Raw genomic sequence first — 124,010 nt, 5'->3', positions numbered from 1 at the left:
ATTATATATACATGCCAAGGGATATTCAAGGATTCCCGACAGATATCAGTGTTCCAATGTAACTAGCGCTAATTTTGAAAAAAAGTGGTTTGGAAATAGCAAAGTGCTGCTTGTATTTATTGCCCTGTAACTTGCAAAAAAAAAGCACATGTAAATATTGGGTATTTCTAAACTCAGGACAAAATTTAGAAACTATTTAGCATGGGTGTTTTTTGGTGGTTGTAGATGTGTAACAGGTCAAAGTTAGAAAAAATGTGTTTTTTTTCCATTTGTTCCTCATATTTTATAAAAAAAATTATAGTAAATTATTAGATACGATGAAAATAATAGTATCTTTAGAAAGTACATTTAATAGCGAGAAAAACGGTATATAATATGTGTGGGTACAGTAAATGAGTAAGAGGAAAATTACAGCTAAACACAAACACCGCAAAAATGTAAAAATAGCCTTGGTCCCAAACGGACAGAAAATGGAAACGTTCTGTGGTCATTAAGGGGTTAATAGACTTAGTTTTACACACCACTTTAAAATGGTCCATCCGGTTACACTTCCTACATCTTTTGTCTTTAGCGGGGCATATAATATAACATTTGCTTCATGGGTACGGTTACACCGCGTGCAACAAGTCTGCTGCACCCACCCACTTCTGGGCCTCTCTTGCTGTCCTCCGTCTACCGCTCACGCTCTGCCTGTCGCCTGCAGGTCTCCTGAACTGCTGCACTTCATCTACAATACTCTCAGACCTAATGTCAGCACTTTGCGTCTTCACCAGTTCATTCTGGCGGGCCATCCTAATAGCCCCATGTAACGTCAATTCAGCCTCCAACTGTTACTTCAGTGAGACCTCAGCGTCTGCAATTCCTATAACTATTCTGTCTCTGATTTTCTCTTCCTTAGCAGCTGCGCACAAATGACTCCACGGATTCCCCCACACGCTGGGCGCGTTTGTGGAAATAAGCCCTCTCATAAATCACATTTCTTTTGGGCACAAAATGGGCACTGAGTTTATTCATAACGATCTCAAAGTCAAATTCTCCCCCTTCTTGGAATGTAAAGGCATTAAACACTGGCTCCACATCTTTCCCCATAGAGTATAGAAGAGAATTAACTTGTACTTCACCACTCTCCTTGACCAGCTTGGAAGCAATCCTGAAACGTTGAAACCGCTGTCGCCATATGGGCCATGCTGCAGGCTGGGAGAAATCAAAAGGCTCAGATGGAGTAAATTTCGACATTGTCATTAATCAGGAAACTGAAGCGCAGGTACGTACTTCTGACACCATGTCATGAGATGCGGGACACAATTTGGAAGGTACAACTCGATTTTATAGCAGAGCATAGACTAACAAACTGCATAACACATCCAGCTTGATAACTGCGACACAGATTATAACGGCCCCAGGCCACGCCCCCTTCCGGTGACATCACCCCTCACTCTCATCACAGCTTGGACCTAAGGCCAAAAACTTTCATAATAGGTGGGAATACCATAGGCTAAATTAACTATTTCAAATGCCAATATAAGGGTAAATTAAATACTAAACAATTTAATACACTCCAGCAGGTAAAGTGGATCATTGGGAACAAATTAAAGGGGAGAAATGTTTTGAGTAAACTGTCCCTTTACCCTTATTTTTTCAATATTTAAACGAATATAATTTTTTAAAATACATGTACAAATTATTATAAGACTAATCTTTGCGCTGAATACATAATTCAAGCAATGATTTATTTTGTGTTTAATGTCCCATTAATATATTTGAACATGATCAGTAAAAAAAAAAACTGTAAATGTACTTTACAAAAAGTAAAGTCATGCTTAGTAGGAATTGGCCTCAGAGTCAGATCCATAATAGTTACTGGAAGGAAAATGGGTGCCAGCCTTACACAACCACCGATATCTTTGTTATTTAGTCTTATGGTCAACATTACCAAAGGAGTAGAATCACCCTATACACGTATTCTTAATATTAAGCATTATTTAAAGGCACGTTCTCATTTGTTCTGTGATTTTCACCCGAAGCTATATCCTAGGCCACGGTAAATCTCACTAAGAACTATGCTACACTGTCCACTCATGTTCCTCTCAACTTTTTTAAAAAAATAACTATCTACAATGGTGTAAGGTGTATACCCATAATAAATACCCAATGGTAAAATGCGTTTTGTATCAAGGACCTAATGAACTGAATGTTAATAAGTGGTAAATTCGTAAAACATCTCAATCACGAAGCTGTTACAAGTTCATGATTTGTTTCATTTTGTTTGCTCATCACTTGTGTGTACTTTAGTGCAACATCAAGGAGCTAACACTGCCCCTTTTCGTGATTGACAGCTAGGAGTCCTATACTTGTTGATTGACATATCAGCTGCTTACTATATGGAAATAACCACGCCTCTTTGCATGATTGATAGAGGATCACTTGTAAACTACTGTAAAAGGCTTTGCATAATTCCAATGATTGGCAGCCCGGGACAGTTATTTTCGTCCCTGATAGGCTGCAATCTCAGCATCTTCAGAGATTCAGTATTTTGATTGGTGGCGTCTGTTTCCCCTCCCCGCTTCCTTGCTGAGTGAGAATCTCCATATCCCTCATCCCGTTATAATGGATACGCTCCGTGCTCAGCGACTGCAGCCCGGTGTTGGGGCCGGCGTCTCGACGGGTACTCTTCGCTCGCTGAGGCCCGGTGTTACTGGAAGTTCAGCCGCTCCACCCCCGATTGGTCTTCCTGGAAGTCCGGGAAATCCAGCCGTGCTCAGAGAGGCAGTGGAGGCCGTGGTGAGGAGCTTCGCCAAGCACACACAGGGATACGGGAGGGGTGAGTGCGAGAAAACAACATGAACTAGGGACAGTTCCATATATTATAGCAGGGCATGAAGGTAGTAATAGAGGATTGTGCCAGTCATTATAGGTAATGGAGACTATAATGGCAGTCATTATATGGGATGGTAATAGTTAAAAAGGTCAGTACCAAGAATGAGCAGCTGGTGTTAGGCGTTATAGAAGGGTAGTATCAGGCATTATTGAGGGATAAAACAGCAGTGGCAGATATTAAGATCTACAGAGGTTGGCAGGCACATGCATAGCATATATAGGTGAATTAGAAGGTAGTGCCAAACATACACAGCCAGAATTGTCTGGTAAAGGAGGGCCTGATGATCATATACTCTCAGGCATGGATACAAATAACATAACATCTTTGGGGGTTTTGTTTAAGCATTATATTGTAATGCAGGTGCTTCTCCACATCCAGAACCAATCATAGCTAGCTAAACAGCCCTCAAGCCAAAATATGGCGTCTTTAAAATTCTTCAAGGGACCTCACAGTACTGAAAATACTTCTTAGATAATTTTGCTAGAACACAGGCCCTAAGGGTCTGATGATCTGAAGCTCTCTGCTCTAGCGAGATGATCTAAGACGTCTTGTCAGTACGACGAGGTCCTTCAAATTATTTTAGAAAGGGAAATTTTGTTTCAGAGCTTTTAATTTAGCTATATAGGGTTCTGGGTGTGAACACATATACAGGTATACCCCGCTCATACAGCGGGTTAGGGACCGGAGCCCTGCTGTAAAGTGAAAACCGCCTTAAAGTTAAACAAGGCAGTTTTAGCTTTCTTTTCACTTGCAGTGTGTTTAAAAACTTGAAAACATGTTTAAACTAACATATGTTAGGGGTGCAATAGTGCTACGTTTAGTTTAACACTAGCACAGCACTGTATTCAATAAATACTGTACCTGTAAAATAGTGACAATGACTATAGTAAAATTTGCCAGACTATAGCACTGAGACACAGATTGCACTGTAATGCTGTAAACAGAGAGAACTAATCATAACAAAATGGTGCCAGTCACTTTACTCGCAATCTCACAATGATTACTGTACTGTTTCAAAATCACTGGAGGATGAACTTCAGCTCCACAAAGCGCTGTATTAGCGAAACGCTGTAAAGTGAAGCGCTATAAAGTGAGGTATACCTGTATAAAAATCTAATGCTGAAAACAAAACTTCAAACGATTTTGTGAGATTTCTCTCTGTGCCTGCGAGTGAGAAAAGGGAGATCGATGCATTAAAGGAATAGTCTAGTCAAATTTAAATGTTCATGATTCAGAGAGAGCAGGCAACTTTCTAATTTACTCCTATTATCAAATTTTCTTTGTTCTCTTGGTATCTTTATTTGAATCTAAGAATAGTAGCCGGTCCATTTTTGGTTCAGCACCTGGGTAACGCTTGCTAATTGGTGGCTACATTTAGACAGCCAATTAGAAAGCGTTACCTAGGTGCTGAACCAAAAATGGGCCGGCTCCTATGCTTGCATTCTTGCTTTTTCAAATAAAGATACCAAGAGAATGAAGACAAATTGATAATAGGAGTAAATTAGAAAGTTGCTTAAAACTGCACGCTCTATCTGAACCATGAATGAAAAAAATAGGTTTTATATCCCTTTAACCCCTTAATGACCACAGCACTTTTCCATTTTCTGTCTGTTTGGGACCAAGGCTATTTTTACATTTCTGCGGTGTTTGTGTTTAGCTGTAATTTTCCCCTTACTCATTTAATGTACCCACACATATTATATACCATTTTTCTTGCCATTAAATGGACTTTCAAAATATACCATTATTTTCATCATATCTTATAATTTACTATACAAAAATTATAAAATATGAGGAAAAAATGGAAAAAAACACACTTTTTCTAACTTTGACCCCCAAAATCTGTTATACATCTACAACCACCAAAAAAAACATATGCTAAATAGTTTCTAAATTTTGTCCTGAGTTTAGAAATACCCAATGTTTACATGTTCTTTGCTTTTTTTGCAAGTTATAGGGCCATAAATACAAGTAGCACTTTGCTATTTCCAAACCACTTTTTTTCAGAATTAGCGATAGTTATATTGGGACACTGATATCTTTCAGGAATCCCTGAATATCCATTGACATGTATATATTTTTTTTTAGAAGACATCCCAAAGTATTGATCTAGGCCCATTTTGGTATATTTCATGCCACCATTTCACCGCCAAATGCGATCAAATAAAAAAAAATTGTTCACTTTTTCACAATTTTTTTCACAAACTTTAGGTTTCTCACTGAAATTATTTACAAAAAACGTATGCAATTATAGCATACATGGTTGTAAATGCTTCTCTGGGATCCCCTTTGTTCATAAATAGCAGACATATATGGCTTTGGTTTTGCTTTTTACTAATTAGAAGGCTGCTAAATGCGACTGCGCACCACACGTGTATTATGCCCAGCAGTGAAGGGGTTAATTAGGGAGCATGTAGGGAGCTTCTAGGGTTAATTTTAGCTTCAGTGTAGTGTAGTAGACAACCCCAAGTATTGATCTAGGCCCATTTTGGTATATTTCATGCCACCATTTCACCGCCAAATGCAATCAAATTAAAAAAACGCTAAACTTTTCACAATTTTAGGTTTCTCACTAAAATTATTTACAAACAGCATGTGCAATTATGGCACGAATGGTTGTAAATGGTTTTCTGGGATCCCCTTTGTTCAGAAATAACAGACATATATGACTTTGGCGTTGCTTTTTGGTAATTAGAAGGCCGCTAAGTGCTGCTGCGCATCACACGTGTATTATGGCTAGTAGTGAAGGGGTTAATTAGGTAGTTTGTAGGGAGCTTGCAGGGTTAATTTTAGCTTTAGTGTAGAGATCAGACTCCCACCTGACACATCAGACCCCATGATCCCTCCCAAACAGCTCCCTTCCCTCCCCCACCCCACAATTGTCCCCGCCATCTTAAGTACTGGCAGAAAGTCTGCCAGTACTAAAATAAAAGTGTTTTTCAAAAAAAAAATGAAATACTTTTTTAGCATATTTACATATGCTACTTTGTAGGATCCCCCCTTAGCCCCCAACCTCCCTGATCCCCCCCCAAAACAGCTCTCTAACCCCCCTCTGCCTTATTGGGGGCCATCTTGGGTACTGGCAGCTGTCTGCCATTACCCAGTTTGCAAGAGAATTTTTTTTTTTTTTAATTATGTTATTTTTCTGTAGTGTAGCATCCCCCACCCCCTGACTAATGTATTTTATATATATATATATAAATATTATTTTTTTTAACTATTAATACAACTTTTTTTCTGTAGTGTAGCGGTTCCCACCCGCTCCCTCCCCGTGCACGCTCCCGTGCACGCCCGTGCGCGCCTCCGATCACCCCCGCCCACGATCCCGCCCCCCTACACATCATCAAGACCATCGATGGCCACCACCCGCCTCCCGAACCGGCTCCCACCCACCAACGAATTTAGCCGGTGATGCCCGGTGCAGAGAGGGCCACAGAGTGGCTCTCTCTGCACAGGATTGCTAAAAAAGGTTATTGCAGGATGCCTCAATATCGAGGCATCACTGCAATAACCGGAAAGCAACTGGAAGCGAGCAGGATCGATTCCAGCTGCTTTCCAGACCAGGGACGTACGCCACACGTCCTCGGTCATTAACTGTATTTTTTTTGAGGACGTGTGGCGTACGTCCTTGGTCGTTAAGGGGTTAAAGGATAGTAAAAAGCTGCTACTAGGCATAGTCAAGAAAGAATCACAGTACCTGCAATTTCACAGGGAGATCAAGGTAAGGGGATGAGGGAGGAGCACCGGAAAGCATTGTCTGTGAAGAAAAGCAATAAGTGAAGCATTTTTATGGCAAATAGTGCCATTTTGGGAAGCTTAAAGAGATCTGAACCCCCAAAAATATTTCATGATTCAGATAGACCATGCAATTTTAGACAACTTTCTAATTTACTTCTAACGTCAATTTTTCTTTGTTTTCTTGGAATCTTTTGTTGAAAATCATGGACATATGCTTAGGAGCCAGCCCATTTCTGGAGCACTATATGGCAGCAGTTTGCAAGAATGTTATCCATTTGGAAGAGCACTAGATGGCAGCACTGTTTCCTGCCATGTAGTGCTTCAGATACCTACCTAGGTATCTCTTGAACACAGAACATCCTGTGAACAAAGCAAATTTGATAACAGAAGTGAAAAAGTAAGTCCACACTTAGAGTAAAGCCGTGATCCAGAGATGATTGTCTATCGATTTCGTAGCTAAGATGTCATTTTAAGGAACCATTGTTTTTATGGACTTCCAATAAAGGTTCAAGTTTTACTCTCTGCATATCTGGCTCTCGGCTTTACTCTGAGTGCCAAGTTACTTCTTACCTTACTACAGTGTGTGTGCCGCTCTAACGGAAGGGGTTCTCCAGCACCGGTCATGTGGTCTGACTCTGACACTGAAGCACGCTACAAAGAAAAAGCAGAAGCCTGATGCGCTCTGGATGTGTGTGTTTATAATTTTAAGTAAATTGGAAACTTTTCTTTTTAAATGGTATGCTTTGTCTGAATAACATTTTTTTTTTTGGGGGGGGGGTTCATATCCCTTTAAATAAATGACAGTTCCATTCTGTATTAAGGAAGCAGACACTGGTACCAAGCGTCACTGGAAGATGGGAATGTGGTGCCTGATGTTAGGGAAAGGTTTAAAGGAGGCACAATGTATGGTGTTACTGCTGTTTGTAGGTATATGCAAGAGCAAAAAATGAATAGCAGCACTCCAATAGAGTTATCTTCAAACTTTTATTGCATATCCAGGAGTAAAAAAAGACACGTTGCTGTCTTTTTGTACTCCTGGATATGCAATAAAAGTTTGAAGATAACTCTATTGGAGTGCTGCTATTCATTTTTTGCTCTGGAATTTGTTTGCTGGGCTGTGCAGTGCCTAGCTATAGCGTGCACCCATCTAATAACAGTGTGAGCTGGACTTTTATGATTGATTGTAGGTATATGCAAGGCATTATTAGAAGTTAAATTGCAACTCCTTATCAAGTGCTATACAAAGGTCTTCACATATTATACGTAAGAAAAAACAATGTTAAATAGTAATTACCAAGGTGATCATTCGTGCACCAGTCATCAGTGCTGATATCAGTAGCATTCATGGGTGCAGGTGAATGAAATGCTAGCTATTTACAGAGGCCTATGCAAGTCCATGTAATTTGTGCTGCTTTATTTGAAACTTGCACCACTAGATATTAGAAGTCATGCTGGTTGGGTTGGTATAGCAAGTGCAGTATATTTGTACAGAGGTTTAAATGATCTTGTAGAAAAATCTGCAAGTACAGCAAATCTGGCAAGAAGATTAAAGGGAGCAGTTAAACCAGCAGTTTCCGCTCGGAACCTGAGCAGTACGTTAACTATGACAATTGCAACTGTTTTCCTAGTGGAGAAGGGCTCTGCTAGTATGGCAAGAAAATATTGGCTTATCAAGAAGATATTTTTTAAATATCCTTTTTTTTAGATGAACCTAAGTAAAAAAAAAAACTTACTAAAAACTAACCAGAGCTGAAATTATAATAACATTTATTTATTTTATTATTCAGAAAACACATGCAATTTTAAATATCTTTCCATTTTATTGCTATTATCAAATTAGTTTTGTTCTCTTTGTATGCTTTGTTGAAAAGTATACCTAGGTAATCTTAGAAGCTGCTGATTGGTGGCTGCACATATATGCCTCTTGTCATTAACTTTCAGCTAACTTCCAGTAGGGCATTGCTGCTCCTTTAGCAAATGATACCAAGAGAATGAAGCAAATTAGATAATGTAAGTATAATAGAAAGTTGTTTAACCCCTTAATGACCACAGCACTTTTCCATTTTCTGTCCGTTTGGGACCAAGGCTATTTTTACATTTTTGCGGTGTTTGTGTTTAGCTGTAATTTTCTTCTTACTCATTTACTGTACCCACACATATTATATACCGTTTTTCTCGCCACTAAATGGACTTTCTAAAGATACCATTATTTTCATCATATCTTATAATTTACTATAAAAAAAAATATAAAATATGAGGAAAAATTGAAAAAAACACACTTTTTCTAACTTTGACCCCCAAAATCTGTTACATATCTACAACCACCAAAAAACACCCATGCTAAATAGTTTCAAAATTTTGTCCTGAGTTTAGAAATACCCAATGTTTACATGTTCTTTGCTTTTTGTGCAAGTTATAGGGCCATAAATACAAGTAGCACTTTGCTATTTCCAAACCACTTTTTTCCAAAATTAGTGCTAGTTACATTAGAACACTAATATCTTTCAGGAATCCCTGAATATCCCTTGACATGTATATATTTTTTTTTAGTAGACATCCCAAAGTATTGATCTAGGACAATTTTGGTATATTTCATACCACCATTTCACCGCCAAATGCGATCAAATACAAAAAATCGTTCACTTTTTCACAAATTTTTTCACAAACTTTTGGTTTCTCACTGAAATTATTTACAAACAACTTGTGCAATTATGGCATACATGGTTGTAAATTCTTCTCTGGGATCCCCTTTGTTCAGAAATAGCAGACATATATGGCTTTGGCGTTGCTTTTTGGTAATTAGAAGGCCGCTAAATGCCACTGCGCACCACAAGTGTATTATGCCCAGCAGTTAAGGGGTTAATTAGGGAGCTTTTAGGGAGCTTGTAGGGTTAATTTTAGCTTTAGTGTAGTATAGTAGACAACCCCAAGTATTGATCTAGGCACATTTTGGTATATTTCATGCCACCATTTCACCGCCAAATGCGATCAAATTGAAAAAAAAGTTAAATTTTTCACAATTTTAGGTTTCTCACTGAAATAATTTACAAACAGCTTGTGCAATTATGGCACAAATGGTTGTAAATACTTGTCTGGGATCCCCTTTGTTCAGAAATAGCAGACATATATGACTTTGGCGTTGCTTTCTGGTAATTAGAAGGCCGCTAAATCCTGCTGCGCCTCACACGTGTATTATGGCTAGCAGTGAAGGGGTTAATTAGGGAGTTTGTAGGGAGCTTGCAGGGTTAATTTTAGCTTTAGTGTAGAGATCAGCCTCCCACCTGACACATCCCACCCCCTGATCCCTCCCAAACAGCTCCCTTCCCTCCCCCACCCCACAATTGTCCCCGCCATCTTAAGTACTGGCAGAAAGTCTGCCAGTACTAAAATAAAAGGGTTTTTTAAAAAAAATAAAAATTTTTTTTAGCATATTTACATATGCTAGGGTGTAGGATCCCCCCCTTAGCCCCCAACCTCCCTGATCCCCCCCAAAACCGCTCTCTAACCCTCCCCTCTGCCTCATTGGGGGCCATCTTGGGTACTGGCAGCTGTCTGCCAGTACCCAGTTTGCAAAAAAAAGTGCTTTTTTTATTTTTTTGGGGCTTTTTTCTGTAGTGTAGCTTCCCCCCCCCACACAGACAATCCCCCACCACCTTGCTGATCTTTTTTTTTTTTTAAGATTTTCGATATTTATACATTTTTTATTAAATCATTTTCTGTAGTGTAGCGGTTCCCACCCGCTCCCTCCCCGTGCACGCGCCCGCCCCCCGCCCTCCCGTGCACGCGCGCGCGTCCGTGCGCGCCCCTGCTCGTCCCCGCCCACGATCCCGCCCCCCCTGCACATAACCAGGGCCATCGATGGCCGCCACCCGCCTCCCGGTCCGGCTCCCACCCACCAACGCAGGTAGCCACCGATCTCCGGTGCAGAGAGGGCCACAGAGTGGCTCTCTCTGCACCGGATGGCTACCAAAGGTTATTGCAGGATGCCTCCATATCGAGGCATCACTGCAATAACCGGAAAGCAGCTGGAAGCGAGCAGGATCGCTTCCAGCTGCTTTCCAAACCGAGGACGTGCAGGGTACGTTCTCAGGCATTAACTGCCTTTTTTTTGAGGACGTACCCTGCACGTCCTCGGTCGTTAAGGGGTTAAAATTGTATGCTCTATCTGAATCATGAAAGAAAAAAATGTGCTGTCATGTACCTTTAAACTTTAGGAAAGCTCAGGTCTGATCATGGACACCTTTATATATCACTTTACAACAAATGTCATGTAGCTTTCTATATTCGTTAGAATGGTGCTGCGTGATTGTAAAATGTATAGTTTAATAAAACTTCCTCTCCTGTCCCAGTAAATGTGGTGGAAGCTCTCCAAGAGTTCTGGCAAATGAAGCAAACACGTGGTGCTGACCTAAAAAACGGAGCGTTGGTGGTGTATGAGATGGTCCCTTCTAATAGCCCTCCTTATGTCTGCTATGTCACCTTGCCAGGAGGAAGCTGCTTTGGAAGTTTTCAGGTAACGCCCTCTCTTGTAGCAAACATCATGTAAAATCTTTACACCTCTACATAAATGAATGCAGAATTTGTAGGTCGTTTTTATTACTATTGTTTCATCTTGTGCATTTAAAATAGCATCATGATCTCAGTACTGCGTGTTCAGCTGCCTTTTTCATTTCTGTCCACCTCGGTTTGGATCTCCTCTCTGGAAAATGTTTGCCTAATGACTTCAGGATGTTAGATCTGGGTTGTATCATCAGACTAGCTGCAATGAATAGGATAAAAACATCCTTGGCTTAGGTTTTTTCTAATGCATTTTTTTTATTGTTTCCTTCTAGTTCTGTCCCACAAAGGCTGAGGCCAGGAGAAGTGCTGCAAAGATTGCCCTAATGAATTCTGTGTTTAACGAGCATCCTTCACGCAGGATCACTGATGAATTTATTGAGAAAAGTGTTTCTGAAGCTCTTGCGACATATAATGTAAGGGGAGTGCTTGTTAGTCCCTGACATGTTCATTCAGAGATAAGCTATTTATATGTGATGAGCATTTAGTTGACATCTGGAAGTATTCAGTTAAGATTTTGTATTAGATTAAACAAATAATCAAGCATGATTTCTGTCTCTTATAACACACAACACAATGTCCTTGGCACTGGCTTACTTCAGATTGTAGCATGGTTTCTTTTAGTCTCTGTTAACATATTTTGTTAATTAAAGGTAAAACTAAACGCCTTCTAATTACAGGACATTTTTGTTGTATTGCTATAGAATATCATATTAGCCAAGTGTAAACATTTTAAAAACAAATTAACAGTTTGCTGCAGTTTTCAGCAGCCAAACTGCCCCCACCACTTACTTTATTTGGAGTAGCCAATCCAGACTTTTTATTGGTGTAGACAATGTTCCTCATGTTATTAAAAAGTGCATTGTTTTGTACTTCGTTATCTAATAAGCACTGCTGAGTCCAAATAGGGACAGATATGTAGCATGGTTAGCTATAAGAAGACTGCTTTGTCAATTTCCAGTACCTTAGAAATAAAAAAAAATAAAAAAATCTGACTTAAATTACATGAAAAGGGGCAAAATAAATAATGAACGTATATTACAAATGTGTTTCACTACATATATTTAATAATTTTATATTATCATTTTAAGATGTTTACTGTCCTTTAACTGAAGTTTCAGAATCTTGTTGTCTAAATGTAGGTAAATAATAATGTTACAATTACTTCTGAGTTTAGAAACCCTCTCAATAAACATTAAAGGGACAGTATACACTCATTTTCATATAACTGCATGTAATAGACACTACTATAAAGAATAATATGCACAGATACTGATATAAAAATCCAGTATAAAATGGTTTACAAACTTACTTAGAAGCTGTCAGTTTAGCTCTGTTGAAAAGGTAGCTGGAAAGCCCACTGCAGGTGGGAAATAAGACACTCCCCCCCTCCCCCTTCTTTTGCATATGAAAAGACCCTTTACACAAACAGGAGCAAGCTGGAGAAGGTAGCTGACTGTAATCAAATAAAACTTTGGGGCTTGGTTAGGAGTCTGAAAATCAGAGCAATGCTATTTAAAAATAAGCAAAATTATACATTTATTTAAAAAAAAAAAACTTCATGGGCTATATAAATAGATAATCTAGAGGGGGCGGAGCCAAGCGGAGCTCCAAGATGGTAGCTTTTAGTTAGAGCTCCGTGTGCTGGATCAGGGTTAGGGTCCTAAATCCTAAGACTAGAGCATATTATGGGGGTTATTTCAGTCCCTTAATACCCTAATACACCAAAGAGCTGTAGTGGGGCCATTAGCTGATCGCATCTGACCGGAGGAGACGAAAACAGAGGGCAAGGAATTTATCCCGGGAACCGCCATCTTTCCTCCTCCCTCGCCTATAGACAGCATCGCAGCAAGTAACAGGGAGCTTGCGGGCAGCAGCGCATCTCACCCGGACAATGCAACTAGCAATCCCTTCCTGGTATATCGAGGAATCGCTCAGCCCTCAGCACTACAGACGATCCGGCCAGTCAGAGTGAGTAATCCCCACACGCTCACAGTGTTCAAAGTTATATTAAATGGGCCAGACACTGCCTATACAAAAAATGAAGGACACGTTATTCAACTGAGGCTGAAATATAAATATCCCACCAAGATGCTAGATAATCCGGACAGGGAGAGGCTTCACAATCTAATGTGGGTTGTATGACTTTAATATGCATAACATAGGAAATAATGGTGTATCAAGATAGCTGAACAGCGTTACAGAAGCATATCACACAGGGGCTGTATTGAAGGCCTAACCCAACCACGTGGCACCTACATCAGGTCCCCCTAATTCAATACACCGCAGATGTAACTAGACAGTAGGGGTTTATCTGGCCTTTCTCTACTGATTATCCTGGGACCGGTTCTAAGATCCTGCTTGGTCTGTACTTTTGGGACTTTGGGTGACATTCAGCTCCGGAGGAGAGGCAGACTGAAATTGAAGGAGGCTTAGTTTTGGGCCTTTATTTTGATTACCAGCCAAGCCTTTGCTTTCATCCCCATACTTAACATAAGTCTTACATTCACACTGCAAGACTGCCATCTTGTGGACAAAAGGTAAATAACAGCCCGAAAGACCCTGTTAATCTCACAGCAGATATTACAAGAAGAGGAGTGATTTAAGGACACTTTATCCTGGCAGACAAGTAATTAGAATTGACGCCCCTCTTATTTGCTCATGTGCCAAGAGATTGTAATGGCTTCTAGAAGACTGAATAAGTTGGAGAAAACAAACAAGAATACACCTGTCTCCTCCTTTTTTAAGCCGTCACAGGGCGACATTCCACACAGTATGTCCAAAGAGATGGAAGGAGACAAAGAACCTTCTCTGATCGCATCTGACCTGGCAGATGAAGATACCCCCCTGACAAGAGCGGACCTACGTATGCTTGTTTCCAAACAAGACATTACAAACAGCTTTGACAAATTATGGTCCAAGATAGACACTATGCATACTTCTATGAATGAAAGCTTAAGTGACATCAAAAGAGAAATTTCTGAACTCGGCACTAGAGTTGAAACCTTGGAAAATAACAGTGACAACCTAATAGAGGATGTAGAAATGGCGGTCCAGCAGGTCTCACAACAACAACAAGTGGTAGATGACTTGTTGGACAAGATTGAAGACATGGAAAACAGGGGAAGAAGAAGTAACATCCGACTGAAAGGCATCCCAGAATCAATAAAGAATGAGGACCTCCCCTCCTATCTCCATCAACTGTTCTGCGCAATCACAGGGACGGATCCCTCAACAGAAATAGAAATAGAGAGGGCCCATAGAGCCTTAAAGCCTAGGCCTAAACTTGACTCCCCTCCCAGAGATGTTATTGTGGCGTTCTTAAGGTATCCGGAAAAGGATAAAATTCTCAGAGAAGCAGCCAAGCAACCAACCTTTAAATTTAGGGGTAATATAATACACTTTTTCCAGGACTTGAGTACCAGAACTTTGCAGAGAAGGGGCACCTTGCGACCCCTAACTACTCTTCTCAGAAAAAACCAAATCCAATATAGGTGGGGTTTCCCATTTGCCCTGTATATCACCAAGGACAATAAAATCCTTACAATCCGAGATGCAATTGGGATCCCAGACATCTGCGAAGCCCTGGGCCTTGAAACCCCGAACATACCAGAACCCTCGCTTTCAACAGAGACGCCTAAACCAACAAGGATACCGTTGAAATCCCAGAAGTCTCAATGGACAAGATCACCCCAAAAAAGGCAGAAAAACAGATGACAGACTCTATCTGTATAATTTGGTTGGTCTCTTTGTTTCTCCCCTTCTTTTTTGCAGGTCACAGAAGAGAGTTGGAGACTACAAGATAGAAACACTGAAATCTGAACCTTAATACCAGGTCTAACGGAGGTTTCTACATTTAAAGTCCTGTATCACAGACTCTAGTTCACTTCACTTGTTGTAACCATCTCACTTATATTCAGAATATCTATCTAGTGAGAGCACATGTTCAGCCGTTAGTATTTATAGAAAAGTTTAATATTTATTTCAAGTCATTATGGCCATTTTGCACTATACTCTCTCCCCTATAATGCACTACATGAGAAGATAGTTGGCCCTTCCCCTGGTTCCAGTTCCCCCCTAGAACCATATATGTTATTTCAGAAGGATAACTCCAGGGAAATATTTTTTACTCCAGGTTTTTGGTTATGGATTATTTTCATCAATGTTATTGACATTAACCTGTTTTTCTCTTTTTTTCAGACTCTTTCTCTTCTTCTTCCTCTACCTATCCCACCTCTCCCTCCCCTACAAAGACTACAGGACCTCCTGCCACTAGAGTACAAACCAGCAAATGTGGGCAAGACTAATAGAGCTATAGATAGGGGTAAGATCTATATTTCATACACTGAACCAGAAGGTTTATGGTACACAATGAAATATTCCAAGAACTTCACACATACTCATGGCCGCATCTAATATTACCCTAGTCTCTCACAATGTGAGAGGCCTCAACTCAGAGGTTAAAAGAAGAAAGGCATTAACACAATACAAACATTTAGGGGCCAATGTAATATTTCTACAAGAAACCCACTTCATATCAGGTCACATACCAAAATATTGGGAGAGACAATTCCCCTTACATTTCCACTCTACCACTGATAAGAAAAAGAGAGGAGTGTCTATCCTGTTGCATTCCTCTTTGAATTTTAATGTCACAAACACCATTACTGATAAGGAGGGAAGATACATAATACTACGGGGCATACTTAATGAGGTGGAAGTTGTTTTCTGTAACATTTACGCCCCGAACGACCACCAGGAACAATTTTTCACCAGATTATCTTTCCTTCTATCTAGCTGGAATGCCACCAGAATATTCCTAGCAGGAGATTTCAATGTCTCATTATATAAACAAGACTACCATCCCATGACCCAACATCCCCACAGACATCACAGACATATAAGTAAGGCTAAACATATAGTACACACTCTGGAGGGTCACAACCTATCAGACTCCTGGAGGGCCCTTTATGGAGATACATCAGATCACACCTATTTCTCCCCTGCACACCACAAATATTTTAGATTGGATTATATCTTTATGAGCCAAATACTACTAACAAATCTTATATCCTCCTCCATTTCTCCATGCGTTTGGTCGGACCATGCAATGGTATCGATTAAGGTGGAAGGGCTACTTCCACCCAGTTCAATGAAAAACTGGACTTATGACCCCACAATTTTGAAAGACCCGCTACAAAAGGAGTCTATCCTTAAACACATGTCAGACTATTGGGAGGTCAACGTTAACTCGGTTGATAACCCCATCCAGGAGTGGGCTGCTCACAAGTCGGTTATTAGAGGACTTTTAATCCAGCTAAAATCGCAACACAAACGTAAAGCAAAAACAGCAATCATGACACTTCAAGCGGAAATAACCGCTTTGGAAAAGCGCCATAAACTTACAGGCTCTAACAATATTTATAAAACTTTACAAGATAGGAGACAGACCTTAGACAAGATACTTAACGACCAATCGATTAGAGCAGGATTAAGACTGCAGGCCAAATATTTTGTCTACGCTAACAAGCCAGATAGGTTCCTGGCCAATAAAATCAAAAACAAAATCAGGGACATAACTATTCCTACACTTTACAAAATGGGTGGAGGGGTGACCTCAAACCCTATAGACATAGTCAACAGTTTTGCGGCATACTATGGAACCTTATATGATGGACGAAAAGTTAGCAACACACCACAAACCCAAACGCTGCTTGACAAATTTTTAGAAGAGGCTAATCTACCTAAGATTGACCAAAAGGACCTCGACACTCTCAGTGCTGATATCACAAGCCAAGAGGTGCTTACAGTCTTACGAGATCTAAAACCAGGGAAAGCAGCTGGCCCAGATGGCTTCCCAGGGGACTATTATAAATTATTCAAAACATCCCTTACACCCCACCTAGTTAAATTTTGTAACCACATTCTGCAGGGACAAGCCATCCCCCCCGACCTTCTGGACGCCAAGATTATAGTGATCCCCAAGCCAGGTAAAGATAAAATGTATTGCCATAATTACAGGCCAATCTCCCTGATAAACCAGGACTTAAAAATTCTAACAAAAATTTTAGCAAATCGTCTCAAACACATTCTCCCTAAGTTAATCCATCCTGACCAGGTGGGCTTTATAAAAAACAGAGAGGCCCCAGACAACATTAGAAGAATGATAGCCCTACTGGATTATGCACAAATAACAAAAACGCCTTCTCTGCTGCTCTCCTTGGACGCAGGGAAGGCGTTCGACAGAGTTGATTGGGGCTTTATGCAGGCAGTTTTAGAGAGAGTGGGGATAGGGGGCCCATTTCTAAAAGCAATTAGAAGCATATACTCTACCCCTACAGCGAGAGTGCGGGTCATGGGCCATCAATCAGATAAATTTGCTGTCCTTAATGGAACTAGGCAGGGGTGCCCCCTGTCCCCACTATTATTCGCTTTATGCATTGAACCCCTCGCTCAACATATTAGAAACTCCCCAGATGTTGCAGGTATAACGGTCAAACAGAGGGAATATAAACTCACTCTATTTGCAGACGATATTTTGCTATCTTTATCCAAACCCCTGATCTCACTCCCAAATCTTTACAAAATTATTGATGTATATTCCAAAATATCCGGATACAAGGTAAATCTGGAGAAATGCGAGGCTATGCCTCTAGGAATCCCCGAACATACTAGAAAGCTAATCGAACTAAACTTTGAATTCAAGTGGGCCAAACACCATCTTCAATACTTGGGGATTAAACTGACTAAAAGCTCATCTGATCTTTATCAAGCAAACTTTCCATCATTGTACAAATCTATTAAACAGGATTTGAGACAGTGGGGTAAACTAGGATTTTCTTGGGTGGGCAGGTTGTCCGCAGTCAAAATGACTGTTCTTCCTAAGATTCTATACTTATTTCGCACCCTCCCTGTCAAAATCCCCACGCCAGACTTAGAAGATCTTCAAAAACACACCAACAACTTCATAAGAGGTAATAAAAAAGCCCGAATAGCAACGAACACTCTCAATAGGCACAGAAGGTTGGGGGGGGTTGGGGCTCCAAATTTCAAACACTATTATCAAGCAGCTAGATTGGCGCAGACAACCCTTCTTAATGAAATGGAGGAGGATATCATCTGGACAAAAATAGAAACAGACATTATGGAAATAAAACCACGAACACGGGTGCTTTGGGACCCGAAAAACTGCTCAGGAAGAAACCACTACACCCTCCCTCTATCAGACTTTATGATCAGACAGTGGTCCACACTTACTTCTACTCTTAGATTACTACCACATAATTCGATCAAAACGCCACTAAGTTGTATTATTAAACCGGAACACACCTCAATTATTAAAAAATGGGAAAACAGGGGGTTATATAGGATAGCTGATCTAATGGAGAGGGGCACAGTAATTACTTATACTCAGTTACAAGAAAAAATACACCCAGACAAACTTCACTGGTTCTTCTACCTACAAATCTCATCCATCATACTACATCATACATCAGGGGACCAGAGAGGGCCTCTTACCACTTTAGAGACTATCTGTAGCTCACCAACGAGACCTAAGAAAGCAATTTCTCGAATTTATCAAACAATCCAGGAAAATACAGGGACCACCAAATCCCCCCTTCAAGTAAAATGGGAATTAGACCTAAATAAAGAATATGACATACATTCCTGGAATGAAATTATTTACGGGGCAGGGAAGGGGCTACTAGGAGCTGACATGCTTGAAAACGTAATTAAAACCAACTTTCGTTGGTACCTTACACCACTTATTACCTCACATGCCATCAGACACGGATCCAAACTCTGCTACAGAGGCTGCGATGTGGAAGGTTCCTACAGACACATGTGGTGGGACTGCCCTCATTCACATAGAACATGGAACAGACTATCACACTTTTTGAGCTCTCTTTTAGATAGTCCAATTACACTTTCATTAGAACAAGCACTACTGCACACTAAACTTAAGGAGTTCAACAAACACATAAACCATTTCATAAAGATAACATGTACAGCAACTAGGGTGTGTATAGCACGCCGATGGAAGGAATCTGCCCCTACATGGGGAGAGGTTATGGTTAAAATCAGACACTACTATAACATGTCAGCACAGGCTGCCATATTACAAGACACACAGGAAACCTTCCAGAAGGTTTGGTTCTACTGGATTATGCACGACACATCAAACTCCAGAATAGAAGACAGGTGAAAGGTTAACTTCAAGGAAGCGCTTCTATTAAAGCATTGAAAAGCTCCCTCAGCCCCATTAGATACTAACTTGGAACTTACAAAGTTAGGGCAGAGATCCTGGCTAAGTCCTCCCCCATCCCCTTATCTACCCTCTTTCTCTCCATTTCTACATCATCTCTTTCTTCTTCTTTACCCTATACTTTAGGCCTAACGAAAAAAGGTTTACATTGTTTTTACATGATTCAGTTTAATTATATTTGTTAGGTCCATCGCCGGACTCTGTACATGTAGATGGTCGACTAATTGTAACATCGGCATTTTTTTTTTTTTTCCTTTCCTTTTCTTTTACTCATATCTTGTTATTGTCAAAAATATACTCAATAAAAATTTATTTCAACTAAATAGATAATCTACAAAACATTTATGCAAAGAAAAAATGAGTGTATAATGGCCCTTTAAATAGACCAAGAAGCATTACATTTCATTATTGAAGCGGCAACTGCCCTCTTTGTTGAAATTTTATTCCACCAATCAATAAAATCAATTCTGTATAATTAGACTTTATATCTACCACAGGCACTATTTTGCTTATCAAATTAAAAATGAGCACATCATTCTATACTTTTGTATACAGTAACATACAAAGTAATGGTGTAGCTCTCAACAGTTTAAATGATTAGAAGAGAAGCGCTCAAAGCTATTATCTTTTGTGGACAAATGATAGCCAAAGTGATATACTAATATATAAATTTATCTGGTAGGAGAGATGCAAAAAATAAAGTTAAATAGAAAACCAAATGAGAAATAAATAAAATAATAAAGTCGTTTTACTATCGGCATTAAATCCGCATAATTTATATGTCTGCTCAAGCTCAGATAGAACTGTCTAAAACCTGGGTTAGCCAACCCTTAAAATACAAAACCTGTAAAATATTAACTAGATGTAGCGTCTCCTTGAAAGATATGCTACCAGACTGGTGTAATGGTAAAACAGATGATTTGATGTGAACTTCACAATGTAGGATGAGAGTAATAAAAGTGTGGCCATTTGTATCCTTATAACGAAAAAAAGATTGTCTCCTGTGATCCTCACAAATAACCCAACACCATCGATATCTGTAAAGTGTCCAATTGCAGCAAGAAAGGCAGAAACAGATTGCCATAAGTTTCCTTATAGAAAGCACATCTTGTGACGAAACTTACTTTCTTTAAGGAAACCTATGGCAATCTGTGGAAAAATGTACATAATTAATGTAATTAAAGGATTACTTTCTGTTATAGTTTTTAAGCTAAACAACTAACATATTAAAGTTAATAAACATTAATTAAAACCTACTGACCTTTTATTTTCTCCAAATTGAAGTTTCATAACGTTCTAAAAGTTATATCTTTTATTCGCCGATGATGTCACGTTATCCTGCCCACTATTTTCAGCACTGCGTGTTCAAAATACTTAAACCAATAACTTTGTGTTTAAAGCGCCATTTTGAAACCTAGGTTTTGTAAACGGATTGGTACAGAGCAAAGGATACCCACGGAGTGGGTTTGGAAAACCATTAAATTTGCAGACAAGATTTCTGATATACGGTAGAGATATGTTAATGAAATGCTATTGATAAAAAGCGTATTTGGGGTAGTTAGTTAGTAACAAGCATTGAAAATATTTACTTACAGTGGCCCTTTAATGCTCTAACAAGTCTAACTTGTTAGAGCATTCATTGTAACCCTAGAGACCCTGCACTGCTATAGGTAAAGTGGAAACTGCCACTGACTCTATCAGCAACAGAAGTCACACCTTTGACCCAGCTGTGGGACTACCACTGCTGATTGTGTGATCAGCAGTTTCCGTTCAGGGTCAGAAGTGCTCTGCTGCTCCCGGGGAGTACTTTAACTATGTGTTTAACCCATTTTCAAGGGCTTATCCCATAGCACTGCATGTTTTTCCACTATAATGTCCCTTTAAAGTGATTGTAAATCCTAGAATTTGTGAAACGCTAGGATTTACCATTGGAACAAATAAAGGGGACTTTCAGTCATGAAGTATAAAATACTTCATGCTAAAAGCTCCTTTATTTGGTGGAAACGTCACCTCACAGCAAAATTGCATTCTGCTGTGGGCTGTCTGAGCAGCTCAGTGCAGCGAACACTTCCAAAAAATAAAGGAGCTTTCAGCATGATGTATTTTATACTTCATGACTGAAAGTCCCCTTTATTTGTCCCACTAGTAAATCCTAGCGTTTCACAATTACTTTAACAAGCTATCTTGTAGTAAATTGACTGTGAGGTGTAAGGAAGCTTATGTAAATATAAGGCTTAAAGGGCCATTATACACTCATTTTTTCTTTGCATAAATGTTTTGTAGATGATCTATTTAAAAAGCCCATAAAGTTTTTTTGTTTTTTTTTTAATTTATAATTTTGTTTATTTTTAAATAACATTGCTCTGATTTTCAGACTCCTAACCAAGCCCCAAAGTTTTATGTGAATACCGTCGGCTACCTTCTCCAGCTTGCTCCTGTTTGTGTAAAGGGTCTTTTCATATGCAAAAGAAGGGGGAGGGGGGAGTGTCTTATTTACCACTTGCAGTGGGCTTTCCAACTTCCTTTTCAACACAGCTAAACTGACAGCTTCTAAGTAAGTTTTAAACCATTTTATACTGGATCTGTGCATCTTATTCTTTATAGTAGTGTCTATTACATGCAGTTATATGAAAATGAGTGTATACTGTCCCTTTAAGGATATATTACTGTCTGTGATTCACTGTACCCATTCTGGTATTAATGGTACCCAATGCATTTTTTTTTTTATATATCTCATGCACTTATCGAGTCTGAACCTAAAGATATTAAAAATGAATTTCATCCTATAAATGTTTAGTTTGTTGTTAATTTATAAATAATCTGGGTGTACATAAATGAGAAAATAATACATAAATTGCACAGCTGTTCTTTCAGATGTTCCTGAAATATGAAATAATGATGCATTAATATTTAGAAATGTGGGCAACCTGTAGATTTGTTTTGTTTGTATGCTGGGTTAAGCACAGGCCTATTAATGTTATTTAGACACGTTTGCAGTGTACTTCTATTTGCGCAAATAATTATCACTGTTAGAGTGAGCTAGCTTTTAATACGTACATAATCCACCGGCACTATTGTAGTAGGCCTCATGCAAATGCCTCACATTCTGCTGCCTTGTGTGACAAAACCTGTGGTACATGGAGCATTCGAAGCAGACAAATGTTTGTGCATGCGGCCTACTTAAAGTGAAAGTAAATCCTAGCGTTTTACGAACGCTAGGATTGACTATTGAAACAAATAAATGGGACTTTCATTCATGAAGTATAAGATACTTCATGTAGAAAGCTCCTTTATTTGTTTCAGTCGATCGTCGTTTTAGGCTGCTACAGCAGCCCACGGCTAAAGAAATGTTTTGCTAAGAGGTGAGGTTTTCACCTCTTAGCCAATAGCCGTGCGGTAAACCCGGCTTGGCGCTAGGATTTACTTTCACTTTAAAGTTTGCCAGTGAGTTGTGCGCAATACATTTATTGCAAAATATTTTCCAATGATATTTGATTTTGCACTTATTGAAATTATGGGCTGTGCAAGACTTCTGCAGACAGCAAACTTAAGATGGAAGATGTTTTAAAACAAAATCTTGTGGTTTAATGAATTTATTGTAGAAGCCGCTCTATTAAAAAAAAACACATATATTAAGTCCCACACCCTTTTTTAATTAACTGAAATAAAGTGTTTATGGAAAGAGTTGACTTTTTTTCAGTGCTGTTAAAAATGTTTTCCCAGGATGATGGATAACTTGTTTTCTTGGAAATATATTAAAAAAAAAAAAAAAGATGGATTTATTTTTAGCTCCATCAGCTTCTCATAAAATATCTGTGCAATGTGACAGATGCTTTTCTTTAATGGTCTGTTTCTATGAAGTTGATTAAAATACTATTAACATTAATAATTGCCAGTAAGAGATGGTCTATTAATAGTAGAATGATCTGCCATTAATCTAATGTTTTATTTGTTAGGAACAAATTATGCATCATGCATTCTTTATCTTTGTTTATAGGGTAATCGAGAAGAAGCTGACAACCCAAACACGGGTATAGGAGCTTTCCGGTTTATGTTGGAGTCCAACAAGGGGAAATCTATGTTAGAATTTCAGGTACTCCTTACAACAACCTTTGTGGTTCTTATGTTCTATAATAATTTACTGTTAAAGGAACATGAATCAGAAATGAACTTTCATGGTTTAGGTAGAGCATGCAATTTTAAGAGACATTTCAATTTACTTAAACTGTCAAATTGACTTTGTTCTTTTGGTATCCTTTGCTGAAAAGCAAATCTAGGTAGAATCAGAACAGCAATGCACTACTGTGAGCTAGTTGGTGAATGGTGGCTGTACACATATGCTTGTTTGGCGATTTACCAACTGGTAGCACGCACATATGCCTCTTGTCCTTGGTTCACTGTATATGTTCAGCTTAGTCCCAGTAGTGCATTGCTGTTCTAGAGCTGACTTTGTGTTTAGAGGCAACCAAAAAATTTAGGAGCCAGATTTTTTTTCACATTAAGGGATTTGTATTTGTAATGTGTGTGTGTGTATTATAATGCTAATAAATTGTTAAAGAAAGAAGCTGTGTCAACATTTAACCTATGGATACCCACTGACATTAGCTACCTAAAGAAACCAAAGAGTACTATCCCATATGCTGAAATATATCATTTAAAATACGAATCAGGGCAGCCTTGAGACTTATTTCTGCAAAATAAGTTTGCTCTAAGTGTCATGCTTTAGGAGCAATACATTACACTTCCAGGATGAGCAGCAACCCCCCCCCCCCCCCCAAACTATGGGTCTTGTAGCTAGATGGAAGAGCAGTTAACCCAATGGTTGACAGAAAGGGCTGCAGTGCACTGCGCAGCAATACACTTGCAGTCCTCTCTGGTAGTCGGGGGTTAAAAAGTAGCCTTGGACTTTTTTTTCTGCTCTGCTGAGGAAAAACAGCTGGTAGAGGGGGGGGGGGGGGGCTGCAAGCTACAGGAGACAGGAGTTGCAGCTTTATCCCAAGGTCTCTGTGTGCACTGACACTGCAGTACAAGAAACGGCCTCAGCACAATGCAAAGTGATGCACAGATCCAGTCCCCTTATGCTCTGTCAGAGCGGGAAGCAAAGAGACCCCAGCAGTAGTGTAGGGTACTGGGTTCCATGGCAGACTGACACTGCTGGGACCTGCAAAGCTGCACAGCCCAGCAATTCCTATGACTCCAACTCTCCAAAGAAACTGGCAGCAGTCAACAGGATTGCTTTGTAGTTCCCAGCAGCATGGCTTCAAAATGATCTGGTCGCTACCTAGTGAGGCTGGCAGCAGGAAGTTGGGGTACATTTGGGGATCTTGGGGGCGCCAAACCAGATCGCCATGCCCTAATTTTAAGGTGCCAATTGCACCCTAGCACCGGGTTTGCCGGGCACTGCTCTAACATATTACAGTTTTTTTCTTATTGCACTCTTAAGATAAGATAATGTGTTATCTAAGTAGTAATATAAAGAAAAAACCATGATCAGCAATGGGGGGGGGGGCATGCTCCTTTTTAAAACCTGTATAATAAAGGGAGGCAAGAGGTATAAGGTTCTCAGCAGAGAGGAAAAACTCTGGACTGTTTGAAATTGTGAAGGACTGATTATTTTGCAGTATGAGATTAGATCTTTCTTACAGATCTAACAGTCCTTTTTATTTTATTTTCTGAATTAAAAAAAAATATAATAATCCGTGAAATGCTAGAGCATTGAGATTAAAGGGACATAATATTCATGTGATAAATCACTTGAAACTGATGCAGCATAACTGTAAAAAGCTAACAGAAAAATATTACCGGAGCCATCCGATGTAAAAAGGAAGATAAGTCTTGGGGATCTGGAAAAAAAGTAAAAATAAATATATTTAAAAAAAGTTTTAAAAAAAAAAAGCGCAAAACCAGCTTAGCACCCAGGTGGGAAATGGCTTAGCAGCCAAAGGGTTAAAAAAGGAAGAAATGAACAGCCAATCAGCATCAGCAGTGCTGAGGTCATGAACTGTTTTACTATGATCTCATAGTAAACTTCCTTAAAGGGACAATTTACCCAAACATTTTCTCCCCTTTAATTTGCTCCTAATCTATTTTACCTGCTTGAATGTAATGAATTATTTACAATTAGCTTGTTTACTCTTATTTCGGCATTTGAAATAGCTATTTTAGCCTGTGGTATCCCCACCTATACTGAAAGTTTTTAGACTTAAAGGGACAGTCTACACCAGAATATTTATTGTTTTAAAAGATAGATAATCCCTGTATTACCCATTCCCTAGTTTTGCATAACCAACACAGTTATATTAATACACTTTTTACCTCTGTGATTATCTTGTATCTAAGCCTCTGCAAACTGCCCCTTATTTCAGTTCTTTTGACAGTCTTGCATTATAGCCAATGATGGTGGCTCCTAGGAACTCCACGTGCGTGAGCACAGTGTTATCTATATGAAACACCTGAACTAACACCCTCTAGTGGTGAAACACTGTTAAATGCCCTGAGCTTAGAGGTGGCTTTAGGGGCTTAGAAATTAGCATATGAACCTCCTAGATTTAGCTTTCAACTAAGAATACCAAGAGAACAAAGCAAAATTGGTGATAGAAGTAAATTGGAAAATTGTTTAAAATGACATGCCCTATCTGAATAATGAAAGTTTGTTTTAAACTAGACAGTCCCTTTAAGTCCAAGTTACTGACAGGCTATGTAAACACAACCAGCAGAACATAATGAGATCTATTTTTTACCTGTAAACTATCCCTTTAAACTGAATATGGAAATAACATGAGTGTGTGCATGAGGCACGCTCCCTTGCAGGTCTTGGGACAGACATACATATTTGCTGCTTAGAAAACAAAAAGCGAGAACAGGGCGCCCCAATGGTGTGATATCTTCACAGTAGAAATCAATTTGAGTAACTTAAAGAAACGTACTCTCATTTTGAGCAGCAATAAACAAGTGCTACACAGGCAGGCTGGACAGTTAGAAGTCGCCCAGCAGACTTGTACTCCACGGCAAGGATTTGCCAGTATGGTGCAGGAGATATGCAGAGACAGGTAAGGTGTAGGTAGCCCAAAACCAATCAGTGCAGAGAAATCAGCAGCTCAAAAAGTACGGCTCAGGACGATATGCAATGATAAAAACAGGTATATTTAATAAAAACCAGTACAATCGATACAATAAAAAGTCTCACAACCTGTTTATCTCAAATTTACCGTTTCATCAGGTGAGAAGTTCTGCTGTGCGACTTCTAACTGTCCAGCCTGCCTGTGTAGCACTTGTTTAGTGCTGCTCAAATTGTGAGTACGTTTCTTTAAGTTACTCAAATTGTGAGTTCGTTTCTTTAAGTTACTCAAATTGATTACTACTGTGAAGATATCACACCACTGGGGCGCCCTGTTCTCGCTTTTTGTTTTCTCAGCTTTTTGGTCTCGTCTATACAAGATCCCTATATTAGAGGAAACTGCCGGTTTACAACAACACACCATTATTGCAGACATCGTTTTGTCGTACTTTGTTACTTTTTATTTACAGACTACCTTATGATTTATCACTTTGGTGGTTTATGCGCCGCACTTTAGTGTCATTTTTTATATGTTAATATATGAAAGTGTGGTTACACCACCGTGTACCACACCCTTAGGGGGCGCCTCCTTATACAATGATACAATATAAACAAAATAGCATTAATAATACAAAAAGATCACCAAACAGCGTCTGGTCATAAATATCAACACAATGTCCATATACCCAAAGGTAGGTGTAGTTCCCAAGATGGTGTGGCAGCTCTCTGTCATAGGACGGTCATCCTGAACTGTAAACTGTAGAAAGAGAAAGGAACAGAGGCTCCAACATGGCCTAGTACCACCAGAGCAATAATAGATAATCAAAATGCAAGTGTATACTCACAAACGGAGCGCACCCCACGGTGCTATTGGTGCAGACTGGAATCTCACAGTGATCCAGCTCACTGAATATCTACAGCGCACAGCCAATCGTGGGTCCTTAGGATAGCCTGTAGTGAAGTTCCTTATTTCCGCAACCATACGGCACAGATTTGTTACATTCTTTATGTCCAGCTTAGTCTACAAAGTTCCGGATTTTCTGGTTCCCCTGGGCGAAACACATTATTATTTGCCAGGGGAACCAGAAAATCCGGAACTTTGTAGGCTAAGCTGCCGGGACATTTTGATTATCTATTATTGCTCTGGTGGTACTAGGCCATGTTGGCGCCTCTGTTCCTTTCTCTTTCTATTTTTTATATGTTTATGTGTGGTGCTATTAGTTATCTGTTTGTTTTTAATATTTGCTGCAGTGGGGTGTGATTACTTAGGACATTTTGATGTAAAATATCTTTCTTTTTACATAGAGATGTTTAGGTGATATTTTCTAGTTAGCTGCATCACTTTCTAGTGTTTCAACATTTGGGTATCATGTCTCTTTAACTGTTTCACAAAATACTTTTGTATTCCAAACTTTAGAAATAATAATCCTGATTTCATAAATACTGTATACAAAAGTGGGAGATGTATATTCCAATGCACTTACTCATGAGACTTGAGCTCTGTTAATTAAAGGCACACTGAACCCAATTTTTTTCTTTTGTGATTCAGATAGAGCATGCAGTTTTAAACAACTTTCTAATTTTACTCCTATTAAATGTTTTTCATTCTCTTGCTATCTTTATTTGAAAAAGAAGGCATCTAAGCTAAGGAGCCAGCCAATGTTTGGTTCAGAACCCTGGATAGCACTTCTTTATTGGTGGGTGAATTTATCCACCAATCAGCAAGAACAACCCAGATTGTTCACCAAAAATGGGCCGGCATTTAAACTTACATTCTTGCTTTTCAAATACAGATACCAAGAAAATGTGATAATAGGGGTAAATTAGAAAGTTGCTTAAAATTGCATGCTTTATATGAATCGCAAAAGAAAAAATTTGGGTTCAGTGTCCCTTTAAGACTATTAATCTATTAATTAATTTCCAAGTGCTATAAAGCTTTGCAAGCTGACCATAGTACAGAATAGGTTCAAAAGCTGAATGCGGCACAACACAGAGGTCAAACGATTTCCTTTTCTCCAACATTGGTGTGTCCGGTCCACGGCGTCATCCATTACTTGTGGGAAATATTCTCCCCCACAGGGAAAGGCAAGGAGAGCACACAGCAAGAGCTGTCCATATAGCTCCCCCTCTGGCTCCACCCCCCAGTCATTCTCCTTGCCGCTCTGAACAAGTAGCATCTCCACGGGGATGGCGAGGAGTTTGTGGTGTTAGTTGTAGTTTTTTATTTCTTCTATCAAGAGTTTGTTATTTTAAAATAGTGCTGGCTTGTACTATTTACTCTACAACAGAAAAGTGATGAAGATTTCTGTTTAAGGGGGCTATGATTTTAGCACAAGTAACTAAAATCCATTACTGTTACCACGCAGGACTGTTGAAACTAGAGAACTTCAGTTGGGGGTAACAGCTTGCAGACTCATCTGCTTCAGGTATGACTAGTCTCCTTCTAACAACACAGGCTAATGCTAGATGACAGTCATTTTTCCCCTCAGGGAAAACGGTAAGCCATTTTTCTTTCACCTCAGCAAAAAAGATAACAGGCTTCCCCTTTTTGAATTTTATGCTGGTAGACACTGTTAGGGGCCAAATCGATTGGTTTTTATTGCAATATCATGGCATATGAAATGTTTTATGAGCTCATATACACTTGGGGACGTTTTTTTATTGATCTGGCTTGTTTTAGACACCTAAATCTAGTCAGGAAGGCCCCTTCACTCTAGCGTACTGAGGGAGGAGGCCTCATTTTGGCTGCGCAGTTGATTTTCAAGGCAGTGCATGCAGTCTCATGTGAGAGGGTCCTGTGGCTCAGAAAGTGACTCCAGAAGGCTTATTTCTGTGGATGGTTGACCCCTAAGGAAGGTAAAAGCTACAGCAATGCTGTAGCAGGGATTGTGGTGTATAAAAACGGTTAAATCCAACAATTTGCTCCGGTTTGCTAGAGTCTCCATATTTGCTGTGCAATACTTTATAAGCATTAAGACACTGGGGTCCAAATTTCATAAAAATCGGATATTGCCTTCATAGTTTTTTGAACATTCAGAAATAAAGTGTGTCATTTTATTGTTTAAAATCGTTTTTATTGCATTGTTTGCCTGCCTAAATCTGTTTAACATGTCTGGGCCATCAGATAACCTATGTTCTGTGTGTGTGTAGAGACAAATGTGGTTCCCCCTTCGAGTGTTTGTCATGATTGTGCCATAGCGTCCAAACAAAATAAGGACAGCTCTGTTACATTTCATAATGTTGCCCAAGATGATTTATCTAATGAAGGTAGTGGGGATAGTTCTACATCCTCTCCTTCTGTGTCTACACCAGCTTTGCCCGCGCAGGCGACACCTAGCGCGCCAGTGCTTATTTCTATGCAACAATTGACAGCAGTAGTGGATAATTCTATAGCAAATCTTTTATCCAAACTGCCAGCATTTCAGAGAAAGCGTGATTGTTCAGTTTTAAATACAGATAAAAAGGATGAACAATCAGACGCTGACGATGCCTTATCTATTTTACCCTCACATCAATCAGAATTGGCTGCGAGGGAAGGGCTGTCTGAGGGTGAAATTTCAGACTCAGGAAAAATTTCTCAACAGGCAGAACCTGATATAGTAGCATTTAAGTTTAAGCTAGAACATCTCCGCGCTTTGCTTAAGGAGGTATTAGCTACTCTGGATGACTGTGATTCTATGGTAGTACCAGAGAAGTTGTGCAAATTGGACACATTTTTAGAGGTCCCAGTGCACGACGATGCTTTTCCTATACCCAAGAGGGTAGCGAGCATAGTGGATAAGGAGTGGGAGAAGCCAGGTGTACCCTTTGCCCCACCTCCTATATTTAAGAAAAAGACCCTAGAAGGGACGCATGGCAGACGGTCCCGAAGGTTGAGGGAGCTGTTTCAACACTAGCGAAGCGCACAACTATTCCTATAGAGGACAGCTGCGCTTTCAAAGATCCTATGGATAAAAAATTGGAAGGATTGCTTAAAAAGATTTTTGTTCAGCAAGGGTTCATCCTTCAACCAGCTACGTGTGTTATTACTGTCACTTCAGCGGCGTCCTTTTGGTTCGAGGAACTAGAAAGGTCGCTCCAGAAAGAGACTTCCTATGAAGAAGTCATGGACAGAATTCACGCATTAAAGTTAGCTAATTCCTTTATATTGGATGCCGCTTTTCAAATAACGAAATTGGCAGCGAAAAACTCAGGTTTTGCTATAGTAGCGCGGAGGGCGCTTTGGCTAAAATCCTGGTCGGCAGATGTGTCGTCCAAGACTAAGTTACTTAATATTCCTTTCAAGGGTAAGACCCTTTTTGGGCCGGAATTGAAGGAAATTATTTCAGACATCACTGGGGGTAAGAGCCATGCCCTCCCACAGGATAGGCCTTTTAAGGCTAAGAACAAGTCTAATTTTCGTTCCTTTCGCAATTTCAGGAACGGACCGGCTAATAACTCCACTGCCGCTAGACAAGAAGGTAACGCGGCCCAGCCCAAACCCGCTTGGAAGCCCATGCAAGGCTGGAATAAGGGTAAACAGACCAAGAAACCTGCTGCTGCTACCAAGACAGCATGAAGGGGTAGCCCCCGATCCGGGACCGGATCTGGTAGGGGGCAGACTATCTCTCTTCGCTCAGGCTTGGGCAAGAGATGTTCCGGATCCCTGGGCACTAGAGATAGTCTCCAAGGGATACCTACTAGACTTCAAGGGACTTCCTCCAAAGGGAAGATTCCACCTGTCTCTCTTATCTTCAGACCAGATAAAGAAACAGGCATTCTTACATTGTGTAAGAGACCTATCAAAGATGGGAGTGATAAACCCAGTCCCCTCCGGGGAACAAGGTCTAGGTTTTTACTCAAACCTGTTTGTGGTTCCCAAAAAAGAGGGAACTTTCAGGCCAATTCTGGATTTAAAGATATTAAACAAGTTCCTCAGAGTTCCATCCTTCAAAATGGAAACCATTCGGACAATCTTGCCGACAATCCAGCAGGGTCAATATTTGACTACCGTGGATCTAAAGGATGCATATCTGCATATCCCAATCCACAAAACTCATCATCAGTTCCTGAGGTTCGCTTTTCTGGACAAACATTACCAGTTTGTGGCTCTTCCATTCGGTTTAGCCACCGCTCCCAGAATTTTCACAAAGGTGCTAGGGTCCCTTCTAGCGGTCCTAAGGCCGAGGGGCATCTCTGTAGCACCTTATCTAGACGACATCCTAATCCAAGCGTCTCTTTCCAAAGCAAGGGCCCACACGGACATTGTGTTGGCTTTTCTCAGATCTCACGGGTGGAAGGTGAACATAGAAAAGAGTTCACTGTCACCGTCCACAAGGGTTCCTTTTCTGGGAACAATAATAGATTCTGTGGAAATGAAGATCTTCCTGACAGAAGTCAGAAAGTTAAAGCTTCTAAACGCTTGTCGAGTTCTTCATTCTATTCCTCAACCCTCCATAGCTCAGTGCATGGAAGTAATAGGACTAATGGTCGCAGCAATGGACGTGGTTCCTTTTGCTCGAATTCATCTAAGACCATTACAGCTGTGCATGCTCAATCAGTGGAATGGGGACTATACAGACTTGTCTCCCCAAATTCAAGTAGACCAGGCAACCAGGGACTCACTTCTCTGGTGGTTGACCCAGGATCACCTGTCTCAGGGAATGAGTTTCCGTCATTGTCACGACCGACGCCAGCCTCTTGGGTTGGGGCGCGGTCTGGGACTCTCTGAAAGCTCAGGGTCTATGGTCTCGAGAAGAGTCTCTTCTCCCGATAAACATTTTGGAACTAAGAGCAATATTCAATGCGCTCCTGGCTTGGCCTCAACTAGCGGAAGCCAGTTTCATAAGGTTTCAGTCGGACAACATAACGACTGTTGCGTACATCAATCATCAGGGGGGAACAAAGAGTTCCTTGGCGATGAGCGAGGTGTCCAAGATCATCAAATGGGCGGAGGATCACTCCTGCCATCTATCTGCAATTCACATCCCAGGAGTAGACAACTGGGAGACGGACTATTTGAGTCGTCAGACTTTCCATCCGGGGGAGTGGGAACTCCACCCGGAGGTCTTTGCCCAGTTAACCCAATTATGGGGCATTCCAGACATGGATCTGATGGCGTCCCGTCAGAACTTCAAGATTCCTTGTTACGGGTCCAGATCCAGGGATCCCAAGGCGACTCTAGTGGATGCATTAGTGGCGCCTTGGTCGTTCAACCTAGCGTATGTGTTTCCACCGTTTCCTCTCCTTCCCAGGCTCATAGCCAGGATCAAACAGGAGAAGGCCTCGTGATTCTGATAGCTCCTGCGTGGCCACGCAGGACTTGGTATGCAGACCTGGTGAATATGTCATCGGCTCCACCATGGAAGCTACCTTTGAGACAGGATCTTCTAGTACAAGGTCCATTCGAACATCCAAATCTAGTTTCTCTGCAGCTGACTGCTTGGAAATTGAACGCTTGATTTTATCCAAGCGTGGGTTTTCAAATTCTGTGATAGATATTCTGGTCCAAGCCAGAAAACCTGTGACTAGAAAGATTTACCATAAAATATGGAAAAAATATATCTGTTGGTGTGAATCCAAGGGATTCTCCTGGAGTAAGATTAAAATTCCAAAGATTCTCTCCTTTCTCCAAGAAGGTTTGGATAAAGGGTTGTCAGCGAGTTCTCTAAAGGGACAGATTTCTGCTTTATCTGTCTTGTTACACAAACGACTGGCAGCTGTGCCAGATGTACAAGCTTTTGTTCAGGCTTTGGTCAGAATCAAGCCTGTTTACAGACCCATGACTCCTCCTTGGAGTCTAAATTTAGTTCTTTCAGTTCTTCAAGGGGTTCCGTTTGAACCTTTACATTCCATAGATATTAAGTTACTATCTTGGAAAGTTCTGTTTTTGGTTGCTATTTCTTCTGCTAGAAGAGTTTCTGAATTATCTGCTTTGCAGTGTAATCCACCCTATCTGGTTTTCCATTCAGATAAGGTTGTTTTGCGTACTAAGCCTGGTTTTCTTCCAAAAGTTGTTTCCAACAAGAATATTAACCAGGAAATAGTTGTGCCTTCTTTGTGTCCGAATCCAGTTTCAAAGAAGGAACGTTTGTTACACAATTTAGATGTAGTTCGTGCTTTAAAGTTCTATTTAGAAGCAACAAAAGATTTTAGACAAACCTCATCTTTGTTTGTCGTTTACTCTGGTAAGAGGAGAGGTCAAAAAGCTACTGCTACCTCTCTTTCTTTCTGGCTGAAAAGCATTATCCGATTGGCTTATGAGACTGCCGGACGGCAGCCTCCTGAACGAATCACAGCTCACTCTACTAGGGCTGTGGCTTCCACATGGGCCTACAAGAACGAGGCTTCTGTTGATCAGATATGTAAGGCAGCGACTTGGTCTTCTCTGCACACTTTTGCCAAATTCTACAAATTTGATACTTATGCTTCTTCGGAGGCTATTTTTGGGAGAAAGGTTTTGCAAGCCGTGGTGCCTTCCATTTAGGTAACCTGATTTGCTCCCTCCCTTCATCCGTGTCCTAAAGCTTTGGTATTGGTTCCCACAAGTAATGGATGACGCCGTGGACCGGACACACCAATGTTGGAGAAAACAGAATTTATGCTTACCTGATAAATTACTTTCTCCAACGGTGTGTCCGGTCCACGGCCCGCCCTGGTTTTCCTAATCAGGTTGAAATTGTTTTTCTTTATACACTACAGTCACCACGGCACCCTATAGTTTCTCCTTTTTCTCCTAACCGTCGGTCGAATGACTGGGGGGGCGGAGCCAGAGGGGGAGCTATATGGACAGCTCTTGCTGTGTGCTCTCCTTGCCTTTCCCTGTGGGGGAGAATATTTCCCACAAGTAATGGATGACGCCGTGGACCGGACACACCGTTGGAGAAAGTAATTTATCAGGTAAGCATAAATTCTGTTTTTAAAATACACACTTGAACCTTAATTGTATGATGCTCTGTTATTTCTTTAATATCCATTTTGTTTCTTTTCAGGAGTTAATGACAGTTTTCCAGCTGCTTCATTGGAATGGCAGTCTGAAAGCTATGAGAGAGAGGCAGTGCTCCAGGCAGGTAAAGCTATGAGTTTCATTCCCTTTATCACACGCTGTAAAACGCTGCTTTGAAATGACTAAAAAATAAATAAAGAGGTGTTAAAAATTATTTTTATTTAGGGATGATGCTAACAAAATATGCCAGTGCTTACTAAAGAGAAAAAAAGGGCAAAAATGAAATGTACTTCTATTAGCAAAAATGCTTCTATGAAAAGTTATTGCTGTTTTTCTGCGGCATACGCACATATCCTGTGATGGACTGTGCACAAATGACTTCTTCAGAAGCAATACACACCACCAACAGCTCTCTGAGCAGGCATGTAGTTTGAATACTAGTGCAGGGGCCCTCACAGGATATGTGTGTATGCCGCAGAAAAACAGTTTACTAGAAGCATTTTTGATAATGGAAGTATATTGCAAAATGCTTTTATTTCAAACTGAAATGCATTTATACACATTTCAATGTTTACCTTTCTATCCCTTTAATAAATTCTTTGTACAATGACAATAGTGTGCTGTAAACAAACATTCAGCAAGCAATTTCTAGGAAAAACAGAAGAAAAAGAGGTCATGCATGAAATTAAACAGACATTCTAGTTTTAAATAAAAGGTTCTGTTTTGTCACAGTTTATTTCTTTTCCTACTAGGTTTTAAACTCCATAAAGGTGTTAACAAAAACTTCCCCAAAAGACCAGAGACAACCCAAATTATTGATCTAGGCCCATTTTGGTATATTTCATGCCACCATTTCACCGCCAAATGCGATCAAATAAAAAAAAAAAGTTCACAATTTTAGGTTTCTCACTGAAATGATTTACAAACAGCTTGTGCAATCATGGCACAAATGGTTGTAAATGCTTTTCTGGGATCCCCTTTGTTCAGAAATAGCAGACATATATGGCTTTGGCATTGCTTTTAGGTAATTAGAAGGCAGCTAAATGCCGTTGCGCACCACCCTTGTATTATGCCCAGCAGTGAAGGGGTTAATAAGTTAGCTTGTAGGGTTAATTTTAGCTTTAGTTTAGAGATCAGCCTCCCACCTGACTCACCCCACTCCCTGACCCTCCCAAATAGCTCTCTTCCTCCCCCACCCCCCAAAGGTCACCCCATCTTAAAAGGACAGTCTACACCAGAATTTTTATTGTTTTAAAAGATAGATAATCCCTTTATTACCCATTCCCCAGTTTTGCATAACCAACACAGTTATATTTATATACTTTTAACCTCTGTGATTATCTTGTATCTAAGCCTCTGCAAACTGCCCCTTTATTTCAGTTCTTTTGACAGACTTGCAGTTTAGGCAATCAGTGCCTGCTCCCAGATAACTTCACGTGCATGAGCACAGTGTTATCTATATGAAACACATGAACTAACACCCTCTAGTGGTGAAAAACTGTTAAAATGCATTCTGAAAAGAGGTGTCCTTCAAGGTCTAAGAAATTAGCATATGAACCTCCTAGGTTAAGCTTTCAACTAAGAATACCAATAGAACAAAGCAAAATTGGTGATAAAAGTAAATTGGAAAATTGTTTAAAATTACATGCCCTATCTAAATCATGAAATTTTATTTTGGACTAGACTGTCCCTTTAAGTACTGGCAGAAAGTCTGCCAGTAGAAAAATAAGAGGGTGTTTTTGTTTTTTTTAATTATATATTTTCTGCAGGGTAGTATCCACCCCTTACCTCCAAACCTCCCTGATTCCCCCCCCCCCCCCAACAGCTCTCTAACCCTCCCCCCTCTACCTATTAGCGGACATCTTAGGTACTGGCAGCTGTCTGCCAATACCCAGTTTGCAGCAAAATAGGTGATTTTTTTTTTTTTTTTTTATAATGCTCGTTTTTCTGTAGTGTAGCTGCCCCCACTCAATACCCAAACCCCCCCCCCCCCCCTCCCAGATCCATTATTTTTTTTTTTTTTCAAAATTACCCCACATATGATCCCCTCATTGACCCTCCTCCCTCTTTCCCCCTCAATCACGCAGCTGGATTATTATAATTTCCCAAGTAGCGTGGCCGAGCGGTTCCTTCCACTCCTGCCCTCCTCTCGCCTCCTCCAGCGATGGACCACTCACCCGCCTCCCTTCTTAAGCGCCCACCCACCAACGATTGGTCCCACCGCTGTCCGATGCAGAGAGGGCCACAGAGTGGCCCTCTCTGCTTTGGTAACTCTGCAACTCTATTTCTGCAGTGCCCCACTCGTGAGGCATGCAGAACTAGCGCGATTTCGCAATTTTGAGCGAGATCGCGGCAGAGAGAAGCCCAGGACTGCAACAACGTACAGGGTACGTCGCTGGTCCTTAAGGGCATAATGACCAGCGTCGTACAGGGTACGGTGCTGGTCGTTAAGGGGTTAAACACATAGTAGAGGTTGTGCATCCAGCACATACCTGTGCTAAAATAATGATATAGCAGACATATTTATGTCCAGTCATTGGTTGTGTCTGCATGTGAGGCAGCATGGGGGTGTTTAGGAAGCATGGCTTAGGCTAGTTGCATTGGTTAACTACATGGTAAAAAATAATTTAATTTAAAGATACTATTCTCTAACAAAATCAAGGATATTTGTAAAACTATAATGTCAATTTAAATCCTCCTTAGGTTGTGTGACAGTAGATTTTAATATGATCATAGTTTTCTGCTGCATCACTTCAAAATAAGAGCCCCACACAAGAATGGTTACACATATAAAATATCTATATCATTTTGAAATCTAATGCTTGTGAGTGTTGTCCCAAAATTCCTAACAGCTGCTCTGTTTAGTGGATATAAACTAATCCTCTGTGCTACTTTTGTGTGACAGGAGGTTCTGTCTCACTACTCCCACCGGGCTTTGGACGATGACATGAGGAACCAGATGGCCATGGACTGGGTGAATAGGGAACAGGACACACCAGGGACACTCACCAGGGAACTGGCATCTACAGAGAGGCAGCTGGACGAAGCCAGACTGGCTGGCAAGGAGCTACGCTACCACAAGGAGAAAAAAGATATCTTGATGCTGGCAGCCGGGCAGTTGGGAAACATGCATTCTCCCAACTGTTAGACTGAGTCAGCTAGTCACTGATCCCTCTGATCCACCAGCTGTGTCTGTGGTGAGCAACGTCTGATCCCAGAAGACACTTAATAGAAATATACTGTACAGGCTTATGCAGGAACAGGCTTATGCAGTTTGCACTTCTCTGCACAGGTGAAAAAAGAAGATACCAGTAATATGGAAGTATATATATTGTGAAAGAGAAGATCTGCAAGACTAGCAAATATTCATTAATAGGAGGAAGAGACTTTGACATTTGCAAAGTGTTGCATAGTAGGTAGAAGAAGGATGCATTTGTATAGGGGGGGGGGGGACCCAAAAACATTTGGTTAAGAAAATCTCCTATAAGTTAATTGCTGCAAAACTTCACTTCTATCTGTAGGAAGATCTGTGGAAATGAAAAGACTGCATTATTGCAAAGAAATATACCAATATCACTTGTTTAGCTCCTTGTATTTTTTTTAATTTGTTTTCTTGGTATAACTAAAGGGACAATGTTCTCAGGTAAGCAACAGAGTTCATTGTATTCAAAACTGCTGCAGAAATACCCTTTCATATTGGCTGTGCTTTCTCTATCCCACTCACCACTGTGAGGTTGATTTCTGCAGCCAATACTGCAATATTCAAATTTTCAGTATAGGTGGAAATTATAAAAGGCAAAATCGTCTTTCAAATGACAAAACAAAGGTAAATAAGGTGCGTCTAAACAATTTAATGCACTCCAGCAGGTAAAATGGATAAAACATTAAAGGGGAGAAAATGTTAATTCATAATTTCCCTTTAAGGGGGCATGAACATCCACAGTTCTTATGGCTAAAAGGGATAGAAAGGTCAAAATGAAAATGTGCATTTCAATTTTAAATAGAAGCATTTTTGAGTATACATAAGCAAAAATGCTTCCATTAAAGGTTATACTGTTTTTTGTTATTTTTTGTGGCATACTCACATATGCTGTGAGGGCCTGTGAACTGGTATTCAAAGAGAGTAAGCAGTGGCTTGTATAACACAAATTAAGTCTTCACAGATGCAATACACACCACAGCTAGTTTGGATACTGCTGCACGGGCCGCAACAGCATATGTGTGTATGCCACTGAAAAAAAAATAATACCTTTTACCAGAAGCATTTTTGCTAATGGAATAATATTGCAAAAATGATTCCATTACAAATTGAAATGCACACATACATTTCAAATTTGACCTTTATACCTCTTTAAAGTTTGAAACGTCTTTAAATTATGATTTATTTTAAATATGTTTCAAGCTATACAAAAACAGGTATCCCCTGAGTTGCAAGCAACCCACAGAAATCACTATTTAACCATTGACATCCAGAAATCTGTAATAGGTCAATTATTAACACCCCAGGAGCCAGTAACATATCAAACTTGATCCTTTGGCAGTAACATGTAAGAATCAGTGATTAACCCCTCATGGCAAGTAACACACATAGCAGTAATTTAGCTTATTTTCTTCTTAAATGGGAAAAGTCCGCAGCTGCATTCATTACTTTTGGGAATTCAGAACCTGGCCACGCGGAGGAGGCAAAGACACCCCAGCCAAAGGCTTAAATACCTCCCCCACTTCTCTCATCCCCCAGTCATTCTTTGCCTTTCATCACAGAAGGTTGGCAGAGAAGTGCAGCATATTCTGATATCTGATGCTGTTTTTCAGCGGCTCCGGGGGACGGTTTATCTTCGGTTGCTTTATTCTGGGTGCGAATAAGCTCTGTGTGTAGGAGAGGCATTTTTCTTTCCTCCTTTTCAGTTCTCAGGACATTTCTTGGTTTGAGGTGGAGGGGGCTTTACAAGTCCTCGCTTTGCTGGGTCGGCAGATTCCTTTCATAGGTGCCCTGTTCCTCCTGGTTCACTCTCTTGGAGTTTCCTTTTTTGGTCCTAGTACCTTTTGGGTTCTGAGGGTTCTTCGGACTCATTTAGCTGAGTCTCTTTTCTTCCCCGCTGGGGGAATGTGGAAATTTCTTCTTCCTTTTGCTCGGGGGTGAGTTTATTTTGTGGGCTGCGGGACTTTGTCTTCTCAGAGGCGTTTGGCTCGGTCGAGTCTACTAGCCGGAGCGGTCTCTAGCAAAGCCCTTGCTGGCTTTAACTGTTGGGCAGTTATCTCGGCTTTTCCTTTTTGTCCTTTGGCTTCTCGTGAAGCAGTTTTTTCTGTTGGGAGTTTTGGGTTTAGGCTGTGGTGCCCTCAGAAGGGGCCGCCTTTTGTACCCGCCCGTTTTGCATTCAGTGTCCTCTATAGCTTGGGTATTGTTTTCCCAAAAGTAATGAATGCAGCTGTGGACTCTTCCCGTTTTAAGAAGAAAAACTTAAATTATGCTTACCTGATAATTTTATTTTCTTCTGGCGGTAAGAGTCCACAGCTCCCCGCCTGCGTTGTATCATAAGGGGCGGACATATTTTTTTATGGCACCTTTTTCACCCTGATATTTCTCCTACTGTTCCTTGTTCACTCGGCAGAATGACTGGAGGATGAGGGAAGTGGGGGAGGTATTTAAGCCTTTGGCTGGGGTGTCTTTGCCTCCTCCTGATGGCCAGGTTCTATATTTCCCAAAAGTAATGAATGCAGCTGTGAACTCTTCCCGTCAGAAGAAAAGAAAATTATCAGGTAGGCATAAATTTAAGTTTTTAGCTCCAGTAACAAATAGAACGGAGACCCAGAATTTAGCCATGCCCTCTGCAAAAAATGATGGTTAGTGGGTCTGCAAGAACTTAGTGTACTTTATACCAAAACCACGACATCTGAAAGTCTTAAATTTGTAAGAATAAACATGAATGTCCAGCACAATATAGGCATAGTTTTATATCCCTTTAAAACTGAAGTTGCTCACCACAAACACAAAGTTCTTAAGATTCTGAATGCACCCAGAGATGGATCTTTTGACTAAATTGATAGTTTTGCACATTTATTTGTATGCTCATTTTATGTACAACTTTTTATACACTACAGCTCTTTCCATCTTTATCTGTGAGAGCGATTACTTTTTATATATTATATATTTTGATAGCAGTATTAAACGCCTCCTTTTTCACAGTTTTCCACCCCTGTCCTCTGCTGGTTTTGATGGCAGAGAAATGCTGTGATATTAGAGGCGACATATTTTTTATGATTATTTTTACAATTTCTTTCACAAATATAGTTTTAGTACATTTTTTTTTTACATTTTAAATATTGAGTACAATTTCTGAAGTTATCAGCAAAATGTTATTAATGTAAAACCTAAAACTGCATTATTATTTTTTTAATTCTGCAAGTAAAATTAGTAGATTAGTATCTGCTATACATGGCTGTTTTGAATATAAAACAATGGAGCAGACACGATAGAAATATATTTTCCCTTTTTTATAGAATAAATGTTTGGGTTATGGAGAATCATGTGTTTATATTTTGTTGGATTTAGAGGGCTAGAATAAGTGTCATCTGAATTAAATACTAAACTTTCATATTTATATATTGACTTTCTTGACATTATGCTGATGTTGTTTGCTCTATACACAAAGGATAAACATTTCAAAGCAGTTCTGTTTCCTATAACTGTGCTAATGTAATACATTCAGAGTAAGGTTGACCAGCCTAAATCCTGGTAGTCACATTGTGGCCCTCTGATATTTTTCGTCCAGTTAATATCATATTCAGAAGTTATTCATTGGTACTGAGGATGAAAATTTGGACAAGCCTATTTTATTGCAGCTGAACAGATGTATGACAGAGACTTAGCGTTGTGCTAATATATTTTTTAAATAACTGTAGTACTATTATACGTGAGAAAGTTACATAGATCTACTGAACAGATACATGCAATGTGGTTCCATATGACCATAAGACCGTTGCATATTTTCAGAATTGCAACGGTCTTAAAACAATCATGGCAGTGACGGTAAACTGCAGTCAATGATACAGCACAGTAATTGTTAAGACAATAAGTATCATATTAATAACTTGGTTGAAAATGCATTATAAATATTTTACCTTTCAAATTCTAATATTAAAGAACCACCAGGCCTTCCTGCTGAGTTTTTTTTTCCTATTAAATAGGCTGTACAGCCAATCGGAATCGTACTATCCACATTGTTGAAATCTATAGTTGTGCATTCCAGTACCGCTGCTATAGAGCTGTAGGGATTTCACCGCTAACTACGCTTGAAAGGTACAATTGCAAGTTACACAGACCATAGTGCAGGAGTGCACTGCTATATATTTCAAAGCGGGTGTATGCTTCCCATTGGCTGTACCACCTGCTTGTCAAAGAATTTAAAAGGTAAAATATTTCTATTTACAATATGTTTATGCTGTGATATTAATATGAGCTATACATCAATTACTGTCATACTGTGCTTTATCACTGTTAGAAATTTGCTGTCACTGTAATGGAAAAATATGTAGAATTGATAGGTAGAGTTATAGTTGAGTTTTCATAAAAAGCTTGGGTGGCACGGTTTTGTAGAACATTAAAATAGATTATAAATTGTAATTGATATGTGGTATTATATATCACAGAGTGTTCATGTATGCTGTGGCCATAATGTTTCTATAATAGTCCAAAAATGCTGATACTTTGGCACTTGTAATGTATCAAATAATAAAGATTATGAAGAGCAACCATAGGGCTTTTCTTGAATATAGTAGAGAATCATTGTACATTTCTTTTAAGTTTTTGTAGAGTGTTTCCAAAGAATGTGTTGTTTTTTCTTAATCCGTGAGTAAAGCAATATTCCTGTATTCTCTAATTATGTAGAAGTCAGGTGGTCATTACAGTGTATACTTGTGTGCGACACCTTTTTGTATACTTTTTACTACCTATACAGATGATGTTTGGTACTGCTGCCAAAATCCTGTATTTTGTATCCACACTCCATTGTTACATTTGTATTACCATATATGCAAAATAAAAAAAAACTAATTTTAAAATCTGCATTGTCACCTTTTTTTTTTCTCTATAAGGTTTTAAATGAACAGAGTAGTACCACACAATTTGCAAACAATTGATTTGGTACAATTTGAGAAAATAAGTAAAAAAAAATCCTAAATAAGGATTTACCACTGACCAGATACATGCTTCCCACACCCATTTTATAGTAGTTATATGCCCAGCCAACAAACCCCACACCAAATGCATTTTCCAGCACTTTATGCTATTGTGTACCCAAACATCACATTCCATGCCAGTGACATGATCCTGGAAACTCTATATGCTATCTGTATGCTTATACCACTGAGTTATTTTAAAGGAACCATTTGCATGCTGGCTGCAGACCATGTCACTGGCACTTGGTTTAGAAGTTGCCCACCCCACACAACTATTGGACAACCAGCAAAGTGATCCAGGGAAAAGCAGTAAATGAGGTTGGGTTCAGATACAAAATCAGATTGCATGGGCCTGCGGCTCCTGAGAGGGATATACAGTATCCCACAAAAGTGAGTACACCCCTCACATTTTTGTAAATATTTTATTACATCTTTTCATGTGACAACACTTTACTACAATGTAAAGTAGTGAGTGTACAGCCTGTATAACAGTGTAAATTTGCTGTCCCCTCAAAATAACTCAACACACAGCCATTAATGTCTAAACCGTTGGCAACAAAAGTGAGTACACCCCTAAGTGGAAATGTCCAAATTGGACTCAGTGTCAATATTTTGTGTGGCCACCATTATTTTTCAGCACTGCCTTAACCCTCTTGGGCATGAAGTTCACCAGAGCTTCACAGGTTGCCACTGGAGTCCTCTTCCACTCCTCCGTTTGAGGATGCCTCACAGATGCTCAATAGAGTTTAGGTCTAGAGACATGCTTGGCCAGTCCATCACCTTTACCCTCAGCTTCTTTAGCAAGGCAGTGGTCATCTTGGAGGTGTGCTTGGGGTCGTTTATCATGTTGAAATACTGCCCTGCGGCCCAGTCTCCAAAGGGAGGGGATCATGCTCTGCTTCAGTATGTCACAGTACATGTTGGCATTCATGGTTCCCTCAATGAACTGTAGCTCCCCAGTACCGGCAGCACTCATGCAGGCCCAGACCATGACACTCCCACCACCATGCTTGACTGTAGGCAAGACACACTTGTCTTTGTACTCCTCACCTGGTTGCCGCCACACATGCTTGACACAGTCTGAACCAAATAAGTTTACCTTGGTCTCATCGGACCATAGGACATGGTTCCAGTAATCCATGTCCTTAGTCTGCTTGTCTTCAGCAAACTGTTTGCAGGCTTTCTTGTGCATCATCTTTACAAGAGGCTTCCTTCTGGGATGACAGACATGCAGACCAATTTGATGCAGTGTGTGGCATATGGTCTAAGCACTGACAGGCTGACCCCCCCCCCCCCCCACCCCTTCAACCTCTGCAGCAATGCTGGCAGCACTCCTACGTCTATTTCCCAAATACAACCTCTGGATATGACGCTGAGCATGTGCACTTCTTTGGTCGACCATGACGAGGCATGTTCTGAGTGGAACCTGTCCTGTGAAACCGCTGTATGGTCATGCCCACCGTGCTGCAGCTCAGTTTCAGGGTCTTGGCAATCTTCTTATAGCCTAGGCCATCTTTGTGTAGAGCAACAATTCTTTTTTTTAAGATCCTCAGAGAGTTCTTTGCCACAAGGTGCCATGTTGAACTTCCAGTGACCAGTATGAAAGAGTGTGAGAGCGATAACACCAAATTTAACACACATGCTCCCCATTCACACCTGAGACCTTGTAACACTAATGAGTCACATGACCCTGGGAAAATGGCTAATTGGGCCCAATTTGGACATTTCTACTTAGGGGTTTACTCACTTTTGTTGCCAATGGTTTAGACATTAATGGCTGTGTATTGAGTTATTTTGAGGGGACAGCAAATTACACTGTTATACAGGCTGTACACTCACTACTTTACATTGTAGCAAAGTGTCATTTCTTCAGTGTTGTCACATGAAAAGATATAATAAAATATTTACAGGGGGGCGGAGCTAACCGCAGCACAGCTTGGACGTGTCTGTACTGAGCTCCTGAACAATAAAGTCCCTAACTGCTCTATATGTTAAATATTTTGCTATATATCTAAACCAAAGTGTGGATATACTTCCCATCATCTTATTCTACAGATTGGCCAACATTTTCGAGGTGGAGGAGCAGCTTTGAAGCTATCAATCCAACACATATACTAGCAGCCGACGGCTCAGTCTCCAGATCTGCTGCGACAGCGACTTTCAGCTTCTCTCTGTCTCCGGAGGGTCAGGGCTCCGGAGAACTGATCATCACCACCTTCTGCTAGCTACAGTTACCAGCCTACCTCTTACCATATTGCTCCGGAGGGTCGGGGATCCACTCCGGAGCACTTCTTCAGAAGATCAGGCACCTGTGGTGGGGAGATCGTGGGATCGAGTACCTCATCTAACTGCACTTGAAGGACACTACTCCCATCCACTAAAACCAACTGCCAACCTACCTCTGGCCGCACTGCTTCTAAAGACTAGAGCTCCGCTCCGGAGCACACATCTTGAGGCCTGGACATCTAAGGGGGTGATTACCGGCATAGTCAGCCATGAGAGGGAGCCTGCTGGGACAGCCTGAGCCACGAGGTTTGGTGGCCGGGCCTACTTGTTGCGCAGTTGTTCCAAAAAGGCGCAAACTCCCGCCATCTTAGGTCTCAGTCTCCCTAGGAGTGCAGCTCCGGTCCAGTTTCGATTTCATAGAATTGAAGGAGTGTCACTGAGACTGCTGTTTAACCAACAACCTACAGGTGCTCTCCTTTAAGACTGCCTTGGAAAGTGTCCGGAGAGGGGGGGAAAATTAACACAAATAAAAGAGCCTTTTTGAAGTAACGATATTATTCCCTGCCTTCAAAAAGTTGGAAGCCAGGGTGCACCTGCACGGGCACTAAGGCACAGATATAACACCCCATTGTGCTCATATTTGACTTCTTCACACACAGCAATAAACTTAAGCTCCCTAGGACACTCTCTCTGTGACATTTGTCTCACCATTCCCTCCTCCCCTCATTACTAAGTTCGTCATAAGGCCTGAAATTATACACCCTGGAAGGGGGTCTAGCCCAAACAGAGGGTTTTGCTGTTAGCGCTAATATTCTTTGCCCTTGTCATCTGAACCCACATGATCTGCACATATGCTTAAGCTTAAGAGACTATGTGCAGCTGATACAAATTAAGGAGTTCTGAATGTGACATCTTTCTTTGTTCTCTAAATAACCTCCATACTATTGTGGGACTTTGCTCAAACCTTTCTTCAAAGACCTAAATATATTAGTCCTTTTTCTTCCAATATAAGCTGCTGCGTTAGTTTCATTGTCCTTGGGTACATAGCTCGAGGTGGAGTGTGATTTAATATTCTGCATTAACATTGTGCCTTTTCTCCTGCAGGTTTCTAGAGTATTACCTTGTTATATTCATATTGTCCTAGATGCATTTTGGATATCTCCCCATTCAATCTTAATTTTAAAATCAGCTGCTATCCTGGCAGGTCTTGTTTTACATGTATATTTAACCTGCTACATTTTTGTACAGCGCAACACGTCATACTATATACTACAAGCTATAAACCCCTATTACCATACTGAAGCTGTAGTTAACCCTGACCAAGGTATATTTACATATTCAATTCTCTTTGCATCATAGGTGTGTCCTCTCCTCCCCCGCCAGGATAGTGTTGGCGGGTCATATTCCTATCCCCTTCCCCATATCATAGTCATTACTAAAATACTGTTCCTGGCCCCCTGCATAGCCTTAATTAATATACTAGCTTGTCCTCTTATTTTGCAAAATTTAGCTGCTGCGTCAGCTTAGGTACCTTTGAGTTCTCAGCTCAGAGTGGAGTGCTATATTGCTTTATTGTTTGTCTAACCATTCTTATTCCTTGCAGGTTATATCTACAGTAATGGTTATAGCTATTAACTAGTTCAGTGTATACTTAAGTGTTAACCCCTCAAGACTCCCCCTTTCCGGCCTAGCTAGTCTAGGCTGGTCACTTCCACCTCCCCTTTCCCCTTCCTTCGGGTTGTATCCCCCTTCCTTGAGTTGAGAGGAGGTCTGGTAGGGCCAGGGGTAGCCAGTCAGGTAGTGCTACCTTTAGGGTACTGTGGTTGCTATCTAAAGTAAACAGAATTGTCAATTGCATATGGTACCTGCCTGGCATCTTTCTCCACCCGAGTTGGTACTTTCAGACAGTCATTAAGATCTGAAGGGTAGAATTCTGCTCATAAGTGCCGCCATGGGGAGATAGAGGTTTCAGGTAAGCATCTGGCCCTGCTCCGTAAAGCAATATTAATGCATATGTGAATTCTTCCTTTTTATCCTGTCAACCTGTAGGGTCTCAAAACCTCTTTAACAACCTCCAATTTAAGCTCAACTGCCCAGTATAAGACACCCACTCTCCACACCACAATGCCTCACACTTCCAGAAGACATCTGAAAACCCCAGGTTCTGTTAAAAAAACGGTCCTGGACCATTTCACGCAATCGTCTAAGGAGCAACCTGGTGAATCCAATGAGGGTCAGAGCGATTCTGAATCGATGGGGGAGGGGTCTCAGCCGGACCATATGTCATCTGCCAGACCACAACACTTTATTACGTGTGACGAACTAAGGTTATCCAACCCTGCGCCAGTCACTTATTTGGCACAGAAAGGGTTTTCAGCCCCCTTTTCTGTCACCAACAGGTCACAATCTAGCCACACCAGGCAAGCTTGTGATTCAGTTTAGTGGGTGCAAGAGTTAACCGCACTCCTTTAATCTGTACTAGACGTAAGAGAAATGCCCAACACTCCCTTTTAATGCCACCCACAATAAACTATCAATCCTATAGCTCTAATACTGCCACAACTTATTTATTAAAAGGGAAAATACTAAGTAAAAACCCAGACTTTACACATTAACTCTAGAAATACAATTTAGCAGAAAATAACCTAAATTATACAGTTCTAATATTCCAGTCTCTTTCAGTAACGTGGTTCAATTATTAGACAAAGGCCAAACTTAATAAAGGAATTATTTATTATGCCAAAAATATTATGCACAATGCATTATTAATAAAAAGTTGTTACAAATAAAATTACACACGCAAACAGTGTTTTAAAATAAAAAGGAGAAAAACAGAATTGAATACTTTACTAGTTTCAAGCTCTGTGCCCGGGGATGGCAGGAAAAAGATGGCTCCTTACTTCTGTACAGCAGCTCCCCTTGTAAGAATGACAATCTTATTGTTAAAAAATAAGATTCTTAAACCTACTTTTCAGAGATCAGGTTGCTTAACCACACCCTCCTGGGCGGGCTAAGAAACCCCCCTGTCTTTATGACCTTCAATAGACTAATTTCTTGCCTGAAATTATGCAATCCAGTATAATTTCTGCTAGGTAAGAAATTTCTATATTTACATATCTAGAACCTTTTAGTTTTATTGGGAGAATCGGTTTGATATCAAATATGCCATAGGTTGTCATATTTACCTTCCTTTAGGTTATAACAGTTTTAACCCACATATGTACATAATATACCAAGGTCCTGTCAGTGACCTGGTCAGTTTTTGTAATGAAGGGCCTGTTATGCATCAGGCATTCTATTGACAGCTTAAGACATAAACTTTATCCTGTGTATCTCTGTGACTAAGAGCTTCAGTGACTTTATGACTCAATGCATACACACTAACATTTGGTGGGCTATTTAGGAAATAGGCCTGGCAGTTCAAAGAAAACACAAGTTACAATTCTTCTTGACAACAAATAACTGTTTTGGAGTTCAAGCTACACAAAGTTAACTCCTTAGCAGCTGAATCCTGAGATATTCGTGACATTACGGAAATTAATTAAGGAAAAAAAATTAAGAAAATGCTTGCAAACCAAACCCACTCCATAACCAAAGAGATCCAGCGTAACCACGTTGAACTCCGTAAGGATATCTCAGAGATCGGGGATAGGGTGGACTCCTTAGAAAGGAAACAAGATGACATTGCCATCGACCAAACCAACTTACTGAGCTACTCAGAATCCCTTGCTGAACAGATCAACCAGCTGGAGTTTAAGCTTGCTGATGTGGAAGATAGAGCTCGCAGAAACAATGTCAGGTTTCGTGGAATTCCAGAAGATATCCAGCCGGCCGAGCTACAAAATTTCCTAAAAGATCTCTTCAAAGACCTCCTTAGTCCAACAGAAGGGCTGATTGACACTATGGAGAGAGCTCATAGAGCCTTGCGCCCTAGAACCGTCTCACAGGAGAAACCGAGAGACGTGATAGTTTGTTTCCATAGTTTTCTCTATAAAGACAGACTCATGCAGGCGGCTTTCCGTAAGCCACAGTTGTCGGAAAGGTTTAAAGACATCCAGCTGTTACCTGACCTCTCTGCGCATACTCTGCAGCATCGAAGATACTTCCAGCATATTACACTAATTCTTCGCAAGGAGAATATCAAATACAGATGGGGTCCGAAGGTTGACAAATGTTAAAATCTTTCTATGATCTTCCTGTTAATTGTTTGACTCACTTTGCTTATGGAGTGGGGCTGGATTTTCCGGCTCCCCCGGGTATAGTTTTGCCCTTAGCTCCCCCCCCCCCCATACAGGTTAACCCACACCAGGGTTCCACCTAGGTGGACTATTTCCACCTCATATTGTCGGTACATTCCTATTCTAAGTGTTACCCGGTTCCCCTTCCCTTATACCCTTCCCGACCCGTGCACATCTCCTGTCTGGGTCCTGTCCTAAACCTCCTTACTATTCTCCCTATCTCAACTTACTCACTTTCCAGTAAAAGATATTGAAAATTAACCGCTTAAGAATCCTTACACATAATTCCAGAGGCTTAAACTCCCCTTTTAAACGAAGTTTGCTTACCCGTATGCTTAAACATCATAACCCGGACCTTGTGTTTCTACAAGAAACCCATTGGCAGTCAGACACACCCCACACATTTTATTCACGCTCATACACGACTGTAGAGTTCTCCCTGTTTACAAAGAAAGCTAGAGGAACTGCAGTCCTGATTCATAGGAGAGTAGATTATGAAGAAATCCAGATACTAAAAGACCCCAAGCTAGGTTCACCATCATAGTCTGCAAGTTCGATCATGTCCTCCACACTCTGGCCTCAGTATATTTGCCTAATTCATACCAACCTGCATGTCTTAGAAAAATTCTGCAGTTAATAGATGAATACAAACAGGGCAGAGTCATAATAGCAGGGGATTTCAATATGATTTGGGACACTAAAATTGACCGTAAGACCTTATCCCCGACTAAGACTCCTTCCCAACTGAACCTTCTCTCTACACGATTTAGGACTATTATGGCTGAGTATGGTTACTACGACATTTGGAGGTCACTACACACAACAGACAGGGACTACACCCATTATTCCCAGGTCCACAAGACTTATTCTAGGTTGGACCATATATTTTGTTCAGCGGCAACCCTAGACTCAGTCCTTCACGCCAATATCCCCCTTTGTTCATGGTTAGACCATGATCCAGTCCTCGCGGTCCTACGTGCGAATCACCCTAGTTCCCATAACAGTAAGTGGACCCTTCCGCGCAATATCCTTGCAGACACTCCCTTTAGGGAAGAATTACGCAGAGACATAACAGAACTCATCCAACTTAATGACAATGGACAGACCGCAGATGACACACTATGGGGAGCCATTAAGGCTGTAGCTAGAGGTTATATCATTCGTAAGCAGGCCCGACTTAGGAGACTAGCAGGACTTACCTTTGCTCAAGCCCACTGTAAACTTAGACTACTCGAATCCACCAACCGAGCCAACATCACGGATGCATTGATAGCACAGATCTCGGCTGTTCGTTCACACATCAACCAATTAGAACTGTGTTGCACTCAAGAAAACCTCACAAAGCTTAGGCAGTTATTCTACCATAAAGGCAACAGAGCGGACACCATGCTAGCCCACAGACTGCGCCAGCGAACTAACACGTCTCGCATACACCAAATTCTGTATAATAACAAGACACACAGACTCCCCTCACAGATAGGTGACTGTTTCTCAGACTACTATTCCAAACTCTATAACATCGAAAATTCTGAAAATAAAACTCCTGCTTCCATACAACAGATTAGACATTTCCTCGACTCATTAAACCTCCTAACCTTAACACTGGAGAAACAAGAGTTCTTGACCAACCCATTCTCTCTGCTTGAACTTAAGCAAGTAATCAAGGGTCTTAAACCCTTTAAGGCTCCTGGGCCTGACGGTTTTCCTGCACAGTTCTATAAAACCTATTGCCAAGAACTGATGCCACTGCTCCTCCGGTTCTTCAGTTTGGCCAGGCAGGAAGGAAGCTTTAAGCAAGAATTCTTGGAGGCTGATATCATTATGATTCCTAAGCGTAATAAAGACCCTTCTCTTTGCCCCAACTACAGACCCATCTCGCTGAACAACGTAGACATTAAAATATATTCCAAACTTCTGGCCAATCGTATATGCAAACTACTGCCCAGCTTAATCAATCCAGACCAAGTGGGGTTCATACATAGCCGCGAGGGCCCAGATAACACAAGGCATCTTATCAATATTGTATGCGAGTCTCCTTAGATGCTGAGAAGGCTTTTGATAGAGTCAGATGGAGTTATCTTTGGGAGACTCTCATCGCTTTTAAGTTTCCCTCTGACATATGTCTCGTGATACAAGCCTTATACTCCAGACCTATGGCAGTGGTCAGAGGCTTAGGCTTCCAATCGACCCCATTCTCCATCTTTAATGGAACGAGGCAGGGCTGCCCACTCTCCCCATTATTGTTCGCTCTGGCCATTGAGTCACTTGCTGAAACAATATGCACCGACGCGGGTTTAGAAGAAAGTACACTTTCCGGCTCCAAACATAGTATCGCTCTGTTTGCAGATGATGTTACTGTGTTCTCTGCTGACCCACTCCGCACAATCCCAAGACTTCTGGAAATCCTGGAGACCTTTGGTACTCTCTCTTTCTATAAGCTGAACACCCCCAAGACAGAAATTTACTGTTGGGGTTACCCCCAATATTATGTCATGGAGTTACAAAAGAAGTTTGACTTCAAATGGTCTAACACCTGGGTAACGCACCTTGGAGTAAAGATCTCCAACAATCTGAAGCAAATGATTAAGGATAATTATCTCCCCCTTCTGGCAGACCTACGCGCTCTGAAAAACGTATGGGACCACAAGAACATTTCTTGGATGGGCCGCATAGCTTCCCTCAAAATGTCGTTTCTTTCACGGCTCACCTATCTGTTTCGATGCCTCCCAATTAGGGTACCTACTTACCTCTTATTACAATTTCAAAGTGAGTGTACAAAATTTATTTGGCAAAATAAGACCCCCAGAATAGCCCATAGAACCTTACAGCTTCCTATCGAGCTAGGAGGGCTGGCTTCCCCATCCATAGTCAAGTACTATGAGGTAGCCATGCTCACGCATATCTCTCAATGGGGGGTGCGCCATGCTAAAGACAGGTGGAGAGATGTTGAACAAGTCTCATTACCCTTTGACATTTTCCTAAAGGATTTAATCTGGATCCCAGTTCATAGCCGCAGAACTTTAGGCATAAATAATCTTGTAGTACTTGAGTGTCTGGCAATCTGGGATAAGATCCGGCATCGCAGCCTGATCGCACCTCATCCCTCCCCGATCACCTCTGTCTTGGGCCTTCTTACAGGCCTCGCGGAAACACATCCCAATACATGGGCTCGATTAGGTGTCAAACAAGTTTCGGACTTTTGGTCAGGGTCTAGTGGAGACGATTTTATTTCACTGTCTCAGGGCCGACCCTGCGAAAATATCCCGTCCTTTCTTAACTTTGAACTCACTAGAATTAAGAGTTTCCTCTCCAGCTGGGGGTTCCTCCCTTCTGTCTCTTGCCAGCTCACACCATGGGAGTCTGTGTGGAGTGGGGGCCGCAGACAAGCCTCTCTCGAGACAAATTACGGTTTGCTTGAGGGCACTATTCCTCCTGTCCTGGCATCACACCTACTAAAGTGGAATGCTGCTCTTCACACCCACATTCCTGTAAACTCTTGGCAGAGGTCTATCACCTTAACTAAAAAATCATTACACTGTATAACAATGTACGAGACCTACTACAAAGTAATTTCTCAATGGTATGTCGTCCCTACGCGGCTATCCAAAATGTTTCCACTGACTTCACCCTTATGTTGGAGGGAATGTGGTCTCCCTGGAGACATGCTCCACACGTGGTGGGAGTGCCCAAAGCTAATACCCCTGTGGAACTCGTGCTTCCGCACCCTGGTGGCTTTCAAGATTGCGATCCCCAGAAGCCCTGCAACGGCATTACTCCACCTAAACTTGCACACCCTTCCTAAACAACAGCAGATTTTTTGTGTATATCTCATGTCATCTGTTAAAACCAATATTGCTAGATGTTGGAAGAAAGCTACTCCCCCACGGTGGTACGATATCCTTAACACGATGGCCTACCTGTACACAATGGAAAAGGACATATATTATAGTCTGGACAAAGTAGACCTATTTGAAATGGTTTGGGCTGACTGGAAAGACGCACATGACACTCAATGGATACCTCCAGTTAGGGTCTAAGCGATTCTACCCTGGACACTTTGGGGTGACTGCCTGAGATGTCCCCCCTTCTCCCCTTATCTGGGTCCCTTCCTCTCCCCCCCCCCATTCTCCTATCCCCTTTTAATAGTTATCTTGAAATGTACCGACCCCTTTCTCTGTCTGTCAAACATACAAGTTATATGTTATAGTTTTTTTGTACTCATACAGACTTGTTGTGTGTCATATTGTGCAGGGGACCTGCGAGTCCTCAGTTGTTGTACTATATTGTTTAAAACAAATAAAAATCATTATTCAAAAAAAAAATAAAAAATAAATAAAATATTTACAAAAATGTAAGCGCTGTACTCACTTTTGTGGGATACTGTATCTGCACCCCCTGCCAGTTATATGCCTAGGTCAGGCCAATTGTACATTTTCAAAGTAAGATTTTCCCCTGACAGAGCGCAATCCATTGACATCAAAGTTATCTATAAGAACAGGAGAAGTGGACCGAGCGCTACACCCAGGGCCTTAAGCTTACTAACTATATAGCCTCCTAGTAGGCTAACAATACAAAAGTTAAAATGGGGAGAGAGTAAGCGCTAAAAAGCTTAAAAGGCTAGTAAAAGGTACATTTTAATACATATAAAAATTTACAAATGGCAATCAGACGCATGGATCCATGTCTGACTTAACAAAAAAATATATATATAAAATAAACAAATCTAAAAATATCTAAAAATATCCAATGGAGTATAGCATGTGACGCTGACTTAGTGAGCCAGTGATGAGGAGTTAGAAGGACATGTACATTCAATAATATAAACAACCTAAGTGAGTGATTGAGTGCACACAATAGCTTTCAACAAAGAAAAATAGCATTCACAAAAAAGAAAAATAGCATTCACAAAAATTGGTGTACATAAAAAATGTTCGAATGTTCAACCGGTTATATGTAAGTGAATCCAGTAGTGTTTCCTCCAAAGTGACGTGTAGAAATATAACGTGAAGTCAATAGTAGAATGTAAACGTTGAGTGGGTCAAATTATTGTGGTTCAGCTGCTAAATTAAAAAATTGTAAATCCGTGAGGTGTATAAAAATAAAAATAACTTGTGAAAAAATCCACGTGGAAAACTTGAATTCAAATGATAAACAAAGGTCAAAAATCAAAAGACAAAAATCAAAAGACAAAAATATCAAAAGACAAAAATAGAAAATCAGTGATAATATTAAAAAGCACTAAAGATCTAGTGAAAACAAATCCTTAATTCAGATGTTAAAAATCCTTGGTAAGATCAATAACAAACAAATACATCGATAAAATACCTAAAAGGGAACAAAAGAGAAACAAATAGTGCAACACTGTATATGATATATAATATAGGTAATTAAAACCAAGCTCACCAGTATGCCAACGCGTTTCGGCCTAGACTAGGCCTTTCTCAAGACTATACTGTATCAGAAAATCTGGGAGCTTTAAGTAGGGTCAGTGTTGAAATGATTGGTGCTGTTTTGGCGCCATTTTTAGAGGCACCTCCCTTTCCTGTTTCACCCATTGCATCTCTGGGATATTTCCTATGTTATGTTTCCTGTTTCACCCATTGCATCTCTGGGATATTTCCTATGTTATGTTTCCTGTTTCACCCATTGCATCTCTGGGATATTTCCTATGTTATGTTTCCTGTTTCACCCATTGCATCTCTGGGATATTTCCTATGTTATGTTTATGTTTTCCCATCTTAAAGGTTAATTGGTTCCTATTATTGCCACAAATTCTAGTATAAATCTAGATTTTCCTATTTATTTGTTTTTTATTTTCATTATTAGGTAATAGTAGCATTTTGTCAATGTTGTTATTATTATATTCTGTGTTAACTCAGTTAGTTTTCTGGGCGGGTTTCCCCTTTCTTTGGGCTCAAATTGCTTATTTATTTACATGGACTGGTTCTCATTTATGAATTGCCCCTGTTGATGTCAAAAACTTAATTTCCAATGCGATCTTATTTTGAAAATTGCTATGACCGGAAGTGGCCTGGTATCGCGGCATCAACTTCCGTTTTAGCTTTTGGGAGACATAGTTTATTCGATTCACTGGTCTCTATCATATGACCGGAAGTTCTTTGGTCCACCGGTCTGCATCATATGACCGGAAGGTGCAGCATCATATTCCCCATTGACTTATGGGATATGTAGTTCCCTCACTTATTAGGACTACAGATCTTTCTCAGATATTCGGTATTACCCGATCTTACTATGGCTCATTGTCTCTATGTGTCTATAACATATAATGTCAGAGTCAATGTGCCAATATGTAATAGAATCGGTTATTGGGAATAGTCAATTCTTTGAATAATGTATGTAATTTCTTACAATGCTGATCTGTCATTGCTTATAGTAAAACTGCTTCTAATAAAACTCGCTATATTAATTCTAAGCACATTCTTGGATCCTAATAAAACTCACTTTCTTAATTCTAGGCATATTCTTGGATCCTAATATTGAATAGCTTTACAATTTACTTTTATTTGTTCATACTTTCGTAATGGATAGCCGTTTCACTGCTTCCTTCTAGTTCTTTTGAAAATAAAGCCTATGGGTATTCTCAAGGAGCCATTGAGTCATATATGACCTTGATAAAGTATAGACCTGCAATGTTTATCTAACTTAACATTGTGAGACGTTTATTGCATCCTAATGCTGTATCTCACCGCCGATGGTGGGATGACAAACTGTAATGTCTCAAGAGGGATCAAGGATCTTCCTATCTGTTCACAGTGAAGGTGTAAGCTCAAATCTAATTGGGAGGGTTTCATTACATTTGTATGTGTATATAAAGGACTTTAGGTGACCATTAACCAGAAATCAGCTGGTGTAAGATCAGACGTAAATACACTCAAAGTGATGGCTTCTGTTTGACTTTGGGGCAGACGTGGGGTAGAGGATACAAGATACAAAATCTTCAAATTATGATATTTCATTTCACACATTAAGTAGTCCTACATTGGATTGTTATGTATAGACCAGCGTATGAATACAGGGTTTTTTCTTTTCTATGATACTTTTTTAGTTCAGTATGACAATTTTAAAGTTGTCATACTGAATGTGTTCAGTTTGACAAAGCTGGGTGTATTCAATACGACATTGTCGCAATTCTTTAGGTCTATTATTCCCGTGTATGGATCTGTTGCCAGGTGTTAATTACTTGACAAATGTACTTATGCTTGTATATTTACTCATTGGTGCTGATGTATCTTTGTGACCAAATTGTCCTATGCCTGATGTTATGTTTCTCTCTCTGATATGATTTTGTTCTTTAATGAGCGACTAACATTTTGTAATACAGAACAAGTATTATGCCCACTCTGAATTTTTACATTTCCCTTGGTTTTTATAGGAAACGGAGAGGGTTAGTATTTTCGATTTTCACTTCCACTCTAGTTTATAGCTTTCATGTATTCGATCTCCCTTTATAGGTACATAGAAAATAGTGATGAATGCGGAGGTAAATATTTAGTTGGGATACTGTGTGGGGTAACCAACTTAGCGGTCGCATGTTGGGATCCTATCTCTCTAACTTAGGTCATATCATATTTGAGCACTCAGAGATGGATGGTGGTTGTTATTTAATAGATGTCATTTAATGGAGATCAGGTGTGCAAGGTCTTCTTTCTGATTTAAACCTCTAGGGTATAGACAGTCCATCATAAATATCCATCTTGACTCATTGAATAGTAGTTTTTGCTCATGGTTTCCTCCTCTCCAGTCTTTTTTGACCTTCTGTATCCCAAAATAACTAAAATCTTTCAGATTCCCCTTGTGGGTAGTTGCAAAATGCTTGTAGAGTGGGGTATCTATTCTGCCTTTCTCTATGCATAGGATGTGTTCCCTGATCCTATCTTTGAGGGCTCTTGATGTCTGCCCTATATATTGTAATCCGCAGGAGCAGGAAACTAGATAGATCACATTTTTGTCGCTACATCTGATCAACTCTTTGATCCTATGTTTCTCGTTTCTCTGATGTGATGAGAAAGTATCCGTTTTTCATCCGTTCTTACAAGCTTTACAGCTTGGACATGGGTAGAAGCCTTTAATGCTTTTTCCTTGGTGATTGGTTGTGTCGTTATTATTTCCTTTCCTAGGTATACTAGGAGCTATCATCGTTTTCAGGTTCCTAGTTCTCCTATAAATGAATCTCGGATGTGGATTCAGCCTTTCCCCAATCACGTCATCATCTTTGAGTATCGCACAATGTTTCTTAATAATCTTTTCCAGGATGGATCTGTTCTCACAGTACTCGGATATCATAGGCACATTGATTGTTTCATCATCCCAGGTTTTTCTTGGTTTGTTTTTATAACTCAGGAGGTTCTCTCTCTTGATCTTACTGACTTATTCGATTTTATCATCCAACGACTTATTGTCATACCCTCTTTCCAAGAAACGTTGTTTCAGTATGTCAGCCTGTGCAGTCCATTGTTCTATAGTAGAACAAATTTTCTTGACCCTCAAGAATTGGCCCTTGGGTATATTTGACTTCCAGGTGGGATGATGGCAGCTTGTGTTATGGATATAGTTGTTACAGTCAACCTCCTTGAAGAAGGTTGACGTCCCGAGCTTCCCATCTTTCACTTCAATTCTCAGATCCAGAAAGTCCAGTTTCTCTTGGCTGTATTGGTATGTAAACTTAAGATTCTTTTCGTTGTGGTTCATTACATTGATAGTATGTAGCAGATCTTCCAATGTTCCACTCCAAATCAAAAAGATGTCATCTATATATCTTGAATATAGGACCAGGTCCGCGCCAGCTGGACATGAGTCCCAGAAGATGTTTTCCCATAGGCCCATGTAGAGATTGGCGTAGCTCGGCGCGAACATGGTCCCCATTGCTGTGCCGCACAATTGCCTGTAAAACTGATTATTGTTACAGAAATAGTTGTGATTCAAGATATATTTAATACAGTCCAAAATGAATATCCTCTGTTCTTTTGGTATTTCCTCATCCTTTAGTAGGAATGAGTTTACTGCTTCAATTCCTAGGTCATGTGGGATACTTGTATAAAGTGACGTAACGTCACATGTGGCCATTATATAGTTGTTCTTCCAGGTCATTGAATTTAGCAGTGACAGAATTTGTGTGGAGTCTCTGAGATGTCATGGTAATGATATTACATATTTCTGTAACATCTTATCCACGTATTCAGATAAGTTGCTTGTCAAAGATCCTATCCCAGATATAATGGGCCTTCCTGGTGGATCGTTTAAGGATTTATGGACTTTCGGTAGTTGATAAAATACGGGTGTTTTTGGGTATGGTATTCTTATGTAATTATATTCCCTTTCACTGAGTATCCCTTCGGTTTTAGCTGTTCCGAGGAGGGCATCTAGCTCTTTCTTGAACCTAACTACTGGGTTGCTGCAGAGCTTTTGGTAGGTATTGGTGTCATTTAGAATCCTCAGACATTCGTCCTCATACTTTACCTTGTCCATAATAACAATTCCACCTCCTTTGTCGGCTGGTTTTATAGTCAGTTTATGATTCTTTTCTAGGCTTTTAATTGTCTCCAATTGTGATCTTGTCAGATTATGCCTGATTTTATTACATTTGGATAAATTCAGGTTCCTGATGTCTTGACAGATATTCATTTCGAATGTCTCGATGTGACTCCCTTTGCTGGTTATAGGGTAGAATGAAGACTTCGCCTTCAGATCAGTATGCGTAAATCTGTTATCTATATTGCTACTTAGAGGTGTTTGATAAGTATCAATGGGAGATTTTAGGAAATGCCTTTTTAGGGTTAATTTCCTTACCAGCTCCTTTGCGCTTATGAAAGTTTGAAACTTGTCCATTTTCTTAGATGGAGCAAAGCTCAGTCCATATGAGAGTACCTCTTTCTCTTTTTCTGTCAGAACTGTGGAGCTTAAGTTAAACAGTCCTTTCGTCGTTTTGACAGTATCAACACTTCTGGGGTCGCTACTCTTTGGGCTTCGTGTTATGATCTGTTCAGGCTTCTGTTTCCTTGACCTGCTGCCCCCTCTGGACCCTCTAGAGGTCTTTTTTTGTTTACGGAACAGGATTGTTCTTCCATGTCCAGGTTCTTTCTCTTTAATGTTGATTTATTTTTCTCTTTTTCCCTTGGTGGAAGGGGGCTTTCCCCTAAAAAAACCTCGCCTGTTTCTTGGCCTTTTTCTTGTATTGTAACACTCCTATGTTGTTGTGGGGTGTGTTTTTGTTGGCCCACCTTCACATTGGAGTATTGTTGGTTGTTCCTCCATTGTGATTCTTTGGATATATTTTGGTTGTAGGGAGGGTCGTCTTTCCAACTTTGTTTTCTGTGTCCGTTATACATGTAATCATTGTGTTCTCTATGGCCTGTATGGGCATAAGGTCTCTCATCAAACCTCGAATGATTTTTCCTTTGGTCCATGAAGAATGGACTCTTTCTATAGTTGTCCCCTAGTGGAAACGGTGATCTTCTATCATCACGATAATGGTGCTGCCGTCTGTGATAATGAGTTTGTGGACGGAAGTAGCCATAGTATGGCCTGGTATTTCCAAACCTGGGTTCATGTTCCCAATTTGTTTGGTCCTGGTTTCTTCTGTTGTCATAGCGTGACCTTTGTTTATCATTTGAATTCAAGTTTTCCACGTGGATTTTTTCACAAGTTATTTTTATTTTTATTTTTATACACCTCACGGATTTATAATTTTTTAATTTAGCAGCTGAACCACAATAATTTGACCCACTCAACGTTTACATTCTACTATTATTGACTTCACGTTATATTTCTACACGTCACTTTGGAGGAAACACTACTGGATTCACTTACATATAACCGGTTGAACATTTGAACATTTTTTATGTACACTATTTTTTGTGAATGCTATTTTTCTTTTTTGTGAATGCTATTTTTCTTTGTTGAAAGCTATTGTGTGCACTCAATCACTCACTTAGGTTGTTTATATTATTGAATGTACATGTCCTTCTAACTCCTCATCACTGGCTCACTAAGTCAGCGTCACATGCTATCCATTGGATATTTTTAGATATTTTTAGATTTGTTTATTATATATATATATTTTTTTGTTAAGTCAGACATGGATCCATGCGTCTGATTGCCATTTGTAAATTTTTATATGTATTAAAATGTACCTTTTACTAGCCTTTTAAGCTTTTTAGCGCTTACTCTCTCCCCATTTTAACTTTTGTATTGTTAGCCTACTAGGAAGCTATATAGTTAGTAAGCTTAAGGCCCTGGGTGTAGCGCTCGGTCCACTTCTCCTGTTCTTATAGATTGGTCTTTCCTAGTAGGTCCCGAGCAGCCACACACCAAGACCCCTAATATTAGTGCAGCATTCTACAAAGTACTGCACAGGAATTTCCCAAATATAGGCTATAGCCCGTCTTATTCCCATACACCAATATGGATCTGTTGTCAACACTCAGAAGGGATATTACCCTAAGTATAACCACACCGTTAGATGATCATGACAATGATCCAGACAGATTAGACGTTCAATCTATTTTCAGAAACTTAGAAAAACTTTTTATTTCTGAAGTTAAGTATAAAGCCGAAATCTCATTTCTAAACAAATGTTTAGAACTGGACATCATTCCTAAAGGCTTGATTATTAGAAAAGAGTGTTCATTTCAGTTAGCTGATCCAGATTTTGCAGAAAAATGGATGAATATCCTATTGGAAACTTCAAGACAACTAATGAGACTCATCATCGAATTTAAGTCATCCCTAATCTTAAAACTAGATGATGAGATTAAAGATGATGAGGTACTACTAACTAATCTGGACAGCACAGAACCAGAATCTAAAGAAATAACCGAAAGAAGAGAAACTCTAATAAAACAAGTCACGAAAACGAGAGAGGACGTAATCCAGAAAAAGATGAAGAAACTAAATAGAGAATTGGATGCCAAAAAATCGGTAGGCATGGACAACACACGAGAGACCGACCCACCGTATGAGGAAAGGGGGAACTGTCCGCAAGACACAACAGAACAAGACAGTGAAGAGAGAACGGAAGATGTAAGAGACAACTGGACAGAGGTGAACTATAGAAAAAAGAAAAAACAGGGATACCATTCCAAAACAGGGAATGAGAGTTATGGAAGACGAAGACCGTACTTCCGGTCCCCTGTCAGGCCAAACAACAGCTACTATTCTCACACAAGAGATTCTCCATACAACAGAAGCTATGTGTATAATGCACACCGGGAGGACCAACAATACCCGAGAGATTATAACAACTACAACTACCCCGAAAGGAGACCACGCTATGACAACAGAAGAAACCAGGACCAAACAAATTGGGAACATGAACCCAGGTTTGGAAATACCAGGCCATACTATGGCCACTTCCGTCCACAAACTCATTATCACAGACGGCAGCACCATTATCGTGATGATAGAAGATCACCGTTTCCACTAGGGGACAACTATGGAAAGAGTCCATTCTTCATGGACCAAAGGAAAAATCATTCGAGGTTTGATGAGAGACCTTATGCCCATACAGGCCATAGAGAACACAATGATTACATGTATAACGGACATAGAAAACAAAGTTGGAAAGACGACCCTCCCTACAACCAAAATATATCCAAAGAATCACAATGGAGGAACAACCAACAATACTCCAATGTGAAGGTGGGCCAACAAAAACACACCCCACAACAACATAGGAGTGTTACAATACAAGAAAAAGGCCAAGAAACAGGCGAGGTTTTTTTAGGGGAAAGCCCCCTTCCACCAAGGGAAAAAGAGAAAAACAAATCAACATTAAAGAGAAAGAACCTGGACATGGAAGAACAATCCTGTTCCGTAAACAAAAAAAGACCTCTAGAGGGTCCAGAGGGGGCAGCAGGTCAAGGAAACAGAAGCCTGAACAGATCATAACACGAAGCCCAAAGAGTAGCGACCCCAGAAGTGTTGATACTGTCAAAACGACGAAAGGACTGTTTAACTTAAGCTCCACAGTTCTGACAGAAAAAGAGAAAGAGGTACTCTCATATGGACTGAGCTTTGCTCCATCTAAGAAAATGGACAAGTTTCAAACTTTCATAAGCGCAAAGGAGCTGGTAAGGAAATTAACCCTAAAAAGGCATTTCCTAAAATCTCCCATTGATACTTATCAAACACCTCTAAGTAGCAATATAGATAACAGATTTACGCATACTGATCTGAAGGCGAAGTCTTCATTCTACCCTATAACCAGCAAAGGGAGTCACATCGAGACATTCGAAATGAATATCTGTCAAGACATCAGGAACCTGAATTTATCCAAATGTGATAAAATCAGGCATAATCTGACAAGATCACAATTGGAGACAATTAAAAGCCTAGAAAAGAATCATAAACTGACTATAAAACCAGCCGACAAAGGACAAATTGTTATTATGGACAAGGTAAAGTATGAGGACGAATGTCTGAGGATTCTAAATGACACCAATACCTACCAAAAGCTACCCAGTAGTTAGGTTCAAGAAAGAGCTAGATGCCCTCCTCGGAACAGCTAAAACCGAAGGGATACTCAGTGAAAGGGAATATAATTACATAAGAATACCATACCCAAAAACACCCGTATTTTATCAACTACCGAAAGTCCATAAATCCTTAAACGATCCACCAGGAAGGCCCATTATATCTGGGATAGGATCTTTGACAAGCAACTTATCTGAATACGTGGATAAGATGTTACAGAAATATGTAATATCATTACCATCACATCTCAGAGACTCCACACAAATTCTGTCACTGCTAAATTCAATGACCTGGAAGAACAACTATATAATGGCCACATGTGACGTTACGTCACTTTATACAAGTATCCCACATGACCTAGGAATTGAAGCAGTAAACTCATTCCTACTAAAGGATGAGGAAATACCAGAAGAACAGAGGATATTCATTTTGGACTGTATTAAATATATCTTGAATCACAACTATTTCTGTAACAATAATCAGTTTTACAGGCAATTGTGCGGCACAGCAATGGGGACCAGGTTTGCGCCGAGCTACGCCAATCTCTACATGGGCCTATGGGAAAACATCTTCTGGGACTCATGTCCAGCTGGCGCGGACCTGGTCCTATATTCAAGATATATAGATGACATCTTTTTGATTTGGAGTGGAACATTGGAAGATCTGCTACATACTATCAATGTAATGAACCACAACGAAAAGAATCTTAAGTTTACATACCAATACAGCCAAGAGAAACTGGACTTTCTGGATCTGAGAATTGAAGTGAAAGATGGGAAGCTCGAGACGTCAACCTTCTTCAAGGAGGTTGACTGTAACAACTATATCCATAACACAAGCTGCCATCATCCCACCTGGAAGTCAAATATACCCAAGGGCCAATTCTTGAGGGTCAAGAAAAATTGTTCTACTATAGAACAATGGACTGCACAGGCTGACATACTGAAACAATGTTTCTTGGAAAGAGGGTATGACAATAAGTCATTGGATGATAAAATCGAAGAAGTCAGTAAGATCAAGAGAGAGAACCTCCTGAGTTATAAAAACAAACCAAGAAAAACCTGGGATGATGAAACAATCAACGTGCCTATGATATCTGAGTACTGTGAGAACAGATCCATCCTGGAAAAGATTATTAAGAAACATTGGGCGATACTCAAAGATGATGACGTGATTGGGGAAAGGCTGAATCCACATCCGAGATTCATTTATAGGAGAACTAGGAACCTGAAAACGATGATAGCTCCTAGTATACCTAGGAAAGGAAATAATAACGACACGACCAATCACCAAGGAAAAAGCATTAAAGGCTTCTACCCATGTCCAAGCTGTAAAGCTTGTAAGAACGGACGAAAAACGGATACTTTCTCATCACATCAGAGAAACGAGAAACATAGGATCAAAGAGTTGATCAGATGTAGCGACAAAAATGTGGTCTATCTAGTTTCCTGCTCCTGCGGATTACAATATATAGGGCAGACATCAAGGGCCCTCAAAGATAGGATCAGGGAACACATCCTATGCATAGAGAAAGGCAGAATAGATACCCCACTCTTCAAGCATTTTGCAACTACCCACAAGGGGAATCTGAAAGATTTTAGTTATTTTGGGATACAGAAGGTCAAAAAAGACTGGAGAGGAGGAAACCATGAGCAAAAACTACTATTCAATGAGTCAAGATGGATATTTATGATGGACTGTCTATACCCTAGAGGTTTAAATCAGAAAGAAGACCTTGCACACCTGATCTCCATTAAATGACATCTATTAAATAACAACCACCATCAATCTCCGAGTGCTCAAATATGATATGACCTAAGTTAGAGAGATAGGATCCCAACATGCGACCGCTAAGTTGGTTACCCCACACAGTATCCCAACTAAATATTTACCTCCGCATTCATCACTATTTTCTATGTACCTATAAAGGGAGATCGAATACATGAAAGCTATAAACTAGAGTGGAAGTGAAAATCGAAAATACTAACCCTCTCCGTTTCCTATAAAAACCAAGGGAAATGTAAAAATTCAGAGTGGGCATAATACTTGTTCTGTATTACAAAATGTTAGTCGCTCATTAAAGAACAAAATCATATCAGAGAGAGAAACATAACATCAGGCATAGGACAATTTGGTCACAAAGATACATCAGCACCAATGAGTAAATATACAAGCATAAGTACATTTGTCAAGTAATTAACACCTGGCAACAGATCCATACACGGGAATAATAGACCTAAAGAATTGCGACAATGTCGTATTGAATACACCCAGCTTTGTCAAACTGAACACATTCAGTATGACAATTTTAAAATTGTCATATTGAACTAAAAAAGTATCATAGAAAAGAAAAAACCCTGTATTCATACGCTGGTCTATACATAACAATCCAATGTAGGACTACTTAATGTGTGAAATGAAATATCATAATTTGAAGATTTTGTATCTTGTATCCTCTACCCCACGTCTGCCCCAAAGTCAAACAGAAGCCATCACTTTGAGTGTATTTACGTCTGATCTTACACCAGCTGATTTCTGGTTAATGGTCACCTAAAGTCCTTTATATACACATACAAATGTAATGAAACCCTCCCAATTAGATTTGAGCTTACACCTTCACTGTGAACAGATAGGAAGATCCTTGATCCCTCTTGAGACATTTCAGTTTGTCATCCCACCATCGGCGGTGAGATACAGCATTAGGATGCAATAAACGTCTCACAATGTTAAGTTAGATAAACATTGCAGGTCTATACTTTATCAAGGTCATATATGACTCAATGGCTCCTTGAGAATACCCATAGGCTTTATTTTCAAAAGAACTAGAAGGAAGCAGTGAAACGGCTATCCATTACGAAAGTATGAACAAATAAAAGTAAATTGTAAAGCTATTCAATATTAGGATCCAAGAATGTGCCTAGAATTAAGAAAGTGAGTTTTATTAGGATCCAAGAATGTGCTTAGAATTAATATAGCGAGTTTTATTAGAAGCAGTTTTACTATAAGCAGTGACAGATCAGCATCGTAAGAAATTACATACATTATTCAAAGAATTGACTATTCCCAGTAACCGATTCTATTACATATTGGCACATTGACTCTGACATTATATGTTATAGACACATAGAGACAATGAGCCATAGTAAGATCGGGTAATACCGAATATCTGAGAAAGATCTGTAGTCCTAATAAGTGAGGGAACTACATATCCCATAAGTCAATGGGGAATATGATGCTGCCCCTTCCGGTCATATGATGCAGACCGGTGGACCAAAGAACTTCCGCTCACATGATAGAGACCGGTGAATCGAATAAACTATGTCTCCTAAAAGCTAAAATGGAAGTTGATGCCGCGATACCAGGCCACTTCCGGTCATAGCAATTTTCAAAATAAGATCGCATAACATAGGAAATATCCCAGAGATGCAATGGGTGAAACAGGAAACATAACATAGGAAATATCCCAGAGATGCAATGGGTGAAACAGGAAACATAACATAGGAAATATCCCAGAGATGCAATAAGTGAAACAGGAAACATAACATAGGAAATATCCCAGAGATGCAATGGGTGAAACAGGAAAGGGAGGTGCCTCTAAAAATGGCGCCAAAACAGCACCAATCATTTCAACACTGACCCTACTTAAAGCTCCCAGATTTTCTGATACAGTATAGTCTTGAGAAAGGCCTAGTCTAGGCCGAAACGCGTTGGCATACTGGTGAGCTTGGTTTTAATTACCTATATTATATATCATATACAGTGTTGCACTATTTGTTTCTCTTTTGTTCCCTTTTAGGTATTTTATCGATGTATTTGTTTGTTATGGATCTTACCAAGGATTTTTAACATCTGAATTAAGGATTTGTTTTCACTAGATCTTTAGTGCTTTTTAATATTATCACTGATTTTCTATTTTTGTCTTTTGATATTTTTGTCTTTTGATTTTTGTCTTTTGATTTTTGACCTTTGTTTATCATTTGAATTCAAGTTTTCCACGTTGATTTTTTCACAAGTTATTTTTATTTTTATTTTTATACACCTCACGGATTTACAATTTTTTAATTTAGCAGCTGAACCACAATAATTTGACCCACTCAACGTTTACATTCTACTATTATTGACTTCACGTTATATTTCTACACGTCACTTTGGAGGAAACACTACTGGATTCACTTACATATAACCGGTTGAACATTTGAACATTTTTTATGTACACCAATTTTTGTGAACACTATTTTTTGTGAATGCTATTTTTCTTTTTTGTGAATGCTATTTTTCTTTGTTGAAAGCTATTGTGTGCACTCAATCACTCACTTAGGTTGTTTATATTATTGAATGTACATGTCCTTCTAACTCCTCATCACTGGCTCACTAAGTCAGCGTCACATGCTATACTCCATTGGATATTTTTAGATATTTTTAGATTTGTTTATTATATATATATTTTTTTTTGTTAAGTCAGACATGGATCCATGCGTCTGATTGCCATTTGTAAATTTTTATATGTATTAAAATGTACCTTTTACTAGCCTTTTAAGCTTTTTAGCCCTTACTCTCTCCCCATTTTGACATCAAAGTTATCATCCTAACTAGGAGATAGGACCCCTCAAGAGTGCACTGCACCTATCCACTCTCATAGGTAATCATATGAAATACATTCATCACATACAGGGAGTGCTGAATTATTAGGCAAATGAGTATTTTGACCACATCATCCTCTTTATGCATGTTGTCTTACTCCAAGCTGTATAGGCTCGAAAGCCTACTACCAATTAAGCATATTAGGTGATGTGCATCTCTGTAATGAGAAGGGGTGTGGTCTAATGACATCAACGCCCTATATCAGGTGTGCATAATTATTAGGCAACTTCCTTTACTTTGGCAAAATGGGTCAAAAGAAGGACTTGACAGGCTCAGAAAAGTAAAAAATAGTGAGATATCTTGCAGAGGGATGCAGCACTCTTAAAATTGCAAAGCTTCTGAAGCGTGTGCATCGAACAATCAAGCGTTTCATTCAAAATAGTCAACAGGGTCGCAAGAAGCGTGTGGAAAAACCAAGGCGCAAAATAACTGCCCATGAACTGAGAAAAGTCAAGCGTGCAGCTGCCAAGATGCCACTTGCCACCAGTTTGGCCATATTTCAGAGCTGCAACATCAATGGAGTGCCCAAAAGCACAAGGTGTGCAATACTCAGAGACATGGCCAAGGTAAGAAAGGCTGAAAGACGACCACCACTGAACAAGACACACAAGCTGAAATGTCAAGACTGGGCCAAGAAATATCTCAAGACTGATTTTTCTAAGGTTTTATGGACTGATGAAATGAGAGTGAGTCTTGATGGGTCAGATGGATGGGCCCGTGGCTGGATTGGTAAAGGGCAGAGAGCTCCAGTCCGACTCAGACGCCAGCAAGGTGGAGGTGGAGTACTGGTTTGGGCTGGTATCATCAAAGATGAGCTTGTGGGGCCTTTTCGGGTTGAGGATGGAGTCAAGCTCAACTCCCAGTCCTACTGCCAGTTTCTGGAAGACACCTTCTTCAAGCAGTGGTACAGGAAGAAGTCTGCATCCTTCAAGAAAAACATGATTTTCATGCAGGACAATGCTCCATCACACGCGTCCAAGTACTCCACAGCGTGGCTGGCAAGAAAGGGTATAAAAGAAGAAAATCTAATGACATGGCCTCCTTGTTCACCTGATCTGAACCCCATTGAGAACCTGTGGTCCATCATCAAATGTGAGATTTGCAAGGAGGGAAAACAGTACACCTCTCTGAACAGTGTCTGGGAGGCTGTGGTTGCTGCTGCACGCAATGTTGATGGTGAACAGATCAAAACACTGACAGAATCCATGGATGGCAGGCTTTTGAGTGTCCTTGCAAAGAAAGGTGGCTATATTGGTCACTGATTTGTTTTTGTTTTGTTTTTGAATGTCAGAAATGTATATTTGTGAATGTTGAGATGTTATATTGGTTTCACTGGTAAAAATAAATAATTGAAATGGGTATATATTTGTTTTTTGTTAAGTTGCCTAATAATTATGCACAGTAATGGTCACCTGCACACACAGATATCCCCCTAAAATAGCTATAACTAAAAACAAACTAAAAACTACTTCCAAAACTATTCAGCTTTGATATTAATTAGTTTTTTGGGTTCATTAAGAACATGGTTGTTGTTCAATAATAAAATTAATCCTTAAAAATACAACTTGCCTAATAATTCTGTACTCCCTGTAGCCCTATAAAAACTAAGCTTTGTTTTAAATCAAACTTTGTACCCTATTTGGTGGTAACTTAGGCAAGTAGACAATGACATGTTTATGTGATGAATGTATCATTATTACCCACAAGAGCAGTAGGATCAGTGCATTTGGGGGGCTCTTGAGGGGTGCAATCCCCTAATTTTGATGTAATTTGCTCCGGCAGGGGTATTTTAGGGTAGTAGTCCCTCACTGACACAAAGTTTAGTTTTTATAGGGCAGATGTTTATGTGATGAATGTATTTACTGTGGCCTAGATTTAGAGTTCGGCGGTAAAAGGGCTGTTAACGCTCCGCAGGCTTTTTTCTGGCCGCACCATAAATTTAACTCTGGTATCGAGAGTTAAAACAAATGCTGCGTTAGGCTCCAAAAAAGGAGCGTAGAGCATTTTTACCGCAAATGCAACTCTCGATACCAGAGTTGCTTACGGACGCGGCCAGCCTCAAAAACGTGCTCGTGCACGATTCTCCCATAGGAAACAATGGGACTGTTTGAGCTGAAAAAAAACCTAACACCTGCAAAAAAGCAGCGTTCAGCTCCTAACGCAGCCCCATTGTTTCCTATGGGGAAACACTTCCTACGTCTGCACCTAACACCCTAACATGAACCCCAAGTCTAAACACCCCTAACCTTACACTTATTAACCCCTAATCTTCCGCCCCCGCTATCGCTGACCCCTGCATATTATTATTAACCCCTAATCTGCCGCTCCGTAAACCGCCGCAACCTACGTTATCCCTATGTACCCCTAATCTGCTGCCCTAACATCGCCGACCCCTATGTTATATTTATTAACCCCTAATCTGCCCCCCACAACGTCGCCGACACCTGCCTACACTTATTAACCCCTAATCTGCCGAGCGGACCTGAGCGCTACTATAATAAAGTTATTAACCCCTAATCCGTCTCACTAACCCTATCATAAATAGTATTAACCCCTAATCTGCCCTCCCTAACATCGCCGACACCTACCTTCAATTATTAACCCCTAATCTTCCGATCGGAGCTCACCGCTATTCTAATAAATGTATTAACCCCTAAAGCTAAGTCTAACCCTAACACTAACACCCCCCTAACTTAAATATAATTTTAATTTAACGAAATAAATTAACTCTTATTAAATAAATTAATCCTATTTAAAGCTAAATACTTACCTGTAAAATAAATCCTAATATAGCTACAATATAAATTATAATTATATTATAGCTATTTTAGGATTAATATTTATTTTACAGGCAACTTGGTATTTATTTTAACTAGGTACAATAGCTATTAAATAGTTAAGAACTATTTAATAGTTACCTAGTTAAAATAATAACAAATTTACCTGTAAAATAAATCCTAACCTAAGATATAATTAAACCTAACACTACCCTATCAATAAAATAATTAAATAAACTACCTACAATTACCTACAATTAACCTAACACTACACTATCAATAAATTAAATAAACACAATTGCTACAAATAAATACAATTAAATAAACTAGCTAAAGTACAAAAAATAAAAAAGAACTGTTACAGAAAATAAAAAAATATTTACAAACATAAGAAAAATATTACAACAATTTTAAACTAATTACACCTACTCTAAGCCCCCTAATAAAATAACAAAGCCCCCCAAAATAATAAATTCCCTACCCTATTCTAAATTTAAAAAGTTACAAGCTCTTTTACCTTACCAGCCCTGAACAGGGCCCTTTGCGGGGCATGCCCCAAGAAGTTCAGCTCTTTTGCCTGTAAAAGAAAACATACAATACCCCCCCCCCAACATTACAACCCACCACCCACATACCCCTAATCTAACCCAAACCACCCTTAAATAAACCTAACACTAAGCCCCTGATGATCTTCCTACCTTGTCTTCACCATGCCAGGTTCACCGATCCGTCCTGGCTCCAAGATCTTCATCCAACCCAAGCGGGGGCTAGACATCCACTGAAGAAGTCCAGAAGAGGGTCCAAAGTCTTCCTCCTATCCGGCAAGAAGAGGACATCCGGACCGGCAAACATCTTCTCCAAGCGGCATCTTCGATCTTCTTCCATCCGGTGCGGAGCGGGTCCATCTTGAAGCAGGCGACGCGGATCCATCCTCTTCTTCCGATGTCTCCCGACGAATGACGGTTCCTTTAAGGGACGTCATCCAAGATGGCGTCCCTCGAATTCCGATTGGCTGATAGGATTCTATCAGCCAATCGGAATTAAGGTAGGAATTTTCTGATTGGCTGATGGAATCAGCCAATCAGAATCTAGTTCAATCCGATTGGCCGATCCAATCAGCCAATCAGATTGAGCTCGCATTCTATTGGCTGATCGGAACAGCCAATAGAATGCGAGCTCAATCTGATTGACTGATTGGATCAGCCAATCGGATTGAACTAGATTCTGATTGGCTGATTCCATCAGCCAATCAGAAAATTCCTACCTTAATTCCGATTGGCTGATAGAATCCTATCAGCCAATCGGAATTCGAGGGACGCCATCTTGGATGACGTCCCTTAAAGGAACCGTCATTCGTCGGGAGACATCGGAAGAAGAGGATGGATCCGCGTCGCCTGCTTCAAGATGGACCCGCTCCGCACCGGATGGAAGAAGATCGAAGATGCCGCTTGGAGAAGATGTTTGCCGGTCCGGATGTCCTCTTCTTGCCGGATAGGAGGAAGACTTTGGACCCTCTTCTGGACTTCTTCAGTGGATGTCTAGCCCCCGCTTGGGTTGGATGAAGATCTTGGAGCCAGGACGGATCGGTGAACCTGGCATGGTGAAGACAAGGTAGGAAGATCATCAGGGGCTTAGTGTTAGGTTTATTTAAGGGTGGTTTGGGTTAGATTAGGGGTATGTGGGTGGTGGGTTGTAATGTTGGGGGGGGGGTATTGTATGTTTTCTTTTACAGGCAAAAGAGCTGAACTTCTTGGGGCATGCCCCGCAAAGGGCCCTGTTCAGGGCTGGTAAGGTAAAAGAGCTTGTAACTTTTTAAATTTAGAATAGGGTAGGGAATTTATTATTTTGGGGGGCTTTGTTATTTTATTAGGGGGCTTAGAGTAGGTGTAATTAGTTTAAAATTGTTGTAATATTTTTCTTATGTTTGTAAATATTTTTTTATTTTCTGTAACTTAGTTCTTTTTTATTTTTTGTACTTTAGCTAGTTTATTTAATTGTATTTATTTGTAGCAATTGTGTTTATTTAATTTATTGATAGTGTAGTGTTAGGTTAATTGTAGGTAATTGTAGGTAGTTTATTTAATTATTTTATTGATAGGGTAGTGTTAGGTTTAATTATATCTTAGGTTAGGATTTATTTTACAGGTAAATTTGTTATTATTTTAACTAGGTAACTATTAAATAGTTCTTAACTATTTAATAGCTATTGTACCTAGTTAAAATAAATACCAAGTTGCCTGTAAAATAAATATTAATCCTAAAATAGCTATAATATAATTATAATTTATATTGTAGCTATATTAGGATTTATTTTACAGGTAAGTATTTAGCTTTAAATAGGATTAATTTATTTAATAAGAGTTAATTTATTTCGTTAGATTAAAATTATATTTAAGTTAGGGGGGTGTTAGTGTTAGGGTTAGACTTAGCTTTAGGGGTTAATACATTTATTAGAATAGCGGTGAGCTCCGATCGGAAGATTAGGGGTTAATAATTGAAGTTAGGTGTCGGCGATGTTAGGGAGGGCAGATTAGGGGTTAATACTATTTATGATAGGGTTAGTGAGGCGGGTTAGGGGTTAATAACTTTATTATAGTAGCGGTGCGGTCCGCTCGGCAGATTAGGGGTTAATAAGTGTAGGCAGGTGTCGGCGACGTTGAGGGGGGCAGATTAGGGGTTAATAAATATAATATAGGGGTCGGCGGTGTTAGGGGTAGCAGATTAGGGGTACATAGGGATAACGTAGGTGGCGGCGCTTTGCGGTCGGAAGATTAGGGGTTAATTATTTTAAGTAGCTGGCGGCGATGTTGTGGGGGGCAGATTAGGGGTTAATAAATATAATATAGGGGTCGGCGGTGTTAGGGGTAGCAGATTAGGGGTACATAGGGATAACGTAGGTGGCGGCGCTTTGCGGTCGGAAGATTAGGGGTTAATTATTTTAAGTAGCTGGCGGCGATGTTGTGGGGGGCAGATTAGGGGTTAATAAATGTAATATAGGGGTCGGCGGGGTTAGGGGCAGCAGATTAGGGGTACATAAGTATAACGTAGGTGGCGGTCGGAAGATTAGGGGTTAAAATTTTTAATCGAGTTGCGGCGATGTGGGGGGACCTCGGTTTAGGGGTACATAGGTAGTTTATGGGTGTTAGTGTACTTTAGGGTACAGTAGTTAAGAGCTTTATAAACCGGCGTTAGCCAGAAAGCTCTTAACTCCTGCTATTTTCAGGCGGCTGGAATCTTGTCGTTAGAGCTCTAACGCTCACTGCAGAAACGACTCTAAATACCAGCGTTAGAAAGATCCCATTGAAAAGATAGGCTACGCAAATGGCGTAGGGGGATCTGCGGTATGGAAAAGTCGCGGCTGTAAAGTGAGCGTTAGACCCTTTAATCACTGACTCCAAATACCAGCGGGCGGCCAAAACCAGCGTTAGGAGCCTCTAACGCTGGTTTTGACGGCTACCGCCGAACTCTAAATCTAGGCCTGTGTCTTCCACCTTTTTTTCTACCTTTTTATGATGAATGTCTTCAAAGTGTTTTACAAAGAGGTTTGATGATTTTATTGCAAAACCAGAGACTCCTATTTTGCATTACTTTCTTTACTACTCAGTATGCAGCACTTAAAAGTATAACAAGCATCATCAATACAATGATATTAAAACAGAACAGATAATAAAGAATAACAATAAGTAGCTAGGGTGTAAGCTAACTTATAACTCCAGGAAAAAAGTGACCAATCAGAGTAGGAGTAGTGACCATAAACTGACCAATACGCAGCCAAACCTCTTCTTTCTTTTGCTGCTCAGCTTGAGATAAGTAGTTCAAAAAAATTCTCACTAATATTTACAATTTTTCGATATATTGTGCTTGTATAGGTGTTATCATATTATTCTGTTTGTAACTATTTTCTTTTCTTTTTCTTTTCTGTTATCTTGATTTATTGCCTCCGTTTTTTGGTCCCACTTTTCTTTGGCTGTTTCTTATTTGGCTGCTTTTGCGGTAAAACCGCTTAGTTTCGCTTCCGTTTTTTGTTATTTTTAGTGTCCACTATTATATTCTTACCGTATTATTATTTTCTTTATTTCTACCCTTCATCTTCTATCTAGTCGCGCGCTTCCACCCGCCGCAATTTTGTGGGCCGTCTTTCCCCGTTTTCCCGCCCATTCGCTCTGACGCAGTATTTCCCTTCAGTCACACATCGCAACACTCCGGTTCCTGTAGTAACTTTGTTGCCATCGCTAATAAGTTTTTTCTTTCAGCTGGTGCTTGTTTCTTCAGCTGTTATCCAGCCTGTATTGCCATCTTGTGGTTCAAGTTATTTTAGCCTTTTTTTCCATCAGTATTTTATTTACATAGAAATAATTTTCTTTCAGAGAAATTTCTGGGTATTTAAGTGGTTTAATAGTTTATTACAACTACAGTTTTAGGTTGCAATATTTATCTCAATATATAATATTTATCTTAATATATTTATATATTTATTTATATAAAATATATCATTTATTTGTTAAAATTTCTGAAAATCCAGAATGTTCAACTCCTTTTACTGTTCAAACTGTACAAACAATGATTGATTCATCCATGAATAATTTGTATAATAAAAATGCCCTCATTAAGGGGTATTAAAGAGACAAAGAAATCTTTAAAGAGGAAAAATTCTTCTATTTCCATTAAAGCAAGTAAAAAACGTATTTCTAAGTCTCGTCAGCTACTTTCTGACACAAATATTCATTACAGTAAAGGAACAAAAACCTCTATTAAAAGAACCCTGCATCCCAAGTGTACCCAAATGGGAGATTCTAGTGTAATTTCAAAATCAAAATAAAAAATTAAATCTTTTGAGAAAATATCATCCTCAAATTCTAATAGTTCAGATAAGGAAGATTATACCAATATTAATTCAGATTCTCCTTATAATGATTCTGATGACTCAAATTATTTCCCAGCTAAAAAACATAGAAAAATGTCTAAAAAATTAAAAGATTTTAATGAGGATAAAGTGGAGTTTACTGATTGCTTAGGCAATCCCAGATTTAACCCAGATGAATTACATCATCCTCGTTCTGCCAAATGGTGTCCATCTATTGATGTGGCAAAATTCATAGACTATCTACTCTGAAAACCTTTAAAAAAGCAAACCCGTTACAAAATGAGAGCGGAGCGTCCTCGCCCTTTACTCCCCATAAATGCTTCTACTACCCCTGAGGTTGACCCCAACATTTTAAAATTCATTGGTGCCCAAGGTTATAAACTAAAGAAAGGTATTGACAGATCGTGGAAGAACTGTCAGGACAAGTTACTTGACTCTGTGGGCCCTATAACTGATCTATTTGAGATGTCAGAACAAGGAGTTGCAGAAAATTCCCCTTTGGATCCTTATATTGTACGTGAATGGGTCCAAAGACTCCTCTGTTTTGTGGGTAACGCTAACACTGCTATGTCCTCTTATGAGAATGGTCTTTTGTTTGGAGACTCTTATTTAAAAGATTTAAATCAATATGTTAAAACACATTTTCTAATTTGAATAAAGTCAAGACATCTGTCAAGAACATTTTTTACCCCAACCAGAATTTCTCTGACAGGCCCGGGAGAGGCAAAGGTCGCTTTCCCAGCCCTCAACCTTTCTTATCTAGGTCTCAATATTTCCAATCCCATCAGTCCCATTATCCTTCCCAGTATCAATCTCAGTACCAAAGAAACTTCCAAGAACCCTCTACCTCTTCCTTTTCCCATCGAGAGGACGTCCATGGAGTCAAAGAGGTTTTAGAGGCAGAGACAAGTTCCAGGAAAACACGTTATTTCCTTTCCATGTTCTTTCTTCCCCAGACAAAATTGGTGGCAGACTCGCCTTGTTCGCCCAAAATTGGGTTTCAATTATTACGGACCCTTGGGTTCTTCAAGCAGTGTCAGGTATTCAGATAGAGTTTATCTCTCTTCCTGTCCAAATAAAGCTTCCTCAGCCCATTTATTTCTCTCAAGAAGACAGAATTTTGGTCCAAAATGAAATTTCAACCCTTTTTTTTCCAAAAAAGCAATTCTCCCCGTACCTCAGCCTCTCAATATCTATCTAAGCAACTTATTTCTGGTCTAAAAGAAAAACAATCAGTTCAGACCAGTTATAAATCTATAATCCCTAAATGCTTATGTTGTATATCATCATTTCAAAATAGAAGGTATACATTTGCTGAGAGAATGTTTAAGAGAAAACGATTGGTTGGTTTGTCTAGATCTCACCGACGCCTACCTAACCGTACCAATCGCCCAAGAACATTGGAAGTTTTTGACCTTCTGTTGGGAGGACCAATATTGCAATTTCACCTGCCTTCCTTTCGGTCTGTCCTCTGCCCCTTGGATTTTCACCAAATTACTCAAACCCGTGGAGGCTTGGTTGAGGCTTTGGGGTGTTCGTCTGATAATTTATTTGGACGACATCTTAATTATGGACCAGGATTTTTTCTCTCTTCAGAGTCATCTTTCTTCCACAATTTCTTCCCCGTACCTCAGCCTCTCAATATCTATCTAAGCAACTTATTTCTGGTCTAAAAGAAAAACAATCAGTTCAGACCAGTTATAAATCTATAATCCCTAAATGCTTATGTTGTATATCATCATTTCAAAATAGAAGGTATACATTTGCTGAGAGAATGTTTAAGAGAAAACGATTGGTTGGTTTGTCTAGATCTCACCGACGCCTACCTAACCGTACCAATCGCCCAAGAACATTGGAAGTTTTTGACCTTCTGTTGGGAGGACCAATATTGCAATTTCACCTGCCTTCCTTTCGGTCTGTCCTCTGCCCCTTGGATTTTCACCAAATTACTCAAACCCGTGGAGGCTTGGTTGAGGCTTTGGGGTGTTCGTCTGATAATTTATTTGGACGACATCTTAATTATGGACCAGGATTTTTTCTCTCTTCAGAGTCATCTTTCTTCCACAATTTCCTTATTGGAATATTTAGGTTTTATTGTGAACAAACAGAAATCAATTATTTCCCCTACCAGATCCTTAATTTTTTTGGGTTTCCAGATAGATACAATTCTCTCCACCTTGAGTCTTCCTTCAGACAAGGTGAAGAACATCAAGAAAGAGATTTCCAGAACGTTATCCAAAGACTTTCCAATTTCCAATCAGAACTATAGCCAGAATAGTAGGTTTACTATCATCCTCTATTCAGGCTATATTTCCTGCTCCTTTACATTATCGCAAACTTCAGATATTGAAGATCCTTCATTTGAGGAAAGGTTTCTCTTATTCTCATTTGATTCATTTGTCTTCGGAAGCCAAAGAAGAACTATCCTGGTGGCTTTCTCATTTGGAAGCTTGGAATGGGAGAGCCATTTTTGGCAAGACTCCCGATTTCATCATAGAATCCGATGCCAGTCTGTCAGGCTGGGGAGCTCATTGTGGCCCCTCCATTACAGGTGGCAAGTGGACATTGGAGGAGAAACATTTTCACATCAATTGTTTAGAATTATTGGCTGGCTCGTTTGCAGTCAAGAATTTTTGCCAAATGTTCTTCTCCAGTCTCCATTTTCCTGCGTATGGACAATATTTCTGCGGTGCAGTATCTCAATCGTTTGGGAGGCACCAAATCCAGGAATCTGTCCAATATCACCAAAGACTTTATTCATCTTTGTCTGGACAGGAATATTTCAGTCAAGGCAGAATACATTCCAGGTCAATCGAATTCAGCGGCGGATTGGGGATCTCGTTATTTGAAGGATGTCAGCGACTGGAGATTAGACAGGAGTCTTTTTCTCTCTCTCCAATCTCTCAGGGGTCCCTTTTGTTTTGATCTTTTTGCAACCAGGACCAATTTTTAGATTCTTCCTTATTTCAGCTGGCGTCCAGACACAGAGGCAGCGGCCATAGATGCTTTTCGTCACCCGTGGCCTCTTCAAGGAGTTTATGCATTTCCTCCCTTTTCAATTATTCTGAGGACAATTTCAACTGTTTGCAGGGATCTTTTATCCTTAACGATGGTGACCCCCCCTTTGGCTGACTCAGTCATGGTATCCCTCCCTATTGGAGATGTCTGTCAATCTTCCAATTCTTTTCCCTCTTCTCCCTCATCTTCCCACGGATCCGGAAGGCAATTATCACAATCTGGTTCTCCAAGGCTCTCTTCCCCTAGTGACATGGACGATCTCAGGGGACCCTGGACTCTCCAAGACCTTTCGGATAGAGCTAAGTCACTCATTCAAGAGTCCTTGGCCCCAGGTACTCGTAGATGCTACTTCACTGCCTGGTCTAAATGGACTAGCTGGTGCTTGCAGAGAAACATGGATCCCTTTTCTTTGAATTTGACTGATATTATTAATTACCTGTCTCAACTTTTTGATTCAGGTCTAGCTTATAGAACCATCAATGTACATCGTTCTGCTATTTCTGCCAGACATAATTTAATTAATAACCTTTCTGTCGGTAAACACCCTTTAGTTTGCAGGGTGCTTAAGGCCATCAGATTAAAACGTCCTCCAATACCTAAACATGAGTTCTTCTGTGATGTGGATCTCATATTTTCTCTTTTCAAATCCTGGCCTGATAATTTTTCTTTGTCCCTAAAACAACTGTCATCTAAACTTGCTACTCTTCTTTGTGTAATATCTTTTAGAAGAGTTTCTGATGTCAAAGCCTTAGATTGGAATGCTTAACGTTTTTCTTCAGAGGGAGTTACCTTTTTTCTGTCCCATAGAACTAAGACTCTTTCTACTTCTAGTTTCTATCCTTATCTTCCTTCTGAACCATCTCTCTGTGTAGTGGAATGTTTGAAATTGTATGAGTCAAGAACTCTGTCTTTCAGAAAACCTTCTGACAATCAATTTCTTATTTCCTTTGTTCCTCCTCATGCTCCTATCACTTCAACTTCCATCGCGAGGTGGGTTAAATGGGTCATAAAAGAAGCCGGGATTGATATTTCTTTCTCAGCTCATTCAGTTAGAGGTTCTGCTGCCTCAAAGTCGTTTTTGAAATCTGCTCCTCTCCAACAGATTCTGAGTGCGGCAGATTGGTCTTCGGACTCTATTTTTAAACAGTTTATTTCAGACCCATACAACATGCCTCGCTTAATTTATTTTCTTAGGTACTTTAAACTTGCAAAATAGGAGTCTCTGGTCTTGTAATAAAATTCTGATTATCCTAGTTTGTGAAGGTATAATCTTGGTTTTATATAAGACACCGAGACGAGTATTTTCCCACCTCAAATGTTTTTACCCACCCTTTTATGGTCATATATTATTAACGAATTTTGTTTTGACAGTTTCCAACTGAACGGAATCCTTTTCTCACCTCTGGATTCCTTCCTTCTTCACAAGAGGATCGTCTTCCTTCAAGTAATTCCTGGACTAGACTTCCTTCTTCAAACAAGTTCTTCATTCCCAAGAGGTTCTCCATCCAAATCTTCAGCTTCTTCTTTTCATGTTTTATCCTATGTTGTTTGGGACTGTTTGGACTTTTTTTTGTTTTTTTCAAATTCCTCAATTGTGAGCATCAGACAAAAAAGAGGAGGTTTGGCTGTATATTGGTCAGTTTATGGTCACTACTCCTACTCTTATTGGTCACTTTTTTCCTGGAGTTATAAGTTAGCTTACACCATAGCTACTTATTGTTATTCTTTATGATCTGTTCTGTTTTAATATAATTGTATTGATGATGCTTGTTATACTTTTAAGTGCTGCATAATGAGTAGTAAAGAAAGTAATGCAAAATACTCGTCTCTCTGTCTTTAATAAAATCTAGATTATACCTTCACAAACTAGGATAATCGGAATTTACTAATATTCATTTATTCTTATGTGAACCTCCCTAGTGGTGAACTCTACAAATTGCAGGTTACATTGGATACAAATAATCAAATATGTATCATAAGTAAATGCACAATTAAGACAAGATGTATTGTTAAAACATTCTCTTGTAGTGGATGAAGTGAATGATTCACCAAGAGAGAAGCAATTGCACACCTTACATCTATCTACCCCACAATGATACATACCCTTAAATGTTAGCCAAGAGGACTTAGAAGTTTGTATTGATTTTAATTGTGATGTAGCAACATAATTCACAATGATTATTTTTCTTCTTTAAGAACATCGACAACTTGATCTGCTAAGTTACCCAGTTTCTCATGTACAGATAATAAAACAAAGTGGTTACATCTCATTTGCATATTTGTCTATATTAATCACTATAGTCCATGACAAAGGTCACACACCCAAAATTTGTTTTAATTGGTTTAGTTTGTGACAATATAACTGAGCTAATTTTTAGCTTTGTTAGTTGCCTTTCTCGAATACTCTCCCTCCCTCAACCATCGATGAGGAGATGTTTGGGTCATATAAGCTGTTTAAGAAGCTATTTCAGTTATGCCTCAATCTAAAAAACTGTCCCTTAGCCACTGCATAACATGACAATTCCTAGCATGCAGCCAGTTATTTCCTAAGAACTAGTTCCCTTTAGACTTCTGTTTAAATATTTCCATCAGCATCTACAGTCCAACACAAATCCAAAAAGGTAACCAGAGTACTGTTGTATTCATATGTGAAAGAGGTCCCAAAATTATTCATTTCTAGCCATTCTACCGTAGCTGTATCAGAAGATCTATTCTATATCAATATTAAATCATAAATACAGCACTTGTACAACATATTATCTCTATAGGGGTTCTCCACTCCATGGATGAAAGACAGCTCTGACTAACCTAAAAATAATTTGGCATAAGAGGGGGCAAATTTAGCCCCCATGGCTAACCCACATTATTGAAGATAGAAAGCACCTCAAACAGAAATAATATTATTATTATCAGTTATTAATAACGCGCTAGCAGATTACGCAGGGCTATACAAAGATTAAAACATTACAGGGATGCATTACATACACAAACAAGTACAGTAGGGGTACATTACAATTTGTAGGTGCAATAATTGAGACATACAAAAGGAGAGGAATTGCCCTTTCTTTGAGCACAATCATCAGTAGTTCACTTAAAGGGACAGTTTACCCAAAAATGTTCTCCCTTTTAATGATCCACTTTACCCGCTGGAGTGTATTAAATTGTTTACAAGTATTTCCATTACCCTTATATTGGCATTTTAAATAGATTATTTAGCCTGTGGTATCCCCACCCATCCTGAAAGACTGTGGCCTCAAGGCCAAGCTGTGTAAACACAGCCAGTAGAAGAAATTACACTCCCAGTGGGTTATAGAAGGTAATGAAATGTTAATTTTTCATTGTTCTCTCCAAATATTGGTGATTGGTTTATGGGCAGATATAAGATAAAGAAGCAGGTATATGTAAGCAATGTGATAAAGTAATGAGATCTGATTATACATACAAGCTCAACCCATTTTATTAGATTGTGGTTTAAAAACACAAAATCAGCTCATTTTTATACACAAATAAGCTTTAAAAAGCAAATCTCATTAATTTTATACTCTGCAGCTGGTAAAAAAAAGTAATTGGAAACACATTAAGGGAAAAACTATTTTATAGTATACTGTCCCTTTAAATACACAGTGGACTACAGGTAGAGTGTCTCTCAAGCTTACAATCTAAAGGAGAGTGAATGGACACAGAAGGTAAGGGAGAAGGGAATTAGTTTGATATAAGGCAAGGTGAACTGAGAATTAGTGATGACATAGGGAAAAATAAGAAAAGAAAGTGTGTGGTGACTGAGCAAATGCGGTTTGGAAACGTGTAATAGAATGTGGTAGTGTCAATACTGAGACTGTTATTATGAAGTAGTTTCTCTATCCTGGATCATTAGTGACAGCTGCACCTAATTGCTGTTTGGTGTTATATATTAAAGTAAACACCTGGATGGGTGGTGGTGGTAAGGATGTAGGGCTAGTGCTTGCCAATCTGGGAGTATGATGTAATGTTTGAGGCTTGTAAACTGGTTTGCCAATCTGGGAGTCTGATGTAAAGTTTGATACTCATAAACTGGTTTGCCAATCTGGGAGTCTGATGTAGGGTTTGAGGCTTGCAAACTGGTTTGCCTATCTGGGAGTCTGATGTAAGGTTTGAGGCTTGTAAACTGGTTTGCCAATCTGGGAGTCTGATGTAAGGTTTGAGGCTTGTAAACTGGTTTGCCAATCTGGGAGTCTAATGTAAGGTTTGAGGCTTGTAAACTGGTTTGCCAATCTGGGAGTTTGAAGTAAGTTTTGAGGCTTGTAAACTGGTTTGCCAATCTGGGAGTCTGATGTAAGTTTTGAGGCTTGTAAACTGGTTTGCCAATCTGGGAGTCTGATGTAAGGTTTGAGGCTTGTAAACTTTTTTGCCAATCTGGGAGTTTGATGTAAGTTTTGAGGCTTGTAAACTGGTTTGCCAATCTGGGAGTCTGATGTAAGTTTTGAGGCTTGTAAACTTTTTTGCCAATCTGGGAGTTTGAAGTAAGTTTTGAGGCTTGTAAACTGGTTTGCCAATCTGGGAGTCTGATGTAAGTTTTGAGGCTTGTAAACTGGTTTGCCAATCTGGGAGTCTGATGTAAGGTTTGAGGCTTGTAAACTGGTTTGCCAATCTAGGAGTCTGATGTAAGGTTTGAGGCTTGTAAACTGGTTTGCCAATCTGGGAGTCTAATGTAAGGTTTGAGGCTTGTAAACTGGTTTGCCAATCTGGGAGTTTGAAGTAAGTTTTGAGGCTTGTAAACTGGTTTGCCAATCTGGGAGTCTGATGTAAGTTTTGAGGCTTGTAAACTGGTTTGCCAATCTGGGAGTCTGATGTAAGGTTTGAGGCTTGTAAACTTTTTTGCCAATCTGGGAGTTTGATGTAAGTTTTGAGGCTTGTAAACTGGTTTGCCAATCTGGGAGTCTGATGTAAGTTTTGAGGCTTGTTAACTGGTTTGCCAATCTGGGAGTCTACTGTAAGGTTTGAGGCTTGTAAACTTGTTTGCCAATCTGGGAGTCTGATGTAAAGTTTGAGGCTTGTAAACTGGTTTGCCAATCTGAGAGTTAAGGTTTGAGCCTTGTTAACTGGTTTGGGAGTTGTCAGTTAACAAAAATAACACAACTTAATTGTGTTCAGTTAGGGGTATCATATGGTAGTAGTCCCTCAATGAGACAAAGTTTAGTTTTAATAAGGCAGATAATTCTATACGTAACTGCTGAGAAACGCATTGCATATCTGGGGGTACAGACTGTGCATACCCACCAGCTTTTAACACACTATAGTTTGAATTTTATATGGTTTTAATAAATCAGTTTTTAAACTACAACAGTGTTTACAAGCCCAAATTGCCAAGTGCACATATGTGTTGGGCCTACTGTGAGTGTGTTTGAGCTGTCCCTGGACTACGTGCAGCTGTCGGGAGGAGGTGAGCCGACACACCTTAACACTGCCAGCCTGTGTCTACTAGCACATAAGGGTGCTCTATGGAAATGTGAGTACCCTGTGTTTGACATTTTCTATCTGATTTGTCTATTTAGTGACGGATACACACATGAGGCGCCTCTCTTATATTTGCTAGATGCTGTTGTTTTATTCCATTACATTCATGTGAAGAGGAGTGCAGCCACTGTGATCCTGAAATTGCTAGAGGAAATTTAACCCCTGGTGAACTGACATTACATGGAAGTCCAGGAGCTTTAACCCCTGATGAACTGTCAATATATGAGAGTTCAGTATATCCTGTGACTAGGGTTATTGTTGTGTATCATTATCTGTATATACTTTGTTTCACCTTGTATGTTTTATATATTCTATCATTAAGCGACCCTATAGAGCCATTTTTATAGTTCTTGTTGAATTAAAGTCAATAGATAATAAGTAAATAGCCATGTTATCAGGGGGCTGTCAAAAGAGGCTTAGATACAAGGTAATCACAGAGATTAAAAGTATATCAATATAACCATGTTGGCTGTGCAAAACTGGGGAATGGGTAATAAAGGGATTTTCTTTTTTTTTTAAACAATAACAATTTTGGAGTTAACTGTCTCTTTAAATGTGCCTTAAAGGATTATAAAAAAAAAAAACATTTCCTACAAACAAAACATACTGTTCATTTAGTATACTTATACATAATAAAATCCTACTTCTTTTTTTTTAAAACAAAGTTTCTGAATAATTTTATTTTAAATCGGTAATTCCTATATCAACGTCACTCTAGACCGCCCACCATAACAGGCGGTACTACCGCTAATGGAATACTCCAATCAACATAAGGATTTAGGAATAAAATTATCCCGAAGAAGCGTAACTCGGCGCATGTGCAATCTCTGTGATTATGGAGCGCATGCCTGCGCTGTATGAGTGAAGACAAAGCTTCCCACAAATACTTTCTAGATTTGCACCTGCGCATTAGTAAAAATGATTGATTCGATCTGCGTTCTTGCAGGCAGCTTGCTAAGTGTTAAGCGCAGCGCACTCTTTGGTCTTTAAAGGGACATGAAACCTAAAAGTTGTATTTTGGAATTCTGACAGAACATGCAATTTTAAACAACTTTCTAATTTGCTTCTATTATCAAATTGTCTTTGTTCTATTGGTATCTTTTGTTGAAAAGCAGAGATATATGCTTAGGAGTGTTCACGTGTCTGCAGCACTATATGGCAGCAGTTTTGCAAGAATGTTACCCATTTGCAAGAGCACTAGATGGCAGCACTAATTCCTGTCATGTAGTGCTCCAGACACCTACCTAGGTATCTCATCAACAAAACATACCATGGGAAAGAAGCAAATGTGATAAATTGGAAACTTTTAAAATGATATGTTTTCGGTTTCGTATTCCTTTAACAGGTAAAATAAATGAGGAGAATACTTGAACTACAAAAAAACGTCTAAATGATTAACCTAAAAATGCCACCACAATAAGCCTCAAAATTTACAGAAAGTGCACACAATGATGACTAACGACTAAAAGAAAATGAACGCCAATAGAAAGGGACATTAAAGGGACATGAACCCCCCCCAAAAAAATCACGATTCAGATAGAGAATACAATTTTAAACAGCATGTCAATTTACTTCTATTAGCTCATTGGCTTCATTTTTCAGATATCCTTTTTTGAGGAAAAAACAATGCACATGGGAGAGCCAATCACCGGAGGCATCTATGAGCAGCCGCCAATCAGCAGCCACTGAGCCTACGTAGATATGCTTTTTAACAAATGATATTAAGAGAATGAAGCAAATTAGATAATAAAAGTAAATTGGAAAGTTGTTTAAAATTGCATGCTCTTTCTAAATCATGACATTTTTTTTTGGGTATCATGTCCCTTTAACACATCGGATGTCAAAGTTATTTATTGCTGTTTATGATGGTGAGATAGAAGAAGATGTCATGAGTTAAATAAGTAACCTATTTAAAACTTTGGTGTATACTTTTTCATCTTTAATTTCCTGAGTTGCTTTATTTTTATCATGATTTTCTTATTTCTATCACCATTGTAATAGAGATAATATAATAATTTCTCTGATTTTAGGTTTATTTTCAAATAAGTATAATCATTAAATTGTTTTACTAAATTATTATAATACTTTTTCACTTATTATTTCTGGGACATATATCTCTATATATGTGTTCAATTAATATCCTATTTGTAAAAGCACAAACAGTTATGCTCCCTGCTTGTGTCTCCTGGCTGCTTTTAAAACGTCCCTTTAAATCCTGCTAGAAATCTCTGGTATGCATTTCCTCTGTCTCCATTTTATCTACCTGTAATCTTCTTATCAGACATTCTGTATAACTTGAATGCATCCTGTCTTCCCTACCCCCTCTAATTTGCAAGTGTGTAACTCCTGGCTAGCTAGACTGCTTGTAGCCAGCTGCCTAGAATCAGTTCATTACTCTCACTTCTACATACAGCAGGCCTAAGGTTTATTTGAGCCGTGGCTCTCTGATTCTAAGTGGCTCTTTTAGAAGTGGCAGAGTTACTCACTGGAGGTGGAAACTGCAGTCCTATTCACAGGTAAACTAAATAACTATACACCTACACAATGCTCTCTATGTAATTTCTGCTCTCTCTGCATGTCCCTATAATAACAATCCCCACACTATCCATAGCTCACCCTCCCTTTTTTCATCTCCTGTGCTGTCCTCTCATGAACTACTCTGTCTCCTTAGAAACACTTCCCCCTCTAACTACAAATCTCACTCTTACCTTCTGTCACTCTCACTGCTACTACTGCTTGCTGCTGGTGATGTTTCTCCTAACCCTGGCCCTGCAGCAATCACCACACTTTTACACTCTCGCTCTGTCTCCCACTGCAAAAACTCTAGGTAACACAATACCAACAATCTCATCTCCATTAACCCACAGCGCTTATTCGCTCCCTTTTCTTGTGCCCTCTGGAATGCTTGCTCTGTCTGTAACAAACTTACAACTGTTCACGACCTGTGTCCAACACTTTCAACCTTTTAGTAATTACCAAAACCTGGATATCTTCCTCTGACACTGCTTCCATTGCTGCTCTCACACATGGTGGTCTTCACTTTAGCCACACACCTAGGCCAGGTGAGAGACATGGTGGTGGTGTTGGCATCTTACTCTCCCCCTCCTGCTCCTATCAGTACCTATCCCCATTTCCATCTCTCTCATTTTCTTCCTTTGAAGTCCACTGCATTCACCTGTTCTCCCCCCTCTCTCTCAGAGTGGCAGTTATCTATTGCCCCCCTCTATCAACCTCCTAATTCCTTGACAACTTTGCTGCCTGGCTTCCTTACTTTCTCTCTATAAATACACCCATTCTGGGGGACTTCAATATCCCCATTGACAACCCATCTGCCCCTGCTGCCTCTAATTTTCTCTCACTCAGTCCTTCGGCCTCTAACAATCCACCCTATTCCGTACCCACGCGATGCACACTCTATTGATCTGGTATTCTCCTATCTCTGCTCTCTCCCTGATATTGCCTGTTGCCCATTTCCCATTTCAGACCACCATCTGCTCACCTTTAATCTTAATATACAGGCTAAACCTACTTCTCCCCCTCTCCCCCGCACCTGTAGAAATCTGCACACTGTAGACCCTCCCAAACTCTCCAACCTTATTCAAATACGCCTCCCTCACACCTCCACGATATCCTGCCCTGACCTTGCTGTAACCCACTATAACAATACTCTCTCTTCTGCACTTGACACTCTCGCTCCGCCCCAACTTCGCAAAGCCCCACGTCGTCAGCTCCAGCCCTTTCACTCCCAGCAAACACGCCACCTACAAAAATGCTCCTGCACTGCTGAACGTGCCTGGAGGAAATCCCGCTCTGAACCTGATTTCATGCACTATAAATTCATCCTTTACTCTTACAACTCTGCCCTTCACTTAGCAAAGCAAAGCAAACCTACTTCTCTTCTCTTATATCCACTCACTCCTCAAACCCTAAAAGACTCTTCTCCATTTTTAACTCTCTCCTCTATCCACCTGTACCACCCCCCTTATCTGTGTTCAGTGCTCAAGACCTGGCTGACTACTTTTTCAATAATGTGGTAAAAGAAATTATTAAACTGGGATGACAATAGGGTATCGAGTAGAACCAACAGAGAGTAGAACGTGTTAACATAGTCCATCTCTCAAAATTGCTGCCGTTTTGTACTCGATACCGGTAGAAGTAGATAATTTCTTTAAATGGTGCACGCAAGTATAGTAGATATAGATGAGTGAAGTAAGCAAATCGCTATATTACCAGTCTATTCTGTAGTACAGTGCAACACAGAACAACATATAGAATATGGGTGAATCCTGATTGGATATTGACAATGTTTTTACAGCCATTCCGGAATAACCTATCAATGAAATGTGTCTGAGCAGTACAGCACTGGTGATTGGCCCCAAAAGGGGCGTATGCAATAACCGCGTCCCTATTGGCCTCAGAAACACAGAACTGGGTTATTTAAAGCGTGTTCAGCTTCACACTCGGCTTGTCATTTTCAAGAAAACACATTGAGAAAGGCCGCTACTCGGCCGAAACGCGTTTGTGTGCTAATTTTAGCTTAACTGCTATAAGCTTGGCTTTTTGTTTTTAATACACATTATTATATCGCTCCTACGCTTAGACATAGACTGCACAAGATTTAACAGGATCACTCAGCCATCCCTGGCACCTGAAGCCGGCGTATCCTGTTACCGGCCAGGAATACAGGGGGGTGGTTTGAGTTGTATTCTATCTCTGGGTGTTGCAGTCTATCGTGCACAAGCGATTTTTCAGGGGCTTTTGTGTAATAATTATTCAGGTTTTAAATAGTGATTAATAAAGTAAAGTTTTTTAACTGATTCATACACACAGTAGTTGAATGATTTCAACACTACTACCTTAAGTATAGGGAATGAGTGCTACCAAACCCCTTCTTGCCCTAATTTCCCCTTCCCAAATTCTTACATAACTATTTGAGGGTCAGCACCAGGGATTATTATATTCCTTTTTTTCCTATTATTATAGTCACAGTGCCAATTTAATAATTTCTTTTTCCACATTGTATGCTTGGTGGGTAAACTACCTTTTCCTATTATTGTGCACGTGACCATTAATTGTAATCACTATACATTCCATACAATGGCAGCCTTTAATTTGGGGGCAGAAATGCTCCAGTGGTCTGAAGATATCAAAAAATTGACAGTTGAATTACAAAGTAAAAGCACTATAGATAATGCAAATTTGGGGGAATGGTTATTGTCTCTAAAAAATTTGAAACGTATTCGCAAACGTCAGATTAAAAGGCAATGGAACATAGGAATGTTCAATTTTTATAATGACAACCAAGTAATACCTAGGGGTCTGAGACTCAAATTATTTCCAGCATTTCAAGATCTAAAACCCACGTTAAAATCTAAGTGGGAAGAGGCATTGACTGAATGTTCACTGAAACTTATAGGCTATCTCGTAGAGCATGAGAAAGATAAGTTAAACGAATTGAATGAGGAAATAACTAAAATTGGTGAAGAATTAAAACAGTATGAACTAAAGGAGGAGTTCCAAAAGTCTTATACAAAAACAAAAGAAGAAGTTGACAGGTTTGCAAAATACATTGCTAATAAAAAAGAAAAGAAAATAGAGAGGGACTTGACAGACTATGCAAATAAATCTGTGTATATGTGGAATACGAACAAATCCACTATTATAGATTCTGATTACTCTGATAAGGATTGTGATATTACAGATGGTGATAACTCAGAAGATGAGTTAAGACCTAAACCAATCCTTAAAAGAAGAATCACCCCACACAACATCAATGGAGACATCCCTTTAGGCGGAGAATCCGCAGAGGCAGGGGTAAACAAACCCAGAACAAGAAAACAAGTCCAGTTCCACCAAAAACCATTCACCAAAAAGAAACAAACCAAAAAGAACTGAATATTATTAATCTTTCAGACAGAGCTCTAACTGAAATACAAATTTCAGTATTGAAAAAAGGCTTGTCATTTGTCCCAACAGCCACACTAGACAAGTTTGAAACCATAAAAGACGTACACCTCTTTACACGTAAATTACTGCTTAAGAAATACTTTGCACCTAATAGAGAAATAGAAGGTTTAAATGCTGATGATGCTACTACTATCAGAAACCTAATATCTTTATTAGAGGATTCAGAAACTAATCCAAATGAGATAACAGAAAAGGATAAAAAATGGCGTGAAATTTTAAAGACTAAATCTAGCTTTATACCACCAACAAGTACTTCTCACAATACCATTACATTCTTAGATTTAGTATGCAAGGATATATTAGCTATTTCTTCAGATATTGATAAATCACTGAATAATCTATCTGAACAAGAAAAACTTGCACTAAAATCAATAAATCAATGGACTGATGTCCAAATCAAACAGAGTGACAAGGGTGGGAATATTGTTATATGGCCTACCGAAATGTATATAGCTGAGGTTAAGAAACAACTCCATAATCCTAAAAACTACAAAAATCTCTTTGGGAATCCAACAGAAGATTTTCTTAAACAGTACAATAGATTAATTAAACAGGCGGCAGCTGAAGGCACAATTGATAAAAAGGAATTTCAATACTTAGATGTTAAAAACCCCAAGATAGCAACACTCTATCTATTACCTAAAATCCACAAAAATCAGAAATGCCCCCCAGGGAGACCCATTGTCTCTGGCATTGGGTCTTTAACGGAGAAGGCCTCTAAATATGTGGACGCAAGACTCAGGTACATTGTAGATTCATTGCCCTCCTACACGAAGGACACGATGCACATTCTCAATAAGATGAACACACTGACTATAACCCCTCAATCGATTCTCGTCACTTGTGACGTGGAGTCACTGTATACAAGTATTGACAAACAATGGGGATGTAGAGCTGTTTCCCACTTTCTAACAAAGAATCAGACTTTATCCAATGAATCCAAACAATTCATTATGGATTTACTGGAATTCACTTTGGATCATAATTACTTTGTTTTTGATGGGAGATTTTATTTGCAGTTGTGTGGAACAGCAATGGGGACCTCTTGTGCCCCCACTTATGCGAATATATACCTGGGCTGGTGGGAGGAAACTGTAGTTTTTAACAGCAATCTTCTACAGTATACCAAATATATTACCCACTGGTCCAGGTATATAGATGATATTTTCTTCGTGTGGGAGGGATCAATAGAAACACTCAATGAGTTAATTTTGCTCCTTAACAACAATTCTTTTGGTCTATTTCTAACTATGACACAGGATGACCACAAGGTGGAGTTCCTGGATTTAGTTATTAAGAAAGTGAATGACCACTTAGAAACAGATTCCTTTAGGAAACCGACTGCAACAAATAACATTTTGCATGCGCAGAGCTTTCATCATCCAAACACAATAAAAAGCCTGCCAATAGGGGAATACCTAAGGATTCGCAGGAATAGTTTATCTATTGAATCAGTCCAGAAAGCAGCAAATGAACTAAGAGATAGATTGATACAACGAGGGTATTCAAGGAAATCCTTAAAGAAAGCCTATCAGCGAGCAATGAATAAGAATAGACAGGAATTATTAGAACCCAAAAGGCCAGAGGATAATCTCAACTCTTTGAGATTTATCTCAACATATTCCAGTCAAAGCAATCAAGTATCCAATATAATACTCAAACACTGGCATATTTTACAATCTGATGACCAGCTAAATTCTATAATCCCTGCAAAACCCCAATTCACATACAGAAGAGCAGGCAACCTGAGTGACCAGCTAACCCAAAGCCATTTTGATAGAAATGCTAAAAAGCCCCCTCTTTACAAAGGTTCGATAGCATGTGGAAACTGTAAAATATGTACACACATGGTAAAAAAGAAAGTAATGATGGATAGATTCAATAAACGGTGGATCATCCAGAGCCACATAACTTGTAAAACTCCTAATGTCATATACTGTTTAACCTGCAGCTGTAATTTACTATATGTAGGTATGACCACAAGACCTATGGGAAAGAGGATGACTGAACATCTTAGTAATATTCGAAATGCTGCGAAAGATACTGAAAATGGAAAACAAATAACATCATATACCATCATAAGGGTAAAACCAGTACATTCAGATGTTGGGGTTTAGAAAGCCTACGCTCAGGCATTCGTGGAGGAAAAAAAGAAGCAAAATGGATATTTAATTTGAATTGTGTGATGCCACAGGGCATGAATGAGAATAATAATTTTTGGGTCTTCCTGTGAAATTCGATACAACTGTAAATAACTTTGTAAATAATAGTGTACATATGTGTACATATGTAAGAGTTTCAATTAAATATCTCTATCTAGACGTGCACCCAGAATTCCTAAGTAAATGCAATTTTTGGATCATAACGATATATGTTGAAAATCAGTGAGATAAGAATTATACATGAACTATTATGACACGCATTATGATATGTTTTGGTTTCAAACTTTAAATTAACCATAAAACATGAATAGATGAGAGATATAATTAAGTCTTCAAGGAATTGACCTAAGTATTTAGAAGATGTTTTAGTTTTATAATATAACAAATACTCTGTATTTAATTTGTTTTATACTATAATAAACACAAATAATGTGTATCTAGGTGGTGTTTCTTAATCACAAGATAATACAAACATTGTTTGACTAACATCATAATACTATTAGGTTAATCATGTTTTCAGTTTGAACGATGGAAATTCATATTTTTAATTTTGTTCTACACGAGCAATATAATAAAATCTTGTGACTAGTGCATATATGTGAAAGTCATAGTATACACTGAGTCCATGCTAATAGTGCTCTGAATCACAGCTCATAATATCATGCTTGACTAACAATAATGATTTCTTAATATATGGTCTCCATAATGCTTTTTACTAACTGGGATGACAATAGGGTATCGAGTAGAACCAACAGAAAGTAGAACGGGTTAACATAGTCCATCTCTCAAAATTGCTGCCGTTTTGTACTCGATACCGGTATAAGTAGATAATTTCTTTAAATGGTGCACGCAAGTATAGTAGATATAGATGAGTGAAGTAAGCAAATCGCTATATAACCAGTCTATTCTGCAGTACAGTGCAACGCAGAACAACATATAGAATATGGGTTAAATACTGATTGGATATTGACAATGTTTTTACAGCCATTCCGGAATAACCTATCAATGAAATGTGTCTGAGCAGTACAGCACTGGTGATTGGCCCCAAAAGGGGCGTATGCAATAACCGCGTCCCCATTGGCCTCAGAAACACAGAACTGGGTTATTTAAAGCGTGTTCAGCTTCACACTCGGCTTGTCATTTTCAAGAAAACACATTGAGAAAGGCCGCTACTCGGCCGAAACGCGTTTGTGTGCTAATTTTAGCTTAACTGCTATAAGCTTGGCTTTTTGTTTTTAATACAAATTATTATATCCCTCCTACGCTTAGACATAGACTGCACAAGATTTAACAGGATCACTCAGCCATCCCTGGCACCTGAAGCCGGCGTATCCTGTTACCGGCCAGGAATACAGGGGGATGGTTTGAGTTGTATTCTATCTCTGGGTGTTGCAGTCTATCGTGCACAAGCGATTTTTCAGGGGCTTTTGTGTAATAATTATTCAGGTTTTAAATAGTGATTAATAAAGTAAAGTTTTTTAACTGATTCATACACACAGTAGTTGAATGATTTCAACACTACTACCTTAAGTATAGGGAATGAGTGCTACCAAACCCCTTCTTGCCCTAATTTCCCCTTCCCAAATTCTTACAATACTTTTTCAATAAAACACTTACCATCCAAAGAAACATCCCAACACAAGCCTGCAATCTCCCAACTTCGCTCCCAGTCACCCCCTCTGCCGCTCTCTGCACCCTCCTCCCAACCACTGAGAGTGAAGTTGCTTCCCTATTGTCTTCCTCACACCTCACTACCTGCCCACTTAAACCTATTCCTTCACATCAAATACCGTCTCTGTTTCCCACCCTTACTCCAGCTCTTACCCACATATTCAACCTATCCCTTTCTACCTGCTCATCCCCTGCCTCCTTCAAACATGCAAAGGTCACCCCCATCCTCAAAAAACCCTCCCTTGACCCTAACTCTCCTGCAAATTACCTCCCCATATCACTGCTCCCGCTAGCTTCAAAAATCCTTGAAAAACTAGTTTTCGATCGCCTAACCCACTTCCTGTCCTCCAACCCCCTGCAATCTGGCTTCCATCCCCAACACCCAACTGAGACTGCCCTTACCAAGGTTACTAACAATCTACTTTCTGCTAAAAACAAAGGCTACTGCGCTATACTCATCTTACTTGACCTCTCTGCTGCCTTTGACACTGTTGAACATCCCCTTCTCCTACGGACTCTCAGCTCTCTTGGGCTCTGTGACACTGCCCTCTCCTGGATTCACTCTTATCTCTCTAACAGATCCTTCTCTGTCTCTTTTGCTGGTGACTCCTCTTCTCCATTGCCTCTGTCTGTTGGAGTACCTCAAGGCTCTGTCCTGGGTCTTCTACTTTTCTCTATTAACACTTCTTCACTGGGTAAACTTATCAACAGCTACGGCTTCAACTACCACCTCTATGCTGATGATACCCAGATTTACCTTTCCACCTCTGCACTCTCTAATTCTGTAAATTCTAACATCAGCGACTGCTTATCTGGCATTTCCTCCTGGATGGCCTCTCACCACCTAAAAATAAACATGTTCAAGACCGAACTACTTCTAATCCCCCCCTCTAACTCTACTACAGTTTCTAATTTTTCCATCACTGTTGGCGGCACCACTATCTCCCCATCACCCCAAGTCCGCTGCCTCGGAGTCACACTTGACTCAAATCTGATCTTCATTCCCCACATCCAATTGCTCTCTTCATCCTGCCGCAACCACATACGGAATATAACAGTTGCCCTCATCTATCTCCTCACTAATATCATTCTCACCTTTGCAGTCCCCACCTCCTGTTTCCCATCCTCCTACCCATCTAGATTGTAAGTTCCCACAGGAATAGGGCCCTCAATTCCCTCTATATTTGTCTGTAAAATTTTGTCTTTTATTGTATTGTTTCTCCGTTGTACTTTTATCCTTGTACCCATGGGCAGCGTTGCGGAATCTGTTGGCGCTTTATAAATAAAGAATAATAATAATTAGCTGGAATAGAAATTATCTGACCATATATTTGTCTTATATTTTGCTTTTATTCTTATTTTAGTAACTGTAATTATTATTGCAGATTGCAGCAAGTTGTGCACTGAAGATAATGCAAGAAAGGATAAAATTAGAATGAAGTTACTTTTATAAATGATGTATAATCGCTATAAAAATACTCAGCCGTTTTAATTTCTTTCACAAATAAAAATTAATTTAAGCATTCATCAATCTGAATTTATTGCTTCATCAATCTGAATTATTTGCCGATCCTCTGGCATCCACACCAAGTGAACCTTGGGGAATGACACTTACAAGGGGGGCTTTGCCCCCTTCAACCACTCCTGTCAGATGCAAAAAAGATAGTGGAGATAGGTGAATTTCTTCACCCATGGGTACTTTTACATTAAAGGGATACTGAACCCAAATGTTTTATATCATGATTCAGATAGAGCATGCAATTTTAAGCAACTTTATAATTTACTCCTATTATCAATTTTTATTTGTTCTCTTGCTATCTTTATCTGAAAAAAAGCAGGAATGTAAGCTTACTGGCCGGCCCGTTTTTGGTTCAGAACCCTGTATAGCGCTTGCTGATTGATGGGTATATTTAGCCACCAATCAGCAAGCTGTACCAAGGTGCTGAACCAAAGATCGTCCGGTGTTTTATCAGATTAGCAAACATATCAGATCAGCAAACGGAATTGACGTTTCGTCAGCTGTCTGACGGCAAATACTCACCGCGCATGCGCTTCTCTGCGTTATCACATTCCAATCAAAGCACGTCACAAATTACTATCCACCCATCAGATTCTTGGGCACTTTTAAAGCACATGCACGCACAGAGGTGTAGTTTGTATATGTAAGGCATTATGGGTAATGTAGTTTAATTTCAAAGAACTACAGTACCTTTATTTATATTGCTGTAATATACAGTTATAACAAGTCACATTAAAATTATTTTTGATAAATTAATAAACTGAACCTTAAAGAATTAGATGTTGATATTTTTAAACCAGCTTTATTGACAAAGACTGCCAACTGATTTGTATTATACTTCATTACAGGTAGCCCTCAGTTTACGCTGGGGTTAGGTTCCAGAAGGAATGGTTGTAAATCGAAACCGTTGTAAATTAAAACCGAGTTTATAATGTCATTCAATGGGAAGTGAGGGATTTAGGTTCCAGGCCCCTCTCAAAATTGACATAAATAACACCTAATACATTATTTTTAAAGCTTTGAAATGAAGACTTTAAATGCTAAACAGCATTATAAACCTAATTAAATAATCACACAACAGACTGTATCATCAAACTAAGTTTAATGAACAAAAACGTTTTTTTACTTGCGTTTTTCTGCAAACTTTTCTTTGCATTGTTAGCATGTTAGATAATATTGGGTCTGCACCTATTCTATGCATTTCAATCTGGAGTGATTAATAGGCAGTTAGGCACCCTCACCTCAAGCAGCTGGGCAGAAAGATAATAGGGAAGTGGCAGCTAGATCTTGTTGCTCGATAGCTAAGGTCTGTTCTGTGTACACAGATTAAAGGGATACTGAACCCAATTTTTTTCTTTCATGATTCAGATAGAGCATGTGATTTTTTTTTTTTTTTAAACATTTTTTTTTATTCGTTTTCAAGTTTTAAAAGTAACAATGAGGGACACACAGGTCCCATACACATACATCAATTGCAATCATAGATCTACAGTAATGAAACGGACCAAAGGTCCCAAGCTAAATAAATAAAAAAACAAAAAGAAAAGAAAAATCATAAAACAGGATGGTCACCACAAATGTAGAGATGGGTGCTCACGCCAAGATGAGCACAAGTGGGAGACCATAGAGTAACCCCTCCTGAGGGGGGGAGGGGGAAGGGGAAACATGAAAGTGGAGAGGGGTAGAGAAGGAGAGATGTGAGCTATCTAAGGAGTGACGGGCAAGAAGCTTTGAGTCGTGACAGGTGGGCTCCAGGAGGTGTCATATTTATCTTTCCAGTCAGCCCATACCAATTCAAACAAGTCTAATTTGTTTAAGTCAAAATATATGGTCTTTTCCATGTTATAAAGAAAGGCCATGGTTTTCACTATCTCATTCCATGAGGGGGGGGGGGGAGTCTTTTTTCCAGGACCTAGCTAAATTAGTTTTAATAGAGGCTAGCAAGTAAATACTGAAAATGCGTTGGTGCTTGGGTAAATCATGTAAGCCTAGGTGTAATAATGCAGTGGTCAGGCCAGTCGGAACTCTGATTCCAAAATCAGTGAGGGTGCGAAGCCCTTGAACCCATAGGAGATTAATTTTAGGGCAATCCCACCAAATGTGGAGCATGATGCCTTGTAAACCGCAATTCCTCCAGCAGAGGGGTGACACTCCTGGAAACATCTTTGACAGCCGAGAAGGGACCAGGTACCAATGGGAGACAACCTTGTAATAGGTTTCAAACATTGTAATACAATGAAGGGTTTTCTTTGTCAAAAGAATAGCCCTTTGCCAAGAGTCTACAGAGATTTGAGAATGCAACAAAGAGTCCCATATCAGCAAATGCGGGGCGATTTCGGGCGGAACAGAACCGTCGAGTAGTCTATAATGAGTCGATAAAGGCCTGACAAGTCTGCGACCCATCCTCCAGATTGACTCCCACAGGCTGGGCTGTCGAGAGGTGGTGGGGAGGAAACCCCAGCTTCTCAAGAAACTTTAAATCCTGATGATCTCAAAGAAAAGGAACGAAGGGATACCTGTGGGCGGGTCCAAAAGTGCCAGGTCTATGAAACCGTCAGGCTGCGAAGCAGACCAGAAGTCCGAGACCTGCTTAATCCCCAATCTGGCCCAGATATTCGGATGAGTTTCTGCCAGCCCTGTGAAGAGGCCAGCTGTCGAAGTGATGGAGGAGGGGTGGGGAGCAATTCATTGGCGGTGCCGAATCCTATCCCATACCTGAAGGCATTCTGCAATAACCAAGTTATTGATACCTAGATTCCTGCGGCTATGTGGTGGAGTCCAAATTACATCCTTCAGAAGGATATTGTGGGGTAGTGAGGCCTGTTCAATCTCACGCCATTTGTCACAAGACTGAAGTACTCCCCCATTGGGAGATGTGAGTTAGCATGGCACCCTTGTAATATTTTACCACTGAGGGAGATGCTAGGCCGCCTAAATGAATGGGGAATTTCAAGGTTTTTTGGGCTATTCAGGGAGTCTTCCCCCGCCAAATGAACTTTGATATCTCACTCTGGAACTGTAGTAGAAGTTGCATGGGGACTCTAATGGGGAGACACCTGAAAAGGTAGGTAAGCTTAGGAAGAAAAGACATTTTAATAGAGGCAATACGCCCCATCCATGAGATGGACTTATGGTCCCAAGTGTTTTTTAAAGATCTCAGTTCTGACAACAGGGGGACATAATTATCTTTAACCATTTGTGAAGCGCTATTGGATATCTTCACACCCAAATGAGTAACCTGCTCATGCGACCATTTAAAATTAAAGCTTTCCTTTAAATTTTGAATGTAATTGTGAGAGTAACCCCACCAATATATTTCTGTCTTTTGAACATTCAATTTATAGAATTAGAGGTCACCAAAGGTCTTTAAGACATCCAATAATCTAGGGATGGCTCTACCCGGATCTGCAGTAAAAATTGTAATGTCGTCCGCGAATAGTGCAATTTTTTGCAAAGTGCCCGATAGCATTATCCACGGTATGGATGCATCGTCGCAAATATGGGCAGCCAGGGGCTCGACCGCCAGGGCAAACAACAGCGGGGATAAGGGTCACCCCTGCCTAGTGCCATTCGAAATGCGAAAAGGGTTTGACTGAAAGCTGAGGACCCGGACAATAGCCAACGGGGCAGAATATAGTGCCTGAATAGCTCTACAGGTTGAGTGGGGGAAATTGAAGGCTCTAAGGGTTTCCCACAAGTAAGACCAGCGGACTCGGTCGAAAGCCTTCTCGGCATCCAAAGAGATAACCGAGTAAGGCCTTTGCATTCTAGTAGACTCACAAACAATATTGACAAGCCGCCTTGTGTTGTCAGGCCCCTCGCGCTTATGAATGAACCCTACCTGGTCAGGACCTATAAGGCACGGAAGAAGCTTTAGAATAGATTTTCACGTCCACATTGATCAAAGAAATTGGCCTATAACTTGCACAAAAGGAAGGATCTTTATCGGGTTTAGGCAGGGTAATTATAGCTGCTTTTAAAAATTCCTCTCTCATGGAGCCCTCTTTACTTGCTAAAGCAAAAAACCTCTGCAAATAGGGAGATAGTTCATGGTTAAACACCTTGTAAAACTGGGCAGAGAAACCGTCTGGTCCTGGGGCCTTAAAGGGTTTGAAGTTTTTTATTGTTTGTTTAATTTCTACAAGGGATAGAGGGGCTGTGAGTGAGTCTTGTTGCTCGGTTGTAAGTGTGGGAAGATTAGCCGAGGATAAAAAAGTTCTGATGTCTTGACTAGAAGTAGGGGTTGGAGTCTCGGATTTTTTAATATTGTATAATTTAGAGTAAAAATCAGCAAAGCTCTCTCCAATTAGAGAGGGCTTCTTGTGTATTTTACCATTGTAATTAATTTGGGAAATGCGGGAAGTACTATATTTATGCCTGTCTATTCGCAAGCATAGTGTCAGGTCTGTTACCTTTGTAATAGTATAATTGTTTTAATTTGCTAAGGTTATTTTGTGTACGGCGTAGCTCTAAATGGTTAATGTGCTCCTTAACTGTAGTAATTTTTGCAGCCAAATCTAAGCTGATGGAAGAGCGATTAAGGGATTCTAGAGATCTGAGTTTCGTGTGAGCCTGTGCAAGAGTAAGGCCTGCTAACTTTCTCAGGTGACCCTGTTTACGAATGATAAGGCCCCTGACTGTTGCCTTAATCGCACCCCAAAGAATGTCATCTGAGGTCTGGCCATTGTCATTATGACCCAGCAATTCAACCAAGTCCCGTCTCAATTCTTCCCTGAATGGGATGTCAGCCAGTATGTGTCGGAAGTAGGAAGACACCAATTGGAATTAGATGGCAATTTGTCCGAGGGGAACAAATCTGCCATGACTAGATCATGATCTGACCAGGAGCTGAGTGAAATGCTGGATCGGGAGACTGAATCCAGGGATCCTGCCAGGCAGAAAATGTAGTCCAACTGGGAATAAGTTTTGTGGGGGTGAGAGTAGTGGGTATAGTCTCTGTCATTGGAAAGTAAGCTTCTCCAGATGTCAAAGTACCCATATTGTGTCATTATTGTCCGGAATTGGGCTGAGGTATGCGTCTCCTGAGAGTGTTTACTACTTGTATTTAGCAGTTTGCGGTCAAGTTTTGGTTCCCATGTCATGTTAAAGTCACCTGCAATCAAAACCCTCCCTTGCTTAAACTTATCAAGTATCTGAAGAATATTGCGGAGACACGCAGGAATTAGGTAAATAGAAACCAGTGTATGGAGAACATGGTCTAGCTTACAAACCAAAATTGTATATCTGGCTTGGGGGTCAACAAGTAGGTGAATTTGCTCATAAACGACCCTGTTATGGAGTAAAATGGCCATGCCTCTAGCCTTCTTGGAAAAGGGGGAGTGTTCTAATACTTTGTAGGAGTGGGAGTGGAAATATTGAGGGGCGCCTAACTGCCAATGGGTCTCCTGCAGGCAACGTCTGGGTTATGGAATTTGAGTTCATGGGACAGAAGGCTCCTTTTAAAAGGAGAATTAAGGCCCCTTACATTGTGGGTAAGCACTTTAAGACAGTGCGCCATCCCAAAGGTCAGGCTCGGGGAAGGGAGGCAGGTTGGGAGAAGTGGAGAGAAGTTAGGGGGAAGTACTAGGACAAGGGATCAGCTCTTAGGTGTTGTATTAGAAAATGAGGTGAAAATAGTTCACCCAATTGGAACCCTGGCGTGGGCTACCTATATGGGGGGGGGGCTAGGAGAGAAGTAAACAGAGAGAGCCGAAACCATCGGCCCCCCTCTTATGCACAGAGGAAAGAAAGCATGTAAATGTATAAATCAGATAATGGACATGTGAGAACATTAGTGAATATGTGTGGACAGCAACAACAAGCTTAATTAAGATGCAAAATACCAATCAAGACAGAAATACAAACAGGCGTAACTTAACTTGGTAAAACAGTACAAATACTATCTAGAGAGTAAAGGTATTATCTCACATACCCAATTAGAGGTAAATGACCTGCGCTGGGAAAGCCTCATAGAATATTAACAAGCAAGTATGAACGCTAACAATTTGAATATGAACATAAGTTAATATAACAAAAGATAATAACATTAACAAAAATAATAGTCCTAACAGGGACCACAAAAGGTCCAGCACAAGGTGAATACCTCTTTAATTGTAAGGCCGCCCTTTAAGGACGGACCCTATAATAAGGCATGATGATTGAGAAGTGCTGTTGCTGACCAGAGGTGCCTCCCTTTCAAGAAGAGGGGTCTTGGGGACCCTGAGAGTCCTGTGTCTGCTGTGTTTTTTTGTCTCTTGGAGCGCTGGTTTTAGCAGGCCATTCCGGTGCTGTGGATCTCAACTTCGCCTTGCTAGGAATGGGTTCCAGCGTATCCCCTTTGGTGAGACCCCACTGTGCAAGTAATGCAGTGCCCTGGGCTAGTGAGGAGATTATGTGAGTTTGATTGAAGTTGAATAGTTTGAAATTTTTCTGCCACCTGAGGTTTGCAGAAAGCGGCCTGCATCAGCTTATCTTTGAAGAGGAAGCTATGAAAACAGACTATAACGTCTCTTGGCTTTTCTTGTGAAACAGACCTTGGGCGTAACGCTCTATGCGCTCTTTCCATAGTAGTGGTTAGACCCTCCGTGGGGCCCAGCAGGTTGTCAAAGAGCTCCAGAAGAAAACCTTGCAGGTCTGTTGATGTAATATCTTCCGGTATACCCCGAAATCTGATATTATTTCTTCGGGCCCGATCTTCAACATCCGCCAGCTTAAACTCCAGCTGACTCAGTTGGTCTGACAGAGATTCAGAATATGCCAATAGGTTTGATTGGTCTGTGGTAATATCATCTTGCCGCCTTTCCAAGGAATCCACCCGTTCGCCTATTTCCAAAATATCTTTTTTAAGCTCAGCGTGGCTTTTTTGAATTTCTTTCGTGATAAAGCATGTCTGGCTACCAAGCATCTTTTTAAGAGTGTCCTCCGTAATAAAGTGTTGAGACCTGGGGTTTAGAATAGCTTCATGCTGAGAGCCTTCTCCTAAAGATTCTGAACCACTCAGGCCTTCATTGGAATCTTCTTCCGGCTCCTTCTGCGGTAAGGAGAAGTGATCTAGGACCGTTTTCTTCACTGGTCCGGGGGTTCTTGTATGTCGTCTGGCCGTATGAGGCATTTTGAAAAAGTAGCAAAGAGAAATTCAATGGGGCGAGTACCGACACAGGACAAGTCAGGGTGTAGAAGCACTAATGTTTGGACTCACAGGTGTTTACAAAAATGATAACATGAATAAGAGATCACAGAAATCAGCGCATGAGGAGGGCCTCCCCGACCCCTACCCCTCCATGACGGACGCCCTGCTAGAGATTAAATGTCCTCAAGCACAGTCTATAAAGGGGAAAGCCCCCACCGAGGGGCGAGGGCCAGCGAGACCCCCCCCCAGACACAGGTCAATGACAAAACCACCCCTGACCGCCCCCGACCCCAGGATGAGGACCAGGATTGACTTTGAGGTAAGTCCCCTTCTGGCCCGGGAACAGAGGATACGACCTTACGGAAGGGAAAAAGGGAAGAGGAAGTGACCAACCCAGACGAGCTGGGCCGGAAAGGGGGGGCCAGCCGGGGGTCACCCACTTGAAATATTCAATTAGAATCACTGTCTACACAAAGTAGGTTAGTTTTCCACCTGCAATAACAAAGCAGAACCCTTGGTGCGAGAAATATTAGTAGGGACTATGAGTATACCCCCTGAGGAAGTGAAAAAATAACTTAATTTACATACATAGCACCGTAGAAGAGGTAATGCCCAGATTCCTGAAAAGCTGGCACAACAGCTAATAACACAGAACAAAAGTTACCTGTAATGGAAATAAAAATTTTAAAGCAGTAACATAAAACACTACACCCTGGGCCGCCAGCCCCGGGACACCAATGCTGATGCAGCAGCCACAATTATAGACAATACTGGACAATGTTGCCCTGCTGGTTGCTGGAAAGTCCGGGCCTGTACTTGTGAGGGTGGCTGGAAGTCAAAGGTGGCCTGTGCTTGTGTGATGAAAAGACTCTGTGAGGGGAACCAAAAAGAAGGCTCTTGATTTATGTTAAACCTGGAGGCCTGAAGTTGTGTTACAGTGAGTACTTTCAAAGTCACTTGAAGATTAACAACCCAGCTGCTCCAAGTGGTGTCTTTCCCAGCAATATAAGCTGCCTAGGGAAGCGAGTAGAAATTTGAGTATAACAGCCCTCCCTAGGGTATAGTGCAAGAAAAGTGCTATGCAGGCAGCAATTATTAGGAAACCTGCTCCAGTTGTCTGAAGGGAGTGAGACAAGGTTGCAAAGCCAAAAGACCAGGCCTGACTTTAGCCCAGGGGCCCCACAGGTGTTTATTTATAGTGATTTGACCCACTTCTGCTTATAAATGAAATCTGGATTAGGAGTGGTTAATATGGAGAGGGTTTTATTTCTCTTTTTCCTCGTCACATAATATTTTAGTAACCTGCCTTTTGTACTTATGTGGCCTTAAGGATTGTCAGAAGACCTCCACCCTCTGCCTGCAAACCACCAACACCCTGGCAAGCGTGTGTGAAACGGGGCCTTATGGCTACTGTAGGGCCTAAGTATAATCAGAGAGGTGCGCAATATAGGCTCCCAGTGACAGGGATAAGAGGTGGTGTGAGGCAAGATGACAGCGTGGTAAGATTCAGGTATTATGGCAGTCTATATCAGTCAAAGAGATCTTACCCGCTGCTATAACTTATTAATGCAGGGCGGTCCGGTGCTCCACTGTCAGAGGACCCTGGGATCGGGAGGCCAAGTCGCAAGATGGCGGATGTGCGCGCCAAAAACACAGCGTCGCACTCTTGCCCCAGAGACTCCAATCAAGCCTGCTGTAGCTACCGGCAGGGGCCAGGCTGTGATGCCAGTCGGGCGAACAACCAGAGAGTAGGTCCGGAAGATAGGTGAGTCCCTTAAGGGTTAGCAGACTCCAGTCTTCACACGCTGGATGGGATCTCGTAGCCAGAGCATGTGATTTTAAGCAACTTTCTTACTCCTATTCTCAATTTTTCTTCGTTCTCTTGCTATCTTTATTTGAAAAAGAAGGAATCTAAGCTTTTTTTTGGTTCAGACTCTGGATAGCACTTTTTTACTGGTGGATCAATTTATCCACCAATCAGCAAGGACAACCCAGGTTGTTCACCAAAAATGGGCCGGCATCTAAACTTACATTCTTGCATTTCAAATAAAAAATTGCTAATAGGAGTAAATTAGAAAGTTGCTTAAAATGTCATGCTCTATCTTAATCACAAAACAAAAAATTTGGGTTCAATGTCCATTTAATTTAAGTCTGCTAAGTTTGCATAACTTTGCTGCAACGCAAGTGGACAGCTCCACCTACTGGCTATTTTAATTAGTGCACTGCTTTTCAATGCTTTTCAATAGCAGTCACATGACTGAAAAAAAGGTTGTTATTCTGAAACGGCGCAAATTAAACCGGCGTTAACCGAGGGCCACCTTATTTCAAAGTACTGTTTTGTATTTTTCTTTCTCAATAAAGCTGGTTTAAAAATATCAGCATCTAATTGTTTAAAAGGATATTATTTACTAGATTTTTCTTTGCATAAATGTTTTGTAGATGATCCATTTATATAGCCTATACAGCTTTTTTTAAAAAAGAAAAAGTATAGTTTTGCTTATTTTTAAATAACATTGCGCTGATTTTCAGACTCCTAACCAAGCCCCAAAGTTTTAGGAGAATGCTGATGTATACCTACTCCAGCTTGCTTAGTTTTGTTTAAAGAGTCTTTTCATATGCAGAGGAAGGGGGGTCTGCTTTTTTTGCTAAAAGTCCACTTTCAGTGGGTGTTCCAGCTAACCTTTTTCACAGTGCTAAACTGGGAGCCTCTAAGTAAGTTTTTAAACTGTTTTATACTGGATTTTTAGATCATATCTGTGCATATTATTCTTTATAGTAGTGTCTGCATGCAGTTAAATGAAAATTGGTGTATACTGTCCCTTTAAAGTGCCATAAAGGCACATGAGGTCTGTGCATATCCTAAAAGGGCTAATTAAGTAAAAATAATTTGCATGAAAAAACAAAACGTATGCTTACCTGATAAATTTCTTTCTTTCCGGGCATGGAGAGTCCACAACGTCATTCCAATTACTAGTGGGATATTCAACTCCTGGCCAGCAGGAGGAGGCAAAGAGCACCGCAGCAAAGCTGTTAAGTGTAACTTCCCTTACCCATAATCCCCAGTCATTCAGCCGAAGAGAAATGGAAAAAGAAGAAACACAAGGGTGAAAAGGTGCCTGAGGTTTACTCAAAAAAACTGCCAAATTATAATGAAAAAGAGTGTGGGGTCGTGGACTCTCCATGCCCGGAAAGAAAGAAATTTATCAGGTAAGCATACATTTTGTTTTCTTTCCTATGGCATGGAGAGTCGACAATGTCATTACAATTACTAGTGGCAACCAATACCCAAGCTAGAGGACACAGAATGAACAGGGAGGGAGAACAAGGCAGGAGGACCTAAACAGAAGGCACCACCGCCTGAAGAACCTTTTTCCTTAAAAGAGGCCTCAGCCGAGGCAAAAGTATCAAATTTGTAGAATTTGGAAAAAGTATTCAAAGAGGACCATGTTGCCGCCTTGCAAATCTGTTCCACAGAAGCTTTATTTTTGAAAGCCCAAGATGAGGAGACAGCCCTTGTGGAATGAGCTGTAATTCTCTCAGGAGGCTGCTATCCAGCAGTCTCATAAGCAAAACTAATCATACTTCTTAATTGGAGGGTAGTAGTAGCAAAAGTGGCCTTCTGACCGTTGCCTTTTCCAGAGAAAATGACAAACAGGGTTGAAGATTGCGGAAAATCTTTAGTAGCTTGTAAGAAAAATTTTAGAGCACGCACAACATCCAGGTTATGCAAAAGACGTTCCTTATGAGAAGAAGGATTAGGACAAAAAGAAGGAACAACAATTTCCTGATTAATGTTTCGATCCAACACCACCTTAGGGAGAAACCCTAATTTAGTACGAAGGACCGCCATATCTGCATGAAAAATAAGGTACGGGGAAATCACACTGCAGAGCTGAAAGCTCGGAAACTCTGCGAGCGGAAGAAATAGCAAGCAGATACAGAACTTTCCAAGATAACAATTTATATCAAGAACATGCATTGGCTCAAATGGAGCCTGCTGCAAAACTTAAAGAACTAGGTTAAGGCTCCAAGGAGGAGCAACAGGTTTAACCACAGGCCTGATTCTGATGGGGCCTGAACAAAAGCTTGAACATCTGGTAAATCTCTATGAGAGGTAAACTATGCGCCTGCTTAGATAGACCTTGGCTTTGGAAATTGACTCCTAGTAGTCAATAAGTACTGGTCAGATAAAGTTTGGAAACCAAAGCGCCACAAAAAGGCTGGGTCTGAATAATTGCTAAATCAATAAAATTACACTTTATTTTAAAACATGCATGGATCCATGTTACAAACATATAATTAAAATATACATAAAAACAATTTGACAATAGATTAAAATCACATCCAGTATCCTCTTTCTGGTGTCTACTTTGACCGATTTAGACTGATGTACCAGTCCTTACTAATTAACATTTACTTCCTAATAAGAGTAAAGTTTGGCTGTTCCTGAGATTAGGGTGATCAGTGGTGATGCTTACTTACAATCTGCTAAATTATCAGAAATGTCTGTTGTTAAATGTTGAGTGCATGAACTATACAAATGAGGTGACTGTGCAAATAAAAACTTTATAGTGTGTCCTTCCGTGTTGTGTTTCAATCTATAGTGCAAAATTGGAAAAAAAAAAAAAAACTTCTTTCAGGTGATCAAATTATTTCAACCTGTGAAAAAATAAATGAGAAGGAATAGTAGCAAAAAACTCAAATCGTGTATGAGCTAATTGAACTGAAAAGTGACTTCCACTCAACCAAAATCAACCAAATGCAATATCAACTCCAACATGGTTAAAACAAACAATCGTGTGTGGAATGAAATAGAAATATAAGGGCAAATAGCCCAGGTCCGTGATAGTCACTAATGAAAAAAAGTCCTCCAAAAAAAGGTGTTGTAATCCAAATGTTAGTGTTAAATCCAAACCCGCAATAAAATGCAAAAAATACAAAGAATAATAATAGTCTCTTGCGAAAAGATATTAATAATCACTTGTGAAAAAATATATAAACACTTTGAGAATCAGTGGCCACTGCTAAAAACAAAAATAAAAACTAAGCGTGCAGAATTGTGGAAAAGATCTATGGATAGATCTTCCTAGTGAAGGTTATCCTTGTAGAGGAAGTGCCTGCAACCACAGCAGGACCAATGAGCTGTTATGGGTTGTCTAGGTCTCCTCAAAAGCCCGGCAATCCCAAATGGCACCTAAAATAATAAAAATAGACACAATAGTGCAGAGAGTATTTACCCAAGTGGGATAAATGAAAATCAACTCACCAGTCGACGTGTTTCGGTGTATACTAGACCTTTTTCAAGACTGGAATATGTAATTACAGGTGCTCTTTTATACCTATTTGGCCAATGTAGACCGGAAGTGGTTGCATGGTACATCCGGTTTCAAATGATTTGTTAAAACCCTTATTTCTAAATGGCTTTGCTTAAAACTTAATTTTACATACTTGTTTCTTCCAAGTATTCTTATTGCTTATGTATTTTGTTTATTTTTGTCTTTATTATATACAAACTTGAACCGGTTTGTTTATCATCGGTCCTTAAGTTCTTCCGGTTTCTTTGACAAATTACTTCCGGTTTACCTTGTGCCTTATTCTACAAGTATTAACGTATAATGATCAATATACATATCACTGTGAATAAACTTGTATATTCCCACAATGTATTTAAACCTTTATATTCAGACCCGGCTCTTCTTAATGTTGTCATTTGTTAATCACTGGATCGTTTAGATCTTAGAGGATTATCGATTCGTAATAAAAATGGAACATCTTGGGGACAATGTTAACTATAGAGATTAGTGCGTAATCTTGGATTGTTACTAAATGTTATGATTTCTTGTAACAGTTTAAAATCTATATGTTTTGCATTTATGCGGTATTATCCGCTCTTCATTTTTTGGTTGCCATAATAAGCTATCATGTACCTTGTGTATTTAGGGAGATCTGTATGTTTAATCAAACTTCCTTCTTTTGAATAGCCGTAGTATGTTATATGCATTTTTTGAGTTGCCGTGGTAAGTTTATTGTATATAGGGGTGTGTGTAAAAAGGCAGGTTTCTTATTGGTTGAGAGCGGTTTTCCCTCTACCAATAGTGTAAGACTTAGGAATCATAACTATGCGCCTATTTAAAGACGCTTGAATCTCGGTCTTTATAGAATTGATCAGTGTAATAGTGTCACTGATATTGATTCAGTCTATCTGTTTTCTTTGAGAAAACTAGTGAAAGGCTCAACTCTCAGTTATTGCCGTGATATGCTGTATGCATTTTTTTGAATTGCCGTAGTATATTTATGTTTATTGTATCTAGGGAGGTGTGTAAAAAGGCAGTATTCTTATTGGTTGAGAGCGTTTTTTTCTCTGCCAATAATATAGGACTTAGGAACAATAACTATGCGCCTGTTTAAAGACGCTTGAATCTCGGTATTTGTAAAATTGATCAGTATAATAGTATCACTGATATTAACTTGAACTATCCGTTTTCTTTGGGACAACTAGTGAGAGGCTCAACTCTCTGTTGTTTACAGGAGCTATATAACTCCTATTATTTTTGCCCACCTAGCTTTTCTAAGCGCTATAAGCGCTCAATATTCTTACACAAATCTTATACAAGTATTATACTATTAATATTAATAAATGTGTTAACATATGTTTATATGTGTTATTACGGATTCATAGTGTCAGTATCATTTTGAGAAAGCTAACATTGATTTATTAATCGCATCGGGACAGGGCTATTAAAATAGGGACAATCCCAGTTTTGATTGTTATCAGAGGCTGTATATGACCTGAGATTACTTTTAGTGTTATTAGAAAGTATTTTGAAGCTATTATAATAAATGACTAAAGTTAATTGCCATTCTTTAGTAAGAGAGACGGACTTCCTATCATAATGTGATTTCTTAAAATATCAATTTCAACTTCAATTTGGGGAATCTTTATGGGATTTTCCATTTCTAGCAGTTGGGGGAGGCTCTTTGGAGGTGCCCATTTTTCTTATATGATCTCACTATTTGCTAATACCTGTAGCGCTTAGGGGAGGTTCTTTGGCAATACCAATTCTACATCTATACTGATATCTACCACTCCTCACTACGAGTTTCTTGATTTCTATGTCGTTTAATATTTAGCCAGTACATGTATTCCTAATGGCCCTAGAATTTATGAGAGGCTCTTAAAAAATAAAAATGTAAAAATGTCTTAAAAATAAAATAAATACAAATAAATATAAAAGAAATGATTAAAAATGTTAATAATTATTTAGAGGCTCTTACTCTTCTGATTTTTGGAGTATCAATCTAAATAGTTCAATTGATTCAGATAATGTGGTGATTCCTCAATCCTAATCACTCTAGGTATAATTCAGAAAACTGCTCTAGTAGCTGAGGTGTTTCCTTCTTCCTGATACATTCCCATCTTGCTTTAATCAAAAAAAGGGGAATTCTCTCCCTATTATTTTTGTAGTTTATTATTTTAATTTAATTATAAATCTAAAATTCGTGAAGTTTTATAGGCACTTTACTGACGTATAATTTAAACTGAAGTTCAGGTGTTCATGTTTATTTTTGAGCTGAGTGGAGCATCTATTCAAGATGTTCTTAACTAAATCTGATTTGTTTTGACAGATATCTCATTTACGGTTCAAAAGACAAAAGGTTCTTGGCCCACTCTGGACTTAACAGAAGTTTCAATTTAGAGGCCCAAACAACAGGGAACCAATATGTGTCAGATTTTATATGTGGTTATGAGATAGAGAGACCCATTATATATGTTATATTTTGTATACCACCATGAGATAGAGAGAGGCGACTGTGATGATTCTTCTTGTTCCTGTGACTTGGAGGTTTCTTTCCAAAAGTCATATCAGATTTGGATGTTTCTTTCCAGAAGTCTTCAATCTTCTACATATTTGGGAGATCTGTATGTTCTTAATTTAGTAAATGGGAGAGATCTTCTTTATTATTAAGACCTCTTGGATGTAGACAATCCATTAGAAATATCCATTTCGATTCGCTAGTTAATAATAGTTTTTCAAAGTTACCACCTCTCCAATTTTTGGCAACTTTTTGAATTCCCATATATCTTAATGCGTTAGTATTTCCATGATGCTTGGTTGAGAAATGCTGGTATAATGGTGTATCCATATTTAACTTTTCAATCATTAACAGATGTTCCCGAATTCTGTCTCTGAGGATTCTAGACGTCTGCCCTACATATTGTAGCCCACATGGACATTGCAGTAGGTAGATCACTCCCTTGTCATGACAGCGTATCAGATCTTGTATTTTGAATTCCTCTTTGGTATTGTTTGAGTTAAATTTGGTTTTTTTAGTCCCACATTTACATGCTTTGCACGTGTGGCAAGGGTAGAATCCTTTCACCTTTTTTCCAAACACATCCCGTATTCCTTCAGTTTTTTTCTTTTGAAGGCTAGGTGCCAGTCTGGTTTTCAGATTTTTCGTTTTTCTGTATATAAACCTTGGATTTTCTGGCAGTCTTTCCCCTAGGATTTCATCATCCTTAAGCAACGCCCAGTGTTTTCGAAACATGTTCTCTACAATCTCTTTGTTCTCACTGTATTCTGTTATCATTGCTATATTGAGACTGTCTTCAATGGGTTTATCCTTAACCTTTTCTTTGTATTTGGTAAGGTCTTTCCTTTCTGTTTTTCTCACTTCATCTAGTTTTTCATCCAGATGAAAAAGAACTGCTCCAATCCCTCCAAATGGGAAGAACAAGCTTCAATAATTAAGGAGAATTTCATAGAGAGAGGCTACGAAGAGAAAATGCTGGATGAAAAACTAGATGAAGTGAGAAAAACAGAAAGGAAAGACCTTACCAAATACAAAGAAAAGGTTAAGGATAAACCCATTGAAGACAGTCTCAATATAGCAATGATAACAGAATACAGTGAGAACAAAGAGATTGTAGAGAACATCTTTCGAAAACACTGGGCGTTGCTTAAGGACGATGAAATCCTAGGGGAAAGACTGCCAGAAAATCCAAGGTTTATATACAGAAAAACGAAAAATCTGAAAACCAGACTGGCACCTAGCCTTCAAAAGAAAAAAACTGAAGGAATACAGGATTTGTTTGGAAAAAAGGTGAAAGGATTCTACCCTTGCCACACGTGCAAAGCATGTAAATGTGGGACTAAAACAACCAAATTTAACTCGAACAATACCAAAGAGGAATTCAAAATACAAGATCTGATACGCTGTCATGACAAGGGAGTGATCTACCTACTGCAATGTCCATGTGGGCTACAATATGTAGGGCAGACGTCTAGAATCCTCAGAGACAGAATTCGGGAACATCAGTTAATGATTGAAAAGTTAAATATGGATACACCATTATACCAGCATTTCTCAACCAAGCATCATGGAAATACTAACGCATTAAGATATATGGGAATTCAAAAAGTTGCCAAAAATTGGAGAGGTGGTAACTTTGAAAAACTATTATTAACTAGCGAATCGAAATGGATATTTCTAATGGATTGTCTACATCCAAGAGGTCTTAATAATAAAGAAGATCTCTCCCATTTACTAAATTAAGAACATACAGATCTCCCAAATATGTAGAAGATTGAAGACTTCTGGAAAGAAACATCCAAATCTGATATGACTTTTGGAAAGAAACCTCCAAGTCACAGGTACAAGAAGAATCATCACAGTCGCCTCTCTCTATCTCATGGTGGTATACAAAATATAACATATATAATGGGTCTCTCTATCTCATAACCACATATAAAATCTGACACATATTGGTTCCCTGTTGTTTGGGCCTCTAAATTGAAACTTCTGTTAAGTCCAGAGTGGGCCAAGAACCTATTGTCTTTTGAACCGTAAATGAGATATCTGTCAAAACAAATCAGATTTAGTTAAGAACATCTTGAACAGATGCTCCACTCAGCTCAAAAATAAACATGAACACCTGAACTTCAGTTTAAATTATACGTCAGTAAAGTGCCTATAAAACTTCACGAATTTTAGATTTATAATTAAATTAAAATAATACACTACAAAAATAATAGGGAGAGAATTCCCCTTTTTTTGATTAAAGCAAGATGGGAATGTATCAGGAAGAAGGAAACACCTCAGCTACTAGAGCAGTTTTCTGAATTATACCTAGAATGATTAGGATTGAGGAATCACCACATTATCTGAATCAATTGAACTATTTAGATTGATACTCCAAAAATCAGAAGAGTAAGAGCCTCTAAATAATTATTAACATTTTTAATCATTTCTTTTATATTTATTTTTATTTATTTTATTTTTAAGACATTTTTACATTTTTATTTTTTAAGAGCCTCTCATAAATTCTAGGGCCATTAGGAATACATGTACTGGCTAAATATTAAAAGACATAGAAATCAGGAAACTCTTAGTGAGGAGAGGTAGATATCAGTATAGATGTAGAATTGGTATTGCCAAAGAACCTCCCCTAAGCGCTACAGGTATTAGCAAATAGTGAGATCATATAAGAAAAATGGACACCTCCAAAGAGCCTCCCCCAACTGCTAGAAATGGAAAATCCCATACAGATTCCCCAAATTGAAGTTGAAATTGATATTTTAAGAAATCACATTATGATAGGAAGTCTGTCTCTCTTACTAAAGAATGGCAATTAACTTTAGTCATTTATTATAATAGCTTCAAAATACTTTCTAATAACACTAAAAGTAATCTCAGGTCATATACAGCCTCTGATAACAATCGAAACTGGGATTGTCGCTATTTTAATAGCCCTGTCCCAATGCGATTAATAAATCAATGTTAGCTTTCTCAAAATGATACTGACACTATGAATCCGTAATAACACATATAAACATATGTTAACACATTTATTAATATTAATAGTTAGGGTTGCACCAATACCGATACTAGTATCGGTATCGGTACCGATACCAAGTACTTGCATGAGTACTTGTACTCGTGCAAATGCACCGATACTTAAACCGATACCTCCACTTACTACCCATATGCTATCTTGTGGTGTTTTTTTTTTTTTTCAAACTGCATGTTCCCATTTCATTTAAAGCTGGAGTGGAGACTAAACTAAAAAGTGTTTACTACTGTTCTGCCAATACAAATTGCTCTTATTTGTATTATTGTAGGAGAGATCACTGTACTGCGTTCAGACAAACCCCTGAAGAACTGGGCAGTTAATAAACTGAGATTTCCAGCTCTGGCTAAAATGGCCCAAAAACATATTTCTGCCCCATGCAGTAGTGTGGAAAGTTGAACCTCCTTACTGATAGCAAAAACAGACTTATAGCTGAACATGCAGAGATGCTTCTGTTCTGTTCCTTAAAAAGAAATTGCTACTAACTTTTGAAAAATTATTCTAATTGCTAAATTGCCTTTTATACTGCTAGTTCTCATCTTGCACAATTATGTTCAAAACATACTGTACTCTGAGGAACATCTTAACTTATATAATTGCAGGAAGAGTACTCATAGGAAAAATTAAGTTAATCCCAATGAACACTCATCCTGCAATTATAGGACTAGATTTAGATTACATTTGATTGGTAAACTTTACCAATGCTCTGTTCACATTTCCAACTCCATAGCCTTTAATGGAGTAGGACGTGTAATGAGAGCACTGGTAAAGCTTACCAGTCAAATGTAATCTAGCCCATAGTGTTGTTCACCATGATTAAACAGTATTCTGTTCTATTTTTTACTTTTATGGCACTTTTGGTTGGTTGCAATTTTATATTTGTTATTTATTGTTGTTGTTAATATATTTTATTGTAATATTTTTATTTCTAAACATGTTCTGTGAAGTTTGTGAAAAATAAAACCTGTTTTATTATTTCATAATGTCTTTTGAGCTACAGTCCTTCATAATTATAAAGAAGGAATCTTAAATAATTAGTCTGTATTGTGCTTGGTAAACTGTCACATGACATTAAAAAAAAGTATCGGTAATTGGTATCGGCGAGTATTTGAAAACAAGTACCGGTACTTGTACTCGGTCTTAAAAAAATGGTATTGGTGCAACCCTATTAATAGTATAATACTTGTATAAGATTTGTGTAAGAATATCGCGCGCTTATTGCGCTTAGAAAAGCTAGGTGGGCAAAAATAATAGGAGTTATATAGCTCCTGTAAACAACTGAGAGTTGAGCCTCTCACTAGTTGTCCCAAAGAAAACGGATAGTTCAAGTTAATATCAGTGATACTATTATACTGATCAATTTTACAAATACCGAGATTCAAGCGTCTTTAAACAGGCGCATAGTTATTGTTCCTAAGTCCTATATTATTGGCAGAGAAAAAAGCGCTCTCAACCAATAAGAATACTGCCTTTTTACACACCTCCCTAGATACAATAAACATAAATATACTACAGCAATTCAAAAAAATGCATACAGCATATCATGGCAATAACTGAGAGTTGAGCCTTTCACTAGTTTTCTCAAAGAAAACAGATAGACTGAATCAATATCAGTGACACTATTACACTGATCAATTCTATAAAGACCGAGATTCAAGCGTCTTTAAATAGGCGCATAGTTATTATTCTTAAGTCTTACACTATTGGTAGAGGGAAAACCGCTCTCAACCAATAAGAAACCTGCCTTTTTTACACCCCCCCCAACATACTACGGCAACTCAAAAAATGCATATAACATACTACGGCTATTCAAAAGAAGGAAGTTTGATTAAACATACAGATCTCCCTAAATACACAAGGTACATGATAGCTTATTATGGCAACCAAAAAATGAAGAGCGGATAATACCGCATAAATGCAAAAGATATAGATTTTAAACTGTTACAAGAAATCATAACATTTAGTAACAATCTAAGATTACGCACTAATCTCTATAGTTAACATTGTCCCCAAGATGTTCCATTTTTATTACGAATCGATAATCCTCTAAGATCTAAACGATCCAGTGATTAACAAATGACAACATTAAGAAGAGCCGGGTCTGAATATAAAGTTTTAAATACATTGTGGGAATATACAAGTTTATTCACAATGATATGTATATTGATCATTATACGTTAATACTTGTAGAATAAGGCACAAGGTAAACCGGAAGTAATTTGTCAAAGAAACCGGAAGAACTTAAGGACCGATGATAAACAAACCGGTTCAAGTTTATATATAATAAAGACAAAAATAAACAAAATACATAAGCAATAAGAATACTTGGAAGAAACAAGTTTGTAAAATTAAGTTTTAAGAAAAGCCATTTAGAAATAAGGGTTTTAACAAATGATACGAAACCGGATGTACCATGCAACCACTTCCGGTCTACATTGGCCAAATAGGTATAAAAGAGCACCTGTAATTACATATTCCAGTCTTGAAAAAGGTCTAGTATAGACCGAAACGCGTCGACTGGTGAGTTGATTTTCATTTATCCCACTTGGGTAAATACTCTCTGCACTATTGTGTCTATTTTTATTATTTTAGGTGCCATTTGGGATTGCCGGGCTTTTGAGGAGACCTAGACAACCCATAACAGCTCATTGGTCCTGCTGTGATTGCAGGCACTTCCTCTACAAGGATAACCTTCACTAGGAAGATCTATCCATAGATCCTTTCCACAATTCTGCACGCTTAGTTTTTATTTTTAGCAGTGGCCACTGATTCTCAAAGTGTTTATATATTTTTTCACAAGTGATTATTAATATCTTTTCGCAAGAGACTATTATTATTCTATGTATTTTTTTTTTAAAACTTTTATTTTCCAATCAAAGTTACCAAGAATACATACATTGCTTCAGTGAGTATTGACAGTCGAGTATATATATATCTTTACATGGATAGTGACAAATAACAATATCTGCAGACTCTCAAGAAGTTTTTAGTCTCACCGTAAATTTAACAGATTCTACCAGAGAGAATCAGGTAGGTAATGATTTGAACCTCTCTTGGCAACTTTGTTTTCCGCTTTTGCTTTAACCCTTTCTAACTTACCTTCTCTCCCTTTTCTCCCTCCAAACAGCACTCCTCATATTGAGGAGAAGTGTATCCTTATTATGTCCTATAGATTACATAATGATAAATAACAAACATATAACAATTTGCTCTCTGACAGAACTGGTATTAGACGGCTCTTATGTAAGAACCTTTCTTCACCTCTCTCCCGCGGTACCGGCCTCCCCAGGACAGATCAAGACAGTGTGTATGTATTGGCGGCTCTACTTGTGTCCCCACTCACTTGGTGAATGTTGCTCCACTTCCCTCTAAGATGTTCCTCGAGCATAAATTCAGTGTCCTTTATGGGATATAGGAGTTGCTTCTGCAGCGATGGTTGTAATGTCTCTATGTATGTACCCCATTTTTTCATCAGTGACCTGGTTCTGCCCTGTGTGTCTTGCATGGCATCCGCTATTTCATAGGTTACCTGCTTGAGTATCGTATTTTTAAGTTGTGTAAGAGTGGGAGCCTCTGGGCTAAGCCATTTGTGGAAGATGAGTTTTCTAGCCTGTAGTAGGATGTTACTAACCAGCCGTCCATGAGATTTTGGCTCATGCTCTGGAGAATGCAAGAAGACTATCAGTTTGGGAGACATCTCTATTTCTACGTGTAGTGTGGTGTTCAACCAGTGCGCTATCATACCCCAGAATCTAGTTATTTTCGGGCAAGCCCAAATCAGGTGTAAAAGGTCTGCATTTGGGAATTGGCACTTATGACAAGAACCTTCTGTTTCTGGCCTCCATTTTTTGTATATTTTTGGTGAGATGTACGCTGTCTGTAGTAGTCTGATATGCGACTCTCGGCTAATCGCCGACAGGGACCCTTTCCTCGATAAAGATATGCTCTTCTGGGTAAGATCTATTGTTATGTCCGTGTTCAGTATATTCGTCCACGTGTCACTAATGTGCGCTAATGTTGAATCGTTAGTTTCCTTCATATGAAGCTTGTATATATGTGATATAGAGGTCACCCCCTGTTCGGTGTAGTGAAGCAGTCTATTTATGCTTAGGTTTTGATCTACGACACTCTCCTTCCTAAGCAGTTCTTTGGCGTAGTGTCTAGCCTGTAAATATGCGAAGTGGTGTGAGTTTGGTAAGTTGAACTGATTCTGTAGGTCTTGAAATGTTTTAACCGTTGCGTCTAGTTTGTTTAACATGTGTGATATGGATGTCAGTCCCCTAGCCTTCCAGCTTCCAAACACCCCAGAATCAATGCCCGCCGGGAACTCCGGGTTCCCTTTTAGAGGAAGAAATCTAGTAAAGTGGTGGTCAAATTTGAGGGCTCTACACAGTTTCCACCATGCTCTCAGGGGTTGAAGTATCATTGGATAGTCTTTAAGGGATTTTTCAGCTTGCGCTGGGGACATGTGTGGGATCGCCTGCAGCGACCAGGGGTACGTCCCCTGTTCCTCTAGTTTGGGTATTGTGAAGTTCTCTCTCCCTGTCACCCAGTCTGCTACATACTTGATCTGTGCTGCACTACAGTATGCTCCTATATTGGGGAGTGCCAATCCCCCTGAGGGGGTCTCCGCCATCAGTCTACTGGCCTTTATCTTGTGTTTTTTCCCTGCCCAGACAAAAGAGGTGATTGATTTATTCAGTTTGCTCAGATCGGACTTATGAATGTTTTCAGGTATCATCTGGAACAGATACAGGAGTTTCGGGAACGCGATCATTTTTATGAGGGCTGTCCTACCTGACAGTGTAAGTGGCAGTCCCCCCCATCTGACTAGCATGTCTTGGATGTCTTTTATTTGGTTACAGTAATTCAGATCGTACCACTTCCCAGGATCTGTGGACAGTATGATCCCCAGGTACTTGAAGGAGTGGGTGACTTGTTTAAAGGTACGCTGCAGATTTGGGTGTGTCTGTTTTTTGTATAGCCAGACTAACTCGGACTTGTCCGTGTTTACTTTGTATCCTGAGATTAGACTGAATTGGTGTATGATGTCCATAATTTTGGGGATGTTTCTGGATGGGTTTTGTACATACAGTATCATGTCATCAGCGAAAAGGGACAAGTGGCACTGCTCCCTACCTACCCACAACCCCTCCGTGTCTGCTCTTATTTTAATGGCAAGGGGTTCGATGGCCATATCAAAAAGGAGAGGGGACAGTGGGCATCCCTGTCTAGTTCCCCTACCCAGTTGGAAGGGAGGGGATGCCACTCCATTAACTATGACAGACGCCTTGGGGTTGGCATACAGAGCTTTCACCGCGTGCGCGAAGTGGCCTGTAATACCAAAATTTTTAAGGGTGAGGAAAAGATGGTCCCAAAGGACCATGTCAAAGGCCTTTTCCGCGTCTACTAAGAGGGCGCAGGCCTCCGGAGTGTCTCCCCTTCCCTCCTTCGATTTATTCCAAAAATGTGTGAGAATGAATTGCAATTTTCTTAGGTTTAATACTGAGGATCTGCCCTTAACAAAGCCTGTTTGGTCCCGGTGAATCACCGAGGGGAGCGCAATTGCCAGTCTATCTGCCATTATCTTCGTGAACAGTTTGTAATCTTGGTTCATCAAGGAAATTGGGCGGTATGACTGTGGTAGTAACGGGTCTCTGCCTGCTTTGGGAATAACTGTGACATTTGCCTCTGTAAAGCGATCATTGGGTTTTATCTCCCCTGCCATAATTTTATTAAACAGTTTGGTGAGTACCCCCATCACCTCTCCTCCTATCAACTTGTAAAATTCCCCAGGTAGTCCGTCTGGTCCTGGCGTCTTGTCTAGAGGCAGGGACTTAATGGCTCGCAACGTCTCCATTTCTGTGATGGGTGCATTTAGAAGTGTCAAGTGTTCGTCTGATATTTGAGGGATGTGTATGGAGTCCCAAAACACTGCTTGTTTTGTTTTATCCACTGTCTGTCCAGAGTAGAGCGTCTGATAATAGTCTGTGAAGGCTGTGTGGATTCCCGCCGTTGTTGTGCATATGGAGTTCTTCACTTTGATTGCCCCTATACATTTGTTGGGTTTAGCTAGTTGTGTAAGTCTAGCTAGGAATCTACCCGTCTTACTACCATGCCTGTAAAATTTGGCCTGCGTAACTGTCATTTCCCTGATTGCATTTTGATGTAGTGTCATGTCTCTGTGCTTTTTTGCTTCTATGTACTTCTGTTTTGTGAGTTGGTTGGGGTGTCTCAAGTATTTGTTTCTAGAGCTAATGAGCCTGCGCAGCATTTCCTCAATTCTATTCTTTCTCTGTTTTAATTTGCCAGCCGAGTAGGAGGTGATGACACCTCTCATTACCGCTTTACTTGCCTCCCAGAATAAGAGTGTGTCCTGCACGTGTGTAGCATTTAGTGTTTCATATGCTTTCCACTCCCCCATAAGCCATCTCTTAAAATTGATGTCTCCATAGAGGTAAGATGGGAACCTCCATCTACAAGGCCCCTCTCTCGCTGGTGTTAGCCTGATTTTAAGCGTAATTGGAGCGTGATCTGATATTGTCACTACATCTATGTCAGTGTCTGTGATAAGTGGCCCCAAAGCGTCTGATGTCAGAAATAGGTCAATCCTGGAGAGGGTATGTTTAGCTAAAGTGTGACATGTGAAGTTTTGTTCTTCTGGGTGTCTGTCTCTCCAGATATCCGTTAGTTTCAGCGCATGTTTGAATTTAGAGAGAATATGTGAGTCCCTTCTAGCATTGTGATGTTTTAAATGCTGGGAGGTGTGGATACTGGGATCCCTGTATCTGTCCGCTGGTGTCTGAGGTGCTATGTTGAAATCCCCTCCCAATATCAGGGGAGCATCTGCGAATCTCAATATCTCCCTATGGAAGTCTATCCAAAAGTCTCTCTTATTAGTGTGGGGACCATATACTCCTCCAATCATTGTCACTTTGGTCCCTATCTTAAGCCTTATGAGGACGTATCTGCCCTGTGTATCTACTAGTTTTTTGTCTATATGATAGTCTAGATTTTTCCTAAAAAGAATTGCTACTCCTCTGGCCCGCTTTTCCCCATATGTGGTGTGAATGACTTCTCCTACCCAACCTTGTTTCAGTTTCTGGTGCTCTACACTAGACAGGTGTGTCTCTTCCAGTATCGCTATATCTGTGTGATGGTTTTTGAGGTATTTGAGAATGGCTTTCCGTTTTATGGGTGAGGTGATACCCCCCACATTCCACGAGACAATTTTCATGATAAGCAATGGTAGTGTGATGCTCAGGTATAAATGATATGTGGTGAGCATATGGTGTAGGGGATCTGTCCTGGGTACTCACGGTTAGCCGTCCGCGGGAGAAGATGATGCCCTTTCAGTACTGGGTTAATTTCTCAGATACGCCTTAACTGATCTGTGCACAAAAGAGAAAGTCAACAGTTCAATACCATGCCCTGTCTAGTGAACGCTAATTCGATCAGTTATCCAAACATTTCAAGTGCTAAATTGAAAACCAGTATTTGAGTCTTGATAGTGAATTATAGTGCAAAAACAAATACACAAACAAACGAATATACTTCACAAAGCCCCAACAGCCCTCCCCCCCCCCCCCAACTTGAAAAGAACAGTTAGGTAGTGGAATAAACCACTTAGAGTCTTTAACGGCCCTCCATATGGCCGAAATAGTAACTTAGATTATACTTATTATATTGTCCGCCCGGACTATACATGCTGGTTTCAGGTCTCTTCTTCTTCTTCCTGGTGCGGTTTCTGTACTGTTCCTGTGGCAGTTCCTGATCTCTCCAGGAATAGCTGGAGATGCTTGGGAGAGTCGAAAAACTGAGGGCCTTGGGCTGTTTGTAGTCGCAGTCGAGCTGGGTATAGGAGAGCCACCGACTCTCCGCGGGTAATCAGATCTCTGCAATATGGCGAAAATTCCTTCCTTTTCTTAGCCACCTCTGCTGAGTAGTCTTGGAAAATATATATTTTCTTTCCTTCATACATGAGTGATGGTATTTGTCTATATGCCCTTATCAGCATCATTTTGTCTTTAAAATTTAAGTAGCGCACCATGATTTGCCTCGGACCTTGATTAGATGTTCCCTCGCGTTGAGGGGCTCCTATTCTGTGTACTCGTTCTGCAACACATGGTATACTGGAAGCAGGAATTTTAAGCAGGTCAGGGAGAACGCTTTCAACAAAGTCCATTAGTGCTCTAGGTGGGACAGACTCTGGTACCCCCACAATACGAATGTTGTTCCGTCGTGAACGGTTCTCCAAATCGTCCAGTTTAGTTAGCAGTATTTTATTTTGTTTCTGTAGCGTGGAGAGCGCTGATGAGGCTTCCCTGTGTCTCTCCTCTCCCTCCGCCACTCTCTGTTCTACATTCTGTAGTCGGGATGAGAAGGCCTTGAAGTCTGTGGAAAGCGTGTCTACCCCTGTTTGCAGTTGTTCAATTTTTGGCAGGAACAGAGCTGAGAGTTGCGCCACTATAGGGTGTGTATCTTGGGTGAGTTCTGAGGTGTCCCCTTGCGGGTGCGAGTCTCCCTGAGTTTCCGCCTGATGCTTTTGGCGTCTATCCGGTTGTTTCTGTCTGCCTGCCATTTTATCAGTCTTTTTGTTATAAGGTAGGAAATACTTTTGCATACAAGCAGCCCTTGTGGTTTGGAAGTACTGCCGAGATTATAATGACCTTCACTAGTCAGGACAGGACAAACATAGCTGAATAAGTGGAGGGCCTCTGAGGATGTGGGGGGTTACAAGGGCCTCCGGCGCTGGTCTAGTGTGCCATGCTGAAGATGAAGTTACTCATGTGGAAATAGGTTAGAGCAGGAGGCTTTTTTATTTAGTTTTCAGTGTCAGGGACTCCCCCAGTGATCTGTTTTAGAGAGAAAAATATCCTCCGGAAAGAAACATGGGGGAAGCACTCTGTCACCTAACTTCTGTCTCTTTTCTCTGCTGAAGTGCTATCTATGCCTGGGTGGTTCGTGCTCCCCGCTTTATTTGCGGGATTATAACAGTCTGTGGACCCTCTCTGGGGCGCAACTAGCAAAGGTTGGCCTTATCGGTGTCGCCCTCTTGCCTGTTGGTGCTCTTTTAATTTATCCCTTCTAGGGTCTGAGAAGTCCTGACACTTGTTAGGCCCCAAGATGGCGCTTGTTCCCGCGCCTTGCCCAGGGTCAGTCACTGGGCCCAGTTACTGTCGTGCCCTCTTTGCTTGTGTTATGTTTATTGAGGGATATCTGTGCCCCCCCGACTTACTGACCGCTCTGGGCTTCTCCGGTCTCCTCTTTGCGCTGTTACGATAGTGCTGCTTTCCACCGCCCGGTGGATCTTCGTTCTGTAGCCCCTCCGGTAGTGGAGCGAGATGACAGCTCCTAACACTGTGATACTCCGGCAGTCTACCGTTTGAAGTGCTGCCTAGGAGAAATGTGTTGGGGTACTTTGGGGACCAAAAAGATCCTTTTCGTTGCACAAGCCGCACGGAGCTCTGCTGAAGTGCGACTTGTTGCTCTGCCCGCCCACCGGAAGTATTCTATGTATTTTTTGCATTTTATTGCGGGTTTGGATTTAACACTAACATTTGGATTACAACACCTTTTTTTGGAGGACTTTTTTTTCATTAGTGACTATCACGGACCTGGGCTATTTGCCCTTATATTTCTATTTCTATTTCATTTCATACACGCTTGTTTGTTTTAACCATGTTGGAGTTGATATTGCATTTGGTTGATTTTGTTTGAGTGGAAGTCACTTTTCAGTTCAATTAGCTCATACACTATTTGAGTTTTTTGCTACTATTCCTTCTCATTTATTTTTTCACAGGTTGAAATAATTTGATCACCTGAAAGAAGTTTTTTTTTTTTTTCCAATTTTGCACTATAGATTGAAACACAACACGGAAGGACACACTATAAAGTTTTTATTTGCACAGTCACCTCATTTGTATAGTTCATGCACTTAACAACAAATTTTTTGATAACTTAGCAGAGTGCTAGTAAGCATCACCACTGATCACCCTAATCCCAGGAACAGCCAAACTTAACTCTTATAAGGAAGTAAATATTAATTAGTAAGAACTGGTACATCAGTCTAAATCGGTCAAAGTAGACACCTGAAATAGGATACTGGATGTGATTTTAATCTATTGTCAAATTGTTTTTATGTATATTTTAATTATATGTTTGTAACATGGATCCATGCATGTTTTAAAATAAAGTGTAATTTTATTGATTTAGCAATTATTCAGACCCAGCCTTTTTGTGGCGCTTTGGTTTCCAAACTTACATCTGGTAAATCTGCCAGACGTTAGTGCAAAAGAAAAGACAGTGCAGAAATCTGACCTTTTACTGACTGACAAACCTTTCTCCAGTCCTTCCTGAAGAAAAGATAAAATTTGGGGAATCCTCACCCGACTCCAGGAAAATCCTTTAGCTTCACACCAAAAAAGGTATTTACGCCATATTTTATGGTAAATCCTGCGAGTAACTGGTTTACGAGCCTGAAGCATACTATCAATGACCGCTTCCAAAAAAAACACGTCTAGACAGGACTAGGCGTTTAATCTACGAACAGTCAGCTTCAGAGAATCTAGATTTGGATGAAGGAATGGACCCCGAATTAGAAGGTCCTTCCTCAGAGGTAACCTCCAAGGTGGAAGAGATGACATCTTCACCAGGTCCACAAAACAGATCCTGCGAGGCCAGGCAGGAGCTATTAGAATCACAGACACTCTCTCCTGCTTGATAAGAGCAATGACTCGTGGGAGAAGAAGAGAGGATCTCTTAACCTTGAACTGTACTTAGAAAGCTTGGCGTTTTGACGAGACACCATCAGATCCAACTCTGGAACAACTCTGGTTATCCTTGAGAAACACTTGCGGATGGAGAGCCCACTCCCCGGGATGAAAAATTTGTCTGCTCAGAAAATCCGCCTCCCAATTGTCCACCCCTGGAATGTGGATGGCAGATAGGAGACAATCGTGAGCTTCTGATCACTGCAGAATGCTAGTTACCCCCTTTGGCTAAGGAACTTCGAGTTCCTCCCTGGCGGTTGATGTAAGCCACTGAGGTGATGTTGTCCGACTGGAATCTGATAAACTGGAGTAAAGATAATTGAAGTCAAGCTGTCAAGGCATTGAAGATTGCTCTCAACTCCAAGATGTTTATGGGAAGAGAAGATTCTTCCCGAGACCACAGGCCCTAATCTTTTAGAGAACCTGAAACAGCTCCCCAGCTTAACAGGCGGCCGTCTGTAGTCACAATCACCCAGGAAGGTCTCAGGAAGCAAGTGCCCTGAGACAGAAGTTCCTGTGAAATCCACCACAAGAGAGAGTTTCTTGATAGGGGGTCCAGATTTATCCTCTGCGATAAATCTGAATGGTCTCCGTT

The 124,010-nt window shown here is 39.9% G+C and overlaps 1 protein-coding gene across 1 annotated transcript; it reads left to right on the top strand.

Annotated features, from left to right (window-relative positions):
* Nucleotides 1–2,538: 2,538 nt before the first annotated feature.
* LIX1L (limb and CNS expressed 1 like) lies at nt 2,539–42,478 on the top strand. The gene is made up of 6 exons (XM_053704491.1): nt 2,539–2,821; nt 10,966–11,129; nt 11,449–11,589; nt 23,437–23,532; nt 34,467–34,544; nt 37,326–42,478. The coding sequence occupies exons 1-6, from the start codon at nt 2,608–2,610 to the stop codon at nt 37,566–37,568; spliced, it is 936 nt and encodes a 311-aa protein (XP_053560466.1). The 5' UTR covers nt 2,539–2,607; the 3' UTR covers nt 37,569–42,478.
* Nucleotides 42,479–124,010: the final 81,532 nt, after the last annotated feature.

Source organism: Bombina bombina, chromosome 1 (genome assembly GCF_027579735.1).
Source record: "Bombina bombina isolate aBomBom1 chromosome 1, aBomBom1.pri, whole genome shotgun sequence".
NCBI lineage: Eukaryota > Metazoa > Chordata > Amphibia > Anura > Bombinatoridae > Bombina > Bombina bombina.
Note: the sequence above shows the minus strand (reverse complement) of the source record. Positions and strands in the feature narration are given on the sequence as shown.

Coding starts and splice junctions, on each gene's coding strand:
- LIX1L (XM_053704491.1), top strand. CDS start 2,608: ATGGATACGCTCCGTGCTCAGCGACTGCAGCCCGGTGTTGGGGCCGGC. Junction 2,822..10,965: donor CACACAGGGATACGGGAGGG/GTGAGTGCGAGA, acceptor CTCCTGTCCCAG/TAAATGTGGTGGAAGCTCTC. Junction 34,545..37,325: donor AGAGGCAGTGCTCCAGGCAG/GTAAAGCTATGA, acceptor TTTGTGTGACAG/GAGGTTCTGTCTCACTACTC.